Source organism: Lissotriton helveticus, chromosome 10, assembly GCF_964261635.1.
Source record: "Lissotriton helveticus chromosome 10, aLisHel1.1, whole genome shotgun sequence".
Classification (NCBI taxonomy): Eukaryota; Metazoa; Chordata; class Amphibia; order Caudata; family Salamandridae; genus Lissotriton; species Lissotriton helveticus.
Genome location: NC_136071.1, coordinates 255,837,392 through 255,981,570, shown reverse-complemented (window position 1 = coordinate 255,981,570; position 144,179 = coordinate 255,837,392). Strand labels below are relative to the sequence as shown.

Below are 144,179 nucleotides of genomic sequence, written 5' to 3'. Positions count from 1 at the left end.
ATACTTCCAGACATCACAATCTTTGCTCCTTTGCTACCTGCAGTAAAGGGCAGCATGGAGGTTCACTGGACAGACAACTCCCCGGGGGGGACTCTGAAGGTCATCAAGCAATCCCATTAGGCATATGCAGGTAGCTGATCCCAGCTGTGATCCACGCTCCACGCCTGGGGAGGGGTCCCGCACCCATGTGCCAGACTCACCGGCACCTCCCTGTGCTGGATAGGGGGAGTGCTTGCACCACGTTGATGTAGGCCGCAGCTCTCCAGGCTCGATTGATTCGTGGGGCTACTCTCGGCGACAGCGGCCCCGCCCTCAGGCTCACCTCTGACCCCTGATTTTGCAGGGCCTCCGAGGGCTGCGTCAGGCTGCTGTCGCAAGGCAGCCGCTTTGGGTGTTACAGGGTGCTCTCACTGACCAGCTGCTCTCCCCACGTGCCTGCAAGCCTCAGTCCACTGACACCACTCTCGGGGATTCAGTTCGCCACGCTAGTGCGTCTCGGGCAGCTTTGTCAGCGTGGTAGCTCGGGAGCTTCACTGTCAAGCCACCATCTTGGTGCTCGACCAGGCCATGCCCCCCGTAGCCTGGGCTTTTCTTATTTTAAGGCAAGCTTCTTTCTTCTTTTGAAATTGAGGTTTACTTTTGGGTTTATCTTCTTTTTTGATAACATACTCTGAAGTACAATGTGTGTCTCTTTGCTTGGCTCGCTCCTCAGATCTGCATTCTAACCGTCCTTCCCTCTCTGAGTTTTTGGATGAACCCAGTAAGGAATGAGAGGAACATGTATCAGTATCCTGATACCTGTCAGGTTTTTTAATATTGTCACAATTTCTCAAGTTATATTTCCTGTCAGAGGGCTCCAGTTGAGGAGACCCTGCCTGTGAATGTGATTTATTCTGCTTGTTTTTTGATTGTTTATTATCCCATTTCTTTTTAAAAGAATCGGGTACTTGCTTGGAGTTATCCTTTTCAGAATTACCCATTAATTGTGGTTTCACAGGTCTAGCTCCCAAATTATCTCTTCCCAGCAAGGCATAGGTCTCTTTAATAGATTTAGGTAACTCCCGCTCCTGTTATGCAGGATCGCATTCCCTCAGGCGTCGGCGTATAGCCACCGCTGCTGCCTCCCCTTTTATGTTTGCTGACATAATTGTGGATACCTGGGCAAAATTGCAGATCAATTTCATCCCTAAGTCCAGGGCAGGTTCTGGCCCATACTCAAAACACTTCTGGTACGACTGCTATTGAGGGGGGTACCATGAATTCTGGTATCGACGGCAGCGAAGGCTGTACCCCAAGTAGTACAATCCTCTATTTGGGGACCTCTCCCCATTGGCAAGTAGACTGTCAGTATTCTGTGTTTTTCTTGCGGGCCTGTGTGTGGAAACACTACCTCAAGCTGTGCTATTTTCTGTGGTAAACAGAATGGCATTTTCCCATATTCGCATTCAGCGCTTGTGGGGTGATTTTAGTTGTGGTCCCTTGTAGTTGACATGCTGGAGTGACCCTTGTAGGTTGAAGTGTGAGTGTTCTCATAACGAACTGTGTAAGATTTCTGTAAAGTTTTATTATTTATTTGTGAAGTGGAAGTGAAGTCCCCCCTCCATCTCACTGACCAAGCTGTAACAGCTGGCAGGGATCAAGGGTGGCAGGAGGGGTGACAGGGAAGGGGGGATAAAAAATAAACACTTACCTTTTCACAACTGCTGTCTCTCCTGAGCTTCGGTACCTTCTTACGACCGCCTTCTTCTCTGTTCTGTCCCGGAAGCACACAGGCTCCCGCTAAGCCAATCACAATGCTGTAATGCAGCGCTGTGATTGGTGTGAGCACCATGGTTCAGCACTCAGACGGGGACTAGGAGCCTGTGCATGTTCCCCACCAGCATGTGTATTTTTTATTTTCCTGTCCTCATGTGGCCTTAGCAACCAGATCTGCTTGATACCTCATGACTGATGGAAATTGGATGTCTGCCCGCGCAGACTACCTATACACACCAGTTAGAACTGGGGGTCTCTAGTTGGCAGAGGTAGGTACCACTGTCCAAATAGGGACCCTTGCTTCAAGTCAGGGTAAGGAGGAAACCTACTGAGATAACCCCTGCTCACCCCCTTGGTAGCTTGGCACAAGCAGTCAAGGCTTATCAAAGGCAATGTGTAAAGTATTTGTACCAAAACTAACAGTAACACAGTGAAAACACTACAAACTGACTCCACAGCAGTTTAGAAAAATAAAGGTATTTAATCTAAACTAAACAAGACCAAAATGACAAAAATCCAATATGCACAGTTCAAGAATATGGTTGCAAAAGAGTTCTTAGGTTTAGCGATAAAATAATCCACAGTTGCGTGAAAAGATCACAGTTGCGTCACGTTTAGCCACAGTACCTTTGTTAGCGATAAAAATTTCCAAGCACAGAAGCTGTAGCGGTGGAAAACAAGCGATGCGTTGCTCCTGAGACCCTGGGGAGGCGATGCGACAACCCCGCTGCAGCAGCGGGCGTGTTGTGACGAATCCGGTCTGTATGGGGAGAAAGGCGGACTTGTATGGATTCCGGTGTGTAGGTTCCATAGGAAGTTTTCTCTCGCAAAGGCACGATGCGATGATCTTTGGGGTTGCGTCGATCTCCGGGGCGACGAAGCGCGGACCAGCGGTGATCTCTCTCTCGTAGCTCCTCGATGCGATGGCTTCTGCGACTACACTCGCAGCGACGTGATGCAGTCTGCAAGCAAGCGGTGTGGCGTTCTCACCCAGCGACGAGAGGCTCTGCGACAACACTCGCAGCGATGGTAATCTTCCCGCATTGGTCTGGTGCGTCCCGCAAACAAAGGATGCGACGGCTCTGGCAGCGTCAACAGGCACTGCGACGATCTCGGCCTTCGTAGCGGCGGGAATTTCCTCGCACTGTCGGGGATGCGCACTGCAAGCGAGCGATGCGACAAAACTTGCAGAAAGTCTTTAAAAGCTTGGTTTCCAGCTTCCCAACACAGGTACAACTTCCAGAGGCACCACAACTGGGCCACACGCTCCAGGAAGGACAGAACTCTCTCAATAGAGTTCAGGGAAGCTGGGGGTGAAGTCCTTTTGTTCCTGGGACTTCATAACAGGGAGCCACCTCTTCTCAGGCCCTTGGAGATTCCTTCAAGCAAGGGGACACAGCACAAAGCAAAGTCCTTCCTTCCTTCAGTTTCAGCTTTCTCCTTGGCAGAGGTTCGTTCTTGATTCCAAGATGATCTAATTTTCTGTAGTCTGGGGTCCTATACTTATACCCCTAAAAGTCTTGGCTCCCTTTGTGCAGGAGGGCTCTGAGCCCGGTCTGAACCAGTTCTGGGTGTTCCTTGAGCACTTTGTTTTCATGGCCTCTCCTTTCCTTTCAGAGAGAGGGGCAGGGTCGTCAGCCACCCAGCAGGAGGTGGAGCCAGCATTGTGGAGGTAAAGCACAGCCCTGGAGCACTTTGTTGACATGATTCCTTCTCTCCTTTCACAGTGCAGGGCAGAGACATCAGACGCACCACAGGGGGTGGAGCCAGCACTGTGGGGGGTGGGCACAGTCCTATTTAGGTCCCAGGTGCAACTCCTCCCTCCCACCTGGGTGCAGATCTCTCTATTCACCACTGGGCGGACTCATTCTGTCTCCTGGAATCCCCCAGCCCTGTCACTCACAAACCAGACAGTCAATTCACAAACCAGCCAAGGCACACAGAAAGGTCAGACAAGAGAACAGCCACTTTCTAAAAAGTGCTGTTCTCAAGCACAGGATTTAACAAGCATTTACAATGCAATGGTCTCGGCATTATTAAAGGTAGAGCTATTGGCATTGCTCATGATTTTTTTTTAAATCATAAATAAATGGCATTGTCATTTACAATGCCAATAGCTTAACTGTTAAATAAATGGCATTGTCATTTAAAATGCCAATAGCTTAATCGCTCGCAAATGCATGACCTATTGCATTTACACCCACACAGAGCCACATACACAAAGCCACCCACACACACATAGAGCCACCCACACAGAGCCACCAACACAGAGCCACCCTCACACAGACAGAGCCACCCACACATAGAGCCACCTACAAAAAAAGCTATCCACACAGAGCCACACACACACAGAGCCACACACACACAGAGCCACACACACAGAGCCACATACACAGAGCCACACACACAGAGCCACACACACAGAGCCACACACACAGAGCCACACACACAGAGCCACACACACAGAGCCACACACAGAGCCACACACACAGAGCCACACACAGAGCCACACACACACAGAGCCACACACACACAGAGCCACATACACACACAGAGCCACACACACACACACAGAGCCACACACACACACACACACACACAGAGCCACACAAACAGAGAGCCACACACACACAGAGCCACACACACACACACAGAGCCACACACATACACAGAGCCACACACACACACACAGAGCCACACACACACAGAGAGCCACACACACACACAGAGCCACACACACACACAGAGCCACACTCAGACAGAGCCACACACAGACAGAGCCACACACAGACAGAGCCACACACAGACAGAGCCACTAATGATCCAAGCTTCTGCTAACTAAAGCCATAATGCCATCACTGATAGATATATGTAATGACCATATGACTAGGCCCTCCTCATTAAGCCTTGAGTCTCACCCATCAAGTATGAAATCAAGGCAGTGTTCCTGAGTTAAAGTATAGCCCATCTCCCCTTGGAAATACATACACATGGTAGCCGCTCAGGCAAGAGACATTATACCCGACACAATTCATCAAAAACTAGAAAATCCAGGCATCAAGCAAAACAAAGCAACATGTTCCCTAAGTAGGCTTACCGGTATAAGACTGTCAGCAGGTCTGCAAGAGCCAAGACATCACGGCAGGAAGGATGGGGGACGAATAGCTTCACCGGGCCAGTTTAAATACTCCTGGCTGATGACACAGCCAGGGGGCAGGGGAGCAAGCACAGCCAGGGGGGCAGGGGAGCAAGCACAGCCAGGGGGCAGGGGAGCAAGCACAGCCAGGGGGCAGGAGAGCAAGCACGGGCAGGGGAGCAAGCACAGCCAGGAGAGCAAGCATAGCCAGGGGGCAGGGGAGCAAGCACAGCCAGGGGAGCAAGCACAGCCAGGGGGCAGGAGAGCAAGCACAGCCAGGGGGCATGAGAGTAAGCACAGCCAGGGGGCATGAGAGCAAGCACAGCCAGGAGGCAGGGGAGCAAGCACAACCAGGGGGCAGGGGAGCAAGCACAGCCAGGGGGCAGGGGAGCAAGCACAGCCAGGGGGCAGGGGAGCAAGCACAGCCAGGGGGCAGGGGAGCAAGCACAGCCAGGGGGCAGGAGAGCAAGCACAGCCAGGGGGCAGGAGAGCAAGCACAGCCAGAGTGGTACAAGCTGTAGTGGCCTCCTTAGGAGAGCCCTAGCACTCATTATTTTACAAATTAAGCACTGCTCCCAGTTCCAGCTGCTTTTGGTCCAGTGCCAAGCCGAGTTAAGAGTATGGCGTGATGTTTTTTCAGGAGCTATGAAAGGTATTGTAGAACCAGGAAAAGTTCACGGCAGAGGACCTAGTCACATAAACTGCATGGTACCCTAAGCCTTCGTCCGTGACCAGGTGAGTCAGCTGTGGTGTGAACAGTGTGTTTTACATTCTCACAGTCACTCCTAAACTCGACCGTGGTTCTTCATTGTTGGAAACCGGATCGGGAGTCAATGGAAAGTTAAGGAGAACATTAACTTTTTAAGGGAATAAAATTAAAAATTTAGCCGCTGTGGGTGTAATTCCGACTTTTTCTCCCTACTGCGAGTTACTACTTTTGTAAAACTTGCATCAGGGCATATATTTACGAAAGGTGGAATTTATCACACTGCCATCTTGTCAAACGTTCAAATTGACGGTGGAAATTAATATTATGCACAGAATTTGCAACTTTCAAACCCAGCCTGACTGCTGGAATTTGCGATCATAATTTTCAATGCGGCCCAAAGATTTGTCGAGTTGCGTGGCAAGCAGTGTCTCGCAGTGTCTCGCAGCATGGAGGCATAGCTGTGTACTGCTAGCTATTTATTCTGGGATTTGGAAGAAAATAACAACCCCCGCCTAGCCATAGAAACAGCGCTTGAACTGCGACAAACAATGTGCTTTCTTTCACATCACTTTTCAAAGTCCACAGAATCTGGTGTGATGTGCTCCCAAAAGCTGCAACACACATCAGTTGGAAAACACACGAACTTGGCACGCTAGTTGGTCGGTGAGCCTGCATTTCGCTTTTTGCTTTTCCTGCCTTCCATGAACTTTCACCTGAACTTTGCCCTGTCCTGCCCAAAGCTCCTTATCTTCCCATCAGTGGACCTCTCCCCCTCTATGAACATTTCAAAGTAAAAGTCACATAGCGCCGAGAAGAAACAGAGGAGCGCACATACAAAAGCTGGCCCCTTCTGGACATACCATAAATAAATAAACGAACACTCCTTCTGTTCTGGAGTGGGGGGGCAGCATCTCTCCACACAGAAAATGACGGACATTCCTTCATGGAGAGTGAGAGCGGGCAATGTCCGGAGAGGGGGTGGTGGTCTCTGCTCCTCACCGACAGCGCGATGAGTCCACCCGGGCCACGCACAAACCCCTCACCCGGGGCACGGCACCCACCGGGGTCTCCAGACAGGGGCAGACACCGCCTCAGAGAGGCACACGCAGCTCCCCGCCTTCAAGACAGCTAACAGACCCGGCCCTCCCCGGGGAGTGGCACCTGGTACGTGAAGTGCACCGGACTGCCCCTCCAGGAGAGCTCCCACCCTGGACCCCCGGTGCCCCTGACTGAGGCAGGCCCCTGGGGCGGTGGGACGTCCGCGGCCCCCACCTCGAGGCAAACTACGCTTCAAAGAGAGCGAGTGCAGCCGCCCCCACCCCCCCCCGCGAGGACACCATCACCCGTCAGACTAGGCAAGGGCCTGGGGCAGCTGCGTGGCACCAACCGCCCCTGAGAAATACAAACACCCGGGGGGAATGGGGGGGCGGGCAGCTGGGCTTCTCCGAGGAGCATGGCACCAAGAGACCCTCAACGGATGGACGGACAGACTGACAACACTGACTGTCACCGGGAGCACACGCAGCTCCCTCCAAGAGAAGACGCCTCACAGACAGCAGGAGGATGAGGGAGGAGAGACAGTCCCTCGCTGAGAGGATAGTCTGAGGAGGGAGGGGGCAGAGTCAACTCCCCACCAGGGAAAGACAAACAACCCTTCAGAGCGCAGGACCTGGCCCTCTCCAGGCAAGGGGCGCACAGTGAGTCCCTCACCCAGCAGAGTACAAAGTACCTCAGAGGCAGCATGGCACCTACGGCCCCTCAGCAGTCAGGGGTGTCCTTGACTGATAGATACAGCACTCTCAAAGACAGGGGGAGGGGGGCAGCCCCCAGCAATAACTGGCAATGTTCGACCCTGAGAGCAAGAGTGGGCCCTCACTGAAGAGACAGCCTCGGATGCAGCAACAAACACATGCCAGCTCGCCGGGGACACCATGCATCCTTCCTCACACACTCACACACATGCGTCCCTCCCCACACAAATGCACACACAACCCTTCACGTCACTCCCTGCAGCCTACGCTCCCCCGGTCAAGTGCCCCGGTCTACATCACTGACAGATGCCACCCCCGTACCCCCCAACAAACTCTTACCTCAGGGCCGGGGGCAGCTCCAGGGCCGGAGACACCAGCAGGGGGAAAGAGAGACATTAGAGGGTGGGGAGTGAGAGGGACCAAAGCCCCTCAGGATAGAAGGAGAGTGGAAAGAGAAGGGGTCTTAAGTAGAGATGACAGAGGTGGAAACGCTTGAAAGAAGACGGGGCCCCGTTAGCAGTTAGTTTCCTCAGGGTGGGGCACGGCTCGAACATCAGCCGGGAAGGATGGGTGCAGGGGCTGATGGGCACCGCTCGGGTCTGATGAGGGGGCGGGCAGACGGGGGGGTGCACAGAGCCCCTCAGGAGCTCGGTCACCGGAGGAAGAGCGGGGGTGGGGCAGAGTGCAGATGGACGGCGCTCCTCCGGGTGAGTTGCAGAGTTTGGATGAACTGAGCCCACCCCCAACCCCCCCCTGGTCAGCAGCAGACCCCAGCGCACGAGGCAGGCTCGTGGGGTTCTTGCAGAGTTCGGGTGCACCGTGTATAAGCGAACATAATAAAGAATAAACACATACGCCACGCGCGCAGCGCCACCTGTGGCTTCACCCTCTGCAAGCAACTGCCCGACGCTGGAAATCCAGCCGAGAAAGAGCAGTTCGGGCTTCAATTATCTAACGCTGCACAGCAAATGAACAGTGGCAGGATTTTTCCGGCTTCCTTAGTTTTCGAATGTGCTTCAGCCTGCAGTGCTGCTGGGGGTCCCGGGCAGTCCGTGCAGCCCCTCGCTCACACGCAGTGCCAGGATCTCACCGGAAGAAAAGTGAACATGGAGCTAAAAAGAAACAAGAAATACGGCACAATCAAAGAGCATCTTGCTCCGGTCCGTGCAACTGTGCCCTGCCTACCTCTGGAGAGCTTACCCGAGTCAGACTCCACACGACTGTCGGGCCGCAAAGCTGTAGGGAGGCGTCCTCGTTTGATCCTGCTTGAGCCACAGAAAAAAAAAATGGCGGCCGCAAGCTTCCGAAAATTTCGGATTTGGGGGCGTGTTTTGGCGTTCTGAGTGACGGGTGATGTCACAGGGCGAAAGAACGCCAAAAACACGCCCCAGAATCCGAAAGAGACGGGGCTTTATTCGAGTGACTCCCTTCTCCTCCAATGGCTGGCCTCCGTTTAGGAAGCCAGCCAACGGAGGAGAGATGGAGGACAGAGGCGGGTTCAAGCCCCGTACTCAAAGACATTAAATCTCCGACCGGAGACTGCGCATGCGCAGCCTTTAGGTCCTCGACCTAAAAACCACCTTTCCTAAAAGATGTGTTATTAAATTCTGAGTTCAGGGATACCTATCTATAGCTGTGACCCCCACTAGGTATTTTATTGTGATTGGCTTCCAGCACTTGAGGTCTACCTGTATATCCATGACTTTTGACCGCAAAACCACACGACCTATCTAGAGCTTAATCGATTTTTGTATTAACCTGTATTTTCCTCCAATTCATACAACAATCATACAATCATGCACTCCTACTGGAGGTGCACCATGTTGCATTCTGCTTTGTTAACATCAAAGTCATACTCTGTTGTCAATAGGAAACTGTGTTAGTATCCACTTTTTGAGTGAGTGTAGGTCGTACTTTATCCAAGCTGTGATGAGACAGTACACCCTGGACATACTGTTTGGAGTCAAGAACATCAATTTTTCATGTTTATTTTGTCCTTTGGACAAGTAGGCCAACCACCTCCAACACAAACCTGTTGATTGCCAGTTCATAGTGCCACATGATAGATCTGGGAAAGAGGTTTGCCTGCAGAGTATTGTATGCATTGGAACATTTATTTGTGATTAATTAATGCTAAGTCTTTATTAATAGGGTGAGTCCTGTAATGAAATGATGTGAGCTTGGCTTGTGCTACAAATTTGTAATGTTTAATAAATTGAGGCTACCAATAATTTTCTCAGAACGTCTCTGATTAAATGCAAATACTCGGAGAAGCCTGAAAACAAGATTGATGATTCTTTGCTTTCAAAATAAAATGAACACAAAAATAGCTACTAGAGGAAAAACTTTTAGAACTTGCATTATTGGCGTGGGTCTTCCTTCCTCTCTCCTCTTCCGTCAAAATCTCTGGTGAATGGTGTGACTCAGAGCTTTGTCGTCAACACTTTACGTCCTTTCACGCAGCCCTTGGTGCCAGGCGGCTCCATATTTTGTTTTTAGGGCATTTGTCCCTCAGAGTTGAGCACCACAAGCAAGGGTTATTATCTGCAGGCAGAAGACTGAAAGCCACCTTGGCATTAAGCGCCTGTTGACGTTGTTTACTTGTGTTTTTTCAATCTAAGATGTATATGCTAAGAGGTACAGACTTCAGTTGCTGTGACGTTCTCATGGGAGTGGGTTCTCGTGGCCCTTCTGTAGATAACCTTACCCTGCTGTCACCACGTCAGCATTTGTTTGTTCTGTTTTCATACACAATTTTAGCCTTTTTTTCTGCTTTGCTTTGATTTGCAACAAAAGTAACATAGATCGCTCGCTTGACACAAGCGAGGATTCCAGGCACATCCCTTCTAATAAAACACTTGGGGACAAGGTCTGAAGTGACGAGTGCGGAGGGACCGCCATTGTCTTTGCACAGTGAACTTTCGAGCTGCCACAGGGGCTCGATGCCAAACAAGGCTCTTTTAATCACTGCAATACACTGTTTACAGAAAGTGGGCGGTTAAGAAATTAAAGCCCGGCCGGACCCTCACCATGTGAAACATCCCCCACCCATTATTTGGAGACTGTGCAGCAGCTTCCAGCCACGGTCACAATTGGGCACAAGTGTATAATTACAGCACTCGCCCCGACAGAGCCGAATGCGGCCAGCCCGAGGCTGAGAGCAAGCCCCAGAAGCCCGTCGCCTCCCCAGCTTGGTGACACAGTTTGAAGCGAGCCCGGCTCTATTGTCTAAGGAAGAAAGGCTCTCGGAGAGCGATCCCCTCTCAGCCCCCGCACCTCCCAATAAATATTTCACACAAAACAAACAAGACCGCCCAATGTAACTGGCGGAGGTGGTATTTCTTGGGCGTGTGGATTACCGCAGCACCGCTGGTGCACTAACAAAGACCTACGGTTGTGAGGTCATAAGGGGTCTTACAATCACTTAGTGAATATCAGCGGACCTCGCAGAATCCTTTCCAGAGTCCCAGAGCAGCAACAAACACCCCAAAGAGCCATGCAACCTCGGCTGCGTGCAAATAACAAGCGTTTGCCATTGCAGAAGGCAGCCGCTTGTTTATATTTGCATCTCGCTTTCACTTTAAGTGAAAGCACGATGCAAAAATAAACATATGGCTGCTTTTAACAAAGATGAGTGAAACAGATGTGTTCACACCTACACGCTCACGTCACACTTAAACGCCTCCTACAGATAAGAAAGTTCTTCACCACAGCTGAAAGGCGGACGATCCAGTCCGGATGGGCCGGACGAAAAGGGGAAAGGGCGGCAACCAAAAAGCCTGAGTTCCAATTGGAGGCCACCGTTTTACATAAACCATGACGCAAGCCAATGAAAATGAGGGGCGGGGCTTCAAGTCCCCTTCTGAAAGCTCCTCACCCACAATATGTCTCGCAGAGCGAGCAGTGCATGAGCGCTGCAACGCTAGGCGAGACCTAAAAATGGATGCCAGCAAATCAGCTTACGGTAATAAAACTTTCCAAGCAGATATTGACTGATATTGAGGGAGAGGTCTTAAATTGGGACTTTGTTTTTGCCCTGACATTTCAGATGATTGTGTTCAAATTTGTTAAAAAATTAGAATTGCGTAAGGTACTATGACAGCGGAAAAACACCATACTCAAAGGAGGGTTGGATTAACTGTGGAACGTTCCAATATTTTGTTTGATGAAATTGCGATGCTTTGTATGTTGCATGATTTGAGTAAACCAACAGGTGTTTATGTGGACATTGATACGTGGCCCCTTTGATGCCATAGGACCCAGAGAGTTCTGTAAAGGTTTTTGGATAGATACTGATTTAACTGTTGAGACCGATTTCAAAAGGCCATCTAGGTATATGCCACAACTACCAGGAGACAATATCGATTTATTCTGTGACCTAGTGTCAGCTGACATATTACAGCTCTGCAACAAGGGATCACAGATGCAGAATTTGAATAAAAAACTATGGGAAGCAGTGATGGCACTACAGAGAAATGATAACCTGGTTATTAGGCCTTCAGATATGGGTATGAACATTGTTCTCATGTCTAGAGAGAAATAGGTTAGAGAGGCACTGAGACAATTGAACGATAAACCCTGTTATGTGAAGGGTAATAAAGCGTACTACACTGATCTTCAAATAAGATATACTGAACAACTGAAGGAATGATACAGAATGCAGTTACTCAATTGGGATAAAATGCAGTTTCTAAGGAATGACACACCGGTTGCACCCACAGTTTAATTGTTACCCAAGATACCGAGGACCAGGTTAAACCTCCCCCCCAGGGCGACGTATTTTTTTTCCCAAGAATAGTTTGCTAGAAAAACATCTAATATATGTTGATCACTTCCTTTTCCCATTTATTCGCAGTTGAACTCTTATGTAAGAGATACACAAGATTTTATAGCGAAAATCCAAAATGTACAATGGGAGGACATATATATCATGGCATGTTTTGATGTTGAAAGTCTATATACATGCATAACACCTAATGACTGGATCAGAGCATGTAAATATTTCTTACGAGCCCGTAGGATTAATGCACTTAAACCCAGATGATCAATATTTGCCTGACAGAAAATTAGTTTATGTTTGAAAAGGATTTTTTTTTTTAAATCCAAGGAACAGCACCTGCTTCGCCTGCATATGCCATCTGGCATGTTGCATTAGCAGGATGCAGGAGGTAATCAGGCCCAGGAGCTGGAGGGTCATCCTGACTGAAACCCGAGATAGAGGGTGAAAGATCGGAATCATAGCCTGAATATCCCAGACTCGCTGCTCGGGAAGATAGACCCGAAACCACGTTGAATCCAGAACCGCTCCGATGAAGGGGAGCTTCTGAGAGGGACTCAGGTGCAACTTCGGCACGTTGATGGAGAACCCTAGCAAATGCAGGAGGTCGGCCGTAGTCTGAAGGTGGGAGACGACTGCCTGGGGCGAGCCCGCCTTCAACAACCAGTCGTCGAGGTAGGGGAAGACTGACACCCCTGACCTGCGCAGATGAGCTGCGACCACCACCATCACTTTCGTGAACACCCAAGGGCACTGGTAATGCCGAAGGGGAGCACGGCAAACTGAAAATGCTCCTGGCCTACCGTGAACCGCAGGTAACGCCGGTGGGCCGGCAGGACGGGGATGTGAAAATATGCAAGTCCAACGCTACCATCCAGTCTCCAGGGTCGAGGGCAGCCAAGACCTGAGCCAGAGTCAGCATCTTGAACTTCTCCTTCCGGAGGAAGTGATTGACGTTCCGGAGGTCCAACATGGGACGCAGACCCCCTTTGTCCTTCTTGGGGACCAGAAAGTAGTGGGAATAACAACTACTACCTACTTCTGGCCCAGGAACGCACTCAATGCCCCCCTTGGCCAAGAGGGTCGTGACTTCCTGCTGGAGAAGTGCCAAGTGTTCCCCCGACATACGGTGGTACTGAGGTGGCATGTCTGGAGGGGTGTACTAAAAGGGAAGGGAGTAACCCTTGCGTATGATCTGCAACACCCACTTGTCCGATGTGATAGCATGCAAGTGGGGGAGTTGATGGCGGATCCTGCCACCCACTGGCCTGGGGTGCCTCGCAAAGCATAGATTAGGACGGTTTGGAGTTAGAAGCAGTGGGGCAGAGGTGGACTGACCCCCACGCTGATTCCCAGACCCACCCCTGCAGAAACCGCGCCCACAGCCGCACTGAGGCTGGTTCTGCACATGCTTGCTGAAGGAACGTGCCTGGGTGCCCCTTCCGTTGCCATGAAAGGAACAAAAAACAGGAGTGGGTGGGCTTTTCGTGGAATGACCTAGGGACTTGGCCGTGGCCCGCGAGTCCTTAAAACGCTCCATCGCACTGTCGGCTTTATCGCCAAACAGGAGAGTACCATCAAAGGGCATGTCCATGAGTGAGCTCTGGACATCTGGCGAGAACCCGGTAGATCTCAACCAGGCGTGGCGACGAAGCGCCACAGTAGTAGAAATTGCTCTACCTAGTGAGTCCGCGGTGTCCAGCCCACACCGAATGGCGAACTTAGCCGCATCTTTACCCTTGGCAACAGCTTGGGACAGCACAGCTTGGGTCTCTTCAGGACACTGAGGCAACACCTGTGGGAATAGCGGCCCAAAAGGCATGGGGTTTTCACTGATCGCAGCCCTAAGCTGGCCGAAGAGAACAACCACATGCCGAACTGCTCCAGCTTCTTAGAGTCCTTATCCGGTGGAGCCGAGGGAAAGGCGCTCTGGACGTCGAGCTTGGATGACCAGGATCTCGGTCGTAGGATGAGTGGTCAGAAAGGCAGGGTCACCTGGCGCTGGGTGCTGACACCTGGCGACGTTCTTATCCACAGTGGACGACGTCTGGAGCACCTCAGTGAGGAGATTAGTTTTTAAGGCCACAGTAGGGAGGTCAAGCTTGAGGACCTCAGCTGCCCGACGGAGCACCACTGTGTAAGAAGCGCCCTCCTCTATGGTAGGCGGAGGAGAGGCAAACCCCGGGTCAGAGGCGACATCAAGGCAGCCGGCCTCCTCTAACTCGTCTGCCCAGCCCTGCTCAGAGTCACACTGACGAGCAAGAGGGTCCTCGGACCCCTCCCAGTCGTCATTCACCTCCGCCGTATGTGGTACAGACTGCTGCGGCGGGGCAGGGACCGGGGAAGGAACTAACGGTGTCAGCAATGGCGTTGGGAACAGGGCCATGTTCCAATGCGGATCCCAAGAAGGAACAAAATTGCCCTGGAACCTGGGCAGGGGCGGAACCAATGTGACGTCATCTCGGCGCATACGACGCCAGTGACGGACGCGGAGCCGTACAACGCCACCTACTGACGCGGAGAGGTACAGCTAGCGAAAACATTTCGGATCCAGTCTGACGCCTGGGGATATTCTACGGTAAGGAATCTAACACTAACTAATGTTTCTTACAGATATATCGTTACTGAAGGTAAGTAACTTGTTCATCAGTTTCATACAAAAATAAAGCGAGCTCTCAACCTGCAGTAGAAGTTCTAAATTATCATAGTTTTGCATATTCATTTCTGTGGAATGTTTCCTCCTCAAGTTCCTCCGTCTGAGATGGACCTGGAAGACTTCCATGTGAGCTGTGGCTATATGGACTATTACGATCTTTCTGGTATGTAGATTTAGGTGATTTGTTGGATTGTCGCAGTAATTAGGACTCATTTGTGCCAAGGAGTCTTACGAGCAATACTGCTTTCAACTTTTTCTTGAAGGTGGAGAGAGAAGGGTTGGTGCATAACGCTTAAGGCAGGAAATTTCCTATTCTAGGTGTGTTGCTCGAGAAAGGGCGGGCATGGGTCCTTTCCTTATTGAAATGTGGTGGTGCTAGTCATAGTGAGACAGTGCTTCAGAGGGTGTGCGATTTTCCTGTTTCTCTATCGGGAGCCAGCCTCATTTTGTTATTGTAGGGGTAATGTGGTTATGACGACGGTTTCCTGTTGTAAGCTTGACTGCTGCATGGAGCGTGGCCTTCATGGGGGCCTGGTGAGATATTGTATCGAGGGTACTATGGATTGAACCACTATTTTGAGGTCCTTCTCCGGAATGAAGAGTTTGACGTTTTTAATTAGCTTGAGGTTATACATTGCATTTCGCACTGTGGAATTCATGATTCATCATGTTCAGATTCTTGTCAAGTGTGATTCATAGAGATTTCAAAGAGTTTCTTAAGTTGGGATTTCTGCCTAGGGCATCTAAGTGTGAAATCAGTTCTTGGATTTAGGGTGGGTGGTTAAGGAATTCTGTCTCCAGTGCGTTGAGTTTTAAATGGTTTGTGGCTAGACAGTGTTGTACAGCTCTTTGTGTTTTGTTTAGCTGGTAGATGTCGTGTGAAGAGGTTTTTGAGTAGAGTTGTATGCCATCTGTATATAAGTGGTAAAAAAAGATTAGCCTGTTTTAGAATTGTGGTTAGGTGCTCCATGTAGAGACTGAAAAGGATGGGTGATAACACATCTTGGGGGACTCCTTGGTGTAAGGTTCCGAGCACAAGTCTTTCGGTTTCACTACTTGTGTTCGGTTGTTGAGGTAAAAGGTGAACCACGTAAGAATGGTGCTCTCTATGCAAATGCGTGTTTAATAGCGTTGTGACTTACTGTGTCAAATGCTGACAATAGGTCCAGCAATATGATAAGGCATAAGTTCCCTGTATCCATCGTCTTGAAGATGTTGTCTATTATATGGAGTATAGTTGTTTCGGTGCTGTGTCCTGATACAGAACCTGGCTGGAGGCTGTTGATTAGATTACGGTTACTTATGTGTTGGTTGAGTTGTGTAAGTACACTCTTTTGCAGGGTTTTTGCTAAGAATGTGAGATTTATTACAGCCCGAAAGTTGTTCAGGTCCTTAGGGTTGGCACCTGCTTTTTTGAGGAGTGGCGTGACTTGACATAGTTTTAGGCAGTCTTGTACTGATTCCTGAGATAGTGAGGCATGATTATTTTGGCTAGAAGAGCTAAGAGTTGCTTGTGTTCCTTGACTATTGTTGAGGGTAGTGGGTCAGCGATGGGGGAAGTGGAATTTAGCTCTGAGATGGTTTTTATGAGGTCAGCTTCTGGGAAGGTTCGGAATTTTTGCCACAATACATTAGTCTTCAGTGGTAGGTGGCCATGGTGTTTGAGAACTATATTACCCATGGCTATTTGAGTTACTTGTTTGGCTGTGTCGGGCTTAGAACTCTGTAGGGATACAGGGACACACAGGTTTGCTAAATACAAAACCACGGGATCTGCTCGTGTTTAGAGGTATTTATTTAAGGCTTTCACAGTCAGCGGAAAGGAAAAAGTGAAAGGGAAGAAACAAACAGGATCTTCGGGGCTTGGTAGACTGGTCTCTAGGTTTCCTCGTCGTGTAGTATGGGTCAAGTGGTCTGTGGTCCTGCTTGGTTTCAGGTTTCTGGGATCCCGGGTCTCTGGGCCTCAGAAGGGATGATAAGAGGATGCAAGGGTCGGGGTCAGTAAACGTTTAATGCTTTTAGTACGTGCTACCTTCACCAGTCAATGTGGGGGTTGGGTTGTGAGGAACCTTAAAATCGTACACCCCACCACTCAAGTGCCCTACCTCTCGCCTCCCCACACACCCCACCAAAACGCCCCTTGTAAAGGCACTTGCCTGTAGCCACGGCCCGTTCCTTGGACCGCGGCGTCTCCTCCTCCTTTCGGCCCACCGGGTTTGCACGTGGTGTATAGAACTTTCTCCTGCCTCTGGTGCTCACTCGCCTCGTCTGCTGCTCGGCTCCCCGCTCTCTCCTCCGATGGTCCTGCTCGGCTCCCCGCTCTCTCCTCCGATGGTCCGGTTCAGCTCCCCGCTCTCTCCTCCGATGGTCCGGCTCGGCTCCCCGCTATCCCCTCGGATGGTCCGGCTCGGATCCCCGCTCTCTCCTCTGATGGTCTATCGTTGTCCGCCACTCCTCCTCCTCGGGTTGCTCGTCCTCCTTCTCTCCGTCGGTTCTCCTCTCCGCCCTCCAGGTGCTCGGCTCTCCTGCCTCCAAGGCTGCATCCCGTCCATTCCTCCTTCGGTCCTCTTATCCCCCTCACTTCCGCAATCAGGCATGTCTCCGCCCCCTCCAGCCCTTCAGAGACTAGAGCGCTGGCGGGTTCCGGGTTTTCCTGTGATGGCAAGGCGGAAGTACCCCTCTGGTCCACACAACGGGTTTGGTCCCGCTCTTGCTCCTCCTCACATATCTCCCCCCGTAAGAACGGACGGGGCGGCCAATCAGGACAAGGATGTTGGGACAGATAGTCCGCACAGATCTGCTTGGAACCAGGGATATGCAGTGTCTGAAAAGAGAAAGGTTGAAGGGACATAAACCACCGGAGGATACGTTGGTTAGTGTCCTTGTTCCGTGCCAACCAGGTCAAAGGGGCGTGATCCGTTAACAATTAAAAGGAATGACCCAAGAGGTAGTACTGCAAGGCTTCTATCGTCCACTTGATCGCCAGGCATTCTTTTTCAATGGCTGAATAATGAACTTCCCTAGGGAACAGCTTCCTGCTTATGTACAGGACGGGTACCAACTCTCCGTCCACATTAGGCTGTTGTAAAACTGCTCCCAGGCCGCCTCCGGATGCGTCGGTCTGCAGGACGAAGGATTTTTGGAAGTCGGGGCATTGTAAGATGGGTGCCCTACATATAGCGGCCTTGAGGGCCTGAAAGCTGTCTTCTTGTTGTAACCCCCATGTATTGATTTGTGTTGGTCGGGTGTTGGCAAGGAGGTCTGTAAGAGGGCTGGCTTGGGTGGAAAAGTGCGGGATAAAGCGTCTGTAGTAACCTATGAACCCTAGAAAGGATCTAACATCTTTCTTATTCTTGGGGGTAGGGATTGCCTTGACTGCCTCTATCTTGCTTATTTGTGGTTTGATGTGTCCTCCCTGTACAGTATGTCCTTTTTTTTTTTTTTTTTTTTTCCTATTTTTATTGCTTACAAGCGTACAAAGCAAAAGGTATATGAAATCATTGGTACATTTTTACATACGATCATTGGTACATATATTGGCGAACAAAGAAAAAGAAAAAAAAAAACAGTAATGCAAATGGGGCGTACAAACCATGCTAAGAAGAAAACGAGAGGGATGTAAAATAAAGAGATATGCAGAAATTAATTCTCTGCATCATTGTTCCAAAAAGGTTCCCCAATTTTTTTCATGTTTGTTTAGTGATCGAATTCCCCTATTTTTTGCTAGGGCTAGTTCCATTGAATGGATCTCAGTTACAAGAGCCCACCAGTCCCATACCGTAGGTGATTCAGAGCAGGTCCAAACTCTTGCCAGAGTTAGTTTGGCACATGACATAAGTATAGTAACCAAGGCTGCGTATGGTAAAGAAACAGAATAAGTATCTAACAAAACAGAAGCAGCCGTAAAGGTAGGTAACTGAATTTGCTTCATTTTCAGGACCTTCTGAATATCATGCCAAAAGACCTTAAGGTTAGGACAGGAGAATAGCATGTGTGCCAGATCTGCTGCATCAGCATTACATTTGGGGCATTTAGTACGGTCACTGTAAGAGTTATTAGAGGACCATTTAGAAATTATTTCGGGAGTGTAATATAGCATACAGGATGTTCTAAATTGTTGTAGCCTGAGACTCGATGAGCGTACTCGTTTATTGATATTAGTCAAGGAGCACTCTATCTGTTTAGGTGTGATGTTTAAATCCAACATTCTGCTCCATTTGTCGGCCAATTTTACGCTATCATTAGGTCTAAGGCTGGTTAAAAATCTGTATGTTAGACTTATTGCTGCTTTGTTTTTTACAGAGTATAAGTTTGTCCATATATCACAATCATGAACCTCCCGAATTTGTTTTTGGTTGATTAAAAAATCATGTAGCTGCAGATGTTTATACCTCATATTTTCAGATAGGTCATATAGCATTTTCAGAGAATTAAAATCTAAAAATCCTTGTGTGCCGTAGAGATCTCCCAACACGGTAATTCCTGATCTAGACCAATAATGAGCAATATTGTCGTGAAAGATACTAGGGAGACCTGGGTTTCCCCATAGTGGCAGCTTAGAATGAAAAAAATTGGTTTTACAATAGGTTAGTATATTCCTCCAAATCTTTGTAACATCCCTTGCAGTCTTGAATCTAACCCTTTTGTAATAATTAGGGTCGTTCGTTCTAAACAAAAACATATTTGAGTCAGTTTTTAACATAAAAGAATGAAAAAATAGTGGCCCCCCTACATTGAGTAAAGAGCGGAGACGAATAACAAAGGCGGACCAAAAATACAGTTTAAAATCAGGGAAATTAAGCCCACCCTCATTTATACTGTTTTTCATGAGATTCAGCGACCTTCTCGCTTTTTTGTAGCCCCAAATAAAACTACTAAGTGCACCATCAAGTTTCTGAAAGAACTGGTTGTTTAGCGCTAGTGGAATAGAGCGAAATAGATATACGTATTTAGGCAACACTTTCATTTTGATTAGATTTATTCTACCTATTATGTTCAAGGGTAATCTGTGCCATTTTTTTAATGAAATTATAGTAAGTTTTGTTAGTTCATTGTAATTTATATTAATAATTTCTTGTAGTTTATCCGTTATTTTTACCCCTAAGTAAGTAGCGGTTTTACAGATCTCAGGAACTTGCACCGCTGGAGTATAATTAGCTATGACTTGTGTTTTTTGTAAGTTAAGTTTGTAGCCAGAGACTTTCCCATATTTCCCAGCCTCTTTAGTAATTCCCTTTAGGGCTTCCACAATGTCTTCTGAATAAACCGCAATATCGTCGGCATATGCTGTTATTTTTAACTCTTGTGAGCCAGATCTAAAGGGTACAATTTGGGATTGGGATTGGAGGGCTAACAAAAAAGGTTCTAATGAGAGGGCAAATAAAAGAGGTGATAAAGGACATCCCTGACGAGTACCGCGTTGGATTGAAAAGTCTGAAGAAGTCAACCCCCCATAACTGATGCAGGCCTTTGGATTGTCATAAAGTGCCTGTATACTCTGCAGAAATTGTCCCCCAAACCCCATTTTAGATAGTGTGTACCAGAGAAATTCCCACCTCACTCGGTCGAAAGACTTCTCCGCGTCTAAAAGGATCATACCGTGTGGGGTGGATTCAGTCTCTGCCACATCAAATGCAGTGATTGCCATGTTAACGTGTATTGTGGTGTCTCTCCCTGTTATAAAACCATGTTGCTGCGGGTTGATAATCTGAGGCATAAAAGGGGCTAATCTTAATGCCAAAATTTTAGCGAAAATCTTGGCATCAGTGTTTATCAATGATATAGGGCGGTATGACCCTCTTTCTTCTTTCGGCTTGCCTTTTTTCAGAAAAAATATTATTTTCGCTCTATTCCAGGATTTAGGGGCTGTTCCCTTCAAACCTACAAATTGGATAACTTTCAAAAAGAGGTGTTCTAGTTCCTTTGAGCATAGTTTGTAAATCTCAAGAGGTATTGTATCCTCCCCCGCTGCTTTTCCTAAAGGTAGGGAGTTTATGGCTTGATGTAGTTCTATCATTGTTATGTCATCAGATAATCGCTCCAACTCGAGAGTGTTCCTGATGTTTGTGAGCTGCGCTTCGACATATTCCTGTATGTCTTCTGAGTTGGGGACAGTTTCTGGTGAGTATAAGATTCTATAAAAGTCAGCAAATTGTTCCAAAATGTCTTGTGGCTGATTATAGATTTTGTTGCCGGCCCCCCGAATATTTGTGATTGTAGAGTTTGCTCTATCCTCTGCAGCTTTATAGGCCAGAATTTTCCCAATTTTGTCCCCCCCCTCATATTGTGTTGTTTTAAATTTATGTATGTTGTTAATACTTTTCTGTCTAAACTTAGTCTTCGCCTCATTTTTAAGTAAACCCAGTTTTAGGCCAATTTCCGTAATCGTCGTTGAGTTTGAGCGCAGTGCTGATGACAATGCCTCTTCTTGGATAGTTATTTTGCAAATCAGTGTATCGTTATGTTTTTTACGTTCCTGATTTTGTCTAATCACATAAGCTTGGCTGAATCCCCTTATACTCGCCTTTCAAGCGTCCCATACCATACAAAGTGTAGCTGTATTTAAATTGAGATCTATAAATTCTTTAAAGTGTGCTTTTAATTGAGTCATATAAAGTGTGTCAGAAACTAAATATCTGGGAAAGGAGAATGATCTGGGAGGAGCCCTAGTATGTACCATTGTGAAAGTCAGCATTATTGCATTGTGGTCAGAAGAGATGCGTGGGCATAAAGTCATGGAGCTGAGTTTCAATAGATTACTACTTATTAATGCCATATCTAATCTTGAACACATTTTGTGGGGCGCAGAGTAATACGTATACCCCGGTAGTTTTGGATGTAAGTATCGCCAAGCATCTTTGATATTATGGATACGACATAGATCAAGTATAGACGATCTAGTTTTATGCATCCTTTGAAAGTTACCAGGTCTGGTAGTATCTATTCTATAATCCATAATGCAATTAAAATCACCCATAATGATAAGTTCCCCCTCCCAATCCAAAAGTTTAATGTTTAGTTGGTCAAAGAGAGTAGGTTCATCTGTATTTGAGCCGTAAACCACGCACAAAACATATTTGTGAGAATCAAAACTAATCTGCGCGGCGGCCCATCTGCCACATTTACCATATGATGTTTGTATTACTTCAGCCCTGAATCTTTTGTCCTTGAGAATAGCAACCCCTCTTATGGGGTGTCCGTAAGTAGAACAAACTATAATGTCGTATCCCAATTGGTTAAGAATCTTCTTATCCTTCCCCACAATATGTGTTTCAGATAATAGAGCAACATGAGGATTGTGTAGTTTTAATTCTTCTTTTATCATACCCCTTTTGTTTTTGCTGTTAAGCCCCGCTACATTCCATGCTAAACATTTATTTTCATACATTTATAGATAGATTATAAGCCACAGGCCTATCTTTAGATGTCCAAAGTGTCCGTATATCCGAATAAGTTTCCCAGTTCTAGAGCCAATGGTGCACCAAACGAAGAACTGTTTTTTTAAAGTTACCTCTCTACATTCTGCCCTGTCAGCCAGCAAGCATTTTTTTTTCAGCTTTCACCCCCCCTCCCCAACCCCCCATCTGGCGGAGAAAAACACCCTCCCCCCGTCCCTAGCTCTAACCCTAGCCAGGGAAGAGCAACCCATCTACGTCTGCTGCCGTTGGAGAGGCAGCCAGTGTAGCGAAACACCTCGAAGGGTCCCCACCCTCCCTCTATCTTTTGACAAATGTCAATTAATATAAACAAATATGCAAACTGCGCAGGTTTCAGTTCATAGTAAATCTTAGAGTAAGAATGGGAAAGAGAAAAAAACGAGAGCCCCCCAGAGCAATAAAGTATCCTTAACGCGACAAGAGTTTCCCATAGAAGTTAGCATTTAGCACGAACTGTTACAACAACTTTTTTGCGTTGGATTTAAGTCTTGCTCTTGCCCGCGCTGTCCGCGCTAATATTAGCTAAGTATGCTTCTGCTTCATTTGCATTTGTGAAGAAGTGTGTGCGTCCATTTTTAATGACCTTAAGACGGGCAGGTTCTTGAAGGAATGCTTGTCCCCCATTGGATTTGATTGGATGTATCAGCTTGCGAAGCATCCACCGTCTATCCATTGTCTCTTTACTTAAATCAGAGCGAACAAAAATTGAGAAATCGCCAATAGATACCGGAGAGTTAGGGCGAGCTCTCTGCCAGACAGCCTGGCGCAATAGAAAATTGCCAAAAAAAATCAAGATGGGGCGTGGAAAGCGGTTCTCACTGTTTCTCTGAACCAGTGGAAGACGGTGAGCACGCTGAATTTTAGAATCCCAGTCCCAGTCTGCCAGGTCAGGGAATGCTTTCTGAAGCAGTCCCACTAAGTAGGCCCTGGGATCTGAACCCTCTGATCCCTCCGGTATACCAAAGAGTCTGAGGTTAGACCGTCTCTGCCGATTCTCCAAGTCTTCCACCTTCTGTTGAAGCGCCGAGAGTTGAGTCGCATGTTTATCGACTACAAGTGTGGTGTTCGTGCTTGTATCCTCTAACTCAACCACCCGTTGTTGTAGCTCATCAATATCTTTTGCTATCCCCCCAAATTTGGTAGTAAGTTCGTGCAGAGAGGATTGTACTTTACTGTTATCTTCTCTCAATTGTAAATAATGTTCCTGTGCTTCAGCCCGTTGGTTACTCAATAATTGGAGTATTATGTCTAAGGGGGAAGATTCGATTTACTCTGGTCTTTGATTTGATCCCCTTAAAGTATCGCTCGAATACTTGTCTGTCTCTAGATTGACTGGGAGAGAGATTGATAAATGAGAGGAGCCCGAGGAGGAGGAGAAGTGGCATCTGTCGTCAGGGTTGTAGCTATAGTGCCAGCTATTATACCCATCTGTGGTCGGTCTGAGTCTGTTGCAAATGAGTCCGCATTGAGCTCACACAATACTTGGTCAATGCATCCATCCATTGGTTGTAACAAATTAGATGAATTGGTTGTAGCATTGTTCTCTAAAGTATTGGGGTTGCCGGTATTGCCGATGTTGCTAGGCGCTTCTGTTGCAGGGGTAGTCTCCGTGGGGCTAGCACCTGATAGTCTCATTGTCATATTTTTAACTAGTCCTTTGGCCTCAATCCATTTTATTAGAGGGCTTTTGTCCAAAAGATTCTTTTTCGGGATTTGAATGCTGCTTGCAAAGGACCGGTTTGCTAAGGTGCCAGTCTTGCCATTTTTCTTTGCTTTGGACTTATTTTTTTGTTTACGCCCTTTCTTTGCTCGCGCTTTAATCGGCACATCTGAGTGGTTTTCTTTCTCCCCCTCCACCACCACCTCATCCTCTGTTTCATTGTCCAGATCTTCAAACGAACCTTGATCTAGCAGGTCGATGGACTCAATAAATTCTGCGTCCCCCATGAGTTCTGCTGGTTCTGTAGATTTTGTATGAGCCATACTATCTTCCGCTATTGCGACTAGCTCATCTGTAAGATCAGAGATAGTTGGTTCAATACATATAGGCAAACCCGTGCTGTCAGCAGTTGACCCTCCTGCGAAAATCTGTGTATTTGTTTTTAAACCAAAGTTTGTGTCATCGATGGTTCCAGCCTTTTTTTTAGAAATAACTTTCATTGGTACGTCCGCTAGTACGGTTGAGGGTTCTGTTGCAGGGCTACTATCTGGTTCTTCAGAAGCCACAGGGGACCTACTCTGTGGTATCACCCCTAATTTTTCAATCGCTGGAATGTGAGGTGCCCTGATTGTTTCAGCCCCGCTCACCCCCCCATTTGACCCCCCTTTTGTTGTTATTGCTTTAGCCACATATTGAGTTACGTTTTTGGTTATGGTTATGGTTTGACCAGAGTTTTTAGTAAGCAAGCCAGGAGGTAAATTAGAATGTCTCTGTACCTGTTTCTCAGTATTGCAGCTTTCCAGGCCCCGGTCCAGGCCCCCTGTCGTGTCAGGCACTGTTGTTGTTTCTTTAGGCTCTGCTAAAGTGGAGGGCTGCTTCTTCTCTTTTCTTTCTCTGCTCGTACCGTTTTCAGCTGCAGCGTTACCGACGCCTCCAGAGACAGCAGTAGCAGAGAGGGGCATTGAAACAGCCGTGGTTACCGAGGCTTGTGTGATGACCGCGGCGGTGGGGGGAGGGAGAGAAGACGCAGCGGCTCCTGCCGGCTGTCGGCTATTCCTTGTGACCCGTGGAGGGTTTTTCAGCGTCATCTTTCTCACCCACCAGGTGTGTGGTGCGCGGAAGTTAAGGCTCAGCCAGCCGACCCCAGAGCTCCGTAGTAAGCCGAGGATCGTCTGCCGAGCAAGCTTGGCTGTAGCTGGAAGCCAAAACATTCGACGGGAGAAAAAACGCCACCACTGTAGCTGGTTTTGATGCTCCTTTCAAAAAACCGGCTCCGAGCTTTATCTTCGCGCAAGGAGCACCGGTACGCTGTTCAGAGTCGAGATGTGAGGCTCTCAACCCGAATACTGAATTTGCAGAGCCGCGCGGTATCCGTTACTTCATGAGGGGTAGAGAGAGGACCCGACAGGTAAGCTACTCGCAGATCCTCACCCCGCCATCTTGGATCCACTCACAAACGAACATACAGTATGTCCTAGATAGTGTACTGAGTCTGTGGCCAACAGTGATTTTTTTGGATTGATTTTGAGCCCTGCTTCTTGGATCGCTTTGAACACTAGAAACAGATGTTGTAGATGGGCTTCCTAAGTAGGACTAAACACCACGATGTCATCGAGGTACGCGGCTGCGTAGTCCATATGGGGCTGCAGGAGTCATGAGCCTTTGAAAGGTTGCAGGGGCTCCGTGCAACCCAAAAGGAAGCACGCAAAAGGGATAGAATCCCGAGGGAGTGGAAAAGGCCGTCTTTTCTTTTGCTTGTGGTGAAAGGGGGATCTGCCAATACCCTTTCGTGAGGTCAAGGGTCGTCATATAGGTGGCATCTCCCAGTCTTTCTAGCATCTCATCGACCCGTGGCATTGGGTAAGAGTCGAACTTGGTAATATTGTTCACTTGGCGGAAGTCTATACAAAAGCATAGGCTTCCGTCCGGTTTTGGCACTAGTACTATGGGCGAGCACCAGTTGCTCGCAGAGGGTTCTATGATGTGAGCCTGAAGCATAGCAGACACCTCTCTTTCCACGGCCTCTCTTCTGCCCTCAGGAATGCGGTACGTTTCTGTTTGACTATGGTATTGTTCAAGACCACGATATCGTGCTGTACCAACGTAGTCAAACCGGGGTCAGAAGAAAAAAGAACCGGAAAGTGGGTGAGGGTTGTTTTTAACTGGGCTCGCTGTGTGGACGGGATGATGTTGCCTACTGGAGCTTCCTCTGTTTGTGGTGGGGTAGTGGGAGCTGTGGGGATGTTCAATGGTCTCTGTGTGTATACCAGAAGGGCGGATTGTTCTTCTCCCATGGTCTCAGGAGGTTCCACCCACTACTTTAAGTGATTGATGTGATAGATTTGTTTCCCCCCTGGATGTAGTGGTTGGAGTACACTATAAGTGACAGGGGATACCCTTTTGCCTATGATGTAGGGACCTTGCCATTTGGACAACAACTTGTTGTCGGTGGTTCGAAGGAGTAGGAGTACCTTATCTCCTGGTTGGAATGTTCTCATCTGACAACCACGATCATAATAGCGTTTTTGAGAGGCTTGAGTGGTCTCTAAATGTTCATGTACCAAACCCCATATGCCTTTAAATCTGCTGCATATTGTTGGGGGGGTTTCCCCTCCTCTTCTTTCTCTTCCCACTGTTCTGCGGCCATGTCTAGTAGAGTCCTCGGTTTTCTACCGAAGAGGACCTCGAACGGGGAGTAACCTGTGGACTTTTGCTCATGTGTTCTTATGGCAAACGTAATGAGAGGTAATTGTTGGTCCCAGTCCCTACCTGTGTCAGAGATGACCTTGCAGAGCATATTCTTGATGGTTTTATTGTAACGCTCCACAATGCCATCTGTCTGAGGGTGGTACACAGAGGTCCGTATCCGTCGGATACCCAGGATCCCGCACACCTGAGCCATCAGGCGAGACATGAATGGGGTCCCTTGGTCCGTGAGAATCTCTTCGGGGAACCCCACCCGGGTGAATGAGGTGACCATGGCTCTGGGTATCGCAGGGGTCGTCATCGATTCCAGGGGAAACGCTTCTGGATACCGACTAGCATAATCCACGACACCAACAAATATTTATGGCCTCTGGATGAGGGAGTGAGTGGTCCCACTAAGTCCATGCCTACGCGCTTGAAGGGTATGTCTATTATGGGTAGAGGATACAACGGGGCCCTTCTTATCCCCGCTGGATTAGACAATTGACACCGCACACATGCAGCACAATACCTTGCCACGTCCTTATAGACACCAGGCCAGTAGAACCGACCTAACTAATATGTGAGAGTCTGCTCTTTCCCATAATGCCCCCCCCCAGTATGGTTGTGGGCCAGCTGTAACACATGGTCACGGAAGGACAGGGGAACAGGGAGCTGGGTTGTGATGGCATCTCCCCTTTTTGTGGCTCTGTACAATAAACCTCGTTTCTCATAAAAGTAAGGTCCTACCTTGTCGGGCTCCTGTTCTTGCACTTGTTCCCAGGCGTGACGAAGGGTGTTCTCGTCCCTCTGGGCTACTCGAAAGCTGTTTGGGGAGGTTTCCACCATGTCTGTAAGGGTCACAGGAACAACATGTGACTGTCGTGTTGCTTGGGTGTACAGGGTTCTAGCTTTTCGTCTTTCGCTCTTGCTTTTCCGATTTTGTCCCACTACTCCCTCCACCTCGCTTTTATTAAAAGGGGCATCTCCCCACCAGGTAGCAGAATTATTTTACGTTTCATAAATATACTGGTCAAACCGGGGATGATCCGTCCCGATTATAACGGCCTCCGGTAAAGAAGGTATCACACCTACTTTGCCCAACTGGGGATCATTAGAGACGTCCAGTAGTATTTCTGCTACGGGGTACCCTATGGTGTCACCATGGACACAGGTAACATGCACCATCTCGTTGTCTCGTAGTTGTTGAGGATGAACCAAAAATGTATCTATAACGGACACGTGACAACCTGTGTCCAGTAGTGCCCGTTGTTTCTTTCCGTTCAGTAATACCTCCCTTTTATACTGGTGATGACCCTGTCCGGTCAGAAATATCCTTCCCTTGGAATATCCTATGTCCATTGGCTCGGCTGGTGGGGTTCTATGAGAGCACTGTCGGGCTATGTGGCCCCATTCGGAACAGTGATAGTACTGGGGTCCTTGTAGGCTAGGACCAGGGACGGGGGCATAGGCCTGAAGGGGATATGTGGGAGAAAAGGGGCTCAGGGTTCAGGTCTGCCTGGAGGTCTGGGGTTGGTCTGTCTTGGGAGGGAGGTAAGTGGTTGGGTACTCCCTGCTCGGAACTCGGGGGCCCTATGATATGCACAAGCTAGGTCTACTGCTATAGTGGGTGTGAGGTGGGGATGCTGTTTGACCAAGGAGCGAGTAGTGGTTGGTAAGGCGTCCAGAAATTGCTCTAGGTACACCTTGGTGGTTAGTTGATCAACGGTGGACTCGTGAGGGGTCAGCCAACGTGTGCCTAGATCCTGTATCCGGTAATACAGGGCTCGGGGGTTGTCCCCGGGGTTCAATTTTTCCTTTCGGAACTTGGCCCTGTAATACTCCTGGTCGCATCCGAGCCTTTCAAGGATGGCTTTCTTTATTTCATCATATGGCGTTCTGCCTGCGGAGTTTGCGGCCTGATAGGCAGCCTGTAGTTCACCGGATAGCAGAGGAGCAATATACTGACTCCATCTTTCTCTGGGCCATGCTACCTAAGGGGCGACCTGCTCAAAGTTAGTGAAAAAATAATACGGATCATCTCCTTCTTGGAACTTTTGTAAGACAGAGCTAGGTACATTAGGGTGAATCCGGGTATTAGCTATGACATCCATGAGGCGCAGAATGGCAGTATCTTGTATTTGCTGATTTGAGGTAAAGAGCGTGGCCTGTTCATTCAGAGCACCCTGCAAGGCTTCCCTCTGTTTTCGCAGTTTGCATCTGTTGTTCGAATATTATCTGGAGATGTCTTTGGCCTTCTGCCAATTGGGTGATGACATTCTCCACCGGGATAGGCACGGGCTGTGTCATGTCGTCACAGATTTGATCCCTCTTCTGACATCAAAATGTAGGGATCCAGGGACACACGGGTTTGCTAAATACCAAACCACAGGATCTGCTCGTGTTTAGAGGTATTTATTTAAGACTTTCACAGTCAGCCGAAAGGAAAAATGAAAGGGAAGAAACAAACAGGATCTTCGGGGCTTGGTAGACTGGTCTCTAGGTTTCCTCGTCGTGTAGTATGGGTCAAGTGGTCTGTGGTCCTGCTTGGTTTCAGGTTTCTGGTATCCCGGGTCTCTGGGCCTCAGAAGGGAAGATAAGAGGATGCAAGGGTCGGGGTCAGTAAACGTTTAATGCTTTTAGTACGTGCTACCTTCACCAGTCAATGTGGGGGTTGGGTTGTGAGGAACCTTAAAATCATACATCCCACCACTTAAGTGCCCTACCTCCCGCCTCCCCTCACACCCCACCAAAACGCCCCTTGTAAAAGCACTTGCCTGTAAACACGGCCCGTTCCTTGGACCGTGGCGTAGGGACCCGGGGCGTCTCCTCCTCCTGTCGACCCACCGGGTTTGCACGTGGTGTATAGAACGTTCTCCTGCCTCTGGTGCTCACTCGCCTGGTCTGCTGCTCGGCTCCCCGCTCTCTCCTCCGATGGTCCTGCTCGGCTCCCCGCTCTCTCCTCTGATGGTCCGGCTCGGCTCCCCGCTCTCTCCTCCGATGGTCCGTCGTTGTCCGCCACTCCTCCTCCTCCCGTTGCTCATCCTCCTTCTCTCCGTCGGTTCTCCTCTCCGCCCTCCAGGTGCTCGGCTCTCCTGCCTCCAACGCTGCATCCCGTCCGTTCCTCCTTCGGTCCTCTTATCCCCCTCACTTCCGCAATCAGGCATGTCTCCGCCCCTCCAGTCGTTCAGAGACTAGAGCGCTGGCGGGTTCCGGGTCTTCCTGTGATGGCAAGGCGGAAGTACCCCTCTGGTCCACACCACGGGTTCGGTCCCGCTCCTGCTCCTCCTCACAAACTCTTAATACAATTTTGTTTATTGAGAGACAGTTAAATGTTTTTGATCTCATTAGTGAAGAATTTCACAACGTCTTCCCAATTGTTTTATTGCGGTCACTTGGCTCTGGCCGTTCAATACAAGGATTTGTTGTTCTATGATGTTGTAGAGTTGTTTGTGGTGGTGCTTTGCCTTGTCTAGCTGTGAGAACAAAAGTTTGCTTTTGTTTTGAAGATCAGTTTTTTTTATTTGTTTCTTTCGTTGCCGTACAGTGCTAGGTGTGACAGAGAGGTTTTGCCTCCATATTCTCTCAGCTCATGAGCTTTCTTCTTTCTGTGTTGATTTCTTCATTGAACCATGTGCATGAAGGATTATTCCTAAATCTTTTTAGTTTTCGCAGTGCTATTTGGTTGAGTGTGCCCAATAATGTCTTATTGTAGTGTGCAGTTAGCTCTTGTACTGTGAGTTTGCCCTTTGCTGGTAGTAAATTAACCCATAGCTTGTTGGTGAGTTTGTTGGTGTATATTTGTTTGATGTTCCTTACTCTGCGTTTTGGTTTCTGAGACTGGCATTTGTGTCTGTGAGTTGAGGTACAAGAAAATGATATTGTGGTCAGACCAGTCCACTGGTAAGATGGATTTTAGGGTCAGAGCGTCCACTTTGGATATCATTAAGTCCAAGAAGGCCCCCTTGCCACGGGTTGGGCTGCTGCAATGTTGTTCTAATTCTGTGTTTTCTAAAAGAAAATTGAGATTGGCTATTAAAGTTTTGCTTGTGTAATTCCAGTGTATGTTGAAGTCCCCTACAAATAATTTCTTGAGTTCAAGGAGAGGCTCATGTGTTATGAAGTCTGTTAGTTGTTTGTGAAAAAGTTGTTTGTCTCCTGGAGGATGGTAGATGATCTGAAATCTGGTAGTGTGTAGTCTGTTTCACGGAGCTCCATTCCTATGTATTCAAAGGAAGAGTAATTGTCAGTTTTGAAAGTGTTTATACGTATTTGAAGCGATCCTTCCAATCAATGCATATTATAGAGAGGTTTGGAGGGAGGAGAAGGTCTAACCATGGTGAGCAGTCGCTCAGCCATGTTTCTGTCAGAAAAGTGATGTCCATTTCCTGTGTTAGGATCATTTCCTGTAATTCTGTTGCGTGTTTTTTTGCAGACCTGTAGTTGTGTAGCATACATTTTGTTTGAATTGTTGTTTTCCATGTTTTGATCTAGAGGCTTGGTATAGTGATGCTTTGATTACTGGGGGTAATCCCCATTACTCTTAGTCCTACTCGTCCTCGACCCAATCATCACAAATGAGGTATTCCACACGACAGGAAACAAAACAGGAAACGCTATCTGACTCCACCCACCCTCCAGTCAGGTGCTATAATACACCTCACCACCAGAAGCAAATCCTGATGTACCAAGCACCAAAGGCCTGGAAAGGGAGGGCGGGCGGGATGTATGACTGGGTCGAGGACGAGTAGGACTAAGAGTAATGGGGATTACCCCCAGTAATCAAAGCATTACCTCTACGTCCCTCGTCCTCGACCCAGTCATCACAAATGAGGCATACCAAAGCAACCCCACAAAGGCCTTTGGCACACCACAAACAAAACAGAGCAGACACCAAGGAGTGCAGCAAGACAGACCTTTATTAACAAAAAGGCAACAAACAAATCATACAGGGGGGGGAACCCCCACAGCTTGCAACACACCAGAACCAAAATTCGGGCGGCCAGACAGAGCGCAATTCAAGCGATAATGCAGCACAAAGGTAGACTCGGACGCCCAGGTCCCCGCCCTACAAATCTCCTCAAGGGGAACACCATGGAAAGCGGCCCAAGAAGCAGACACACCCCTGGTAGATCTCGCCTGAACCCCAGACGGACAAGGCAAACCAGAGCCCTGGTACGCCAAAGAGATCGCAGCTTTGATCCAGCGACCCAAAGTAAGACGGGAGGCAGCCTTACCCCTACCAGCCAAACCTAAGGTCACAAAGAGGGAGTCAGAAGACCGAAACCCAGCAGAACGGGCCACATAGATAGACAGGGCCCGCCGAACATCCAAAGAATGGAGCAAGACGTCAGAAAGAGAGGAAGGAGAAGGACAGAGAGAAGGAAGAATCAACTCCTGGGAGGAATGGAAACGGGAACGAATTTTTGGCAAAAACCCAGGGTCCAATGAAAGGACCACTGAATCGTCCAGAAACCGCAAAAAGGGGGGAGAACAGCGCAACGCCGTAAGCTCCCCCAACCTCCGAGCAGAAGTAACCGCCACCAGAAAGGCAACCTTGAAAGACAGGAACTTCAACTCCACGGACTCCAAGGGCTCAAAGGGAGGGGATTGCAAGGCACCCAAAACCAAAGACAGATCCCAAGGAGGAACCGGAGAGCGGACAGAAGGAGCAGAAAGAGAGAAACTCCGAAACAGACGGGAAACCAACAACCCGTCCGAAGTCAGAAGAGAAGCCGGATCCCGAAAGGCCCGGATAGCAGCCCACTGACCCTTCAAAGTGGACAGCGCAGAACTCTTCTGAAAACCCTCCAAAAAAAACTGCAGAACAGAGGAAACAGCACAGGAAGCAGGGGACAGGCCCAGGGCAACACACCAAGAAGAAAAAGAAGCCCAGTGCTTGGAATAGGAGGACAGAGTCGACTTCCTACGAGAAGCCTGCATCACAGTGATGAGGTGATCCGGCAGACCCCGGACTCCAAGAGACAGCCGTTCAACCTCCAGACCGCCAAGGTGAGAGGAACCAACAGGGAGGGAGACGGGGAACTCAGAGAAGACGTGTAGCGGGGCAGGATCCACGGAGGGCCCACCGCCAGACCCAGCAGCAGAGGAAACCAGGAACGGCGAGGCCAGTAAGGGAGAACAGCCACCACCTGAGCCCCCACCTGCTGAACCTTCAGCAAGAAGGCAGGGATCAGAGGGAAGGGGGGAAACGCATAGAGGAACCAAGGGGGCCAAAGGACAGACAAGGCATCCACCCCCCAAGCCCCCAACTCCAGAGCCCTGGAGCAGAACAGGGGAAGCAGGGCATCGGTCCGGGAGGCAAACAGGTCCAGCACCGGAGTCCCGAACCTCCGGCAGAGCAACCGGAAAATCCGTGGGGCCAGACACAGGGAGAGAGAGGACGGGAACCTCCGACTCAAGGAATCTGCAACCACGTTGTCCACACCCCGAATGTGCAAAGCAGAGAGGGCCACCAGATGACGCTCGGCCCAACTCGCAATCAAACACGCCACCAAGTTCAGGGAAAGGCAGCGGGTACTGCCCTGGTGGTTGATGTAGGCCACGGTCACAGTGTTGTCTGACCTCACCAACACGTTGCACCCCAGAAGACGATCCTTGAAAAGGCGAAGCGCCCTCTCCACAGCAGACAGCTCCTTCCAATTCGAAGAACGGCGCGACTCCGAGGGGAGCCAACGCGCCTGCACCGCCCAAGGACCCAAAGTCGCACCCCAGCCGGAAGCGCTGGCATCCGTCGTCAACACCAAGGGGGGTGGGGGATGAAACCACAGACCCTTCGACAGATTCGAAGAATCCAGCCACCACTGTAGAGCAGACACCAACTCCGGAGACACCGGCACAGGAATCGAGAAGTCCCGGACAGGAAAGGGTACCCAACGCTGAACATGCCACAACAGAGGCCAAAGATGAACCCTGGCCCAGGGCACCGTGAACACAGTGGCAGACATGTGACGTTGAACCACCAGCCACTGCAGGAGAGGAGCCGAATCCCGGGCAAGCAAAGCCCTCAGCAACGACTGAAGACGCAGAATCCTCGACTCCGGGAGAAAGACCTTGCCCAGAACAGAGTCGAACACAGCCCCAATGAAGGTCCTCCGAGTGGCAGGCTCCAGGTGACTCTTCGGCAGATCGACCAGGAAACCATGATCCCCTAGCGTACGCATGGACAAGGAAAAGTGGCGAGACATGACCTCCGGAGAAGGAGCCTGCAGCAACCAGTCGTCCAGGTATGGAAAAACGGACACCCCCAGGAGATGGAGATGAGCCACCAAGGGAGCCGCCACCTTGGTGAACACCCTGGGGGCGGACCGGAGACCAAAGTGAAGGACGCAGAACTGCCAGTGATGACCCCCAGGCAGAAGCGCAGGAACCGCTGATCCTCCAACGCCATCGGAACATGGAGGTACGCATCCTGGAGATCCAGTGAGGTTAACACCCAGCCCTCCTGGATCAAGGGGATCACCCTCTGCAGAGTCTCCATCTTGAACGTGATTTTGCGCACAAACAAGTTCAGGGCCCGAAGATTGATGACAACATGGAAACCCACCGTGATCTTCGGGACCACAAATACAATGGAATAAGTCCCCAGCCCACGTTCCTGCGGGGGGACCGGCACAATCGCCAGCTTGCTGAACAGAACTTGGACACCCTCCAGCAGTGCCAGACGGCGAGACGGGTCCGAAGGCAAGGGGGTCACCACAACACCCGAGGGAGGTGGGGGAGACAGGAACTCCATCCGGTAACCCTTGGACACAACATCCAGCACCCACTGGTCGGAGGTCGTCAGCAGCCAAGCAGGGAGGAACAGCCTCAGTCTCCCACCAACCGCAGGCCGACCACCATCGAGATCGGGCACCGGAACGGCGTAGTCAGGAACGAGGAGCGCCCGAACCACCATCCAGCTGGGGCTTCTTCTGGAACCTCCTAGAAAAGGACCCACGTGCACCACGCTGGCCTCTAAACGATGACTGCTGGAACCTGGAAGGCTGGCGAAAAGACCTGGCATTCGAGAAGGAAGACCCCTTAAGAGCAGGAGTATGACGGAAAGACAACGAATGCTTCCTCTCCTTGAAGACCTTATGGAGCTTGTCCTCCAGGGCGTCCCCAAAAAGATGAGTACCAGAAAACGGCAACCGCAAGGCCATAGAACGCTGCGCAGCATCCGTCTTCCAACCCCGCAGCAGCAAGTTCCGACGGGCAGCAATAGAGGAACCACAAGAAAGAGCCGAAGCCCTGACGGAGTCAAAGGCAATGTCTGAAAGGAACTCCGTTTGACGTTCCATAGACTCCAGCAACTCAGGACAAGAGCCCCCCTCCTGCATAGTAGAAAATAGAGTCTTGAAGTCCGCCAGCAAGGACTGCGCAACATACGCACCATACACCCCAGACCTCAGAGCCAGGTGAGAGCCAGCATAAGATTTCTTCAGAGCAGAGTCAATCTTTTTATCTACGCCATCCTTCAGGATATTATCATCCGCCATGGAAGGTCTACCAACCAGAGAAGCAACCACAGAATCCACCTGCACCGAATCAGGCAGGGTAACCTCCATATGTTGCAAGGGATACAGTTTAGACATCAATCTGGGCATAGAAATATGGTCCGGGTCCTTCCACTCCTTAAGGAGGACATCCAGGACAAAGGGGTGGATGGACATAGAAGAAGACACAGGCTTCCGAAACTGCGGCAGAACAGTGTCCTGGGAGGTACTGGGCACAGAGTCCACAGGGAAACCCATATTCTCCCGAACATGGCAAAGAAGATCAGGCATCAGGTCCCTCGAAATGTACTTGCCCTGCAGATCCACCGCACCCAAAGTGGACTCATCTGAGGAAGCAGAGGAAGAAATATCCGAATACAGGGGAGCAGCAGACTCAGAGCGACCCCCAGCACCCTTCCGGGAAGCCTTGAGATCGGACAGCGTCTCCAAAATCAGGCGCTTCAGCCTTTTAGAGCCACCCCGACTAGCACTCCGAACAGCAGGGGCAGAATCACTACTGTCGGAAGAGGAGGAGGACGACCGAACAGGAGAGACATGCATTCTCTTCCCGTGGTGTTTCCCCATTCCACAGCTGCAGCCCCGTGGAAATCGAGGAGGAAGAAGGAGGGGCAGAAGACGAGCCTCCCAGGAGCAGCCGGCGAAGGAAACATCCAAAGTCACCCAGGCCGAAAGAAGACGATGACGTCATCGCCACGGGCCGTCCAGCCAATCAGAAGAGGAAGGCAGGAAACCCGGAGCCCACCCGGGCGCCTGCACAGGTAAAAATGAGGAGCTGAAGCCGGAAACGGCATCCTGCCGATGTCCGACATCCCAGCCCCCGGGAACTACTGAAGAAACGGCCCCGTAATCCAGGGGCAACCAAAACGGAAGGGAGGACGTCCCCGAACCACGGAGGTGAGCGCGCCTTACCAACCAGAACCGGCAAGGGCAGGACGCGTGGGGCAGCAGCGCGTCCGTCCAAGCAGCAGCCAGCCCGCCGGAGCAAGCCGCCAACCAGGGACAGAAAGCCCCGGGGCGCCCCAACAACGCACAAACCAGCAAAGAGGTCCAGGAAGCCAGGAGCACGAAGAAACCACGGGGACCCGAGAAGCCCCACAACCCAGGGCCCCCGCCACGAGGAAAGCACAGGAAGCCCAGCAGCCCGTCTTTCAAAGTCCCACGGAGGTCCACGAGCACCCCCAAGGCCCAGCAAAGGAGGAAACCACAGGACAGTCGTAGCAGGTAAGTGCCCGGCACTCACCCAAGCGTCACCCATCAGAAGTCCAACCGACAGGAAACAAAACAGGATTTGCTTCTGGTGGTGAGGTGTATTATAGCACCTGACCGGAGGGTGGGTGGAGTCAGAAAGCGTTTACTGTTTTGTTTCCTGTCGTGTGGAATACCTCATTTGTGATGACTGGGTCGAGGACGAGGGACGTAGAGATAATGAGCTGTTTCGGAATCCGCTTTGGTTTTCGTATTTGACTTAATCTGAAATTACTCAGGTGTACAGGTATAGAGTTCGTAGCTTACAGCCTTTTGTGGTTGTGGTCTTCTACTACTCAAGAAGGTCCAATTCATCTTAGTTTATCCTGCTTTTCATTTGGGCCTCTGCATGCTGATATGTAGGGGTATGGTTGGCATTGGGGAGTTGTGAGTATTCTGGGTGGTTTGATCTGTCACTTTTTGGGCTCTGAGCTCTTGTGCAGAGTTGGGCTTGTTGGCTGTCTGGTTGGTGGGTATCTAGTTAGTTTTACATGTTAGTGTGTTTGTCAAGTTCTTTATTTCTATTGCTATGTGCTTAATGTTTCTTTTAGTTTTTGGCAGGGTCTTGGTAATCTCTTTTGAGGTGGGTGTGGTGTGTATCTTGCTGCCAGAATACAGGTATGGATGGCATGGGATTTGTATGTGGCCTGTGGTATCTATAATAATCCTGGATCCCCGTGGGGAATTCTGTGTCTTAAAAGGTGGATGTGCCAGTGTCGTAGATGTGCTGGTCATTTGACAGTTGTTTTCAGTCGGGTCAGTTTGTACTGATTGCTTGTTGTTCCTCCGTGTATTAGTACACTTTACATAACATATAATACCCTCTCCATTTCTCCAGAGCACTCAGAGGCAGCAAAAAAACTATGTAATGCTTAAGAAAACCTAAAACAAAATAAACATTCCAGGATGCAAACAAATGCAATTTAGAAAACTAGTGCTGACTGGATATTTGACATCTGTCTTTTTATTATTATTTACTTCTGAGCGCAAGATCCTCATCCAAACAAGTGGCGCAAGTGCGGCATACATAACACTGGAAGAAGTATACTTTACAATGGGGGAAGAACGCAAAAGTAAGAGCGGTAACTGGGGAAGAAAAAGCAGTCGCAAAAATTAAAATACAACCAGGAGGGAATAATCTGTGACCAGTAATAAACAAGGTCTGCGTAAATCGTACAGGTTACATAAATTTAGATTGATTTACTGAACTACCACCAACACGACAGGAATCTTCATGCTGCTCATAAACAGAGCACAATTAACACGATTTGTACTACACATGAAAGAGCAGAGGTTATCCTGAAAACAAGTGAGGTGTGGCGATTTTTGGTGACCTGCATAGAGACACTGGGAGGGGCAAATTGCTGCTGCACATTACAAACCAGCAGAGGGAGTATCCTTAAAAGAGACGAAGGAGGTACACGGGGATCTATTTCTTCACTCCCCCTGCCCATCCATTCGAGCGACACTGCCATGTCTGTCACAGCCCCAACGACAATCATCTGCCTCCTGAGGAACGACCTTAGGCTTCACGACAATGAGGTAACGTGTGTCACTGTTTCAATGTCTAACGCTGCTCTCCCCCGAAAAGTGGTTACATGGGCTCTGCGTGTTGTAAACACAGGCAGCTGCAGTGTCCTTACTGGGATGCAAACAGAACAAGTTACTAATTGAAACACACGAAAAGCATGATCAGCAGTCCAGTCAGGTCTCAGGTTTGTTCCCCTCATCGCCGAATATATAGCCGTAAAAGGTGTACTTTCATGAATGAGGTTGGAACGATGTGCCATCCGTTGACATCTAAATACATTTTTAATTCAACAAATACGGGGACAGGATAATGTATTTATTCGCAGCGAAGTGTTCTTCGTGCAGTCTGTAAAGCATATTTTAAAAAATCTGACCGTAATTTCCAGCGTGCTTGCAATTATACAACTCTCTATTTACGGACTACGGAAGGAGTTGCATAAAGCTCCTGTTATATATCCATCTCGCATCCCGTCACGTGTGACCGTGCGCTGCAACGGGAGAACGTTAAGGGTATAGGTAAACGTGTCGGCCATCTTGAGATAGCTTTTCCAGTCAGAAGTACAAATTGTCTTTAGTCGTAAATGCTCATGGGAAATTAAAAAGTGGATTTATTTGCTTGGTAAATAATCAAATAAGTATTCACAGTGATCTAGTAAATGATTGCAATGAAAGGCAAAGAGATGCGGTCTCATATTATGTGAGCTTTAGTTAAACGTTTCTGCAGCAGCTTATGTTACAGAGAATTTGAAATACAATTATTGTAACATGTTTGATTTCTTTAGCTACGAATTGTGATCCTGAGCTAAGTGGGTCGGGCCAGTGAGCGTGGGTGCATGGTCAGAGAACTGCAAAAAGAACAATTGATGGACAGAATGCAGAACAATGTCATTGACATTCTCCCCAGTACATAAATCTGGATCTAAATCCATCGTTTTTGTTGCTCACCATGCCATTCCAGTTTGGACCCAGCCATATGCAAATCAGTCTTGACCCTGAGCCCAATGGGAACGGTCCAGACGGAACTGCCAGGCCAGGTCCTTCCTGGACTGGAAACAAGCATCCTAGGACCGGTTTCTGGGTTTCACCCCTCATCTGCTAGGATAGCTTGACTCCAGTGGCATGGAGAGCATGGGCCCACGTCTGGGCATACCCGTCCCACTCAGGGTGACAAATGCAAAAAGAACAATTGATGGACAGAATGCAGAACAATGTCATACATTCATACAGAGATCTGGGCCTAAATCCATCGGTTTTTGCTCACCATGCCATTCCAGTTGGACCCAGCCATATGCAAATCAGTCTTGACCCTACACTTGAAACCTGAAACCGATCTAAGGATGCTTGTTTCCGGTCCAGGGAGGACCTGGCTTGGCAGTTGGGGCTGGACTGTTCCCATGAGGCACAGGGTCAAGACTGATTTGCATATGGCCAGGTCTAAACTAGGGTGGCCTGATGAGCAAAAGAATGATAGATTTAACCCAGATCTCTTGACTAAGGGTTAATATCTTGATTTGTTCTGCATTCCATCCGTCAATTGTGTGTCTTTTGCTTTCTCGCCCTAAGTGCGCCGGGTATGCCCAGACGTGGGTCCCTTGCTCACTGTGCCACTGGATGGAAGCTGTCCTGGCTGATGAGGGGTAAAACCCTGAAACTGGTCCTAGGATGCTTGTTTCCGGACCAGGGAGGACCTGGATTGGCAGTTCAGTTGGACTGTTCTCATGAGGCACAGGGTCAAGACTGATTTGCATATGGCCAAGTCTAAACTGGGGTGGCATGGTGAGCAATAAAATGATGGATTCAACCCAGATCTCTTGACTGGGGTTGAATGTTTTAATTTGTTGTGCATTCCATCCATCAATTGTGTGTCTTTTGCTTTCTAGTCCTAAGTGCGTCGGGTATGCCCAGACGTGGTTCCCGGGCTCACTGTGCCACTGGATTCAAGCTATCCTGGCTGATGAGGGGCAGAACCCTGAAACCGGTCCTAGGATGATTGTTTCCAGCCCAGGGAGGACCTGGCTTGGCAGTTCGGGCTGGACTGTTCCCATGAGGCTCAGGGTCAAGACTGATTTGCATATGGCCCGGTCTAAACTGGTGTGGCATGGTGAGCAAAAGAATAATGGATTTAACTCACATCTATTGACTGGGGGATGAATGTTTTATGTTTGTTCTGCATTCCGTCCATCAATTGTGTATTTTTTGGTCAGAGAACAACATTTCTAACTAGATTGTTGTAAGGATCACATTCAGGACCTGCTTAATCCCATCACGGGCATGGGATAGACCTTGCTTGGAGGCACCACAAAGAGCCTTGGCCTCCTGTCACTGCGGCTGCATGACTGCGTGTGGAACTCAAGGACACACAAGCGCAATCCACCTGGGCCCTGTTCAGTGAACTCACCTTAACCAACTACTATTGCGCTAGCACTTGCTGAGGGGGTTGTGCTGAGGATCTCTGGTCACTCCAATCCTGCAGGTGTGGGTAAGACTGATTTTATGCCAGGCAGTTCCGGGAGAATATGCTTGCAACATAGCTCTTTGGCATTGGAACACTTTTGACTTTAAGACCGAGTCCTAGTGGAACTCTTGAGACTTGGACTACTAGTGGCACTTACCCTGGATGCTGCCTGTAGTGAACAGGGAATAACCACTAGGGCTAGAGTGAGGAGGGAGTGGGACACTGGGAACTGCCTAAGAAGCACTAGAGCCCTGACCTCAGGGGCACTGTGGAAGTTGTTTGTGAATGTTGTATTTGCTTTTGTGTTGATAGCGGTAAAATAAAGTACTTATCTTTTTTAATAAGTGTGAGTATTAGGCTAGGCAATAATTTAAGGTTGCTGATGTGTGTGGTTGGAGTTCTGAGCCTGTGTTCCACCCCTGTATTTACCTCCCCCCCCCGCCCCAACCCCACTGAGGGAGCCTTGGACTGCTTGGGCCACATTATTCCACAAAGTCAAGTGTTGAAAGTGTATTTGGCCCTGTTGCTCAGGATCCATAGTAGGTCGCCCCCCAGGATGTCAGTAGTAAAAGGCCTCATCCCTCATGGTTGGGTGCAGTAACCCCCGTGGCCCTCTGAATGGGGTTCAACCAGTGAGCCCACAATGTTTTGTAACTTTACACTTTAATATGGTGAATAGTCAGAAGTAGTAAAGGTACTAACTAGTGTAAGAGTACATTTATATGCTTAGGCTTACTTCTGTAAATTTATCTTTGTGAATAGGCTTGTGTGTGTGTATCTGTGTGAACACAGACAGGGCACCAGTGTTTTATATGGCGCAAACTTGACTCAAAGGTATCAGAGTGCTTTACATGAGCACCAGTTGTTTACAGGCGGACACTTTAATTTTTTTTGTTTTGCACAGGGAGATTAAGTGATTTGCCCAGAATCACAGGATGTTGCGTGTCGATGCAGAGACTCAAACCCGGTTTCCCAGATTCTAAGTCGACCGTCCTAGCTGTTAGGCCACATTCTCTCTCCATTAGCCAGTGTGAGCGGCTGCTAGAAACTGCTGTTGAGCTGTGCATGTGCAGCTAGGGGAAGGCTCCCAGCGCAGGAGGTGTGTGTCTGTGAGAACTAAGGTGTTCCTAACGAAGGGGGCTGACATTGTCTTTTCGTATTTAACTGATGTCAGTAAACGCAACTTGTTATAAACAATATGTGGGGATTAGGGATCTATGCAACAGGGTTGGTAGGTGTGGACAACCTTCCGTGGCCACTGGGCAAGTTCTCAAAAATAAATAAGGGGAAAGCCTACTTTATCGACCACAGCCCTTCAAGGCTGAGAAGCGTAGGAAGAGGACTCTGCTTAGGAATAGTTGCTGTAGAGTTGCTTCAAGAGTAGAACATGTGCATGTTTAAACCTGTGCTCAGCCATGGTCTCAGCAAAACACCTAAATAGTGACTGCACTCTGAATTGTGATCCTGAGCTAAGTGGGTCGGGCCAGTGAGCGTGGGTGCATGGTAGGAGAACTGCAAAAACAACAATTGGTGGACAGAATGCAGAACAATGTCATACATTCTCCCCAGTACAGAGATCTGGACCTAAATCCGTTGTTTTTTTGCTCACCATGCCATTCCAGTTTGGACCCAGCCATATGCAAATCAGTCTTGACCCTGCGCCCAATGGGAACAGTCCAGTCTGAACTGCCAGGCCAGGTCGTCCCTGGACTGGAAACAAGCATCCTAGGACCGATTTCGGGTTTTCACCCCTCATCAGCAAGGATAGCTTGACTCCAGTGGCATGGAGAGCATGGGACCCATGTCTGGGCATACCCGTCCCACTCAGGGTGACAAATGCAATAAGAACAATTGATGGACAGAATGCAGAACAATGTCATACATTCACCCCAGTACAGAGATCTGGGCCTAAATCCATTGTTTTTTTGCTCACCATGCCATTCCAGTTGGACCCAGCCATATGTTATATTAGTGGATGGCGTCCATGATGAGTGAGACAGTGAAAAACAAGAGAAGAAATTAGCTTGTTGGTCTTTTGATGGTTTATGCATGGTAGGTAACCAATAGTACTGAAAGCAACAGTACTGAAGACTTCCTCTCAATTCCAGGGCATCTTGGAATCTCCGTTCCCAAACATGGTAACAAGTGCATTGTGGGCGATAATTGTGTTGAACTGTTTTCTAAAATTAACAAATTAAAATGTTCACATCACAGACTACTGTCAAGCTCTCCTTTTTCTGCTTAGTGGTAGGATGTGTCAGGTGTTGTCATGCTCCAGCTGGCACATGCATCCACCTTGGCAGGTGCTTCAAAGGGTGACTGTCATGCTGGGTGAGAATGTCACGCAGGCCTACTATGCTGGCATCCACCATTATTTCAATGCTTAGCGCTGGATCAAATTATGCCATGTTCCCAGCATCTATGATCCTTGCTTTATTCCCTCAAAGCTGTCTTGGCATTTTCAAGACTGGTGGCACTTGTGTTCTTTCTTCATCAGTTCTCATTGGGGGTGCACTAACTGTTGTATGCGCCTTCTGCGATAATGCAGTACACGGACAGTGGTTCTGCCATATGAAAAAAAGAACTTATTTGGAGAATTCAGTATTTAGATCCTCTCAAAGGTAGGATCCTCAATTAATCTTGTGAAACATACTGTCCATAAACATACAAAATTGCTACAAATGACAAGGACTCAATTAAAAAAGGCTCATGTGTGATATATTGAAATTAATATATCGTATGTGATGGAAGACATACCAATAATTGGACAGGACAGATACACATTACATATAACAAAATGCAAATTAAGCGACATAAAAAGTGTAGCTAAAACAAAGAATTATATTTCACAAATTAACATCATATAAACAGACTTAATGAAGCGTCCACACTACATAAAAATAACCCTGGATAGACATGTGAATTCTATTCCTTATACAGGTTTGTCTACTCGGGCAAAGGACGCATGAAATTTACATTGACGTTTCGACCCCCTAACAAGAGTGTGAGTAAACAACATTACCATGGGGTCTTCATCTGGACTGTGAACCAAAGGTGTGTATAGCCTGTCTGTGAAAGAGATCACATTAAGATAGCAACGCTGACACGAGTAGCTTGAATTCCTCCTCGATGCCAGAGAAACAAAGGAAGTGCTAGTTGCTCCTTGTTTATATGTGGCTTTTTGTAGCCCAATAGAGGCTCCAAGAGGGGAGCCCCCCAGTGGCCACCTTCTCGGATGTATTCCATTTGACCAACTCTGAGTGTCAAGATACTTGGAAGCATTTGTTACAATGCAATCAAGGTTTTTCTCAATGAATTGAGAGTGAAATTAGGATTACCTTTCTGTGACATAGATGTCCTATTAACTCCTTTCTTTAAGACTCATTACTAAAGGTTGGAATTAATACCATTGCACAAGTGCGCCATTAATCTGAAATACCATTGACTATCTTCATGTGATCTCTTTCACAGAAAGGCTATTCACACCTTTGGTCCATAGTCCTGATGAAGACCCCATGGTGATGTTGTTTACCCACATTCTTGTTAGGGGGTCAAAACATCAACGTTAATTTCATGTGTCCTTTGCCCAAGTAGACAGAGCTGTATAAGGAATAGAATTCACTTGTCTATCCAGGATTATTTTCATGTAGTTTGGACGCTTCAATAAGTCTGTTTATATGATGTTAATGATGTGAAATATAATTTTATTGTTGTAGCTACACTTTTCATGTCACTTAATTTATATTTTGTTATATGTAATGTGCATCTGTCCTGTCCAATTATTGGTATGTCTTCCATCACATACAATATATGAATTTCAATATATCGCACATGATCCTTTTCAAATTGAGTCCTTGTCATTTGTAGCATATTTATATGTTTATGGTAAGTATATTTCACAAAATTAATTGAGGATCCTACCTTTTAGAGGATCTAAATACTGAATTCTCAAAATAAGTTCTTTTTTTCATATGGCAGATCTACTGTCCGTATACTGCTAGCAATCCCCAGGTTCTGCATGATACTGGTGTAGGAGAGTAGGGTCTGCTTCCTATGGTCAACCCCACTTTTTGCTGTGATTCTCTGGTTTTTCGACTTTAGTCTGGCTGTGGGCCTGCTAATCAGACTCACAGCCCAGCTGTTCTCTCTCTAAATTGATACCATGTACTTTAGATACATACCAGATTGGTTACTGGGTCACCCTTGTGAGCCCCTGTAAAGTGTACCCTAGGTACCCATGGCATAGGTGCATCTTAGGCCTACCAGGGGCTGCAGCATGTATTATACCACCTCTGGTTCGCCTTCCAAACTGACACCACAGGTCTGTTCTCACAGCCTGGGTAAGGTTGGTGTAATCACCCCTTACTTAGATATAGTATCCCTATATCTACCTTTATATATAGACACATATACCCCTATAAGCCACTCCTATGGTAGGCCTCGACACTCCTGGAGGCAGAGTGCTTGGTTTTATGTGAGAGGCTGCCCTAGCATGAGCTGAGCCCCTCTGCAGCTTTCAGAACCATCTCCTTATAGCTGTTCTATGATATAGCCACACCATATACTCTTAAGTGCATTATAATCCTCGCGGTTAATGCTAACTTTGGTTTGGCTTTATCAAAACATGTCGTGCAAGGTGTCAAACACTTTGGAATACTACACCCCCCCCCCCGCCAGTCCTGGCGGCGGGGGTAGCATTCCACCCTTCTAGAGGGAGAAGACATGTAGTTACCGCTTTACCTGGTTAAAGTTAAACAGAGCCTCAGCATCACAAAATGGATGCTGCTGCCACAGACACGAGTCTGACCTACTGCTGCTGGACGAAACTCGGGCAGGGGAGGCCTGGACAGTAGGTTTTCTGTCCAGGGAGGTGCCAGCACCTCCCCAGACAGGGTTTTGTGTATTGGAGCAGGGAGGGCTGCATCAGCAGATGCTTTTACATACACTGCCTGGGACACACAAGGTGCTCCATGCATAGCCCGGTTCAAACCAGTTGCTGGGGCACTCAGCCCCAGCTCTGGCGCGAAACTGGATTAAGGGTAAGGGGTGTAACCACCCTCTTCTCAGGCCCACCCATAGGAGGGACCTAGTCAGGTAATTCAGCCCCCATCCTTAGTATAAGTATAGGAGCTGTGTCCCCAGGACTTTAGATTTTCCTGGACGAATCTTTGAAAGACATATCTTGGACCTTCGACATTCTATTCTGACTGGAAGACATCTCCGTTGTGTTCAAGGAGTGACCACCCTGTGCAAACAGGCACCAACAGCAGCTTCGCCGGTCTGCAGTTTCAAGGCTCCCGTCGGAACCCGAAGACTCTGCGACACAAGAACTGGACTTCCAGACTTCTCTGACCCCGACCCACATCCACAGCAAAATTGAGACCCATGGCGGACACGAGAGATGTGGGACCGGACATCTTGGACATCCTGCATTTTGCTACCTGCACTCCTTTCCTGAAGCCTCAGTAAGTTGTGCATTGGGCTACAAGAAGCCCCAGCCCGAGCACCATTTGCACCAAAGCCCGGGCCCCCACACTCCGCGAGTGTCCCGTGGGCCCCGCCTTTGCATTTGAGCTCGACGCGTCTTCCCAGTTCCTTGCCCATTGGCTAGTGAGCCCCCTGAAGATGCCATCTTGAATTTAACTTGCTTTGCTGGTTGCTCCAGGCTTGCTCCAGCTTCCCTGAAGAGGAGAAGCGCCACAGACCTTGCTGGTCTGCAACAGAGCCAATCGCGACATCCTGCGTGGGTTGCGGTTGCCAAGGCTTGTTGGGTCCAATCCAGATACCAACACCGCAGTCATCTAGATCCATCGTGCGACAGCTCGACTCCAGCGCCTGGTCATCGTCAATGCCTCCTGGACCTCGTGGCTGAAGAGACAAACTCACCTTCTTCACCTTCAAGCACCCGACATCGCCTGATTCCTTCCTGGTACCTTCCTGGTCACCGGCTAGTGACCCAGACTCTGTCACCTCTGCTTTCAGGTTCTTCACATCTCCGATCCACCCTTGGATCCACCCGGACACTTTTCCTCTGGTCGCCTGCAGCACTTCTTTGCAGCTCTCCATAGAAAACGACGACGAAATCCGACACGAAAAGACACCTATGCACCCGGCTTCCCTGGGTGAAGTAACACAAGTACTCCGGTGCTCCCGTGGGTCTTGACTCTCAACGTGTCCAAGTTTAAAAGGGTTCCATCCTAGTCTATCCGGAAGTGTCCTCAAATTGCATATTTGTAACTTCCTCGTTTCTCATAGAAAGTCACTGGTAACCTGTGTCTGTGTTTAGACACTGCACGCGTCTCCCGTCTCCCGTGGGCCTCCTACTTTCTAACCTTTGGTTGTTTAGTGTAGCCCCAGCGATTCCACAGGCCCCAGGCCTGCTTTCTATACCACTTTCTTAGTATATGGTTTTTGAGGCCCCTAGGGCATAACGTATACTGTGCAACTTATCGTATATTAACCGTGTGACTTGTATTGTATTTTGACCTCTGACCTCATAAAGAGTGCAGAGGGGTTGTGTTTAGATTAAATACATATATATTTGATATATACCTTGTGTGGTGTCCTTTAATTTGATACTCAAGGGATTATATATGGTAAAACAACTTGCTTAACTCGCCTACTGAAGTCTTAAGACTGCTGGTCCATGCTACCACTAGGATAGCTTTCTATAAGGATGACTTTACAACCACCATCAATAAGGGTCGATTAGACTGGTGCAAGGTGCCCACTAGAACTAGTGGACATCATATGCAATGCTAACTTCTCACAACTGGGATACCCTATTATTAATGTTGTTGGGCGATATCTGGACATAAGAACGTCCCTGGTGCAGGCACATTGGTAGGTGTGGGAACAGGGGCTCTTACCTTCACAGGAAATTGTGTGACCATAGAATTTTAATGATGGCTCCCAGAATTCGCACTTTAGATAATGCACTGCAGATATTGACCTTGCCTCACCCTCCTTTTCTCGTCCGTGCGGGACCCCACAAGGGTCCTCGCTCAGAATGACGATCTTTAATCTCTGTCACTCTTTTGGCAGATATGATTGTTTTTTTTGGTTTCGCCTTAACATCATATGGGAATGACATACAAATTGTTGTCTCACTATCTCAGGAGCAAAACATTTTTGCCGCCAATTTTTGTGACTGCATGAGGGCAGTTAGTATGTGGATGTCATCTAACTGCCTTAAACTGAACGACACCAAAATGGAGGTTTTACTGTTTGGAGCTCAACCCTCCTTCTGGTCCCAAGACTGGTGGCCGTTTGAACTTGGTCCTCTTCCATCGCCAGCTAAATCAGTTAGAAATCTTGGGAGTTATTCTCGATACTGACCTGTCATACACTAATCAGGTCAATTCTGTCACTTCCACCGCTTTCAATACCCTCAAAACTATTAGGAAGATTCTACCCTTCATTCCTTCTCACCTGCAAAAAACTGTGGTTACATTCTTGGTTTTGTGGAAATTTGGCTACTGCATTGGTCTTTACTTAAACATGCACCAAAACGTTCTTAATAAATTACAGACTGTGCAGAATACAGCTGCCAGGGATCTTTGCAATCTTCCTAAATATCACTCTGTTCCTCAGCTATCCAGCTGATTCAGTGGCTCCCTGTCAGAACTAGAATGAATGTATGACGTTACTTAGCATGCTATTACTTAGCATGCCTTTTCTACGAAGTTTTTACTTCGCAAATGCCTTTACTTAGCAGTATTTTATTATGCATACAATTACTTCACAAAAACATTTAAAAGCATTACATTGGCATTACTTAGCAGTACATTACTTCGCAGGATTTTACTACGCATTAAGATTCTTTTTTTATTTTTTACAATACACACCAACACTACCCTCCACGGCCGCTACACTTCCCAAAACCCTAAAACACTACCCTACACTACACATACCCTACATCACTACCCTAAACCCTAAAACACTTCCCCTACACTACACATACACTACAACACTACCCTAAACCCTAAAACACTACCCCCTACACTACACATACACTACAACACTACCCTAAACCCTAAAACACTACACATACACTACAACTCTACCGTAAACCCTAAAACACTACACATACACTACGACACTACCCTAAAACACTACCCTACACTACAACACTACCCTAAACCCTAAAACACTACCCCTACACTATACATACAATACAACACTACCCTAAACCCTAAACCACTACCCTACACATACACTACAACTCTACCCTAAACCCTAAACCCTAAAACACTACCCCCAACACTACACATACACTACAACACTACCCTAAACCACTACCCTATACTACACATACACTACAACACTACCCTAAACCCCAAAACACTAACCTACATCACACATACACTACAACACTACCCTAAACCCTAAAACACTACCCCCTACACTACACATACACTACAACACTACCCTATACCCTTAAACACTACCCTACACTACACATACACTACAACACTACCCTAAACCCTAAAACACTACCCTACACTACACATACTCTACAACACTACCCTAAAACACTACCCCCTACACTACACATACACTACAACACTACCGTAAACCCTAAAACACTACACCCTACACTACACATACACTACAACACTACCCTAAACCCTAAAACACTACACCCTACACTACACATACACTACAACACTACCCTAAACCATAAAACACTACCCCTACACTACACATACACTACAACACTACCCTACACCCTAAAACACTACCCTACACTACACATACTCTACAACACTACCCTAACTACACTGCCCCACTTACCTCTCTCTGCCCGTGGTCCCTCTCTTCACCTTCAACCATGGATCCACTCTTCTCCTGCGAAGTAACATCATATGCTAAGTAAAGGCATATGCGAAGTAAAGGCATGCTAAGTAAAAGCATGCGAAGTAAAAGACAATGCTAAGTAAAAGATGCTAAGTAAAAGAAGTGCGAAGTAAAAGATGCGAAGTAATGGTTGTTTACCAGCTAGAATCATCTTCAAATCACTATGTATAGTTTACAAAGCCCTGCATGGTTAGGGCCCTGCATCCCTGAGGTTGGCCTTCTCTTTCTACCTTTCATTTAGATCTCTACGTTCCGCCTCATCCAAACTTATACTGGTCCCTCTTTTCAGACGAGTTGAAATGGGGTGGTCGTGGTTTAATTCTGGGTGCTTCCAAAGCCTGGAACTCACTTCCTCCTTCCATTAAACCTTGCCCAATCTTCTGGCATTCAGAAAGGTGCTTTAAACTTGGCTTTTTATCTTTGACTAATTTTTTCTGCAGACCTGTCACTCTGGTTTGCTCACTAAGCTAGCGCCAAGACACCTTATTGGTATTCCATCGCTTTTATGAAACCTCATAAAATAACATACACAGAACACCTCATCATGCTCTTATGAAGACTTGCCTAACACCCACACAACATTGCTTTAGGTGAAACAGTTGGATGCTTGAATTACTCTTCAGATGGAGCTGTTTATGTTGCTAGAGACCCCTGTAAGTGGAAACTTGTGTTTTCAGAGACTTTGTGGGCGGAAAACATACTAATTTAACTGTAGGACTCTTCTAGTTGTAACTGATGATAGCCCTTGTTCAATTCCAATATTGAGAAGACCTGTTCTCCACTGAGGAAATGAATAATATCCTGGATCTTTGGAGATAGGTGTATTCCCCCTGAATGATTAATTTAGGCAATCTCGATACACTCAGAGGCAGAGCTTACCAACCAACAGTCTTTTGGGGACTGGGATTAAAGGGGAGACTCAAAGTGTGGGCCCATCACAAGTTCAATAATGCCCTGTTACAAGAGGTTATGCTTCTCACCTCTTTATCTGTATGAAGCCTGATCTCTTTTTATGTTTGCCAAAACCTATGAAGAGTTTGTGAAAGCAATTGGTAATGTCTCATCCTCTAACAATTCAGTGTGTGCGATGAGCCTGTATAGTAGAAATAGAGCACGTGTCACTGCCTTGCGGAAGCTTAATAGGCATCCTGTTTCCAAAATGGGTTCCACAAAGTAGACATTAAAGTTGTCCTCACAACGGTCTTTTGACAGCACCACACAAAAGCCTTGCCATGCAAGCAAGTTATGTGCACAATATATGCAGATATTTAATTCTTGCTGAAGGTTGTTGTAACCTGGAAATTCAGTAGCTATCATCATATTGAAGAAAGCACAGGTGTCTACCAGAAAAGGGAGTTTTGTTTGATATCTGTTAATGTTTAGAACAAGTTCAGTGATTTCATAGTGACATTAGTGCTGTAAATGGCCTCACTGCCCCGTATGCTTTTCAGTTATACAAAAACACAAATAGTCATCTACATATAGTAGACAACACTTACATCTTCACATTCCTAATATTACTTTGTGATGGTCTGTGAATGTCCTTCGCGTGACATATTTCACTATGTCACTCATATATATATAACACATGGGCTGCTGTGTGTGAGCATCCATCACCTCCACGTAGACATCCGCATTGTGAGCAGTATGCGCCAAATTCAGCATATTTTCCTGCTTTCTGGGTTTTTATTCCAAAACCATACTGACTCCCGTCATATAATTAGCTGAGATATTGTCTACCAGGACCCAGGTTCCCAAAATACCCCACATTAAAAGGCACCGGCACACCTAGTGATCTGGCTTTGGCGGAGACAGTAGGACAAGAAGCATAGCAGTACTATGACTACAGCCTAACACCAATTGGGCTTTGCGGTACAGGTTTCCATTTCTCACCAGACTCACTTCATGCATCAGGGAACAACATTATAGGTACAAGGCACAGTACCAGAGCCACCTTATGAGACAAAGGAATTACTTTGTCACCAGTGTAGAACAACACTGAACACTGACACATTAACATGCCGCATAACAAATCTCTATTAAACTATTTACAATGATCAACCAGGCATGAGATGGCAGATGGCTGGATGGAGCTCCATAATGGAGGAGCCACAGAGAAAGGCGTCTGCCTGGTTGGTGTGCTCTTTGCTCTCTCTTGGACCTGCCCTTGTACTTCTGGTGCACGTTGGTTACCTCGTTCCCTCTGGAAGTGCTTCGCGTGAGTACTCTTGATGATGACAAAACAGGGTTGGATTAAGACATGAGGCAAAAAAAATCACAAACTTTCCTGTTAGTCTTTTTTTGACCTTTCACCTTCAGTGTACAGCTTCAGTGATTATTAACACAGGTAAGCTTGTGTCAAAGTTACTTTACTCTTATACTGCAAACATAACTGGATCAAATCTAAATACATATCGAAATTCGATAACAGAGTGTCCTTTATGGTGCTCTTCTGAAGTCCTTCATTCTTCACCCGCACTCTCGAGTCAGTAGCGTGGTTCTATCCATCGCTACCCCTCTGCTGTCTGCTCCCATGTCCTAATGTAGTGCTCACTGGAAGGGCACCACTCAGTGCATCAGATAAAGCTGGCATGTTAGTGGCAACTCTATATCTCCACCCTACTTATCAAGCAGCTAACAGTGCCTGTGGTCCATTATCATGATCAGAGTTATAGGAGGTCAGATACTTCAGCATGAACAGGAACTTTGATTCCAATTGAAAAGGAGTGAAGGGGGTGAGGGTGGGGAGCTTGGCGGTACATGGGTAAAGTTATTTCCAGGCCAGCCATTGCCTGTAAAACATTTTAAGTCCATTTCTTCACTGTCTGAACCATCACAGCATTGGGCTCTATTCAGCATTAAAAGAATGATGTGTTATGAGCAATGTCTGCAGATGACTCCAAGTATGCAAAGATTCAGTCGTCCACTACTGAGATGGATTTGCTTTAACATCCTAATCCATTGTGGAAGTTTCAGTCCTTGTTCATTTCAATCCATTCAATTGAAGCGGCACACCTGAAAACAATGATTTGTAGAAGAAAATCCAAGATTGAAGCTTGGTGTGCTTGGTGACATTCAGTCGACAGGTAGTCCTAGGAACAAGTCAGAAAAACCCCTTTCTTCGACACGGTGAAAGCAAAGCTTTGAATTCAATTTGCAGTGTACAGATCAGGATCAAGTGATTTACCGTATTTGATAGCAATAAATCTCCATGGCAAAGGCCAACAACTTAGCTCGCCCTTTCTTGTATGTATATGATTTCATCTTTCTTTCCTGTTGCTCCTGCTTAATGGACCTGGCAGAGGCACATGGAGAAGTGTAGCTCAATGGTTAGAGCGGCAGACCCTGATGCAGAGGTCTAGCCCGGACCAGGGTTCAATTCCCGCCTCGGCGGGTCTTGGGCTCAATTTCCTTGGTCCTGATAATTCTCGCCTCGTGCCTATTCTAATCTTGGGTCCCACTCTGCAACTCTGGGCAATAGCTTGCTTAATCTCCACAACGGCCCCCACAACGCCAGGATGCCTGGCTTCACCTTGGGGGTGCCCAGGAGTGGGCACCCCACAGGGAAACGCCAGGAAGGGTTCCACAGCAGTATTCGTACAAGCGCCGAGATACCCCAGCTGGGGTAGATTCTTGCGCTATACAAGTACACTACATTTACATTTACATTTACATTTACAAATAGGGTTCTCTTTGCTGAAGGTTTGATCCCCCATACTCCGACCTCTATAGGCCTTCCACACCTTCTCTAGCTGGTTTGTTTCCTGACATCTCAAAGGGAGAGGTGAGTTTGTTTTCCTGAGAGGGAGGGGGAATGTTTTTATCAATGTTTTCAATCAGAAGGTTTGTTTCCTGTTTGAAAAACTGATAAGACAGTGCTAGAGCTCAGTTGAGATCCACACCCTTTAGGTATCTCACGGAAGGTGATATTCCTTAATTCTGGAGGTATTTAGCAGGCGGAGTATCTTGAGATATTATGAAAACCGTAAATAGATGGACAATGAGGACTTAGGGTCACAAATCATTTTCAAAATACAAAGTTTTGCTGCTGGTAGGGGTTGATTTTGAGTCTTATTTCAGTGACAGGAAATGTGATTGTCTTGATATTTAGGTTTGTATTGCAGGATGTTTAACTTCTAAGAGGATCTCAAGATTAAAATGTGTTTCTTTTGTGATTGTAGGTGTTGCATTGGGCCCTGAAGAACGCCGGACGCATAGTGCCGCTCTACTGTTTTGATCCAAGACACTACGTGGGAACACATCATTACAATTTTCCCAAAACTGGTCCACACAGATTGAAGTTTTTATTGGAAAGTGTGAAAGATCTAAGGGAAACGCTTAAAAAGAAAGGAAGGTAACTGGGACATGTGCTAAACACATTTTTGAAAGAAGAATAGAAACATTGTTTGTGGCTAAGCTGTGCCTTGATACTAGGGGTAGGTTTTACAACAGAGTGAAGCAAATGTAACTACTCTTTTAGTCTTTTGATGCACTCGCTCGAAAGTACCTAAACACACTAAGGGGACCTGGTACCCGTAGAGCATTGGTCCTCACAGAAATGGTGTTTGTGAGGGCTTTCCAACACAATGAGGCCCGATCCAGTCATCAAAGTGTGTGTTAAACATGCCCCGACACACACACACACTCCCCCATGTAATATGGTCTAAAATTGCCAGTGAGGGGTCCTGGTGACATGATAAGCTACAAAGCTGAAGGCCGAGTAGTTTCTAAATTTCACCAGAACCCCAAGATTGCAATAAAGGGCCATATTACACATTATATATTTATATACAGCATCATTTGGGGTAGATAGCTTGAAAAAGCTTTTTTCTTCAAAGAGCATCTAAAAATGGGCACCTATTGGAATTGGACTGTTTAGGTTTTGTTTACCCTTCATGAATACATTGTTAATGAAACAACGGACAATGGTGATGGCCAGTGGATTTATGAGGTTCTGTGACTACAGCGTTTAAGGCATACTCTTGGATTTGCTGCATTAGCCACATAATGAGCACATTTTGCATATTTAGCAAAAAGTGTGTCTTAAGTTAAATGGATGAAAATAATACTGGCAAAGAATTTATTTGCTGCATAATTTGCATTTTTGGTACATAACTTGGTCTTCTATGCCGCATAATCCTAGTAGCCTTGATAGTGCTAAAGCTCTGTATAGGATTTTGGTGCCTTTCATTATGATGATGAACTAAAGATTTCACAGGAAGCTGTGAACTATTTTCCATATTTCACGGTTACCCGTGAAAAATAGATTTTTATAGCACTGCATTTTGTGCTATACACGCACTCAAATAAGTAATATATATTATTATGAATAAATATATGTGTGTGTTTGTGTATAAATATATATGTATATGTGTGTGTGTATGTGTAATATATATATATATATATATATATATATATATATATATATATATATATATTTATTTATTTATTTATTTATATATCTCAAAATAATTCCCTTTCAGGCTTAGAGTGCCGCATAAATTATGTGCTATAGTGTGTCGCTGGTGTTGTAGGGTGCTCTATACAGGAGCTGCTCTCCACCTAAATTTGAGAACTACCCAGAGTTCTCTGCTTCTGTTATGAATAAATATATATGTATATATAAACATACACATGCATATGTATTTATTTAAAAACATCTTTCAAATGTGTGTTTACATCATCTTTTCAATAATGTCCATGGGATGAACTACATTCCTGCTTCTCTTTAAAAAAAAATATTTTAACCATCTTTATTGGAGTTTTGGTAAGATAATGCAACATTCACAACATCCGGTTCTGTGAGGGTTGCAACAAGAGGTTACATGACAATGAGCTACTCCAATATTATGAACATTATGAAATACTTATGACAGTAGTGCAACAACTTATATAACTGGTAGCATGACCATGCATAGCTGCTATGGCGAGTGTACATATATTATTGAGTTTGCCACACAAACCACCCCCAGGGTGTCAAGTAATCTATCTGGTCCAAAGCTGATGCAGTAGAAGGAACACTTAGGTAGTTGAGATAACAGTGTGGTCCATCAGTCCTGTAGGTTGGTGTGGAGGGGGACATCTACCTGTAAGTAGGCGTCAGACAAGGGGTGGGGGAAAAGGTGTGGAAAGAGAGAGATTGATTCCCTCCTATGCCATGAATTATAGGCTTGTGTGGTGTGGGTCAGTCAGTCCTATGGGGCCTCAAGGGCAGCCAGCAAGCCCTCCCAGGTTGATGTGCTGGGTCGTCTTCTAAGTCCCCTTACCTCCTCCCGCCGCAGCGCCACAGCCTCAGCCTTACCCTATATCAACATCGCCGTTCACCAGCGCACCACTCCCGGCAGTGCTGTTGTCTTTCAAGACATTGCTATTAATCTACGCACCAGCAAGAGCGCCAAGCCGCCGAATCTGGTGGTGGCTTCCCTAACTTTCCTGCACCTGTGAAGACCTAGTAGACAGTCAGGAAAGCAGGTCGGTCAATGCAGCCCATCTTGAGGGATACTATGTTCATAACTTTAGCCCAGAGGCCTCAGGCTATTGGGCAGCTCCAAAACATGCGAAGCATATCTGTCCCAGCGTCCGGCACTGTGGGCAGTCCACAGGACAACAGCAATCATTTTGTGGAAGCTGGCTTTCGTGAGGTATAGCCTATGTCGTATATTGTGTTGGATAAATTGGAAGCAAGCGTTCCGGGACACTGTTTGGGTAGTGTAATATTCTACCCAGGTTCTTGGATGAGCGTTGTCTTCGCTGAAGTAAATTGCTACCACATTGTCAGAAAAAAAGGTGAAACCATGCACTACCAAATGACTCATCCTCAACTGAGTGCATTGTGAATGAATGATTTGCGACGTTTATGTCAAATGCTACAAAGCAATTCAGCCAGATACACTAGCATGGGCCACAGCAACCCAACAGTCCTACGTCATTGCCCAGCACCTGGATGGAAATTGGTTCCCTGCACCCTGTGGGTAAGAATATTTCGTAGGGTGTCTCAGAAGGCGTGAAAACTCAAAATAAAAATATTTACCGCACTTGGTAAATAACTCATTGTGGGGTAATGTTATTTACTGGGTGTGTTCAGGGCCAATCATTGAAAAACTCTGAGAGCATGATTATTATCGCATAACCCGTATGTCCCATATCTGTGCAAACCCTTTAGGACCGGGATATGAATTGAGCCCTAAGGTTAATTCAGGACCTTGGGACTTAATTATGAGTGAAGCAGTGTTGGCTGGGATAATGAGTGCACCTGATAAAATATGACAGGGATGGACTTGGAATTTATTAGGGGTTTATTCCGCGTTTTGACCAAAGAAATGGGTGTGGCCTGCAGATTTTGGCGCCTTTTGCTAGTTTCTTCACCAATGCGCCCATGTATCTATATTTCCCAGCCATCTTTCCCCCGTAAATATCAGGAGTGACCTACCGAAATTTATGCGGGGAAAATAGCAGAGGTGTGGTGTTTGCTGAAGAAATAGGAGTTTCTGCACTTTTTGGAATTAACTTGAGCACTCATAATGGAGGCTTTACTGTCGTAAAAGCCAAGATGACAACATGCCATCATTTTTATTTTTTTTGTACTTTATAGCAATTTATTGGTGCGGAAGGGGAAGCCAGAAGATGTCATCCAAGACCTTATCAAACAGCTTGACTCAGTCAGTGCTGTGGCTTTTCATGAAGAAGTAAGTGTGGCATACATAATCCATAACATTTACCATTTGTGTACATCATACCTAGTGCTTAATCTGTAAAATGAAGTGCAAGGGCTCTGGGCAGGAGGTTACTGCAGCTCAGTGATGGTAACAACACAACTAGTAACCATCACACTCCTCCTACAAGTGTGACAATTCACACTATTTTAGGCCCCCAGAGCTATAAGAATGGCTTGGGAAGCAGGTAATAGTAATTTTTTTATGTATGTTAAATTAATAAGTAACTGTTGTTGTGGTCATCTCTAAATTGGCCAGAACAAGCCACCTCAGCACACTGTTGACAATTAAGTACCGGTGCCTAGACCGGAAACCACCGGCTCAAATTAAGCACCAATCACACCCCAAACTGGTGTGCCTGTTGATGCTTAAAGAATTGTTGTTATTATCATGGTACTCACGTTCTGGACTTTAGGAGGATGAAATCTTGAGTCCGCCCTGGCAGTGATGGGATGTAGAGTATTTCACTGGTGTGGCTACAGATTCCAGTCAATCCCATTCTGGTGCGAGTTGACAGTATACAGCAGCCCACATGTGACAGTTCAAATCCCAGCACCTCAGTCGATAACTGTAAACATCCTTTACAACGCAGTGTTTACACCACGCGTCCTTTACTACGCAGCCATTACAATGCAAGTCGTTACTACGACTTGCGCTGGAGGGCGCTCTTGTTAAAGGAATAGTTTGATTTTCTATTCCAACACCTTCCCTACTGTTATGTGGGCTGGAGTTGGAATAGAAAATTAAAAAATCACAATCCAGCGCCCTCCAACGCAAGTCGTTGTAGCGACTTGCGTTGTAATGGCTGCGTCGTAAAGTTCCGCGATCATTTTGATCGCGTTGTACTGACGTACATTCGTTGATAACAAGAGGGCCACTGAGTTAATAGTAACACATCATTGGCAGCAATAAATAGTGTACTTTATAGTTTGTGCTCTGACGTGGTCTTCCTTTATATTTAGCTTAACAGAGCAGATTTGTTTTCACCAGTACTTCAAAAACATTGTGGTGTAGACTTTGCCAAGATAACTTTTTCTCCTAGATGCCTTGTCTACAGAAAGCAATTATGTTTTAGTTCTGACAAGTAGGCTTTACATATTGTTTTCAGGACTCAAACTGTAATCCAGAATTATAGGTTTTGTCAATGCTTGTTATAAAATGTTTAATATACTGTGATTGTCTCCTTTTTATTAGGCTACGAAAGAGGAACTGGATGTAGAAACAGCCGTGAAACAGGTGTGTTCACGGCTTGGGGTAAAAAATCAGACCTTTTGGGGGTCGACGCTGTATCACAGGGATGACCTTCCATTCCGCCACATTTCCAGGTATGCTGCAGCTACAATAGGGGATTTTATTTGCAATTGCAGCTCTTTGGTACCCCAACATGGTGGACAGTCCACCTTCAATTCAGAACATCAGACAAAAACACTCATTTGCACAGTTGTCCACCCAGGATGCATCTGTTAGGGAGCTGGCTTTCTGAGGTTACTCCAAGTCTGCAGAACTCTCTGGTGGGAATAGTGCAACCAAACTAGGCAGATGCATGCTGGTGTGAGAGAAGGGCTAATGCAAAGCCAACAAGTGGTCCCATAGTAACGACGTTCCCTCATTGCTGTGGCGCGAGTGCCTTTTCGTCCCATGCTTGGTTCAGTAGCGGATGAATCTTAAAGCAGTATTTCAGAGAAACTAGACCGGGCTGGTGTGATGTCACCTCTGTTGCTCTTTACACTGAATAGCACGGATAAATCTGTAAAGGACTTCCTTGATAACAGGAGTTCTTAGGAGTTGTATAAATTTAGCGATAGACCACAAACTGACTGTATCTTAATAATCCTGTATACAAGTGCATCCCAACTATGTTAATCCTATAGTTTGCAGATACAGCACTTTCGCTTGAGCTACTTTATTTTAGGATGGAGCGGTCCACGGAGTTGAACTAGCCTACTCTGCCAATGTAAAGCACCGCAGAGTACTGTCAGGCTGTGTAGCACATCAAGCTGCTGCACTGTTTTGCTGGCCCACCATCTTGGTGTAAATGGTACAGTTCCGGTTTACCAAATAGGCAAAGTAGGCACCGGCCTTTGGGCCCCACTCCTTTTAGGGGCCCGCTACAGCGGATCAATATAATATTGATTTGATCTTGAAAGAAAATTACAATCAAGCTTTCTTAAATATTGTTTCCAAAAGAAAGAAAACCAGCATTTGCAATGCAATTGATCTCGCACTTGGGGCCTTATATGTATTTAGCTATGCAGCACATTTGCCTGGGTGCTGAAACATCTACTGTTCTTTAACATGGAGGGAAAGTAAGCACCAAATTGCGTGACACACCAGGTATGAGAACACAGGGAGAGAAATATTGCCTTTCAGCATGAAATGGTATAGTCCAAAGCTCTGTTTTTAATATAAAATCGGAGCCTTTGGTAGTCATATCACTGAAAATACAAGATTTGAAAAAAATATTATTGTCTTCGGGTGCTCGTGGAAGACAATTTCTATGGACTGGAATCTAGAGACTGCTAAAGTGATTCTGGTATTTTACTGACCTCTGCTGGTCGTTTTCTATCAAGAAAGTTAAATAGAGGCAGTTGCCAGAATTGTTTTTAAAAAAGGAAGTCCCGCAGCAGAAAACAATTCTAGTTCTTTTCTGACCTCTACTGGTCGTTTTCTATCTAGACAGTTAGAGGCAGTTGAACAGAAAAAAGTCCCAAAGCGGAAGCAGACAAGTCCTAGGGCTGATCTCCAGAGCCCACAAAGTACATACACGGAGAAGGATATACTAAAGTATATACAAGAGGTCTTGAATGCTCGACCTAAAAATGGATCAACTCAAAGAAACAAAAACTTTGCATTAAAGACTCTATAGAGAAAATACTTTGTTAATGTAATGTACCCATTAACAACTTATTGTACATAAACCAGAGACATCAGATTCACATAAATTTGTCTCTTAAAATCTCATCTCCTGGCAGCTGTCAGTTTGTAAAAAAATCCGGTGCATTGGGTATTAGGAGATAATTTGCGAGGGGGGACTGAAATTTCGACTGCCTAGGGGCCTCCACATGGTTTAATCCTGCACTGATTTGGTAGCACTCTAGTATGTGTGGCAGCACAATGGCTTAATGGCGGGCAACCTGCAGTATTTGACGGCATACTGGAAGGTAATATTGACATATGGGATAGTAGCCCACTGGAGCATTTGGCAGTGTGGTGGCATATGGGCAGCACGCTATCATCATGAAGAAAACTCTGGTATATTCGGCAGTGTTATGACAACTTGGCAGAATATACCTGACAGGTTGAGCAGTGGCAGCCTAGGATATCAAGCTGCACTCAAGTATTGAGAAGAAGCACTGTGTGACACTGAATCGTGTTTTGTTGTACAGAATCATGTAGGCATGGTTCGAAGGAAACCCTACCCACCCTTAGACACCCTGGCACCCTAGGCAGCATTGTGCCATTTTCTAAGAATCCAAAGCTGAGCACGGCTGTTCCTGAGTGAACCATGACATACTGTGAAGGCTACTGATACCACTGGCAGCACCTTGGCCTATAAACAAGGGCACTGGAATTAAGCGGTTTTGCTGCTGCAGCTATTTGAAACATTTGCCTCATTAACCATCTTTTGCTGCATAATTTGCAGATTTCAGCATACAAAATAGTTTCGATCTCCGAGGATCAAAAGTTACCAAGAAAACAGTAGAAGGTCTTCGCTAAGGTTGACTACTCACCTTTCTATTGCTTATTTCTGTATTTGGGTATCAAAGTGGTACTAATGCGGTGAAACCTTTGCTTTAATGTTGGTAAAATGTAAAATGCCAAAATAATGAGGTAATGTGCCACATTATGACGCATAATTTGCCTTTTCCTGACACATAATTTAGTCAACCCTGACTCATAAATCGGTGCTCTTTGCCACATAATCCCAGTGGCCTAGATTTTGGGATTAGACATTCTATTGGCGAATAGTTGAGATAGTAGGGCGTTAAGCCAGCCTGCAGCGTTCCGCTAGGAATGCCTACTGGCTGTCGAGTGCTCGGCACTTCCACTCTCTCTTTTATCACCTGATGTTAGCACTTTTCTATCAGATTGTGTGACTCATTTTTTGGTCTCTGTGTGCTAATTTGCCTTTTCTTGATGCATAATTTAGTCAACCCTGCCACATAACTTTGTCCTTCACTGGTGCATAATATCAGTGGCTCTGCCTATAGAGAACTTCTCAGTGTTCTGAAAACACCCTGGCACCCAGTACCATGTGTTCCCCTTTTATTTAAAAAATATATATTCCTTGTTGGGGGAGGGGGTGGGGAATCTGGCTCCCCCCAAAGCCTTGCCTTAGATGACTGGACTTGATCAATATAATGTGAGGCTGCTGGTACAGACGGTCCCTTTTAGTTCACTGCAATTTCTGACATGACGCTTTTCAAATGTGATATTTCCCAGTTTTAACATGGTGGTAAAACCATGTTAAAACTGGGAAATTTCATTTTATAAAAAAAAAAACCATGGTGGTAAAACCGAGCAGGGCCTTTTGTTTGGCATAACTATTGTCCATCTCTCTATTCAACGCCCATGCCAAGACCCTTTGCTGCTGTACCGCTGACCCTGTGCTTTCCTCCATGAATCCATGATACCCCATCTTGTGTACAGTGCGCTGTTGATTTTTAGACAGGTTGCTCTATGTAAGTCATACAAATTCATACATATTAATAACTTTGTATTTTGGGGCATTGCCATGTGCACTAATGTTGGTTTCATTTTTACACTTCTGTTGTAGATCTTCCAACGCTATCTTTGTATGCTTGTATTGGTTTATTCATCAGTGATTACCAAATTCCTTTGCTGTTTTGAAGATGTTTCTTTTGTTTCTTCCTTTGTAGAATTTTATCTTTACCTAAATTGCATTTGTATCACAAGTTGTTATTATTATTATTATTATTATTATTATTATTATTATAGCTTTGAGTACCCTTGCTTTGGTGGGATTCTTCTAAATATTGTCGTATATCCAAGGGCATGCAAAACGGGAACTAACCCCTTTTACAGGCAAACACATTAATTTGTTTAAACATGTGGCATGGATTTTACAATCAAAATTGATTGGAGGCTGACCTATTTATTTATTTTATTTTTGTCGTTTTTAACACCAACTTTAAGGGCGCGAGGATGTTGGAAAGCTCTACATAGTGACAAGAAAACATAAGTGAATGGAAAAATCTGAGATACTGAAATAAATTAAGTAATGCAGAAAGTATGTTCGAAAATGATAACATCAGTTGGTCTTAAGAAGAAAAAGCATGCAGAAAATTTGCAGAAAACCTGATCGAGATTTAGATTTAATCATGATCAAAAAATAGGTAACATAGGTGTGATTGAGAGAAAAGGCCTGTGTTCTGGAAGTGTCACTGAAACCTAATCTAGGTGTGGGTGCTAAAATGCCTCTTAGACAGAATGAGTTGTAGGCCTCTTTTCAAGAACAATATTGAGTTTAACTTAAAAATGTTATTCGTCAGATTACGTTTCTACTGACTGCTCTTGCAATCTCCTAGGTTGCCTGATGTTTATACCCAGTTCAGAAAGGCAGTGGAATCTCAGGGCAGCGTTCGGCCAACCCTACTGATGCCGGCGAAGCTTCCACCTCTCCCTCCAGGGTTAGACGAAGGACGCATCCCAACCATTGAGGAATTAGGCGAAGAAGGTGGGTGCGACTCCCACTAACTCAAGGCACATATCTCATACGTATTAATGAATTCCCTAAAAACACTGACCTAAAAGGAAAGTTATGGTTGACAAAGATGTAATAGTGTCTAACACACAAAACCATTGGTGTAGATTTCCACACTTGTTACCCTTCTGGGGAGGCTTCAAGTCAAGCTAAGGTCTGACTGGTCAAAGACTATGCTCCCCTTTCGTGTCCTCTACATGGGTTTAGGGGTTCTTCTAGAGGAAAGATGAGGTCTGCATGCAAGGTGGGGCCACAGCGCAGGATGTTTGCAAGTACGTTGACTCCCATTTCAGGCAGATGCCACCAAACTCGCAGAAAGAAACAGCAGGATAACAGAAGACTGACCAAAGATGGACCACGAGCCGGACAAGCATACACACGAAGAAGCAAAGTCTCCACTGCAGGCTAATTGTCGTGAAAGCCTGACTTAAGAGAAATTCTCACAGTGTATGAATCCCAAATACTGTTGACTTTTCTGCTACCTTGAGTTTCCGAATAGTCAGTAATTTCAGAAATTGTCGGCATATAAAATGGGTATAATTGTATAGTGTAACACAATTTAAAATAGTGTTGGCAAAGCTGTTAGGCCTGGCCTTGGCAAGCTGGTACTTTGTTTAAACTTTTAATTTTTTTGTTATGAGCGCATGTCATGAAATTGAAAAGAAAAATCAAAGAAACCAACACGTTGCCACCTAAATTTGGCAGGCATATGCTTGCAATAAAAAAAACATTCCAAATAATGTTACTACAACAGTATGGGTGCTTTCTCACAGGCATGGGTATTACAGCAGGTGTTTTAGTTTTCATGCACATCACAGAAAAATATGAATTTTATTGGTGCAAAGAAAAGCTTATTATCTTTGAAGTGCTATAATCTTAAAACACAGTTTAAGCATGCAAGGATGGCAAACAATTAGAGAAGATCGAAATAGAAAGGAAAAAAGAATTGGCAAAGTAAAGTTTTAACACCCACCCTACCCTCCGCCCTGGCACAGATGAGCACCACTTTTTGCGTGGTTGTGCACATTTGATCAGTAAAAAAAAACATCCTTTAAAGTGTAAGATAGCCAAAGTCTTGTATGCCTAGGTGGTGTCAGTAAAATGTGAATGAGAGTTGAACATACCAATAGATGAAGAGGAGTGACATTAAATTGTATAATGACAATTTAAAAAGACATTTAGTAGCAATGACCTTTCATTTTGTTTTTTAAACGAGGGCAACCTGGCATTGCACTGTCCAAAGAGCTTTCTGTCTTTGTAACTTATAAGGTTATTTTTTTGTTTTTTGCAGAACCTTTGGCTGACCCCAGGTCTGCATTTCCATGCAGTGGTGGTGAAACACAGGCATTGTCAAGGCTACAACATTACTTCTGGGACACGGTAATAGAAGAACTTATTCTTAATATGTTCTTTTGCTAGAAGGGTCTGCATTTTGTTTTGTCTCCTCCGCATCCTATTGGCCTGGATGTTCTTTTTAGGTGTTCTGAGCGCTACCCTTTTCCGAATCTCTACTTCCCATTGATCCATCCGCCAACCCCGATCGCTGAAGAGTGACTCCCATTACTAATGGGATGTTCAGGTGATGAAAGTTCTACTGGGGTAGTACAGGCTGGGAAACAGATCTGTCCTTATTGGCATGGCAGTTTGCAGGGCATTTAAAATCACAAAGCAGTTGACAACAACATTCTGCGACAGGACTGCGTGGATTCTGTACACGCATTCAACAGCTGTGTTTGGATAAGTAGCTGGTGCATTTTAATGAAGGCGCATCTGTTACTGAGGCAGACCCTGCTTCATCATGTTTTTCAAAAAAACGCTAACAGTAGATATACAAACTTCTATTTTGGAGAGGCATATACTGAAAAAAGCATTAACTCTATTTTTTTCACCATAAATTAAATTGAATTGATGTTCTATATTAGTTTAAAAAAGAAAGCAATTTTGTTAATGCCTTCAGCTAACTCCTCCTGACTCCTACTATTGACTTAATGAAAGCTTTGTGTCCTGCATTTGTGAGAAATATCACACTGTGTATACGTATGATGACAACTCAGGTGATCGGTTACTCCTAGCACTTCCAGAAAAAATCAGGTTACACAGAGTTACCAAGTTCCTTTTACAGTTATAAATTTGAGTGTAATTTTGGCTACTAAAGAAGCAGGAATCAGAAGCATTTAATAGTTTTTCTGTAATCATCGCATTAATTGTCAAATTACTTGATTTGAATTGTTTGTTGGTTTGATATTTAAAAGGCTGCAAAAACTACATTTTCACTAGATAGTTTGTGGGTTACAGCAGGCTACTGACTATGTTACAGAATCCTCAAGAAAACTCTGAAATCAATCGAATTATAATGTCAACATTTCACCATTTGAAACTTCAAGAATTTTGTCCACAAACTTCAAAACACTCTCTTGCTTCCTTCGTTTCTGACAGAACTGCGTTGCCTCATACAAGGACACTCGCAACGGGCTAATAGGAGTTGATTACTCCACGAAGTTTGCATCGTGGTAAGTATTCTGGATTGCTGATTTCCCATCGGAAGTATCCATAATATATCAATCACCCAGGAAGTAGGGCATGCTGGCGCCACCTTGCATTAACAACAATAAAAAACAGGTAGATGGAGGGTCCTAGGGAATATTTAACGACCACACAGTTACTACCCCCTACACATAATACGTCATACAAAAAGAATAACTGTGGGTCTACAAAAAATCTATGTGTCAAAGATGACTAAGTGTTATGTTATGTTATGTTATGTTAAGGGGTGTTTGTATAGCGCACTGTCACCGAGGGTATCATGGCGCTGAAAGGGTGCTGAGGAAACAGAGGGAATTTAACAGGATTGTGGGAAGAGCCAGGTTTTTAGTGATTTGCGAAATTGGATGAGAGTGTCGGAGGTCCTAACTGGGAGAGGGAGAGAGTTCCAGGGTTTGGGGCCGAGGAAGGCGAATCTTCGACCCCCAGATCTACAGAGTTTGAAGGAGGGGACCACCAAAAGATGTAGGTGAAGTGATCTAAGATTACGTGAAGGACAGTAGGGTCGGATAAGGGATTTCAGAAAAGCGGGGCAAGAACCGGAGAGAGACTTAAAGATAAGACAGCCAACCTTAAAGGCGGCCCTTAGGCTGACAGGGAGCCAATGTAGTTTGACAAGGAGGGGTTTGGCGGACTGCCACTTCGGAATCCCGAGGGCCAGTCTCGCCGCCTGGTATTGAATGATTTGCAGCCTGTTGATGGAGCATTTGGGCAAACCATAATAGATGGAATTTGAAAAATCCAGGCGGGAGAGAACAAGGGCCATGATGACTTGTAGCAGGGCATCGGGAGTGAGGAGGTAGGCCACCTTCCTAATCCTGCGTAGCTGGAACATGCAGGATGAAACCACCGTCCCCACCTGCGGCCCGAGAGAGAGCCCAGCGTCAATAGTGACCCCGAGGCTTTTCACCGAGGCTAACGGGGTGGGAGGGGAGCCGAGCTCAATCGGCCAGAAGTGTGGACCCCAGTAGACGGCGCTCTTACCCGGCAGGAGGAGCTCCGTCTTTCCTGGGTTCAATTTCAGCTGGTTCTGACACATCCACTGAAAAATATGGGACATAACTGCCTGGAAGGTGGGAATAGCAGAGGGAGAGTTTAGAGAGAAAATGAGTTGTAGGTCGTCCGCGTAATTGAAGACGCGGACGTCCCACTGCCTCAAAGAAAAAAGAAGAGGGCGAAGGTAAAGATTAAAAAGAAGGGGGGATAGAGAGGAGCCCTGGGGGACCCCACAAGGCAGATGTTCCCTAGGGGCCCTGAATGTACCTAGGCTAAGAGACTGGAATCTCCCCGTGAGGAAAGATTTCACCCATGCCAACGCCAGGCCCTGGATGCCGGCCTGTTCGACACGGTGGAGAAGGATGTCATGGTCCACCGTGTCGAAGGCGGCCGACAGATCTAATAATACCAGGGCCTGGGAGGTACCCTTGTCAGCTCCATCTCTCAAGGTATCCAGGACAGCCAGGATCACAGCCTCCGTAGAATGACCAGGACGGAAGCCGGCCTGGTTGGCCTCGAGGAAGGTGGAACTCTCGATGAACCCCGAGAGGCAGGCAGTGACATGGGCCTCCAGGATTTTTGAGAGGAAGGGTAGGAGAGAGATGGGACGATAGTTTGCCGGGACGGCAGGATCGGCTCCAGGCTTCTTCAACAGAGGCACTAGAACGGCCTCCTTGAAGGAGCTGGGTACCGTCCCGGAAAGAAGAGAAGAGTTGAGCAAAGGAAGGATGCAGTCAGGTAAAGAATGGCAGATGTCCCGAAGTATGGAAGGTGGACAGTGGTCGTCAGGAGAACCAGACTTGATGCGGACAGCCAAGTAGGCTAAAGATATGGAATCTAATGGAGGGAGCTGAGTAATAGAAAAAGCATTATGAGGGGGAGTGGCGGGATCAGCACCCAATGAAGTGACCGGGATAGTGCCCTTAATCAAAACAATCTTCTGTAAAAAAAAAGTACTAAGTGCATTGCAAGATTCCTGGGTGGGGGCCTGGGACAGGAGCGTTCTGGAATCAGTGTGTTAGTAGAGCACACAACAGGATATCGCACTTGATGGGAAGATATCCATCAGTTACTCTTCCTTTGCCGCCCTAATCATCATTTGAACCACTTCCCAAAGTGTAGAGTCTTTGTTGTTGCCGCCTCACTTGATGTAAATTGGAGTGGCTATTGCTATAAGGTAAGGGGCACAAAGGACTGATGTTAGTAACTGAAAGCAGTGCATGAAAAAGATGTGAAAAAGGAAAAGTGCTCTATTAAAATTGGAGAGTGAGCGCAAAAAACTTTATTCTGGTGCCGTCCACTTCCAATATTAAAAACAATTCAGTGCAAAAAAGCCAGTAGGTTCAGCAAATAGCTACTGACTCGATGTATTGGTCGACATGTTTCTGCAGTTATTTATAGATCCACAAGGTATCTACCGCTTCATCAGGACCTATGTATTTTGCTACTGCTTAGAAAAGAAATACAAACAGTGAAAACAGATATCACCTGTTCACTCCTGGTAGTCCTCCTGTATGTGCAGGGGATGTCACAGTACGCGAGTCACACAACAACAATAGGAGAGTTAGGGAAATCAAGGACACTCTCTCAATCCCCAGTTAATTACAAATAAACAAGAACAGAGAGGTCAAATGAATATCTGAAAACCACAAAGACGGAGTCAAATGAAGTTCACACACCCACTTTGGGTGGAAAAGAAAGCCCTCACACACCGACCTAGTCAGTGTCATGCTTCATCATCGGGCCCCACCAAAGAGGCCGAGTGCCTCTTTGGTGTGCTGCGACTCCAGAAAGACTACGGAGCTGGTTGTGTGAGAAGGGCGTGCTGTGAAGTAAAGTTAGAGATAAAAGTGACTAAAAAAGGTATCAAAAATACATTTTAATAAGTGATCCCTAAGGCACAGAACAAAAAGTATTACGTGTCTGAATTTTGCTGCCAAGGTATTAGGGTTGGTAAAATTCAGAAATACTTATATTAGTTAAATCAGTCAACATGTTTCTGCCATATGGGTGGTTTCAATTTACCAAGGCATTCGTCAGGACTAAACCCCGGCGGTATGGACTCTCTAATCGTCCACCCTAACCTGGGGACGTGAAAGTGAAAACTAAAAAAAGGGTGAAAAAGTGCTTAAAAAGAAGAGCGGATTGCTCATTCAAAAATACTCCCAAATGTGGAGTGTATGCGTCCCTGGCCGCGCCTCCGCAACTGGGGCGGGCGCGTTCCCAGCCTCGTCCTGGCGGGACACGCCCACCCGGAAGAACGGGACGAGAGGCTAGGAAACATTTAAACACTCGGCTACCGGCCCCGCTTCCATCTTCGGGGTCCGGTATTGAGGGAGCAGCTAGGTTTGCAGCGGGTTGAGAGCACTGAAGGCGTGAGTACACCACGCTGTGAAAATCGCCGAGATCCTACAAAACAAAGCTAAGTGCTGACGCATATTTATGGTATTTCAAACCATCCCTCTTTTCCTTACAGGATGTGCCAGGTTCGCTCTAACCCCCCTCCTGAGACCCATGGTGCTAGTAGCGCCCCGTTTTAAAGTGAGACATTAACTTGAAAGACCACCCTGAGGGGTCACAGACCTTTGGTCCATTGATCCCTTCATAAGGAGTACACAGATCGTGTTTTTAACCCTTTCCTACTTTGATTCTTTTATAGACACCTTTAGCACTTCACTTCCTAGAGTTATTCGATATCATCCCCTTAGAGCTTGTCGGATGGTGTTAATAATTAGAGTTTATTTTGGGAAAACCACATTTGCCACATCTCATGGAGCACTGTGTTCAAACAGTAAGGCTGAAATTAATTAGATACATGTTTGTCTAATGTTTGTCTTCTGTTTGTCCTTTTCCTTCATGTTACAGGTGCTGATACACTCCACATTTGGGAGTATTTTTGAATGAGCAATCCGCTCTTCTTTTTAAGCACTTTTTCACCCTTTTTTTAGTTTTCACTTTCACGTCCCCAGGTTAGGGTGGACGATTAGAGAGTCCATACCGCCGGGGTTTAGTCCTGACGAATGCCTTGGTAAATTGAAACCACCCATATGGCAGAAACATGTTGACTGATTTAACTAATATAAGTATTTCTGAATTTTACCAACCCTAATACCTTGGCAGCAAAATTCAGACACGTAATACTTTTTGTTCTGTGCCTTAGGGATCACTTATTAAAATTTATTTTTGATACCTTTTTTAGGCACTTTTATCTTTAACTTTACTTCACAGCACGCCCTTCTCACACAACCAGCTCCGCAGTCTTTCTGGCGTCGCAGCACACCAAAGAGGCACTCGGCCTCTTTGGTGGGGCCCGATGATGAAGCATGACACTGACTAGGTCGGTGTGTGAGGGCTTTCTTTTCCACCCAAAGTGGGTGTGTGAACTTCATTTGACTCCGTCTTTGTGGTTTTCAGATATTCACAGTACGCGAGTCATCAGGACACAGACAACATAGATAAAAGGACAAAAAGACACATACAAAAATAGAATAACAGTACTACAATTAGTATAAGTCATCTATTACCATGAGCTTCATGCTAAGTTAATGACTCATTGTGTGGGTTCACTTCACCCTTATTTCACCATATCCTCTAGCTCACCTTAGGTTCAAGAGGAACATGCTTCTCCTCACCTGGCCACAGCTCAGGAAGATAGTGCACCGCTCTATAATGTAGGAAAGATGAGTATATAGAGTCATAATCAAAAACCTTTGCGAGGGCTAGACAGGAAAAGCACTCCAAATCATACACAGATTTGTAAATCTGTAGGCCTTCCATTAATGGTTCTTACAGGCTAGACCTCTTTTACTCCGTAACCATATCGAGTCAATATGCTGTGTAAGAAGCTTCATCACTTTTGCATTCTTATAATAAATCATGAGATGCTTTTTATGCCCTATTTGCTCTATATGAAAAAACCCAAAGCTGTACACTAGTTTCACGTTAATTATATTTCTTTGTTCAAAGGGAAGTAATTTCCATTGTGTTGATGTTTAAGCAGGTAGTTACGCTATAAAGCGTGGGCAGTACCTATATAGAGTGACCATTATTCACTCTTGTTTTATATCCATAAGTATGTTTCAGTAATTAATCCTTCGATGTTTGGTTCGTGATCCCAGTTAAAAAATACCATCAGCGTTGCTCAATCTATCAACGCGGGACTGATAGTGGACTCCCTGGTCTATTGTGTATTGAAAACGAGATTGCGAAATATCGATCTCCAAAAATATTAGGTAATGCATACACTGTAAAAATTTCTGTCAAGAATTGTATGCGCTGTTATCTCCCTTCATACAGATATAGTAATATTCGTACAAGTATATTATCTCGGCGTCTGCTTACCTGCCCGTCTGTAATGACAAATTTCTCCGTATGTTTTGGTGCTTCTGTCAGTCACCAGGTCATTACTTACCACATCCTTTCTCAGTTCCAGAAAGACACCACATTTCACAATACTTACCCAAGAAAGGAATAAACTCTGAGAACATATAAGACCATTGCTGAGGAGCTCGCAAATAACAAGTCACAACACCTCCCTTTCCGAGAGGGTAAACAACGCATGCTCCTCCTGGCAATGTAATTTAGACATCCCTGATAGGAGGCACTTTCCCTTCCGTATCAACAATTACCCATTAAAGGGGAATCGCCCATCCCTCTGTAAGTACTTGGTAAAAGGGTCCCAACCTTCCCTCACAAGGAATACCAACAAATGATATGCTCTAGGGTTTCTTTATTACATGATAATAGGATGACAAAAGAAAGAAATAACTAAACATCACAGTAAACATTAGCAGCAATCATCAGCACATAGATATACATAGAGCCTGAAAATAAAAGCATAGTTAGATAAAGTTAGATATACATCGAACACCTCACCATAATCTTAGGCATCTTGTCATCTGAAGAAGGGTCCGTCTCTCTTTCTCTCACTGGTTGGTTCCGGACTCTCTGTTGCACACACACGTCTGCACGTCTGCAACGTGATGTATCATCAGACCGCCAAAACACCAGACCAGCATCTCAGCATCTCACCATCTCTCCGCCTCTCAGAAACTCTCTCTGTCTGCCTCTCTCACGGACCCCCTTTCTCTAATATAGAACTCTATCCTCTATCGCAGCTTCTGGAAGAACCCGCCTACCTTTCTCACAAGATTCCTGTACTTTTCCACACCAAGCACCCAACAGCAGCTGGCCAAGCTTTTGTTCTGGCGCCAATGCGAAGAAGGCACATTCCTCCTGATAAGAACTGGTCTGCTCTGGTTCACTGCCGGTGAACAACACATGTAATCTCAAATATCACCTCCCTCTCACCTACAGAGGCTCAGAAGATGGCTGCAGTTTAGAATATGGAGTTGCTCAAGCATAGGCCTCTACTACTTGGAAAGCAGAATGCTATTATACCACGTCAAAGCCAATAGGCTAAAGTCATAATTCACCTAACTCAAATAACACTATGCACTTAATCCCTCAGTATCCACTATGGAGCACATGTGTGCACTATCACCAACAACTCTGCACCTTGACATCCCACACCTTCTATTCTTTGGCAAGATTATTCTAATGCAAGACCATCCTACATTAAGGCTAAAGTAACATAGCACACTAAAATCAGTACACAATGGTGGTGATCGAGGGTCATCAAAGATCATCAGACCCCTAAAGTGGCTCATTCACTACATTGCACCCCTTGACCCTTGAACATCACCATTCACATATATCAAAAATAAAATCACTGAACTAAAGGCACAGCTATGACTGCATCTTTTAACTGCAAATGGCATCATTGCAAAGTAACTAGCAACTGAAGATCATGATTGAAAAACAAAACTATCTTTGGGGCACTATAACTGTTAACTGTAAAAGCAGTATCAATGCATAATAACCAGCAACTGAATAAAACCTAACTGAAGATTTGAGTGTCATTGAAACAGTACATATCTCATTAAAGGCAAAACCTTAAAAAGAAAATTCAGAGTGAAACATGCAAGACTGCAGGCCATATTTGAAAGAGTAAAAACTGCACCACAGAATCAAAAACATAAGCAATAACTCTTGTGTTAAAGTGACTACTCAAAAACATTGAATTCAAAGCAGATCATAATGAACTGGTTTTCTCTTTTTGTTCTTTTTAAACTTACTGCATTACCTAAAACAAGAACTCAGGTGAAATATCTAAAAATAATTCAGCTTGAGTCATTTGAACCTCTAATAATGAAACTGCAAATTCTACTGCCAAGGCAGCTAACTGTAGCTCAGAAAATATCTACTCCAAGTGCAGCACAAAGTTTCTATGGGAAAAAAGTGTTCTTTTCTGTGAAAAAAGCAAAACAAAAAACACCACTGTCTCTTGTCAGGGTGCACACGCAGTTCTCCTGTGCGAAAGACACATAGCTCTCATTCTTTTAAAGTCAGCCTCACTCGAAGAGGACAGTTCCAATTGCAGAACACTCTGCTGAACCCTTTGTCGCTTAGAAAGAAGCAGTCCATCTATGTAGATGACAGCTCTCTGGCATCCATCTTCATCAGTATCCCCTCGGCAAGGAAGAACCCCATCTGATCTGGTTCTCCATAGATCATCAGCTCCCGTCTGCCATCAGCCACAGGACATCACCGTCATCCGCCGTCTGGCCTGGCTCCAGGCTTGGGGGGATGGGGGTCCAATCTCCAAAAAATAACAAGCTAAAATAATAAAATAAAACAATAAAAGGGGGTTGAGGGCCCATGCATACAGGGAGGACCTCACTTGCACCCCGGCAGCGCAATCTGAAACGATAAACAAGTATCACATGTCTTGCAAAAAACTTCAATTCAAAAGCACATAACTGTCTTTTTACATCTCTCAAAGTCCAGTATTTTAATTTCTGTCTGCGAAGCTCTCCTCTAGATCTGGGGAATAGCTTAAGATGCTACCTGCATTATATTCTCTAAGTTTATTTGGGCAAAATCTGATTTTTTCTTACACAAGCCAGAAGGGCTGGGCAGCTAACTTCACTACTTTCTCACTCCTTGCTACCATACCCCTCCCTTCAGAAATGTCCGCATCCCAGGGCTGGCTCAGTATCAACCATAACAAGCAGGAGACGGGCTGCTCTCTTCCTCGCAACCCCTCCTTTCCCTGCAGCTCTCCGCGATCTAAAATTGAGTCGCTGCCAATTTCTGTCTGCTCTGCCTACCTCCTCCTAGGGATGGGGCATGATGGTGATGAAGCCTGCACCTTTGTGCAAGCCTCCCTATCTTTCCAATTAAAGGAAGCTTCACAGTCTTTACACAGAGCTCTTCCGTGGACACAATTTGGGTGCTCGCCAAACATAACAAACAGAGAAGAGACTGCTCCTGCGATCGCCCCCCTCCCTTACAAAGAGCCCGGGAAAGAGGAGGCTCTGTGGAATGCATGTTATCTCCTCAAGGTCAAAGCATGTTAGTTCCCAGCCGTTCACAACCCAAAAGCTGTGAAATTTTCAGTTCGTAAATGGAAGCCCATGCACCTTTTATAGTTTGTCATCTTAGAAAAGAAACAGACCTAAACTTTTTTGACTCCCATCAAAATCCTGCGTTCTATTTCTAAATGCTCTGCTCTTCTGTGCAGCTAATTCAGGCAAATTTAAACTATCATGTATAAAACATTGACAACCTTAAAAAGTTGCATAACAACATCACATTACATTGCTGTACTATCTGGGGTAGCATCAGTCAAAGAAGGTCTATGTTTGTTTAATTTATAACAGTCAACTATCATCGGCAAAGAATTATCACATTTGCGCACCAGCTACATAAAATCATTTTAAACATTAGTTGTTGGGGTCACCAACCCTGCTTCTGTGAAATCCTCCCCAACTGCTATTCTGTCTATAAGGGCCATTTTACCACTAGTGCGACCTCCCATAAGCAAATCACATTTCCTCTCACGCTGTTTTGTCCAGTATCTTTTAGTGTGCCAAAGCACATAGTCAGGGGCATTTGTTCAGCATCTGAATTGCTAAAATGGGCACTTTGCTTTTGGGTAAAATCACAAAATACATTTTTAAAACCTAGAAGTAGCCAGTCATACTCAATTCGCTGTTGTACACTTTCAAAATCATATGCCTGCATTTTTCTTTTAAAGCAAAATGTATCGTGCACTGTTAGGTCCGATTTATTTCCACCACTGGTGATTAATTCTAAAACACGGGTCTTCTTATCTGACTGAAAACTCTCTTCGGAAGAATTAATTAAAACAGCCTGTGCAATTGGCAACCTGACTAGATTTTCTGTAACATTTTTCACCTGTAAATCATGCACGTTTAAGTCCGTTGTCAAAGGAATATTTTCACACTGGGCATTAATTAACATTTCCTTCAGCTCTTTTGGCAAATGCTCAAATTGTGGCTGCACGTTAAGCAACACATTAAAAATAACCCCACTATCTCTGTCTGAAACATCATCCCACCTTTCAGGGTTATATTCTGAGATGTTACATTCATGTTGCAGCTGCGCACATTTTAAATGCATTTCTTTTTACTGAACACTGTAAAGGGATCCCGCCCTTTCTGCCTAACGTAAAAAAGCTATTCACAAGCCCTTTATACAAAACACATTTAAACACACAGCAATTCTCATTCAATCCAACACAATTAGCTCACTCCTGAGCCAGAAAACCATATGGGCTATCCCCATGCAAATAAATCGACTGATATCTGAGAGTCTGCTTTCAATTGCAAAAAAACAAACAAACCAATATTTCTCCTTTTAAATCAACGTTCATATCCTGCCGACTACGCCAATTGTAATGACAAATTTCTCCGTATGTTTTGGTGCTTCTGTCAGTCACCAGGTCATTACTTACCACATCCTTTCTCAGTTCCAGAAAGACACCACATTTCACAATACTTACCCAAGGAAGGAATAAACTCTGACAACATATAAGGCCATTGCTGAGGAGCTCGCAAATAACAACAAGTCACAACACCTCCCTTTCCGAGAGGGTAAACAACGCATGCTCCTCCTGGCAATGTAATTTAGACATCCCTGATGGGAGGCACTTTCCCTTCCGTATCAACAATTACCCATTAGAGGGGAATCGCCCATCCCTCTGTAAGTACTTGGTAAAAGGGTCCCAACCTTCCCTCACAAGGAATACCAACAAATGATATGCTCTAGGGTTTCTTTATTACATGATAATAGGATGACAAAAGAAAGAAATAACTAAACATCACAGTAAACATTAGCAGCAATCATCAGCACATTGATATACATAGAGCCTGAAAATAAAAGCATAGTTAGATAAAGTTAGATATACATCGAACACCTCACCATAATCTTAGGCGTCTTGTCATCTGAAGAAGGGTCCGTCTCTCTTTCCCTCACTGGTTGGTTCCGGACTCTCTGTTGCACACACACGTCTGCACGTCTGCAACGTGATGTATCATCAAACCCCCAAAACACCAGACCAGCATCTCAGCATCTCACCATCTCTCCGCCTCTCAGAAACTCTCTCTGTCTGCCTCTCTCACGGACCCCCTTTCTCTAATATAGAACTCTATCCTCTATCGCAGCTTCTGGAAGAACCCGCCTACCTTTCTCACAAGATTCCTGTACTTTTCCACACCAAGCACCCAACAGCAGCTGGCCAAGCTTTTGTTCTGGCGCCAATGCGAAGAAGGCACATTCCTCCTGATAAGAACTGGTCTGCTCTGGTTCACTGCCGGTGAACAACAAATGTAATCTCAAATATCACCTCTCACCTACAGAGGCTCAGAAGATGGCTGCAGTTTAGAATATGGAGTTGCTCAAGCATAGGCCTCTACTACTTGGAAAGCAGAATGCTATTATACCACGTCAAAGCCAATAGGCTAAAGTCATAATTCACCTAACTCAAATAACACTATGCACTTAATCCCTCAGTATCCACTATGGAGCACATGTGTGCACCATCACCAACAACTCTGCACCTCGACATCCCACACGTTCTATTCTTTGGCAAGATTATTCTAATGCAAGACCATCCTACATTAAGGCTAAAGTAACATGGCACACTAAAATCAGTACACAATGGTGGCGATCGAGGGTCATCAAATATCATCAGACCCCTAAAGTGGCTCATTCACTGCACCGTCGGTACACCCAGCAGACATCTGTGCTGCATGGGGAGGTGCCGGGGCCGCGTTAGCAGACGTATTATGTTTTCTACAAGATTACATGTGATTGGTTAGACACGGTGTAGGTTCCGCGCCTAAGCATCATGGGAGTTGTGGTATTTTGTTCCCTGACTCGTATGTAAGCGCATCATCAGAGGGCGCTCGTGCAGGAAATATGGGTAATGTAGTAACAATGTGCCTTTACTCATGTGTGGCTACGATATCCCGATTTACACATACTTTGCTAAAGCGTATTATAAACGCTTATTTTTCGGATGATCTCTTGTTAAGTCATGTGTTTTAAAAATGTTTTTTTAATATCAGACATAGTTAGAATATGGGATGCAGTATCGCAAATACGCATCATCCAAATGCGCTATTGCAAATTATATGGATGATGTAGTTTCTATATAGTACCAAACTCTCTCTGCTTATGTCTGTCTCCGATCTATATAATTACGCGACCTATGATGTAGCGCGTTCAGAATACTGGATTTGTTTGTAATTCTCTTATTCAACCATATATTTTATTGTCAGACGTAGATAGAATTTAAGGTGCAGTGTCCAATAGACCTCCGTATTAGTGTCTTATGTTTAATGGTGATAAGTAGGCATTTTAGGAGATAATTTTATAAAGGAGAATAACAGCAACGCATCATCGTGTTTAGAGAAGTCTGATGTATTATCTGGTTTAAAGCCACACGAGGTGATGGTATTTCATCGGGTATATACTAAAGGTTATAGGTCATTGAACACCAATATTGTGGGTGCAATGTTATTTTGATCCCTGCATTTCACGAGTATGAGATGATGTTGTGAAGGAATTCAAAGCATCTTCTTATTGTTAAGAATATTGGCATATAGTTTATCTTGGTACCTCACGGCTTGGTGGTATATTTCGCTGGTGTATAATGAGGGTTGATGGTCACTAGACAACAATACTATGCAGAAATGTATTTTATTATAAAGACATCCAGGGGATATCCTCATTCAGGCCTGCCTTGTCAGTGTTTAATCTGTACACCCACTTCTGTTCTTTTTTGAAGAGGTGTTTGGATATATCTGTGATGTGGGCTGGAATGGAGGGTTGCTCCAGCACTGTCCATTGGAAATCTGTTGGTTTATGTCCCACTTCTAGAAAATGATTTGTTAGTCGGGTGGCTTGTTTTCTGCAACGGATAGTACTTTTATGTTCAGAAATCCGAGTTCTGATTTTCAGTGTTGTCATCCCGACATATCTTAAGGAGCATGGACAGGTGATTAAATAGATTAAATTACTGCTATTGCAGTTTGTGAAGCGTCTTTGTTCCCATGCTCTGCTTGTTCCTATGTCGATGTTGGTTGATTTTTTTGTTTGTGGGCATGCTGCACAATTCCCATAGGGATGGTGTCCTGTCACTGCTGGCATGTCCCAAAGTGTACCCACTGGGTGGATGTGTTCAGAGCGTGGTCTTGTGTGTATTAACTGATCCCTGATACTCGTACCTCTTTTGAAGGCAAAAAAAAGTTGTTCTAACGTGTCTGGACCAGTATTCAGGATCTTCCAATGTTTTCTGATTATGCGTTGAATTGCATTGGATCTAGTGCTGAAGGTATTGATACATGTCATCCGTTCATTCTGTCTCATGGGTGGAGCAGGTTCCAGTAAGGCTTCCCGATTGTTGTTAGAAGCTCTCTTTTTTGACATGCGGACAAGTTTCTTAGGCTATTCTCTTTCTAATAGTTGGTTTTCCAAGTCTTTAGCATGCTTATTAAAGCTCTCTTTCGTTGAGCAATTACGTTGCATTAGACAATCTTCAAACGTCTGGAGACCGGGCATTGAATAACTGGAGTATGTTCACTTAAGATCCAATTAGTAAACAATGACTTCATTAAATAATGCACAGTGGTGTGGTAATGACTGTTTTCAGTATATCTGAAGTGGCTCATGATTCAGGCTCGAATAGGGAATAATAATATTTTGGCTTCACATGAAGTGATGATTGAACTGCATTAGCCTGAAGAAATCATTTGAATTGTCGCAACAAGGAAATTATATTTTTCTTTAAAATGAATGTAAAGTACTAGTGCTCCTAAGGAGGATCCCTCAACATTTATATTGGTGCAGAGCAGTCAATCCCTCTGACTGATCACAACTTCTAATCTAATGTACTTTATACTCTCTGGAAAAGTGAATGCTACTGTCTCACATACTTTTTTCTGTTCAGTTCCCTGATATACTCACACATGCAATTAGAGACATAAACAGTCTCCCCAGTTCTGTACCCTCCTCAAATCAATGCATGGTCCAAAAACAGAAGATTTCTCTCCATCCTCCTCCCCACTATGTCTCAAGTTGTGATCCTTGTGGTCCTACCCTCCTAGATGTGAGGCATCTTGCTGTTCCTCCACTAGGTTCGAGCTCTATACGTTTCAACTAAAACAGCTCATACAATGTAAGCCAGAGGAAACAGCAATAATAACTTGTTTATCTTTCCATTGAATTACATAAGACAATAATAAAAAAAATGCAGAGAGGAGGTAAGTTCATCTGCCCTGCCCTCCTTCCCCCACATATCAAAGGGAATCCTGAGTCACCTGAGATGACTGACATTTTGAAATCATGAACAGACTTCGGGTCCATCACACAATTCCTCAGATGCCCTCCAAATTCATAGACATTTTAATTCCAGCTAGATATAAATTAATACAATGGAAGCATTCTTTTAGCCATTTGTCATTGTTGTTCCAATCACAAATATCAGCAGTAACATTGTCAGATTATTCAATATCTTGTTCGGCCAGTTCCTGGGTGACTCAAGGGTCTTCATCTACATGCTACTTTTAGTGTTTCGTCTCTCATACTGCGTGTAGATATAACTGGGTGGTCCGGTGTAAGCTATCCCAAATCACTTTTAATTTGCCTTTAAAACTGTTCTTTCCAGTTGCAAGAATTTTTTGTTGTTGTTACTTAAAAAAGTTTTGGCAGTGTCATACTAATATATTTGGTGAGTTCTTGATAGTCTCAGAGGTCTTGAAGTGTTGTTCTATTGCATTCAGTTCACATACTAACATAATCCCACCCAATGAGTATTTCTCCAGGGCATTTCTTCTAAAGGATGTTAAACTGAGGAATTCTTAGCCTTCTGGTGGACACCTGGTCCACTGGAGTCTCCCAAAGGGGGGAGAAAAATATCAGGGCTAATTTGTTTAATGTCTAGGCTTTGGAGATGCCCTATATAGGATTTATAGAACAGTCATGTGAATTAGGTTCATTGCTTTGTTGTGTAGTTTCCTATTGTTTGTTTTATTTTGACTCTGCTAGAGAATGTTCAGTGGTTGTGTCATCTATTCCATCCTTTCTAGGTACATTATCAATACACTTGGTTTACTCTGCTAGAGAATGGTCAGTGGTTGTGTCATCTATTCCATCCTTTCTAGGTACATTATCAATACACTTGGTTAGCATTTTAGCAGTTTTTGGGGCATTGTCAACAACGAGATAATACCACATTCAGTAACTTTTTGTTAGGACACTGCGGTTCAGTCCAGCAATCGGAGCGATCCGTTCTCCGAACTACAAATCCCGCGACGCCCTCCACAAGAACTACATTACCCAGGAGGGCACCGCGCGCGACGGAAGCTGACGCCGCCTTAAAACAAACAGCGGTGGCGGGACTCGGCGTCGGATATTTTGAGTTTCCAGAGGCAGAACCCTTCCCCGAGACGTCCAGAGGGAGAGCACCAACGACGACCCAAGGATACTGACAGCAAGCCGCCAGTACGGGTAAGCCGTGAAGCATCCGCCGCTGTCCCTGGAGTCTCCCGTCCCAGCTCGAGAGAGTGTGAGCCACGAAACGCTCCACCTTCCTTGTTTCCTTGCCCCAGTCCCCGCTCGAGGGTTATCGAGCAGAAAGGAAGCCGAGTGCTTCTGAGACTCTTGTTACCGTCCCCGCTCGAGGGTTTATCGATCGAGCGAGACGCCCAGGCTGCCCAGACATTTCCGCTGTCCCCGCTCGAGGGTGTATCGAGCGTGAGAGACGCTCAGGCAGCCAGCCAAGACATTTCCGCTGTCCCCGCTCGAGGGTGTATCGAGCGTGAGAGACGCTCAGGCAGCCAAGACATTTCCGCTGTCCCCGCTCGAGGGTTTATCGAGCGTGAGAGACGCTAAGGCTGCTAAAGACATTGACGCTGTCCCCGCTCGAGGGTTTATCGAGCGTGAGAGACGCTAAGGCTGCTAAGACATTGCCGCTGTCCCCGCTCAAGGGTTTTTGAGCGTGAGGACAAGGGTACCTCAAGAAGCCCTTCACCCAAGGGTGCTTGCCCTCCGTTGGGGAGTGTCGGGACCGACACTCATTCGGAGGACGATCTGTGGAAATACACCATCAGATTGAACTCGAGTGGCATTGTCGGCCACTGCTTAGCACTGGGTCTTCTGTTGGAGAATGTCGGGACCGGCATTCATGCAGAGGACGGTTGGAATCTAAGACCTTGCTAGGGCAGTGGTTTCGCCTTACTAGTATGAGTATTCTTACGCGTGTGTAGCCACTTCTTGCTCAATAAAGATACTTATGACAACATACCTATCTGTCTTCTGTTGTGGGCACAGAAAAGGGTGAAGCCTAAGAGCTGCCCCCAATCCTGAGGAAACCAGGGGATTACATAATATCCGACCCGACATAACAATCATCCTCCCGGTTGGGTGAGGTGTCATGGCCTCAATGGAAGACGTGCTGGCCGCCTTGTTGGACGTACAGAACGAACTCGCCGCATCACGCCAAGAAATGGCTGACCTGCGTGCCAGGATGGATACCCAACAGAGGAATCCGTTTAACGCCGGAACATCACATACAGGACAACCAGCGGCCGTCGTCGTGGAAATGCCTGTGGCTATTCCACTGGCCACACCAGAACGGTACAGTGGGGATCCCAATACCGTCCAGGTCTTCATAACCCAGGTAGCCCTACACTTCTCTTGCAAGCCAAAATCGTTTCCCACGAACCAGGCCAGAGTGGCATTCATGATATCATACTTAGCAGGGAACGCCGCTCAATGGGCTGTGCCTTTGGTTAGCAGGGACGATCCGCTGTTGTATGATTGGGACTCATTCCAAGAGGAATTCGTAAAGGTGTTTGACCGGAGAGCGGACTCATACACAGCCGATAGAGAACTACTCGCACTCAAACAAGGCAATGCGGGGCTAGTCCACTACTTGAATGCTTTTCGGCGCCTTGTGGCGGAAACCAAGTGGCCCCCCGCGAAACAAACCGCGCTCTTCCACCAGGGATTGAGCGAAGAACTGAAGGACGTCATCGCACAGATCGACCCCCAGCCAGTCCAGTGCGAGGACTTGATCAGTCTGGCGCTTAGGTTGGATCATAGGTTGAGCGAACGTCGTGGGGGAGGACCTAAGAAAGACAAGGCACCACTCGCAGCCGGCCAACCGATTACACCAGACTCGACACCGGCGCATCGGGCTGAATCCATGGACATAGGAGCGGTTAGAGCCAGCCTTACCGCCACCGAAAAAGAGTCTCGAAGGAAGCAAGGGCTATGTTTATACTGCGGGAAGAAAGGGCATTACGTCCGAGAGTGCCCCGCGAAACCGAGATCCGGACGACCTCGCCCCAACCGCTTGTCCGCTGCTTCAGCGGAGAAAGGGGCGGAAAACTAGAGGACTCCCGGAACAGGGAAGGGGATTCCCGGAGTCATGGTTCCATCCCTTCAGCACAGATACATGCCACATCCAGTCCCAAACACATGTTCATACCCCTGCACCTGAAAGTGCGAAACGAGTGGGTTTTGGTCTCTGCTATGATTGACTCAGGAGCCACGGGGGTGTTCATGGATGAGAAAGAGGCTCAACGACTAGGGGTGACACTACCTCGGTATGAAGATCCAGAAGAAGTTTTCGCGGTGGACGGGCGACGTTTATTATCTGGTCCTATCAGTCAACATACCGGGGATATGGAGGTGGTATACGAACAAAGACACCAGGAGGTATTAGACTTTAACGTCATCTGTGCGCCTCAGTATGGTGTCATCCTAGGACTGCCATGGCTTAAGAAACACAACCCCTCCATCGATTGGGAATCCCTTGTACTGAGTATGGACTCCTTGTATTGTGCCCGCTTCTGTGGTGGGTCCTCAGGCCCTCCGGCCAAGACCTTGAGACCAGGACAAGAGGTGGCCACAGCAGCAGAAAAGGAAGTGTGCCTCCCCAACGCGTACCAGGAATACAGGGACGTGTTTGATGACAAACAAGCAGAAACGCTTCCACCACATAGGATCTACGACTGTCAGATAGATCTGGTTCCTGGCGCTAGTATACCGGGTGGGAGGCTGTATGCCCTGTCTGAGCCCGAAAACATCCATCTACGCTCCTATCTGGATACCATGTTACGTCTAGGGTTTATTCGGCCGTCCAAGTCACCGGCGGCCTCGCCACTGTTCTTTATCCCGAAAGCAAACGGAGAGCTCCGCGCTTGTGTGGACTTCAGGGCGCTCAACGCCATCACGATCAAAAACCGGTATCCGCTACCCCTTATCAACGTGCTCCTGGAACAAGTCAAGAAGGCACGCATATACACCAAGCTCGATCTGAAGGGAGCGTACCACCTTGTCCGCATGCGCTGCGGAGACGAGTGGAAAACCGCCTTCAAGACGAGGTTTGGACTATTCGAGTATAAAGTGATGCCGTTCGGGCTTTGCAACGCTCCTGCGGCGTTTCAGTTCTTCCTGAACGACGTGCTGCGTGACATCTTGGACGTCTACGTCGTCGTATACATAGACGACATCCTGGTCTACTCGGACTGTTTGGAAGACCACGAGAGGCACGTGGCGACGGTGCTAAGAATCCTGAGGGAAAACTCGCTCTACTGCAAGCTCAGCAAATGCGACTTCCACGTATCAACGGTGGAATTCTTGGGGGTTATGCTGAGCCCAGAAGGACAGACAATGGCGGAAAGGAAGGTCAAGGCGGTGGTGGACTGGCCTGCCCCTAAGAGCATTAAGGAGGTACAGAGCTTTCTTGGCTTTGCCAACTTTTATAGGAGGTTCATCGAGGGGTTTTCTGGACTGGTAGCCCCCATCACGCATCTCCTGAGGAAATCGTCCGTGTTTCTTTGGTCAACCGAGGCGGAGGGTGCGTTCGAGGCATTGAAGCTCGCCTTTGTGTCGGCGCCTGTGCTTGCTCATCCAGACCCTGAGCAGCAGTACATCGTGGAGGCGGACGCATCAGACCTGGCGGTAGGGGCCATCCTCTCTCAGAGGAACGGGGTGTCTGGAATGCTTCACCCTGTGGCGTTTATGTCAAGGAAACTGAACCCTGCGGAAATCAACTACCACGTCGCCGAAAAGGAGTTGTTAGCCATAAAAGAAGCTTTCACCGAATGGAGACACCTGCTGATGGGGGCCAGACAAGTGGTTCAGGTGTACACAGACCATAGGAACCTCCAGTTCATGACGGCTGCCCGGCAACTATCACCGCGTCAACTACGATGGATGCTGTTCTTTTCTGGCTTTCATTTTACCATCACCTTCAGGCCGGGCTCTGAAAACCGGAAAGCGGATGCTCTGTCGAGACAGTCCACGGACGATGGCCCTCCCTCACCGACCATCAAGTCCATCATAAACCCGAGGGTGGTGGTTGGAGCAATACAACCCGGGGCCTTCCTTCGTGGTATCCAAAGCGACATCAACTCGTTCAAATGGAGGACCTGGCTTCAAAGACACGTGGAGTGGCAGGTCAAGGATGGTATCCCTGTGAAAGGCCACTGTGTTCTGGTACCAACAGAAAGACTGAGGAAACAGGCATACCGGTGGTGTCACGAATCGCCTTGTGCGGGTCATTTTGGACTGAGAAAGACGGTGGACTGCGTAGTACGACAATTCTGGTGGCCATCAGTGAGGGCTGACATCCGTCGGTGGATCGCCTCATGTACAGTCTGCGCATCCATGAAGTCAGACCACGGCGGTCCTCAGGGACTCCTACAACCTCTTCCAACCCCCACGAGACCGTGGGATAACATCTCCTTGGATTTCATTGTGGGGCTGCCCAAGGACCAGGGGTGTACCGCCATCCTCGTGGTCATCGACTACCTCACAAAGATGGGTAGGTTCATAGCCTGCAAAGGAGTGCCAACAGCAGGCCAATTGGCCATCACGCTTCTGAAAGAAGTGGTAAGGGTCCATGGTCTGCCCAGTGTGATCGTGTCGGACCGTGGATCGCAGTTCACGGCGCGATTTTGGAAAACCTGGTGTTCGTCTTTACATGTCACTTCCGCCTTGTCAACCAGCTATCACCCCCAGACGGACGGCCAAACCGAGCGCCTCAACCAGACGCTCAAACAATACCTTCGCTGTTTCGTCGATATGGGCACGGAAGAATGGGTTGACAAACTGTGGCTAGCTGAAATCGCATACAACAATGCCACTCACAGTTCAACGAGAGTGTCTTAGCCCTGTGAACGTGCGAGTGGACCTGCCGGGCTGCATGCGAATCCACCCGGTGTTCCACGTTTCCCTCCTCAAACCCTCCGTCGTGGCAAGGGGAGCCAGGCCTGTGCCGGTGGCTGTAGATGCTGATCTCGCCTACGAGGTGGAGTGCATCAGGGATTCCAAGTGGAGCAGGGGCCGTCTCTGGTACCTTGTTGCGTGGAAAGGTTATGGGCCGGAGGAACAGTCGTGGGAGCCTGTCTCAGGGATCAGTGCGTCTCGATTGGTCTCCGCCTTTCATAAGAAACATCCAGACAAGCCTGGTCCGGCGGTGGGGCCCTGAAGGAAGAGGGATGTGCTGTTAGGACACTGCGGTTCAGTCCAGCAATCGGAGCGATCCGTTCTCCGAACTACAAATCCCGCGACGCCCTCCACAAGAACTACATTACCCAGGAGGGCACCGCGCGCGACGGAAGCTGACGCCGCCTTAAAACAAACAGCGGTGGCGGGACTCGGCGTCGGATATTTCGAGTTTCCAGAGGCAGAACCCTTCCCCGAGACGTCCAGAGGGAGAGCACCAACGACGACCCAAGGATACTGACAGCAAGCCGCCAGTACGGGTAAGCCGTGAAGCATCCGCCGCTGTCCCTGGAGTCTCCCGTCCCAGCTCGAGAGAGCGTGAGCCACGAAACGCTCCACCTTCCTTGTTTCCTTGCCCCAGTCCCCGCTCGAGGGTTATCGAGCAGAAAGGAAGCCGAGTGCTTCTGAGACTCTTCGAGCGAGCGAGACGCCCAGGCTGCCCAGACATTTCCGCTGTCCCCGCTCGAGGGTGTATCGAGCGTGAGAGACGCTCAGGCAGCCAGCCAAGACATTTCCGCTGTTCCCGCTCGAGGGTGTATCGAGCGTGAGAGACGCTCAGGCAGCCAAGACATTTCCGCTGTCACCGCTCGAGGGTTTATCGAGCGTGAGAGACGCTAAGGCTGCTAAAGACATTGACGCTGTCCCCGCTCGAGGGTTTATCGAGCGTGAGAGACGCTAAGGCTGCTAAGACATTGCCGCTGTCCCCGCTCAAGGGTTTTTGAGCGTGAGGACAAGGGTACCTCAAGAAGCCCTTCACCCAAGGGTGCTTGCCCTCCGTTGGGGAGTGTCGGGACCGACACTCATGCGGAGGACGATCTGTGGAAATACACCATCAGATTGAACTCGAGTGGCATTGTCGGCCACTGCTTAGCACTGGGTCCTCTGTTGGAGAATGTCGGGACCGACATTCATGCAGAGGACGGTTGGAATCTAAGACCTTGCTAGGGCAGTGGTTTCGCCTTACTAGTATGAGTATTCTTACGCGTGTGTAGCCACTTCTTGCTCAATAAAGCTACTTACGACAACATACCTATCTGTCTTCTGTTGTGGGCACAGAAAAGGGTGAAGCCTAAGAGCTGCCCCCAATCCTGAGGAAACCAGGGGATTACACTTTTGATGAAATGACCAACAATGCTGGTTTATTATCCTGTTTTAACTTTTTCTTAAACTGCCTGTGTGGTTTTCTGCTTTTCCTTAGATAATGTTTTATATATGAAAGAGAAGGACTCATCATTTCTTAATTTTGAGCTATCAACTCAAACATTGTCTGCATTGTCCTTGCAGCTGTTTGTGTTATACTTACCAGTTTGTTTGGAATACTCAATGCTTTAGGCCCAGTTGTCCCTAACGACTGCTGTCCTGTCTTACCCTTAGGGATATTTGTAGGAATCCTCTTCCTGTGTACTGGGGCAACATTGTCACTTTTAAAAAATATATATATATATATTTATCTCAAATACAGTGACAGAGGCATTAGGGATATGCATTGGGCATCAACTTACATTAAAAATCATGACATTGAAAGCAAAACATCCGAATCACTGCCAAACCCAAGAGCACATTGCCACTTGACATATGAGAAGTCTACCAGTCTCTGTAAAAAAAAAATCAGTTAGCACCTGTAAAAGGAATCTAACAGTGTCTGCCGTCTGCCCCTGCATGTCACACATTAGGAACAGGGCACATGTTGTCCCTCGACCCAATCCATACATAATCTAGGGATGTCTGCTAGCACTTCCGGCAGGCCTCCTCCAAGCCACTATCCTCAGTTAACCACTTGGATGCTAAGGTACCTGATATTCTCCCATGTAATTTCCATTGAAATCAATGGAAACTCCATGACGAGCTGAGCTCGTCATGAGCGTCGAAGGGGTTAAAGGTACTTCTCAATACACATGCCCTATTTGGCCAATCCAGTATACTATGAGGGGAGTGGGCTCCTTGGTGGTGTCCCGTGCTCTCGCCACCCAGTTGCAGTCCATCTCAACTAAGTATTGTGCACTCCGTTCATCCTCTCAAGGTAGATCTCCCATTGCTCCCATGGCTGACACCTGCCATCGCCCGTTTGAGGACGTGGTTGCTGGGCAAAGTCTGGACCTGGGACAATTTCATTTATACTCAGATTTGCTTGGGATGGCTTGTGAAATTTGGAGATCAGAACTAGATTTCCCACCAGCGGTGGGCCAGCTGAATGCAGTACTGGACACAGATCGGACGAGAGAGGTGGTCTTGGGATTGTATGGGGTGCTACTACCTGGGACCGTTGCACCCGGCCGTCAGGCTCTGAAGGCATGGTGGGAGTAACGATTATCAACGAAGATTCCAGAGGCTGCATGAGTGAGAAGTCTGAGCTCTGTCAGGACAGTCTCTAGCAACACTCATTTCCGCTGTATGCAGTTTAATTATGCCCACCACACAGCTCTCACCAGATCAAAGGGGCGAAGTCTCCCTTCAGTAACCACATCTCCCATGTCTGCAGTCCCACTGTGTTCCAACCCCCATCTGTTGTGTCTGTGCCAAACGCCTGCCCAGAGGTGGAAGGCCACCTGGGCACGGGGCATATGGTACGACCCTTTTGCCATTATGTATATATTTCTTCCAGCATCAGGCAGTCACTTGCAGTAGTGTATTACAAGCACCACGATTGGAAGAGGACCCCAAGAGCCACTCCCAACAAGTGCCTGCCACCTAGCTCCTGGCTTAACATCTCCCATTCTGGATTTAGCGCGTCCTGAACCAGTGCATCGAATAATTTAAGTTGTGCCGCCGCATAATAAATTTCATAACTGGGGGTCCCCAGTCCTCCCTCCTCCATTGTGGTGTACAATGTGGTTATGGTCACCTGGTGCCTTCCAGAACTCCATATTAGTGAGGCTAGCAAACACTGTAAATCTGTAAAGAAAGATGTCTCCAATATAATCTGTAAAGTCGCAAAAAATTGTAGAAGCCTAGTAAGGACTAGCATTTTCACTATTAAAACCCTACCCACAGTCGAGAGGGGAAGCTGTGTCCAGAGGGTAGTGACTGTTGACACTACTCCAGCTGCCAAGAGTTAGGTGAATGTTCAGGGTCAGGTGGGGTTCGGAAGGACAATGACGTCCCCACCCGGGCTCTGATGGCCTTTAGTTTAGCCCCTGTCGAGACTCAGAGTCATAGGGGACAAGCTCTGGTGTTTGTTTGCGGTAGGGCAAAATAACAGTAGCAGTGGCACCCCAGGCCTCCTAACCGGTATCTCCAATGGGCCACACTAATCTATCGGGAAACCGGGACCCTGACGAGAAAGAAGCCGCAGAAGCCCTCTTCAGAGAGCCACTCAGTAGGTGAAGGGGAGGAGGGGGCTCACCCCACTCATCAACAGTTCACCAGCTGGAAAGGGAAAGTCTGAGGCCTTCTTGGCCCCCGATACTTTGTCAACCCGGGGAGACACACCATGGGAAAAGACCTCCAGTATGGGCAGCTATGGGTCACTGATGAATGCTGGCAATTGTCCTGCACAGTCCAGGAGCTTCGCTCTATTCGGTGGTTGTATCCCAGACATTAAATGACATCTGAGGCTCTCATTCTGAGGCTCTCATGGCTCCCCCGGGTTGTTCTCTTGAGCAAATGCACCAGAGGGGTAGCCCATGCCGGGAGCAGTGCAAGATCATCGATCCGCCCAGGGGCCAAAGTCAGTAAGCATGGCTAGTGTGGTCCCCCGTAGTCAATCGGTCCCAGTTGAATACCCCACTGTCAGGGGCGTAACATAGGCCCCCGCAGCCCATGCGGTGCGGGGGTCCCCTAGCTCCAAGGGGCCTCCTCGGCACTGAACTCTGGCCGAGAGAGCTCCTGATTGAGCCCGGAGGTGGACCCCCTAAGTACCGTGCAGGGAGGCCCCCTCACTTTTCGTTACGCCAGTGCCCACTGTGAGAGGGGGAAGGTGTCTGGGCCTGCTAAGCCCCATGGCCCCAGAGAAGCGTCTCAGATTCTTGTGGGCATAAGGTGGCCGAATCTCACGAAGAGAATGCTCCTCTACTGCCCTTCACCTTTGTGCGCTGGTTCGATCGGGGCATGAACTGGGACGCCCCGGTGACGCCGGTGCTCAATCTGGTGCATTCAAGCTCCTCGCACCTGTAAGATGCTTGAGGGGGGGGGGATCATCCGATCTGAGGACAGTGGGATGGGTGGAACGGCAGGCCTGCCGATTGTGGCGTCACCTATTCCAGCAGTACTGCTCGGGCCCCCGTCTGGGCCCCGTGGGCTTGTGTATTGTGGCCACCTCTTCATCAGGTTTATCTAAATTTTAATGCACTATTCTCCATCAGGTTTTTAATGTCCTCATACTGTATATCTAAATCTACATGAAAATGTATACAGTTTCCATGTCTGCAAGCAAAATCCACACATGAAATATAACCAAATGCCTTTTCTAATAAGAGCTTTTTGAACACAAATATGTCAGAACTCATAGAATTGTGAGTATATTTAGTTTTGGTTTGCTATATTTTCTAGTACTGAAATGTAATTCTTTGTAAAAATTGTTTTTTTTATAGGCTGGCACTAGGCTGTATCTCTCCCAGATACATTTATGAACAGATCCAAAAATATGAAAAGGAGAGGACTGCGAATCAGAGCACTTACTGGTATGTATACTGGGTTTACCACAATGCAAGGAGCCTCTCTTTACTCTACAGTACATGTTTTGGAGATTAACATGCAGAAATAATTTCCACATGGCCTGATTCACACAGTTTTCAGATAATTCAGACGGACAGCAGGCAAAATATTTGGGTGAAGAACACCAGAACTGTAGTCCTCTCACTGGACTTACAATGCCAAAGATGATGCGAACGCTATTAAATGCCCTATGTGAATAACTGGCCCAAAGTACCAAGAACTTAAGTGTCTAATCTTGAATTTATTTGGACACATATTTAGTTCATAATGTCAATCTGGATCTATAGACTATAGTCCTGATTTAGAGCTGTGAGATAACATAAATGCATGTGGTTTGTTGAAATGTATTAAATGTAGAGGATAATGCATGGGTAGTGTGCGCTTCAACATACTAAGAACACATTGAGACAAACTGACTGGCGGATTCTCCTCTGGATGTAGTTCTACCTCCACAAATCAGAAGCTTTTCTGTTATCACCTGCCTCTAATTCAGGCACTATTTATTAGAACCTCAACTGTGCACTTGCAAAGAATCTTCTTAAGCATGGCGTCTGTACTGTGTCTAACATTTAGAGATGTTATTGAGAACACAGGGAGTCATACACAAACTGCTCAGGATAATGTCATGTTGGATAAGGCTGCAGCTATAAGGAAACCACATGTGATGTGATATGGTGCATATGGAGGCTAGACATATGTCACTCACTGTGAATGAGAGGGGGAAGGGCACAATAAAATCCTCAGCTCCAAACAATGATGCTCATGATAAGTCACTTCAATTCTAATTTCACTAGATTGTCTTTTTTTTATCACTTATTACAAAGGAAGCAAATAACTGGTTTCAAGTGATGCAGACTAGAGAATGATTATCTTGTCATATCATGGGCTTCTAGACACGCAGCCACCTCAGGCTGACATCCTACCACATTGTTTAATGCTTAGAGGCTATGGGCAAACGTCATTCATTCATTTTTGCTTCATTAGTAGTACACAAAAAATCTGACTGACTTTTGAGGGCATTTTATACCTCCTGTGTTGAACCTAAATAATTAGGTTTACATGTGATAGATGTCTTAAGATCCAAAGGGAACCTGTAGGAAAGTTGGGTTTTGTTGCAGTAACCCCCCCCCACTCACACACTTTTAGCCAGATTTCTGATGCACTTTTACTTGCTTTGCCCTGGGTCTCTGCCAATCAAGTTCTCAGGACCTGTGTTCTTTCTCAGAACTGTACCTATGTACCCCAAATTGGTACCTCTCTGGCCATATGTAAGTTCCTGGTAAAATGTACCATGGGTACTAAGGGCACTGTGACCAGGAAAGGCCTCTAAGAGTTGCAGCACATATTGTGCCACCATTAGAGGTCCCGTACCTTAATACACACACACTGTTATTGCAGGCTGCGTGTTTTGGTTCAGAGAAAAATGAAGAGTCGACATGGTACACCTTCCTGTGAGTCATGCCTGCAACCCACTGCCTAGGGTATAGGTAAGACACCCTTCTAGCTGTGTGCTATATACCACTGGTGAGGGTACAGTTGCATGAGCACTGTACTCCTACAGTGTCTAAGTCCATTCTTAGGCATTGTTAGTGCAGTGAAGTCATAAAGAGTATATGGTCTGGGAGTTTCTCATTCCGAACTCCACAGCACCATAATGCCTTTACTGAAACCTGGGAAGTTTGGTAGCAAACTTCTCAGTATACTAAACCCACACTGATGCCAGTGTGGGATTTATCATACAATGTACTCAGGGGGCACCTGTGGGGTGCATGGACCCTATGTGCATTCGAAAAAAAGAGGCTTCATGCGAGTGTAGCAGAACCGAATGTTTAAGTTATGTTCTGCAATGATGTAAGTTATTGGTTGTGAACATATTCATGCCAGCAAGGTGCATAGAGCATAGATAGACGTGAGGAGACATAGATGGTACACATTATACTCTGCATTGACAATATGATTATTCAAGGGAATGTATCTATCGCCCTCACTCTATCTATCTATCGCCCTCACTCTATCTATCTATTGACCTCACTCTATCTATCGCCCTCACTCTATCTATCTATCTATCTATCTGCCTCACTCTATCTATCTATCTATCTATCTATCTATCTGTCTACCGCCCTCTATCTATCTATCGCCTTCACTCTATCTATGCATTTTTAATACAACAACCATTCCGATTTTGAGAGGAGTAAACATCTCAATGCCCATTAGATTCCCCATGTTAGACTAATGTTCTGATTTGTTACCTTTGCCTCAAATTGTAAAGCGCTCTGATATCCTTCGGGATCAAGTTTGCGCTATATAAAACTTTATAAATAAAATAAATTGTCCATGGTGTCAGCAGGCATATTACAAACTGACCCCATTCGTCCGGACTATTGAGGTCCTCCTTCATTGACTTTACTTTCTGCAGCCAGCGACATTCCCATTCAAGCGGTCTGTGTCTTTGGTTTCCTCCCCTAGGATCTGGTTTCAACGTTTTGATCAATTGCCAACGGATTTGATTCACAGTATGTCCAAGTTTCATATACTGATCCACCAAGGGTGCTCCAATGGTCGAACAATTAATCCAACTCCTGTGTTGTAGGATGCATAATTTCACTTTTGAATGGTGTGTCCTATATAAATCTTCGGACAGGAACACCAAATCACATATACAGCATTTTGAGAATTGCAGTTCTAGAAAACATTTAAAGTATGTGAGAGAGTGCCATGGATGAAGACTCTAGTCTAAGACACAAGCTGCACTTTGACCACATTTAAAATTACCTCTGATTGGTGTAAGCTCCCACTGGGATTGAATATTAGGAGCTGTGTTGGAGGGTAATGCTGCTCTGTGCTCTGATGAGTCTGTCCTTCATATTAGTGCCCCTTTTGAAGTAACAGAGGGGTAGGTCTTTGTGTTGGATTGTGTCCCTCATCAGGTGCCAAAGTTTGAAAATAATGCTGCGTATGGCATTGCTATTGGTATTGATACATAAACATCTGCTATTCAGCGCCAAGATACCCTTCTGGGTAACATGCGCTTTACAAATGCACAAGTTATATTATGTTATTGAAGGTGCTTACAAAAATCATGCGACCTTCTGTCTGTACCCTTCTGTGTGAGCTTTGGGGGTGAGTAATGTTCTCTATGGGCATACCATGATCTTTTTCTGGTCCTTTTTAGTAACTGTGCGGGATATTTCCTCTCTGCTAGTCAAGAGATGAGCAAGTCATATTCGTGGAATCTGCTAATATACCAGCACAGGACTTTGTTGAAAAAGGTGCATGACAAAGATCAGAATCTAGAATATAACTTTCAACATTATGGCATTCATTGAGGGAAAAATGAATATTGGTTTAGAAGACACTGAGATGTTAAATGTATGCTCAGAAATTTAGGACCACCTACTTGGTTTATTACTTTAAGCTGGGCTGTGTATGGATGGGATGATTTGTATGCAAATGCTAATATTTCAGACATTAATGGCAAAGCACCTACTGAATTATGTTCTTTGTATCCTCCCAATGTCTGCAGATATTTCAGCCCCAAATTTCAAACTATGCTTCACTACTTAACCAATAAAAAAAATCCCATTGGAGAGTTTCTTGATTTCTTTTAGAGAAAAGTCTATCACGCAAGAGGTGCACCACACATTCATCTTCTTCTGTGGATCAAAGATGCACCTTAGTTTGGCTACGACTGATCAATCCAGTCTACATTTGTTGAACATGATGTCACTTGCAATACCTATACCATACAAGGACAGGTCATACTATACTATACAATGACAGACTATACTATACTCTATCTATCTATCTATCGCCCTCACTCTATCTATCTGCGCCCTCACTCTAGCTATCTGTCTATCGCCCTCTATCTATCTATCTATCTATCTATCTATCGCCATCACTCTATCTATGCATTTTTACTACAACAACCATTCCGATTTTGAGAGGAGTAAACATCTCAATGCCTATTACATTCCCATGTTAGACTAATGTTCTGATTTGTTACCTTTGCCTCAAATTGTAAAGCGCTCTGATATCCTTCGGGATCAAGTTCGCACTATATAAAACTTTATAAATAAAATAAAATTAAAATAAATAAATGACAGGCCATCCCATACTATACCATACAATGACAGGCCGAACCAAACCTAACTTTACCTTACAATGACAGGACATGCCATACCATACCGCACATTGACGGGCCATAGCATACTACACAATTAGAGTTCATATCATAATATGCAAAGACAGGCCATACCATACATACTATACAATGACAGGTCATACCATACCACATCATTTAATTTAATTTAATAGCGCTAGGAATCGACTCCCGGAGGAGTATCTCCACGCTTCGACCGCTGGGGAACCCGTCCTGGCTCACCCTGAGAGATGGTCCCTGATGGGTATCTCTAAGGTGCAACCAAGCATCCCCGGCGGTCTGGGGGGGCCGTTGTGAAGATGAGGCAAGCTGATGCCCAGAGTTGCCGAGTGTGGTTTCTGACTAGAGTAGGCACCGAGGCGAGAATTATCGAGTCCGCTGACCCTGGTCCACGACCCTGCCGCGTCGGGAATCGAACCCTGGTCCCGGGCTGTTCTCTGCTTACGGGTCTGCCGCCTCTAACCAGTGAGCCACACTTCTCCATGCTATACCATATGATTATAGTCCTTGATAATAGTCTATAGCTAGACTCCCAAGTAAATAAAGCAGTTGGCACCTGCTTATCACAGATCATAGTTTTATGGAAAATACTTCCGTTACTGCCAACGTCTGCCAGGGTGCAGGTGGTGAGGAGTGTCATCTTGAGCCGGTTGGACTATTGTAACACTCTGCTACTTGGAGCACAGAATTCTCTGATAAAGAAGCTTCACAGAATTCAAACAATAGCTGCCAAGTTAGCTTTAAAAAGACAGCTTAGGTCGTCTGCTTCTCTATCCCTGAAAGATCTCCATTGGCTACCGATTTTGCAGAGAATACAGTTTAAAGCACTCTGCATTGTCTTTAAGGCAGTACACGGAGTGGGACCTAGACCACTGCAGAGCAAGTTTACCTGGTATATTCCATCCAGAACCTTCCACTCATCAACAGCAAAATTGGTGAGCACATCCAGATTCAGAAAAACCAGGACTGGTGGCAGGGCATTCAGTTCTGCAGCTGCGTGGTTGTGGAATGAACTCCCGATCGATCTTAGACAAACTGAGAACTTGCTGCACTTTAGAAAAAAGCTGAAACATGGCTCTTCCCTAGGGTATAGTGAAGCCTAGTTGTAGCTGTGATTACTTTCTTTCTGGTACGGAATGTATGGTAATCTCAGCGCCAGGATACCCATGGGGTGACAGTGCACTTTATACGTTCAGCTTACATCACATTACATTACATACTATAGTATACAATGAAATGAAATGAAAATGCAAATTATAGAGCGCACTCATACCCTGGGGTGTCAAGGCACTAATGACAGCCATACGGTACAATTACAAACCATAACATACCATACCATACTATGACAGGCCATACCTTACTGTACAATGATAGGCCATGCCAATCCATTCTTGTACCACCAAATTATTACATCATCAGACTGGATAGGAGTGGTGAGCTTGGGGGAGGAATCGCGTGCATACATCGCAGCAGCCTCTCAGTAAACAGAGCCTTATCCCCCACACTTTCCACCTGCAAATACATGTGCATTGACATCAACAGCAATGGCAATCCAATTTGCTCATTACACATCATCTATCACCCCCCCAGCGACAACCTCACATTCACGGAACACTTCATGGACTTGGTCACAACGAAAACCGGACGACAAAACACTCAAATATTCCTAGGCGACTTCAATCTTCATTGGAATGACCTCAACGACTCAATGGTCAACAGTCTCAAAAACTTCATTGGTGCGCTAGACCTCACCCAAATTTGTAACAGCCCCACATACAACAAAGGCGCAACTTGGACTTAAAAATCTCCAAAAACGACTCCATTCAGCTTGACTCAATCCTACCCTGTGATTGGTCAGACCACCATATCATCACCTTCTCTATCAGGGAAATTGTGAAACTCAACGCAGCCCAATCCACTAAGCCGAAGATATGGAAAAGAGACTTAAAAAAACTCAACCCCAACACTTTACCCGCCTACAGCCATAAATAAACTACTCAAGCCCCCGGCTGGCCTCTCCAATGTTCATGACCTCACCAACCACTACCTCAACTCGATGACCTCGGTTATCAACGAGGTTGCTCCTCTTCAACTAAAGAGAGTGTCCTCAAAAGACTCTAAACCTTGGTACAATGACATGCTGAACGATGATAGACGCTCTCTTAGAACTTCCGAACACATTTGGAGATCGTGCCATCCGCGAAGCACCTAAAAATTCTAAGGAAAAAGAGAAATGCGTATCATAGAAAAATCAAGCGCACTAAAGCAGACTTTCTCACCCACCAACTAGACCAAGCAAGAAACCTCCCCCAAAACCTTTTTGAACTAATCAAAACCCAATCTAAGGATGAACTTCAACGATCACAAGACACCGCTCGTACTCAACCCACGTGCGAAGAATTTGCTACCTTCTTTAATCTAAAGACTGAAAATATCAAGAAAGGTCTACTCAATGACCTTATCCTACAATCAAGCGTGCACACCAAAACACCCCTTATTCTTCCATCGTTGCCACAACATGCCACTTCAAAATTGGAACTAAAAAACAACGCAGCTTGGTCTTCCTTTCATACCTACACTGAAGAAGCAATAGGCAAGATTCTCAGCACCCTCAAGCCTGCCAATCACACCTCCGATCCTCTCCCGGCTAACGCCGTTAAAGATTTAACCCCACTGATTCTGCCGCTCTGGACCAAAATCATCAACAGCTCACTCAATCAAGGCTGCATCCCTGACATCCTCAAAGTAGGACAGGTTTCACCCATCCTCAAAAAACCCACAGCTGACCCCATGGACCTTAACAACTATCGCCCTATTTCCAATAGCCCAACTCTAGCCAAACTCCTGGAAAAATGTGTACTACATCAATTGACAAAACACATTGACCACTTCGATCTTCTGGATAAACACCAATCTGGCTTCAGAGCAGGGCATAGCACTGAATCAGCTATGACACACATAATTGATGATGCTTTACAAATACTTGATCAGAATGGTTCATGTCTACTCATCCTATTAGATCTCTCCTCAGCCTTTGTTACTGTTAAACACGAGAACCTGATAGATCTGCTGAATCACAGAATGGGACTATCAGGGTCAGTGTTCAAGTGGTTTACCTCCTTTCTTCAAAACCGGACTCAAAAATTCAAGGCCAACAATTCCCTGTCCAAATCCGTGCCAGTAACTTTGGGAGTCCCACAGGGTCCGCTCTACCCCCGACACTGTTTAATTTATTTATGGAACCGCTCACTGTCCTGTTGCAAGCATCCAACGTACAATTTCACATGTACGCAGATGATACACAACTGTACCTTAAGATACATACACCTGATGACATCATACGGCTCAACAAAACGCTTTTGAACACCCAGTCATGGTTAGCTGAGAACCATCTCAAGCTAAATGCAGTAAAAACTGAATTCCTCCTTATAGCTCCTCCCGCCAAAATGCCCCTCTTGCATGGCTGGTTCAAACACCTTACGGCATTCAACGTTCAACCAACCATCATCGACTCAGCAAAGTCATTGGGTATAACCCTTGACTGCAACCTCAACATGAATAAACATATTGGTAACTCGACAAAGGGGGCAAATTTCCAGATTAATACACTGAGAAAGCTGAAACTCTTTTTACCATTCAACGATTTCAAGATGGCAGTTTAAGCTCTAGTCATCCCCAGAGTGGACTATGGAAGTGTCTCTCTCTGTGGCCTCCCCAAAGCGACCACAGCTCCACTAAGAGCCTCCATCAATGCTGCAGCCAGACTCATCACAGGCTCGAAAAGAAGGTCCCACATCTCCCCTGTCTTAAAAGCCTTGAACTGGCAACCATTGGAAGCCAGAATTCACCTGAAACTTGCCTGCATGACTCACAAAGCCATACACCATAATGCACCCAGCTACCTCACCCAGAAACTGACTATCTCTGGTGGTAATAGGTCCACAAGAAGAGCGAAAAACCTATTTATTTATTCATAAAGTTTTATATAGAGCAAACTTGTTCCCGAAGGATATCAGAGCACTTTACAATTTGAGGCAAAGGTAACAAATCAGAACATTAGTATTGAAGCCACACAGATTCAACAAGACGAAAACTTATAAACGATCCTTCTCAGGGATGGCTCCTAGGATTTGGAACGCACTACCCCCAGAAACCAGACTTATCACATCTACGGTATTTTTCAAAAAGGAAGTGAAAGCGATTCTCATGGAAAAATTCACATGAACACTATCTAAGGAAACTACAAGTTCACTAGTACCTCTACCGATATTTCTTTTATCACGTGTACACACAGACAACCTATGCTCCTCAGTTGCCTCTCTATTCTTCACCTATTTGTGTACTCTGCATAATATGTTATTTATACTTGATTTACCTGTTATTGTTTTGAGTTACTGTCTACATTAGGCTATGTATACGCAATGTACCTGTTGCTATTTTGTTGCATAACTATCCTTCACTGATTGTAAAGCGCTCTGATATCCGCAAGGGTCTTGTTCGTGCTCTATAAAACTTTCAAAAATAAAATAAATAAATAAACAATAGACCATGCCAAACCATACTATGCCATTTTGTAGCCGCACCCATGCATGGTGTCCGTGCCTAAAAAATAGCATGGCTGTCCATGCTAAAAGGTTTTAAAAAAAATAAATCTTTAGCAATGCTGCACAGTCATGCTGCGGCATCAGTGGGGCTGTAAAGCATGTGTAAAACCCATTGCCAAAACCAATAGGTCCCAAAAGCGAGGCTTATAGGGTTTGCCAACGCTTATTATAGTTTGCGGGTGGGTAACTTGTGTTTTTGTACTGATGCTCCTTGATGTTTGAGGTGGTGTACTCCTCTGTCATATTTTTTATATTTATTTTATTTGTTGAAGAAGCATGGCATAATTACATCCGTTCTTGTGACTTCACTAGCAAATAAATGTCCTATGACATAAGAGTCTAAAAGAAAGCAACTAGCCAGTCCCAAGTACCTCAACCTATATACCCTGACTTAAAACACAGAAAAAACACTCACCCTTTACATATGGTAATCATACAGACATTTCAGGAGTGGACCAGACACAGGGAATAAGGAAATACATTTTCTTGACACCCTATCAGTCTTACTTTGGAAATCTTCAAGCCTTTGGGCCCCATTAGGATGGCGGGCGGATTGCCCCCGCCGGTCCGGTGGTAGTCACCGTCGGCTCGGCGGGGGCAATCCGCCCGCCATCCCTGCAGAAAAGACCCCCCGCCATATTACTATGGCTGGGGGGTCCGCGACAGAAGGAAAGAACGTCCGCCGCGTTTCCGCCCGGTCGACATGTTGACCAGGCGGAAAAGGGTTTAATATGGTGGTGGTGTCCGAAAGCCACAGCCAGCCATATTACAATGTGACCTTGAACATGCCTTTCCGTGGCGGCATTGCCGCCACGGAAAAGCATGCGGAGTCTGCTTGGGGGCCCGCTGCAGGCCCCCATGGACACCAGGGGGGGTGGGGGGTGCACATGAGGGGTACCTATGGTACCCCCTGCCTTTTAATGAACAACGGGGCAGGCACCACGCGGTGCCTGTCACGTTGTGAATTGAAAAGCACAACATGCATTTTTAGCATTGCGGCGGGCGGTGCTTTCAGCACCGCCTGCCGCAATGTTGAAAATACGGGATGCGCCCGCCAGTGTGGCGGGCGCATTCTAATGGGATGTGCGGGACTGCCGCTAGAATTTGCGGGCGGTCCCATTTTTCACTGGTATGGCGAGTGGACAATGTCCACACACCATACTAATGTGCCCCTTACTGTCAAAATGGGCACCTATGCTTCAAATTAGACCAATTCGAGCTGACTGAAGAAAAGTCTTTAGTTTCCTCTATTCAGGGAATTTTCAAAATGTACTACATGAACGGCTTTTAGGCCTATGCTGAGCATAGAACTGTGGCCCTCCCACAACATCCACCTCTTCCCACCCGTTCAGGGACTGACAGCTAATGGCTTATCTAGTACTTGATGGAGATACTGAGATTTGTAAAATTACTATCTCCATTTTCATGTTTTAATCTCTGAAACAAACTGATCTAACCATGTCACGTTATCACAAGGGTCTTTCTGGTCCTGAGCCTACTCTGCTCATAAAGATAGCCATATTTTGTCACGTTTCTCCTCTGCTTGATATATGCAAAGTATTAATTATTTCAGGATTAAGCCAAGAATAATCATAGTAACTTTACAACAGGATTATTAACTTTAAATAAAGAGTTGCAGATAACAGGTTGTTTTCAGTTTCTATGAATAATCCTTAGTTTATAATTAGCATTTATTTGACTATTTCAGGGTCATCTTTGAACTCCTTTGGCGAGACTATTTCCGATTTGTTGCCTTGAAGTATGGGAGGAAAATTTTCATCTTGAAGGGTGAGTTTGAACAACGACAGTGATAAAGAGATCTTGCAAGACAGAATAAATATGCAGGCAACTTTTAAGGCAAACTCTTTCAGAATTTACAGTAGACTTAGATTTTAGAATTGTAAGTCAGGGCAGCATAATTTGTAAACTACAGTCAGTTTCACCATTGTTACAAAGCGAAACCAATAGTACTGCATCACAGGGATCACAAAACAAAACAGGATTTCAGACTTCCTACTGACTTCTTTTATGGCATTTGGTGTGTGTGGCCTAGGGCATAGTTGGGAATCTTTGATATTGGGTGACCTAGAAATGTGTGGCAAACATGCCCACACCCACCATATTAGAATATTCCCCCACTTGTAGCAGTTTAACAGGTGAGATTCAAAGGGAGCAGTCTGGCATGTTTAATGCACCCCCCAGGAATTATTCAGTAGTAAACTCATTAAGTTCTGTGCTCACTCTGCAAACCCTCATAGAGCACAATGTGAGTTCTAGGTGATTGCTCAGTAATATGGACAATGTGAAAGACTTCACCACCATCTCAAAAAGACTCATGCTTCTGAGTCATAATATACCCAATTCTCAAAATGTCAAGTATAATGATTCCTTTCATGTAGAACTACGTATTAAAACAAAATAAAATGCTGGTTGCATTTCAGTTGACGGAAACAATTAAGAGAAGAATCCTTGCTGGGCCACAAAAATCGGTGCAATTTATGTACTCGGTAGTTTGGGTCTGTGTAGTGTTAAACTTGAAATGGGAAAATAGTGCATAGTGTCACATTATTTCCCACTCCAATGCAGACATACAGCACTTGTGCGGTATTTGCTCTCACGATTTGCACCACAATTCACTTGCCACAAAGCGCAGCACCAAACACTTGTGATTTCCTCACAGATTTGTAATCCTGTGTTTGAGGCATGTGTGGCTGTAGATACACATGCTTTTCTCACTCCTGCCATCTAGTGTTAGGATGTGTGCAAGTTGTTTTTCTTCGATTAAGTCTTTTGAGTCATGAGGTAATGTGAGTACTCCTCTTGGTAATAGTGTCCGTGGGCATCGACTCCCTTGTTAGATTGTTTTCTTTCCGCCATCTGGTTCAAACATGTATTACTGCGCTCTGGTTTGAGACCATTTTTTGGGATCCTTTCAGTGCGTAATCCACTCTACCTTTGACGGTATTATTTCGAACACGTTTGCCTTCCTCGCTTACCGAAGTTCTGAAGACCCTTATTCGTCGGGTCGACATGTTCAGATTGCAGCCTTCAGGCCTCGCCTATTCGGGCTACCTTTATTCTCACTCATCTCCACTGATGATACTCTGCTGATCGAATGGACTCCGTTTCGCTTCTGCCACAGTGCCATTCGAAGTACCTGCGGACCGACCTTCACAAGTTCTGCAATCTGTGCTTATCTCTTGAGAAATGCAGGGACGCAAAAACGAGTTCACGCCCGATATCTTCGGACAGGAAGATATCGAAGAGGAAGAACTCGACACATCTGCGTCTGAAGAAGAGGGACCCTTTTCGGTTGAAGATTTGAACTCCGAATTGGAGATGGATTTGGAATCGCACGATCTGTCATCGGGTCAAGGTGCCGTGAGTACAGAAGCCATTGATGTTACACTGTCTAAGAAGAAGGACAAAGCTACCAGTCTTGTGCACCCGATTCCTCCTACTTCTCCATCTCACATACCACCACCTCCACCACCTGTACCTTCTGTACCTCACTCCCCTTATATATTACATCTCAGGGATATCCAGATTACAGACCCAGATGCAGATGGGTGGATGATGACACTTATGGAGCACCTCCACCACAAAGACTCCTGGCAGGATTATGACTTTGACTCCCCAGGGGATACAGATCCAGACCTATACCCTGCCAAACCCTCACCTCCTGATGATACTATATCATATCAAGAGCTTATTGCTAGTGCAGCAGCATACCATGGGGTTACACTACACAAGAAATCCATGGAAGAAGATTTTTTGTTTGAGACATTGTGCACCACACGCAGGGCATCTCAATCTCTTCCAATGCTTGAAGGTATGATGTGCCATGCAGACAATATCTTTAAAGATCAAGAGGAGGAGTCAACCTACCTTTAGGCTCGAAAGACTTATTTGAAGAAAAACAACTGGCAGACATTCGGACCCAACACTAGATGGCATGAGTATGCAAAACATATGAATCTACAGCACTACATGCCAAGAACAGAGGCTTACAGGGTAAGTAACATAATCCTTTGGGAGCAAGTAGGAGTTTGCTGTCAAATTGGGAAACTGGGCCCGTTTTGATTGGGGTCTTAGATGGGATTCAATTGTGTTCATAAAAAGTTAAATGTAATATGTAAATTAACTTTATTTTTTATTTACTTTAATGACTAGAAAAAAAGTGCTCATGTCTTTGCAACATTCTATAAAAAGATGAAAAGCTTCTTGTTAGAAAGTTGATGGCTCATATTGGAGTGGATACCTAAATAGGTGAAGGCAAAAAGAGGAACTTTTGCTTTCAAATCAGCCATCAAGTTATTTTGGGGCTGAGTCCATACAAACTTACATACAGTGCACATTTCCAATCTAAATTTAGCATACATTGTAGAAAGAGCATATTTTATCCCTTCAAGCTTCTGTTCCTAGAATGCTATAAGCATAGAAGTATGAAGTTCCCAAGATAATGTTGGCAAACTCACAGAATGTATTCTCATCCCACTCCCAAAATAGTAACATTGTCATCACACTCACAATCTATACTAAATTTAAATGTGTTTTGCAGTTTGCCTTCCATACATGCAAATGTTCCGAAACCTATTCCAATGTGGTTTCTTGTCAGCGATATGCTTTCCAACTAGGTCCAATTATTATGTTCCCTTATCAAGAGACTAAGGAATCCTAGTTCAGTACCTAGTTTTAAAAGAGGTATTGGAAAAGCAAATAGATATGGCTTGTATTTTCAGTTCTAAGGCAGACCTATTGTCTTTGACAATGCTTGTGTAAGGGAGTGATGGAGCATTAAAGATCAATACAAATAATATGATTTGTAATTCAATTATGTTATCACGAAGAGTGACGTTATTTTGAATCTGAAAATGTGCCACTTTCATTTATAGACTTTGCAAATTGCCTATGCTATCACTTTAAACAATCTTGTTCTCTTATTTAACCTTTAGGATGAGGTTCCCACCTCCAGGGCTGAATTATTTTTAAGTATAGGAGATATTTTGCATTCAAAGCTTCATAAAATTTGTAGCTCATAAGGTGGCCATTGCACTGTTGTCCCAGATTTACTTTGTTTTCCCTTTTTACAGTTTCCATTACTAGACAAAAAAATTAAATGGTGTGTTATTTAAAAAATGTCCAAAAGTGTGCATTTGCTCTGCAGATGCCAAACATAAAAGGTGGATTCTTACGTAGCCAAGCCTGAGATTGCAGCACACAATATCTTCAAAATTTGCACCTAAAATTAATGTATTCTCTCTGCCACCATTTCACTAGGGCTTCAAGACAAAGAGGTGCCCTGGAAGAAGGATAAACGACTTTTCGATGCTTGGAAAGGTGAGTATTGTGTTGACATTGTCGCTCGGTACAGTGGACATTTGGAAAGGAAACATTGACTTCTGAGTGGGTGGTTCAGATTGCCTATCTACTTTTGTATTCAATTTCTTGCATTGCTGCACTCAGTGTTTCTAATTTTTTAAAGGAAAAGGACCCCATTTGTATCATTTTCTACTTCCCGAGAAATTCACTGTTATCTAAACATGAAGTCCACCCTCTTTCTGTTATCTTTTGGAAGTTTGAGTAGGACTTAAATATCATACTTTCAGTTTTTCAACAGTTGTGGTAAGCTGCAGGCTCAGAAATATTTGATAATTTTCGTAAAAATAGATTCTCACAGTCCCTCGCTCACTTATGTTACAATTAGGGCTCCCGGTTTTATGGTATTTATTTTTTCTACATTTCCGTCTGTATTTATCCATATTTATTTTTTTGCTAATTTTGTCTGTATTTATCCATTTCTATTTTGTGTTTTCTGTATACATGAAGCTGCCATGGGTATTTTCCAAATTTATTTGACTGATAAATGTACATTCGCATTTGAATGTCCCAAAAGGTTTCAGCAGTAAACAGTGCAATAGCGTCATCTGAAAACACTTGCATTGCAGAATAGCACAAATAACTGTAGAGCTGCACTTAATTAAGCTTAATTAAAGCTTAATAAGGAAATGTACTGTCTTTTTTTAATCTCCCCTACCTCTCAATCTGTACACCTATTTACCTAGCACTCATGATTGACAGTAGAAAAAATCTAAAGAAGACATATTTTCCATATATTTCTGTATTTAAATATAAATACAGACAGGAAAAAATAGTTTTCTGTCTGTATTTATCTGTAAAAATCAGTAAAAACGGAAAACTGGGAGCCCTAGTTACAATCAACGTCTTAACAGAAAGAGCACTCTTTTCTCAGCCATTTGTAACAGACTGCACCACAACCTACGCGTGTACTATCAGATATTGGTTGCAGTCACTTTTTATTTTATCGGATCAGGACTAAATCACCATTTTAGTTTAGCTCCAAAGCACTGCACTCTGATGTTTTTCCACGGAGGTGGAGTCATTAATACAGTAGAATATAATACACCTTTTATAAAAAAAACACAAGCAATAAATAAGTTGGGTTTAAAAGACAACAAACCAAACTGGGTAGGGGAGGGCCTAAGGGGAGAAATGTTTAAAGACTTAATGGTACCTTGTCCCCCAACTAAGTCATACACAACACGAGAGGTACCAGACGTCTATACATGGGAGCCTATGAAGTACTCACTCTGTGAAAAGACAAAACCAACAGGTCAGTGTGCAGTTTATCTATGATTGAGATATATAATAATAACAGGAGAACAAAAAGAGAAACCTAAAGGGAAAGAGGAGCCCCAAAGGTTCTTGGAAAAATTCCCATCAGCCTGCTCAGTAGCAGAATGTCGTCATATGGGTAGAATGGTTGACAAAGACAATGTCCATGATGCCCTTCCTTAGGAAGCACCCAAGGCTAGCAACAACTTTGGACCATTGTGTTGACCCTCAACCAACATAGACACAGACTGAAAAGGATTGAATTGCAGTGCTCAAAAGAATATGTGATAAGGAAAAGAAACAAAGTTCATAATCCAAGTGTTGTTAAAAATACCTACCTTGATGTCATAAAAAAACTTTATTGGGTCTGACCATCAAGGTGGTATAGTTAAAAGCAGAGTGCCAATAGCATGCAAGAAATTGCTATTAATCATGAATTTTAATTGGTCGACATGTTTCAGCCTTGAAAAGGCTTTCTTCAGGACCTATGATGTACTACTGCAATATAGAAAAAACGTGAATACACTTACTGGGTGAAAGCCTCAATAAGTGTGTCTGTCCTCCAAAAATAAGGAGTCAGAAATCTTCTCCCGAATTGCAGGGAGGAAAAACCTCACCTCACCTGGCACTTGCTCACAGTGAAGGAGGCCACGCACTCTCCGTCGTTACCTCGCTCAAGACCTGTTGGTTTTGTCTTTTCACAGAGTGAGTACTTCATAGGCTCCCATGTATAGACGTCTGGTACCTCTCGTGTTGGGTTTAAAAGACATTCAAGTGTCATTGTCCGCTATATACCAGTGTTGTCACATTGACAGCACCATTGAATAAAGATTATTGATTGCTATCAGATCCTAGTCAAATGTCCGACTGTTCTTCTTTGATTTAGTAATAATTGTCTGTAGTGTTCTTCTGGTATTCTCTCTTGGTGTTGAAGATAGCATTCAAATTTCCTCTGTTTTTCAAGTAGGGCCCGATTCACAGAACTAACTTAAGACAAAATCCTAAATTTACTACCATTTTGGTATTCACAGAAGGTACTTACTCATTTTATTATTCACAGAAGGCACTTACTCATTTCGGTATTCACAGAAGTTAGGAGTCCTAACTTTAGGACTCCTAAATGCCTTCTGTGAATACCGAAAGTCTTAAAGTTAGGATTTTTCTCAGTTTAGGAGTTGTAAAGTTAGGACTCCTAACTTTAGGACTCCTAAACTGAGAAAAATCCTAACTTTAAGACTTAAAGTTGGGATTTTTCTCAGTTTAGGAGTAGTAAAGTTATCATAATCTTGACCTTGCTGTCACTGTAAAGATTGTGTCTGGCTATGTGTTCTGCAGCATCAGGAAAATCTGGTACACCTCATTTCCAGCATTATGAAGTAGTGTGTACCTAGCGGCATCATCTGTTATCTTCTTCAGCAACCTCAGTGTTGTATACTGACTCCATTTTTGCCTGCTTCACTTATTTTAGTGAGAGCTTGCCGTCCTACAGTTCAACTGTTATTATTATTTCAATGATTTCTCCTTAATTTTGCAAACACACTTAAGTAGTACTTGTTCAGCTAGAGAAATGTATAATTTTCTGCAATAGCAATGACCTTCAGATAAATAGTATAACAAAAATGTTAGGTAACATGAATACCCAGGAAGCAGACACACTTAGGTAGTACTGGTTCAGCTGGAGAAATGTAATATTTTCTGAAATAGCAATGACCTTCAGATAAATAGTATAAAAAAAATGTTAGGTAACATGAATACCCAGGAAGCAAACAACAGAGTATCAAACTTGTTCGGATTTTCACTTATTTTAAAATATCATACCATCTGTTTGTAAAGCAAATACTCATCTCTTCAGGCTGAATAACAATGGAGGCATGAGTTTAGATGCATAGTGACCACCGATGTCCTTTAGAAACTGCTGCCATAATCTTAAGTTTTGAATGTGAAAGTACTGTTGAGGATGACAACTCAATATTCCTGTTGGTAGCATCAATTCTATTATTTAGCTATTTGGTGTTGGAGATTTTTATTAAATATGGAAAATACTCACACTCTTTCTAATAAAGAAGTAGATTTTTTTTTATTTGAATGTGTAAAATGGAAATGGTGGAGTATTTTTTTGTTCGTCACTAGAACTCTGTTATCTCCCATTTACTTAAGTCCTTGTCACAACTTTTTCTAGAGGGTCGGACTGGTGTACCATTTGTTGATGCCAATATGCGAGAGCTGGCTATGACTGGTTTCATGTCCAACCGAGGACGACAGAATGTTGCCAGCTTCCTCACCAAAGATCTGGGGTTGGATTGGAGAATGGGAGCAGAATGGTTTGAATACCTGCTGGTAAGAGCGCAACTTGAGTCTTTTTCTTTCTGTAACCTCTCAGACTGTTTTTGGACACATATGTGGTATACCAACAATACACAAAAGTCTATGCAAGCCTATCTATAAGACTTCTCCACCATATGTCTCAATATACAGTGAAAGGACATGACTGCCTTGATATTGCTGCGGAACTGAAGGTCTACACATTTTTTAAGGTTTCCCTCACTGTTAAAATTTCTCAATGCATGGGACCTCACCCGCAATATCATTCATATTACACCCAACCACCATTGATCTTGTTTCAGTTTACTATCTTTTGTAAAATTGGACTGACAGCAGTGAATGCAGGCCTTATTCAATTGTTTACTACAATGAGGTTTCACAGAGACATTTTTAAATCTCTTCTTTGATCTTCAGTTTATTTTCATAAAACAATGCAGCAAAAAATTGAGAATCAAAGTACACCATGGAGCACATTTACCCATCTACTGTGTCAACAGTACATATAAAAATGTCTGTGAACAGAGATAACCCTTTGCTGACACCCATCAGCCGCACATCTGTTAAGACCAATTTGTTCAGATACAATTGCCATTTTCCACAGTCTTGGGTATTCAGTGTTCCTCTCCTGTGTAAATTGTCCATTTCTCCTAAATCCTGTGGTGCTATTGAGGACAACCATGAGCTTCATATTTTGGAAGCTCCAGTAAACAATAGGTATCCAACCCCCCTTTCTATCTAACTATACTAGGGAGTGCTGATTTCCTCTAATTCAGGGCAATGTCTCTTTTACACAGTGCCAAACCAAGTCTGAGGAAATACTTTTCGGCTCGTGAAAATCCCTCCTCTTTATGAACATTCAACAACGCCAGTATGGGATTTAGATCAATTGGTCGGCCAAATACCTTCCAGAATATACCAGTGGTGGGTGGTGACCCCAACACTGGTGGGGCGTAGAGGGGGCCGAGAGACAAACCCGGTGGGGGCCAAAAAGGTAATTTAAAAAAAAGTACTTACCCGTGTTTCATCTCATCTGTCCATGTATTCTTCCTTCTTCTGCCATCAGCGTGACAGCACCTCATGGAGCCTCAGGCAACCCCCTTCTGCAAATCCCGACACTGCTCTCATGCGGCAGATGAGCAGCATGAGAGCCCCGCCAGGATTGGCTGGAGCGGGCTGCCTCCACGCTCCAGCAGGCACAGGACGCCTGTGCCTGCTCTCCACCGAGGTATCTGAGACAGGTAGGTGAAGAGGTTTACACTGCGCAAGACAGGCTGGCCGTCGCAAGACGGCCGGTCAAAGTGACTTGCGTGGTGAAAACTAGTGGAGTGAGCACCATTCCCCTGATGCCAGTCAGCAGCAGTAACCCACCCCCAAACACTGCTCAGGCTGGGAACAGTTAAAAATAAAAAGGTAATTTTCTTTTTTACCGTTTTATTTTTCTCTTTTGCTGCGCTGGCAGCGGGGGAGGGGGGTTTCCTCTGCACTAATAGAGGGTGGGGGGGCTGCTGCTGGAATATATTAGAAATATTATTCCTGAAGTGCCTGATGCATTCACAGGACCAGATTGTATGTATAAAGTCAGCCGTCCCCAACAGACATCATAGGCATTTTGGATCTGAACTATGCAGAAAGCGTCACAATTTTATGGGGGTCAAATTTAGCCCGTAAAGATACTACAAATTGCCACCTCTCTTAGGGCCACAGAAACATTTTTGAGATGTAAGTACCGGTTGGTATGTCAGAATATCAGTCACAAAAATATCGTCTTAAATAAATATTGTTTCTCAATGAAATTATTAAAATATTGCTCTGTTGGTTGTAGATTTTCTATTATTAACTCCAATGAGGTAATATTTTTGTAAACCATATTTGGGACACTATATGAATGTCAAACAATATTTAGCCCATGATATTCTGGCAACATACCACTGTTGCCAGTTGAGAAAGTTCCAAAGTACCACAGGAATTCAAAATGGGCACCATCAGCAGTAAAAAATAATTTGATCCGATTTTAAGAAGTTTCAGAGAAAGTGGTAGAGCAGAGGAACAGACCCTGGATAGGCCTGGGGATATTGTGTACTTGAAAGCAAGTGTACAGAAACTGACTGCACAGTTCCTGTTTTGGAAGGTCAAGGACACAGAGTGGCACTCGCATTGCAATTAAGTTTGATTTTTCTGGAATTACAGAAAGGACCAATGGCGACAGTATAGAAAATGTTATCACAGTGGATGACGAAAATACTAAAACCAATCAAGATTTTACTTTCTTCTCTGGTGAACGTGTCCACAGAGCCCAATTCTGCCTCTTTCAAATGTATGTTTTAAATCAAACAGCAAAGTTTTACTTTCAAGTGCTCGATGCTCTGCGGCAGGATTGCAAACATGGATATCTGACAGACATCTAGCCTCAGATTCATTATCTTATAATCCTTTCCAAGCACCAGACTGGATCGCAAAGAATTTTCAGCAGTACATCTGCATGTCAGTAGAGGGTGTCGACCGACTCTGTAGCGACGTTGCCTCCCAAATAGGAAGTCAACAGAGTCCATATATGCCCTCCCCGACGCGCTGATGTCAGTTCCTTCTTTTCCCCTCTAGCAACATGGATCCGAACTGCTGTTCCTCTGCCTGTTTTTCGGCCTACTTGACATTTTTTCGTCGCCGGGGCAGTGTGCCATTTTGTACTCTTTTTCAATGTCTATGGGGTTCAAGCCTTGTGAGTCCTGTAGGCAACAAATGTCCGCCACGGACCCTCACTCAGTTTCCATGTGGTGTCTGGGTGAGCACCATGACTATGACGAATGTGACTCTTGTTGTCAGCTCCGACTGAAGGTGCGAAGAGAACGTCGCATGAAGCTCCTTGCAGCTTGGATGTCACAGTCATTGAAGCCTTCTCATCGACCTCGGTCCCCTATGCATTCTGCAGACCAACCGCGCTTCCGCTCTAGGAGCCACTCCCACATGTGTCATTCTCCTTCGACATCAAGAGGTAAGTCTTGGCGTAGGCGATGGAATTCGCTGCGCCTCCAAGCTTCGTCGCCTGCCTCTGGTGCCTGCTCTTCTGTTGAAGTGTCGGGCATGAGTCTGCCCTGCCCCTCCCCACCTATCCTGGTTCCAGGGTGACCTTGACCCAGATGAGAAAATGTTATCAATCTGTTCATTCTATTTTTGAGTTGTCACCTTACTCTGGAGCGCCCTTGGGCCCCACAGGTGTGCATGAGGACGTGCCTGTGTCCCTGCCAGCGGGTTCTCCTTCTGCTTCAGGTCCACTTCCAGTTTTTGAACCGTAGCGATGCCAGTGCTCAGTTCGTCAAGGCTACTACCTTCAACTCCTGCTTCTGGTCTGCTGACTCCGATGTCAGCGTCGGGCTCTTGTTTGCCGGCTCCGATAGTGGTGCTGTCAACATCCCTCAACGCTCCTTCCGATGTCGAGTCGTCGCCTTCTTGGCATCGATCGGCTTCGGTTATGGCGTCGGATGTGGCGCCGATGCAGTTGACCGTTACAGACTCTTATCCTCTCCTCTCCTCTCCGGAGCCCTTCCTCTGGTTTATCCTTCTGTGGAGCATGGTTGTGGAGGTACTAATAAAGGGTGTGGTGTATCCCCATCCCATTTCGGACATGGTTCTACCCCCTGTACAGTCTAGCTGGTTACTTGATTTGGCTGAAGCCAGTGGCTTCAAATCTTCTCCAGCCTCCTGTCTCCTCCTGGTTTGGCTACGGAGGTGAGATCCCCTCTGGCGGACATGCTCAATCGAGTTTTGGTTGTATTGGATTTGCAACTTCCTTCTGCTGAACCCTTTACGTGGCATTCTACATCCTGACCAGTCTAACGTAGAGCCTGCCCTTCCTTATAGCGAATGCTTTTTTGATATCTTGTTGTGTGCTTGCGCTAAACCTGAAACAGGGCTACCTATGGATCGCTCTATTTCTCACAAGCATCACCAGGCCCTGGAGGATCCAGCCTATGTCATTAGACATCCATCTACTCAGAGCTTTGTGGCACAGGTTGCCTTAGCCACCCACAATATTGATGCTATCCCTCCTGTCCCTCCAGAAATAGAGGCCAGTAAACTTGACACTTGTGATAGGCATTATTTGTTTTCTTCTAGCTCTGCGCTGTGATCTCTGAACATTTCTTGTGTCCTTGTCCGCTTCTCCCATGCCTTGTGGGACTCAGTGGAGTGCCTCTTGCCCTCCCTTCTGAAGGAAAGCCGGAATGCTCTTGTTCCATTGGTATGAGATGGGCAACAAGCTGCCAAACTTAGCATCTGCTGTGGTATGTGGTACTGATTCTGTTGGTCGGGCTGTGGCCTCTTCCATAGCTCTACGACGGCGTGCATGGTTGCGTACATCCAAAATTTCAGAGGCTGTGCAAACTACTTTCATTGACATGCCTTTTGATTGTGACTCCCTTTTTTGCACGCATGCTGACTCGACTTTACGCTGGTTCAGAGATAGTCATGGTGGTACTAAGTATTAACTCTGTTGTACTAGGTTAGTCGGGGACAATTTGTTTCCCCTTGTTTAGGCTCCCATCAGACTTCATAGGGTGAAGTACTTCTCTCCCTTCCAGGGTTACACCCAGTGTGGTGTTCCTGCTGGTGCTTTTCTCTCTTTGATGCTGTCAGTGGCAGGTTTAGTTTCCAGCCATCTGGTACATACCTTACTTTGCGGCCTCGTGGGAGACTGTTCTTACAGCTTCTGTTTGCCGCTTGATGTTTTCTATCAGAGTACTTACTCTCTGGCGTGTATTCTGTTTATGTTGTATGGATGCACTGTAGCCGTGTTCCCTGTTTTTCGGGGACCTTATGTTGTATGCCTTATAGTACTATACACTTAGTATTCCTTATAGGTACTTTGACTTCATCTCTTGTGGGACATTGATCTTCTGTGTTCCTACTGGATCAGGTCTAGGTTCCACAAATCCACCTCCACCTTACGGTGTATTTAATTTCTCTAATGCCTTTATGCCATATGCATCTCTTTGGCGTCCTAGTTCACAATGCGCCTGGGTACCACGTTTTTGTGTAATCCCTTGTCAGGTCTCGCCTAACCAGCGCGTATGCGCTGCATAGGAGACCTTTAGCCGTCCTACAGCTCTTTTTCCAAGCACATACTCGTGCTTTTGGCAGCATACAGGTTGCGGGAGTGCGCAGCGGAGCGCCACAGGCACGAGTGTGTGCTTCGAAAAAGAGCAGACTGCGCGCGCGCACACACGCACCCGAGCGGCCAATGCTTGTCTAATTACCTGCTTATTTTTCCTTCTATTACAACTTGTCCCTTCTCTTCTTCTCTGTTCGTTTGCGCCCATTTTTTTATTTCCTTTTTATTTGCGTTACGTTATTTTCCACAAGAAGACGCTTCCGTTGTTTGACCTCATGAGGAGTCTCACTCTTTGTAAATTGCTTGAAATGCTGCTATTAAAGCCGAACCCCCTCTGCACTGCAGTGTGCGCACACCTGGCCCCGCCTGCCCCCACCCTTGTGTGCTGTGAACAGACAGCACCGCGGACCCAGCTTTGGCATTAATTCCATACGATCCAATAGTGAAAAACTCGTATTGGTGCACCAGCGTTCACACTCATTCTACCTCAATTGTGTTCTTTCATCCGCAACTGGGCTGGTGGGGAGCTCTAAGTGTAAAGCACTTGCTTACAAGCTGCAGACGGAAATTATACATTTTAAAACAAACCGCCCCATACTTTATTTATAATTCTCTAATGTTCATTTATCAGCTGTTTTGCCAAGTTATGGTCAGGAATGAATCACGATAAATTGTGTTTTATGTGGAAAATGGGGACCCTTGTAAACCCCCTTTCATGCCATCAGTGAGCAGTGATGTCATTATAAATTTGCGCCTTATGCTTTCTTTAAAACCTTCAGCAGGTAATTCCAGATTTTAGTGCCACAATCTAACACCCGATACGTGCTACGAAAACGCTAATTCGGCAAAGAAACTGCTTGTGGGGTAATCTGTCCTTTAATCTAAATTCGGTGGCTTTGGTTTAGAAGAGTGAAAGTTATCACTTTAAGCCGCCAAGAAGGGTCACCGAGCAGTGTGAGTAAAGCTGTTCGCCAAGAGCCCCTTTCATTTCATTTTGTGAGCTGCATTCGCGGCCATTATTATTTTCAATATTATCAAGCTTGGATGCGTGCGCACAGAAAGGCATTCAAAGGGCCAACCACGTGCGACGTAAATGCGGCTTATTCGAAGGCACGACAATTTGTTAGCCTAAAATGTGAATAATAATATTCATATATGTATACTTGGACACGTGTGTCTCGATATTTGAGGCCTCCTTTGCAGGATCGCAAATGCGCAAACACGTGTGATCTTGTGCCTGTCCAATCCGGGCATCAGGCAGTCCTTTGAAAGTAAGACCCCTACACTGCCTTCGGGCACACGTTTGTCCCTGTTAGCATTTTCTTTTCTTTTTCTATCTATATTTCTTGAGTTTATTCCGTTATTTCGTCTCCCTGCAAGCCATTTGTGGAATTTTCCGTAAAATGAATTTTTCGTTAATTAACCTCCTATTTTAACAAGCATTTGCAATGCAATAGGTCTCGCATTTGCGAAAGTTTGAGCTATTGGCTTTGCAAATGACAATGCATTTTCTTTGTGTGTTTTGAAAACCTTTGTACATATAGTCCTTGCTTACGAGATGCAAAGCTGCCAATAACTGTGCCTCTTTTACTGCCAGCTTTGCTTCTCGTAAGCATGGACTAGAAGTACAAAGTGCTTATTTAAGCACCGCTTCCAGCTTTTCAAACTGCATAAATAAAAGGCATTGTCATTTACAATGCCAATAGCTCAAACTCTTGCAAATGCGAGACCTGTTGCATTGCAAATGCCTGTTCTATTTATCGTGCTCCTAAAGCTGTTAATCTTCAGCAGTATGGTATTCTTGTATCTGTTTTTACCCTTTAGGTGTTCTTAGCTACCTAATTGGGTTACAGCCACTGCTGTTGCTCCTACAGGGGATTTTATATAGTCTGCCATTGTACCCGTGGGGTTGCTATTGTGTCTTCTGTCTTTTCAGTTCTGTTCCCCTTGAAACACCAGTCCCTCTGATTGTGTGGATCCATGTGTTTGTATCCTTATTTCATAGGAGGCTAGGTTTCATTTTATTTTCCTGTTGTTTTCTCCAGTCTCCTAAGTGGGGATAATGATCTCTCCCTCACAGCTCTGTATCCCACTTCTGCCTTTCGTATCATAGTTGTTTCTATGTGGCGGACTAATTTCTCTCCTTTCCTCCTCCCTTTTCTTGGGCGAGGTTCTGTTTAGCTATGTACTTCTGCTGCTTTTGCACTGTCATCCAATGCTGGGGGCTTTTTTCCCCTTTCTGAGCTTGCTCCCTTCATGCTCTGTACTCCCAGTTTTCGTCTAGCGCTTTGGTTAGGTGTATTACCTGTTTCTCAAGCTTCCATGGAGCATTGGTCAGGTTTCTTATCTGTTTCTCAAGCTTCCATGGGTTAGACATTGTGTGATTGTCAAAATTGGTTATATGTTGCCATTAGTTTCCACCAGCTTTTTGATTCACCCTGGTGGTCGTCTTCTTCAGAGTGGACTTTGCACATGCTGGTTATTCTTTGTTAACCTGTTACTGCCTGCTGGCACTCTACCTCAGTCTGTGGCGCCGGTTCTTGGACAGTTGCCCTTCTTTTAATGTAGTGGGTGATGCCCCAGCAAGAAGCGCCCCATAATGTCCGGTGCAGTCGTATTTTTATGATTTTGGTAGTGTCCCTAGAAGAGACAGGGGCACCACCAAGCTTTTCGATAACATTCTGGAGGCCTGCAGGGAGCACAGCAGCCCCCAGCAAAATGAGAGAATTGTATTTCTCCCGAGTCAACAAATCCATGACCCCAAGAGAGCTTACCATATGTTTGTAAAGCACTCTGTGCTCGAGCTGTAAGCTCTTCAGCTCGAAGGCATGGCTCCCTTAGGGTTGTTTCTTTGACTTTACATCATAGCCTGAAAAGTGTAACAAACAAAAAAAAAAAGACTCACATTCATGTTTATTATTTTTCTTTATAAAACAAAATGTAGTAGGTATGCCTTACTTTAAATGACATCATTTACTGCCCAGTGGGAGTTGGGCGCAGCTATCGCACTCTACCTTCCAAGTTGGTAACCATCTGGGGAGTCCTTCGTATCAATGTTCAGCTGGTTCTAGCCCCCCTTTTCCTAGATCAGCCAGTTCCACCAGTGAAGCAGTTACAGCTTCACCTGGGCAACAGATGGAGTTCATTCTCCACAGCTGCTTGTACCAGGCTTTCCAAGCATCACATCCAGCCCCACTGCTCTGCCCTGGCACCTGTCCCAGTATTGGAGCAGTCAGTCCTGGCGAGCTGTCGAGGTTGCAAGTAGGGTTCACATGCATCCTGACTCAGAAAGGAATAATTTTGAGGATGGGGCACTCCATCCTGCATCTTCTCAGCACGTTTTTCTCTACTTTGGGTCCCAACATAGGCAATTAACTTAATTAAGTGGACCTTCTGACCTGGATCTCTACAGCATTTTGCAAGAATACCTCCAATGCCCTTCTCTCACCTCGAGAGTGCCCTGCCCATTGCAGATACCCAACAATAGTTTGCAGCCTTCCGGGGCGAGGGCACCTCACCACCTTGGGAAGCTGGCAGTGAGATACTCCAGTCCTGGATTACAAAAGTATTACTACCCCGTGTTGGGTTTAGCGTCTCTTTGTAATGTGAAAAACTGTAACACTGACGGGAAGCTGCATCCGCTCCTTAAAAGTACTGCCAGTGATACTGTGATAATTACAGGTCTCCAGCTACAAAAGATTTTTAGAAAGTTCCACCGTGTGGTGTATTGGCTCCAGCCAGGTTCAAAGACAGTCTCAATTCTGTAGGTGATAGCTGAAAGATAGAGGGTCTGGAAATCCCTCTCTCTTTCTTTCTCTGTCTCTCTCTTTCTATCTCTGTCTCTCTCTCTTTTCCTTGAACCCAACAAAACAGATCTAATCCTCAACTGATATTCCATTTGGGTAAACCAGGTATTTTGCTGCCTTAGCCCATGTTTTCTGGATGTAGAACAGTACTTTCATGTTTCACAGTGTTGTATTTCAACATGCCCTCTTTTGCATGACTCGTTTTCAGCAAGACATTTAGCTCATCTCTCACTATGAATTTTGTGGCTGACAGAGCTCTACTCACATTTGCTTTACCGTTTCACCCACTGACATTGCAATTTGTTTTACCTTTCATCACCTCACACACAAGCCCTTTGCCTCTGTACATCGTGCTCACAATTGATTTAACCTTTTACCTCCTGACATAACAGAATACATTCTTTTGTTTTTGTTTATAGTGTTGTTATTTCTGCTGCTCAGCCAGTATGAGTGTTTTTGTTGAATGTTGGTGCATGGTGATGCATTGGAAAGTTAGTGTGCATGTGAGTGTCAGTAGGATTATGGTCTGGTACGATACGTCCATCTGTTATTCCCTTTTATTTATTGTTTTTACATGCGTGGTCGTTTATCATCTTTGCATCTAATATGTTTCCATGCTTGTTTTCTTGTTTCTTTATCAGATTGTGTTATGTCAATCTGTTATTCGCAATATTGTGGCTCTTTTATTTATTGCTTTTACGTGCATGATCTCTTGGGTATAGGCCTTACGTATCATTCTGGCATCTAATTTGTTTTCATGCATGTTCCTTTTCCCTTCTTATGCAAATTGCGAGATTTTCATTTGGTAGTCGCAATGTTGTTCTATTCTTCTGTAAAAAGGGGAGATGTGTTATACCTGCTGTTCAGCCAGTTTGAGTGTTTGTATGGAATGTTGGTGCATGGGTGTGCATTGGAATGTTAGTGTGCCTGTGAATGTCAGTTGGATTATGGGCTGAGCAGCAGGGAGACTAACAAACCATCTCATATACGATATACACCTCGGCTATTGGACTTCTCATGACAAGTCTTTTGCTTTTTGCTATACTTGATCAATTGTTTCAAAAGTTCCTTTTAACATTATTGATTTGATAATGGAACAGAATATTGTATGTGTTTATGGAGCATCACGTAATTTACTCTGAATGCTATGTCACTGCTTATCATGAAAAATGCTGAAGAAATGGATGGAAATGCCATATCTAGATGATAGTGTGACACAAATTAATCCAGCTAAAGGAGGCACCAGATCAAAAGGCATAATTCCGTTGTTTTTGTGTGCCAAAACAAAGCCTACAAATTTCAAATTTATGGTTAATTTGTATTTGTAAAAACAATGTTAGTCCAATTTTTGCAATCACTGTAACTAATGGTTTGTTTGTTTTTCAATGTAATATAACAAAAGCATTATATGCCTTTAAGGTGGACTATGACGTTTGCAGCAATTATGGGAACTGGCTGTATAGTGCTGGCATCGGGAATGATCCAAGAGAGAACAGGAAGTTCAACATGATCAAACAGGGCCTGGATTATGATGGGAATGTGAGTACCTTGTGGCATTCAAATAATGAGGTTGCTGAAACTCCCATTCTCTTTCCCTAGAGCGCCTTTACCAAAAGGTAAGCCAGATTTGAGCAAATCACAATATCTGTAATGCTAGTAAGGTTTGTGATTAATGGAGACTGAACTTTGCTTGAAAAGCTTGCGTACATCTCCGTGCCTCAGACCGGATCTGAATAAACGTGGTCTCTGCTGATATTACCAAATTGTACCATCAGAAATCTCTTCCAAGCCTGGTAGGAAATCTGCAGGAAGAGATTTGTGACTTGTTAAACAAAATCTTTGTGAATCAGGCATTGAATCTTAGCTTTTGGAGTGACACTTCTATGGGTACTTGGCAGTAAAGATGTAGATAAGACCTAGATAAGATAGACTATGGTTGCTCGGGTGGGTGCCTTCAATCCTTGAAGGCCAAAGCCAGTCGTCAATACATTATTTCCACAATCAATGTCCACGTGCTATGTATATTTGAAGGAACTGAAAGTCTGACATAGTGTTGTCTCCTGTAGCCTTAAATGAGTACCCATAAATCCGACAGTTCTTTAAAATGCATTTTTATTAAGTGTGATGGGACAGTCCTTCTCAGTGGTATAACAGGGGGGGCAGGAGGCCGTTGGCGGAGCTGCATGCCTGTACGCTAACAAGGGATCAGAACTCTTTCAGTCCAGCCTTTTTAAAAAGCATGCTGATTTTGCCAAGAGACTTCATCTAACCCACTGTAGATGCAGTTTGTAAATTTTTAACAGCCGCCGCTCCTCCGCTATGGCGGAGGAGTGTCCCCCCTCCTGCCAGCTGCCTCAAAACTGCAGGAAATTGGGTGGGGGGAGAACCAGTTGGGGTTTTGTTTCTATCCATAGTTGCGACTCTGCTTAGCTTGGGAACTCAGGACTTCTATGGCTTCAGGCACCTTTCTTTTACTGCTCCTGGACAGTTTCTTGCGGACCTTTGAGGAGGCACGAGCGTCGTGATTGACCCTTATCTGATGAAGCTTGTACTGTTGTGGGTTGCTCTTTGCATTTCATTTCACAGCATATTACACTCCCCTGTGTGGGATTTGTGGCGGGGTTGTCGCCTATTCTTTTTCTTTTCCCCCTTTCTTCCCTTCCCTCTTTCCTTTGAACAAATACAATAAAAATATGTTTTACAAAAAAAAAAAAAAAAAACCTGCAGGAAATGAAAATAAAACGACAATAAATACGTTTTATTATCGTTTTATGTTTCCTTTCCAGCCGAGTCTCTGGAGGCAGGGCCATGGGGTATGACAGGCGCAGGAGGAGTGGTACTACACTGTGATCAGGGCACATGACTGTTTGTCCGGCCATCTTAGGCCGGCCAAACTGTCATGCGCACTGAAGCTCTCTCCAACCCGAGCAGAGTTGCTGTGTTGGAGAGAGCAGGCACCGGCTCCCAGTCTCCCTGGGAGCACAAATCCAGAGCGCTCAGGTCAATCCTGGCGCTGCTCTCATGACATGAGAGCAGCGTCAGGATTAGCCGTAGTGGAGTCTGGGAGCCTGTGCCTGCAGGAAGAGGAGCAGAAGAGCGTAACGCGGCCGACTGCTGGTAAGTTTTTTATTTATTTATTTTTGTATTTTGTCCCCCCAAAGTCCCTTTCCCACCCGCCACACCTCTTCCACAACACCAGCCACTACTGATTTTAATGCTCCTCACAAATCCCAGATCCAGAGCCTCTGCAAGCAACTGTGTTTTTTTTAATCTTACAAAGTTATGCCCAACTTAAAAAAGTCCTTGTGGTGGATCACACTACCCTCGTTTCGAAAAAGATTTTGAATCCAGCAACCTTTTTACCCATTTTAGTGCACTGGCCACAAGGGCATTGGAGCACTTTACATATCACTGGAATGAGAACGTATAACACGCATAGAAAAGAAGGATGGAACGAGGGGTCTGTGGAATGCTTAGGCAGATACAGTTTGAAGAGATTGGTGTGGAATTTAGGAATGCAGGCTCCAGGTAAAGGTAAGGTTTGATAGAAGATTTATTCTCAACAGAAGATCCCACCCAGCCAGGTTCCCAGTTCAATCGCCTCTATACAGATCTAGACCCACAACACTATGACATATAAGCATTCTAAAATATGATGCATGAGAACCATAGAAGTGTTAACCGAAAGAAAGATCATAACCATAGAGATGAGAAAACCACAATTGGTTTGTAGTTTATTGTGGAGCACGAGCTTCAGGAGTGCTCTGATATTAATCCATTGGCTATGAATCACCTGTGATTCAAAAGTGGTTGTTGACCACAGTGTAATCACATGGAATGTACAGTTACAGATGCCAGTTTTGGTAGGTACATCTCTGATTTCCTTCATCCTAAGGGCTTTAAACAGGTACCACTGTGCTGTTCAGTTGGATGTTAAGGAAACCTTTTACCTAAATTGCAAGATACAATAAAGCTTACCAGGTCTTTCTTCTAAATGCTTTATATTTTTACTATCATCATTATTTTTCATGAAGGTAGGAGTAAAAAAGTATTACATTCTAAAGTTTGGAAATTCCTCGCCTACTTCATTGCATTTCTGGGCAGCCTGTGGTAATTTTCAGATATTTGGTAACGCCGGAGGGATAATTGCTTATTTTCAAATAAGCAGGTGCCTGAGCATGGTGGGCAGGGCTGTACTTATTAAACAGAACAAATTCGGCCTCTATTGATGAACATCCTTCACATGATGACAGGTTCCCAGGGTTGCATTGAAGGTTTACAATTGTACTACAATGTCTTTCAACTAGAAGGTGAAATTGGAATGACATGCCTGCCTCCTCCTTGTTTTCTAATGCAGGGAGATTACATCAGGCTTTGGGTTCCAGAATTGCAAGCTATAGATGGAGGAGACGTACACACGCCCTGGGCACTCAGTACTGCATCTTTGGCACATGCCAATGTGTCTCTTGGCGAGACCTATCCACTGCCAATCATCACCGCACCAGAGTGGAGTAGACATATCAATCAGAAACCTGTAAGTATCTTATCGCAGTAAAATAAACCATGCGGAAAAATATATTCCAATAAAAAGTTGAAACTAGTTTTTGGTACCAGCCTGCACATCACAGGGGCCCACCACCATTGACCTTTCATTTCTTCTTCCATATCTCGTCTTGTGCTTGTGACAGTCGCAGGAGGAAGGGTAAGCATGCTGGGGCCACCCGTGTAATATTGTTTATTAGAGACCAGAATAGGGGACACAGGATGGAAAGGGCGGCGCTGCGAACAGCAAAACAGTACGCTGTGACTGAGTCCCTTGGAAAGCAATGTTCAGTCTGCCCCCCACCCACCACCCACTTGCTTCATACCCTGTTCTTCTTCCTCCTTCCAGAGTCTGGCAGTCAACTGTACCATCACCTCTGATACACGCCAAACATGATTTGGAAAAAGCAATAGGTTTAACGCTGGCTATAAGTCTTTTGGCTTTATCAAAGGCTTGTTTTGTTGTCGATTTTGCGAAGCTTTACTGTTGGGGCAGTTGCCGGTCCCTCATCAAGCTATAAAAACACAGGTTAAAAGCAAAAATATTATTTGCTCTCAAAAAGTACTCCTTGCCATCTGGATGTACTCCTTGACGAAAGGCAGAATGTTGTAGCTCACAGTGAAGCTAGTCAGTGGCGGAAGTGAGCTGACCCACTGTCCCATGCTGTATGCTGTAGTGGGTGGAAAGAAAATGTGAATGACACAGCTACAGACCAATGGATAAAAAGGGCTGGTTAGAAGCAAGTGTATTATATACATCATTTTAATAAAATCAAAAGGCTTTGGCTAATTAGGAGAGCTTGCATGACTCTATCTTAATTTATTACATTGATCATCCATTTGGACCTTGAATGGTAAGCTTGAGACACAGAGCAAGGATGGCAGGAACGGATATAGTTGGTGCTCACAAAACAACATGCAACTTGACTGAGAGAATCCCATTTGGATTCATTATCACTGAAATTCCCACTGTCGCCAGTAAGAGACAGTGGTTGCCCTCAAAAAACCATGAAGAACCGAACATTCCTGGTTATTGTTTTTTCAGCCAAGAAGTTGTAAATATGGCGACCATTGATAGCTAGAAAAGATAAAAGGGTGGAGGCAGAGTACAAATAGGAGTCAGAATTGTTAACCACACTTCTTTTCAGTAAACCTTGTCTCCCACACCCACTTGGATGTGGCACTTTGACATTTCCTGTCAGCATAGTCATGTTTCATTTTCTTCGGAGACGCAGTGCTTTCTTGAACCACTTTGTGAGCTTGAGTGGGACAGCTTGTGCTCAGAGGTAGGTGAGTGTAAATTACTCTTCTAAATATCAGCTGTTGTGATCACTTGATGGTGAAGCCAAGCGTGTGTTTCAGTCACTGCAAATCATTTAACACAGTCCTTGTGATAGAGGCTTCTGGGACAGGAGGGGATACCTGCAGAGTTTTCTTTACACTGGGCAAACATTTTGCTTAAGGTCACACAGGCATCATTTTTATATTTTGTGGAAGCCTAATTAGCAAATTATTATTGCTATAATTTGCCACTAAATGGTGTTTTTTTGGCTGTCGCTGGAGCAGAGTTTGACTGCATAAGTTACTACTGGACTTTTGCATGATGGCAAAGTACACACATTGCATCCGGATAAAGACTGAAACTCTACCTTAGGTTTATTTTTAATTGGACTCAGAAGGGGTGAAAAACTGGGCATGCACGGAACCCGCATAGAAGAGCGATGGAATCTGGTGGGCTGTTAACCACTGAGAGGAGGCTTACTCAGCAGTGAGGCTATCCAGGACTTGACTAAAATGATTAGGCAATTTGAGAATGATTCAAGACAAATTTAGATACAAAGCTTTGGAAAATACTCTATTTATATATTGCCCCAACTACAATTCACAATTTTGTTGGAAGGACCACTACAGTATCTGGTGTCGCTGTCATAGCGACCACATTAGCACAAAATATCAAGAGGGTAAGAACTTTCACAGAGGAAAAGCCAATATGGCTTTGCAGATGGATATGGGTAGGCTTTGCAAAGCAGAACAATTCCATGCCCTTCAATTGTTACTGGTTTGGAGAAAGGCCCCCCACGCCATTCCCAAAAGTTGCCTGTAAAACAAAAAGGAAGGTCTAACAGTGCTCTACACTTAGCCATAACCCCTTAGCCTTCCAAAGCAGATACCAGATTTCAACATATATATCGTATGGACATAAAAATGGCTCAAACTGAAAGAAATCTTGATAAGAACCATACGATTGCCCATGGCCTCGAGGTAAACCCCAAGTTGGCTGCTTGGGACCTGAGGTTAATGCCACAACCCTACATATAAAGCAGCCTGAGCCAAAGAATGGCCTAGAGTTGAAGCACCAAGTATTTCAAAAAACAGTCTTAGCTCAAAACACAACTTGAGCCTTGAACTAGGGAATGCCAAGATAAGGAATACCCTTGACCCAGAAAGCAGCAACACACAAATACATAATCGTGGATTCTGATGAAATAATTAGAACTTTGTTTTACACAAATACACTTAAAGGGATGGTGCCAGCAACATCTACATCCCTTTTGGAAAACAGCTGTCCTTTGAGGAAGCCATGTCGCCAAAATTTAGCTAATACTCCATTGTTAGTTGCAGAAAATCTTTAACCAGTATCGCAACTGTGTAATCATCCATATTGTAATACTTTGAGATGTGTAGGAACATGATTTCAAATAAATACCCTTTACTGTCACACTGTTTTGTGCAGCTACAACAACGGGCACAACGAACCCTGATTCCGATTATCATTGTAGGTACTAGCTATATCATAATTGAAAATATGGATGCTCCAGATTTAAATGAATGCTGGAATGTACGTAGTACCCGATAAAGGGCCTGATTACAATGTCGGGCTGAAAACCTCCAACCAGCCAGTGGTCAGAGGTTTTCCGCCTAACATGGTAGATTTAAAGTCCGACCGCCATATTAGGATGACGGCGGTCGGAGTTTAAACCTGCAGGGGGATTGCAACGTGGTTCCAACAGGCTCAAGGGGCATGTCGGTAAAGCTGCATAATCCCTTAATGACGGTGGCTCTGCCGTCTGGATAACTTTCAGATAGCCGTTTCATGTTGGCCTTTCTGACAATGGAAAGGCTGTGGAAAGTGACATTTAGGGGCCCTAGCACGGCCCCCTTCCTCCTTAGGCCTTTGCATTTTGGCCTGAGGGCACCTATGGTGCCCCCCTAAACCTCCTTGCACCGTGTGGTAGGCACCGTGAGGTGTCTCAAAACATAAATTTTTCAATGAAAGCTTGTGCTGTGGGCCTTTTCTGCCTGCCGCACAAGCTTCTATTGTGAAATGCATGTTTGTGGTTGCATTGTAATAGTTCGATTGGAACTGCCAATCTAAGGTCGGGCGGTTGCTTTCTGCAACGTTATCGGGTGGACTTCGTAATGAGGCCCAAAATCTCTATATAATGGGGGCTTGGATTTACTTCTAGTCAGACCATGACTCCCAGTTCAGGCATCCACATACAGTGCTCTGCTGGAGATGGATGCCCTGTATACTGGGGTATCCGTGCAGGTAAATTAGGAGAATATTAGCTTCTTAAATGAGATGCTGACCAGAAGTGAGTAAGAGAGAAAACCAATTAGTTACTGCTCAGGTTGAAGGTGATGTTAAAACCAAGTATGGAATATTTAATCAGCCTACTGATGACACATGCTCTGATGCCAATTGTAGGGTGTAAATATAAAGAAGGCCACAGGGTCCTTTGTACATTAGCGGCCACCCAGAGGCAGATTTTTGTGGCCATTCACACAGTACCGAAACTCTCTCTCCACTCCGGCGCAACATGGAAGGGAATGGATGGATTAATCAATGTATACGTATCCAATGCTTATGTTGGCATTTGGTACCTATTGGTGCTGAGATTAATAATAATTGTGTTACTATATATGTATCACAATGGATATTTTTTAATGTAATGGCGACAATGTGTAGAGTTACGGTCTAGTGGTTATGGAACCCTGTAGAATGGCAGGGGCGTTGAAGGGCAGCAGCATAGAATGTTGTTCTAGGGGGATTCCAGGATAAATGGTTGGATGTAGGTGAGGTCGAATTTATGAAGAATAAAACTTAATAAAAATGATTGGTTTCTTTTCCTTCCCATACACTCGACACATTAACATCTTACTCACATCTGTTTGGTACAAGAATCTTAAAACATCCTTGGGCTCCTCCATCACTAGGGTGGAGTGGTAGCCCTGTTAAAGGAGACCCAGATGATGAAGCATGTCACCGGGACTGGTGAGTGATGGGAATCCGTACAAATTTTGTAATATTTTGGTTAGTTTTGGTAATAATCAGTCTTTCTTTGTTTTTGCTGGATTGTGACTCCGGGATATGTTTGTGTTGTAAAATGTTTTCTTTTATCAACAGAATGACCGAGGGTCATCAAGCAGAAGGCCAAGAGGACAGCCCTACACCCCGAAACAACACAAAAACAGAGGAGTTGATTTTTACTTTTCCCGCAACAAGGATCTGCACTAGACATCATTGAGTGCCAATGCTGGTGCTTAGAGGACCTGTTACGATCATGTTGAATGAATATTTCTGATTCAGCAGTCAAGCAAATTCCGAGAATCTTGCAAAGACTGGCTCAAAAGGAAGACTTTAACACATTGGTGGGCCTTGTGCCACCCACCAACCGGTTGAATTGCTTTTTATTGAACTGTGTTACTTCATGAACACTGGCTTCTGACTTTTCTTGTGAGGTTACGTTTTTACTAATTTTCAATAAAGTATAGTAAAGAGCAAAAGGGGCAAATGCCAACTTGAAACGGGAATATTTCTGCTGTTCCTTTCAGCTGCATGCATAAAGAGAGGAAATATATGTTCCAGGAAGATGGCTCAATCGGGATGATTAGTTTTCCACTTGTATTCCCATAGGTGGTGATTGGTCCAGGAAAGGTGATGTGAACTGAGTGTAAGGTGTAAGCGCTTCCCGGGAAATATGTAAAGGGATCCTCACATCCATGTGTGGATTTGTGTACGTGATTTGCCTCACCTATGAGTTCTGACATTTTATTGCTTGCAGATAGAGCGATAACATGTAGCCTTACTGTTGCACACAAGCAATTGCAAAAAGAGTACCAAATTGCAAATACCGATACACAAAGTATTTCTTTTACCTGGATGAAATCGCAACAACTAACTATATACAGTGGCATGGTAAAGGAAGATCCTTCTTGAGTTTCAGCCAACGGGTGTACTGCTATACTCAAAAGATAGGACTGTTGTTTTGCAAAGTTGCGGCATACAGAAAATGGGATGTGCTGGGCAACCCAAGAAAAGGGGGCTCCTGGTCAAAGGCCACACAGTGAGCAAGATGACATTTAGGTGCCAGAGTCACTTTGTCGCTGCTGATGAATGGTAATGGAACCTGAGGTAAACCTCCAGGTGACTTTTTGACAAGGGACTAGGAGGACTGTGATTTAGTCAGGCTGGCAGCAATGTAGTTTCAGAGTGAAAGGCATGAAAACTAAATTGAAATTTGTGAAATGGCAAAATAAAGTGCATTAATCCCGCCAACAATTGTAAAGAACAATTCTTCAGACCCTGGGTTCCTCCTCGGTGACTGATGCTCCTTTGGTGAGTGGGTGAGAGTACCTTTGGGATGGATTGCCTGATCTTCTTTAGGTAGAACTGGATGCTCCCTAGCGTAGACGGGGAGTTGGCGGAATCTTCCTAGAGTTATATGTAGCAGCTGCCACTTGCAGGCTGAAATGGAGGCAGACCTTCTGTAAAAAAACATACAGTTCGTCATCCTCCCAAAGCAAACTTCAGATATGTGGCAACAGGCTGCGTGTGGGTGAAAGCTATTCTGTAGGCTAGATTAGATGCAAGAGCTTCTCTCTATAGAAATCTATTCAGACTGCGAACAATCCCGGGTACAAAGCCTTTTAGCCTCTCCTTTCCTGTTGACAGGGCTGGACTGGGCACCAAAACCGGCCCTGACAAAGTGCTCGGCCGGCCCCCCACCACCACCCCCTGGTGTTGGGGGTGGGGCAGAGCTCTTCGCCAGGGCCGGTTTTCGGCCATTTTTGTTACAGGGCCGATTATGCTGCAAAAACGGTCCTGTAACAAAAAAGGCCCCCAGGGGCCCAAAACCGGCCCCCACCCGTGCGGCACACCGGGGGATTGCCCCTTGCCCTCTACGGCCAGTCCGGCCCTGCCTGTTGACCGCCAAAGTCAGAACCAATCTCGGAGGAAGGAGGGTAACTAGCACCAGTTGGTGCCAGGGCCCCACGTGGATTGCCTTTGCACCATGGGAGTCATCATCATGGTCATCAAACTTTATTTTGCTTGGGGGGGGCGTGGCTTGGAGGCGATGTAGGCGGTAGCAGGACTCCGGAGCTCCTCCTTCTCCCGAACTTATCCTGGTGCTGAATTCGGGCCCCGACCCCGATATATGTATCGGAAGGCCTGGGGTGCGTAGGGGGCGAAGCGGGAAGCGCTGTGGGCCCCACAGACCGCACACAAGAACCTTTTTCCCCTGCTTGGAGCGGCTGGAGTAGCGGGACCACAAAATGGCGGGCGGAGTCGCCGGCCGAACTGCCTGACTGCCGAGCGCTGGCTGAAGTGGGGGCCCACGGTGACGACTGGAGATAACTGAGCCGGAGCGGGCCGGCCCTACACTCTGCTAGAGGTGGGGCAGCGCTGCTGTTACTGGCGGGACTGGCGAGATACACGGGCGGCAGGTCAGGGTGGTGCCTGACCCTAAGATGGCGGAGCCCGAAGGCCCGAGTGTGCTCTTGGTCTCCATTTCGGTGGGGCTGGAATTAACCCCTGAGGAGCCCTGAGGAGCGACCACCCTGCTGCTGGGTCGTGTACACCGGTGACCCCCCCATCACTAGGGGAGAGTGACGACTGCCTGCTGCAACCAACAGCTGCCTGAGGGCGCATCCTGTGAGGCCGACCGGACGGACGAGGCAAGCCATAGCCTTGGGGGCCTGTTGCTGCGGGGTCGGAGCCGAGGTGAGGTGAGGGGGCTGTGAGACTCGGGACCACGGGGTGTGTTAGTGTGCGGGAGGGCGACGCACCCTAGGGAGACTGTCTCTGCAGACAGCGGTGAGGAACCGCATGTCAACACCACAGGGGACCGAGCCCGAGCCTGAGATGCGGAGCTGAGGGGGCAGAACTATTGAGAACCCTCGCACTGCCCGCTGACGGAGAAGACCTGACAGAGTGCCTGGTGTGGAACTGGCCGAGATTGGAGAGAAATCACGGACTGTCCCCCTCGTGGAGAAACGTGCACAGCGGACGGCTGCTTGCTGTGACCATCAGCTGCCTGAGTGCACATCCTGTGAGGCCGACCGGATGGACGAGGCAAGCCATAGCCCTGGGTCCTGTTGACGGAGAAGACCTGACAGCGTGCCTGGTGTGGAACTGGCCGAGATTGGCGAGAACTCACGGACTGTCCCCCCGTGGAGAACCGTGCACAGCGGACGACGAGCGGCTGGGCACCCACTAGAACACGCAAGATGGGCAGAGTGACTAAGAAGAAGGGGTTTGAGGTCCTTCGGCTAGACGACCCGGGCCACGCCATGGAAGGCGAGGATTCTGCAACTGGGAGTGGAACTACTTCGCAGCAGCAGGACCCCTCTTTGGGTGACATTATGCAGGCCATCATGGCCTCGAGGGAGGCTCTGGAGAAGAGAATGGACTCCATTGGGTCGGACCTGTCCCTGTTAAAGGATGATCATCGCAAACTCAGGGAGAGAGTGGCAACCAATGAGACAACCATGAAGGACATCCCGACACGGTTGGTGCCTTACAGAAAACACTGAAGGAAGTGGTGCAGAGGGTGCGGGTACTAGAGGTGCAAGCAGAAGACAGTGAAGGGCGCTCCAGATGCAATAACCTCCGTATAGTCGGAGTGCCGGAACCGGAAGAGGGATCCAATTCTGTTCCATTCTTGGAGACATGGTTGAAAACCGAAGTGGCACCGGAGGGGCTTTCCCCCTTTTACGCGCTGGAGAGAGCGCACAGAGTACCGGCCAGACCGCTGAGGCCTGGGGCTCCACCGCGCCCGATAGTGGTGAAACTTCAGCAGTACCGGGACCGTGACCATATCCTGCGGTCAGCCAGAGAGCTACAAAATCTGCGCATTGGTAACAGCAAAATAATGATCTTCCCTGATTACACCAGAGAAGTCCAGCGCCAAAGATCCTCTTTCCTAACGGTGAAGCGAAAGTTAAGGCAGCTACATCTTCCCTACGCGATGCTCTTCCCGGCTCGGCTGCGCGTCACTGCTGATTGAGGTATGCACTTTTTCCTCACGCCGCAGGCCGCCTGGGACTGGCTAGAAACTCGAGGGGAATCTGGCGCGCGCTCGCCATCAGCTGCCTCGCCTCGCAATGGCTCCCCTACTGCGCAGTCGAGGAAGAGGCCAATGACCCCCACGGCTTGGCGCCATGAACGGGATAAGGCAGTTTTGTGGTGGCGGCCATCAGTCATGGAGAACTTAGCCCGGCCAGCAATAACTCGGAGCGCACGAAGAGTGGAGGACTGAGCCCCAGTTCTAGCAGCATCCACGGACTCTCAGAGACTGACCTGCCTGATGTTACCCCACAAACGGCGGATGGAGTATTTGGCTGACAGAGTTGCATGGACACTGTGCCTTACTCTACGGATTGATTGTGCTGCCTATTGGACCTCCGATCCTTGCCCCCAAGTGGAGGCGGGAATACATGAGAACAATGCCTGCACCTAGAGGGGGGGCCTGAGTAGGGAGTTGTCAACCTGGGAGAAGGGAAGGAGATTGGGAGGAAATCTGGTATTATTCAGTTGACGTTCCAAGCAGCCCACACTGTATAGATTTCTTAGTTTATTGCTTTGTTTGGATGGGGGTGCCGTGTTGGATGCCTGTCCTGGGGAAGGGGAGTTGGGGATGTTTTAATTGTGGGGTTTGGTTGGGGGGACCCGGACGTGTCGGGGGGTTAGGAGGAGTAGATCATTACCTGCATCACTCTCAACAATGGGTCCTGCATTAGAATACACTTGTCTGACATGGAACGTACGGGGTATGCATACCATGCATAAACGCCATAAGGTACACTCATTTTTAATACGTAGGGGCATCCATATGACCTTCCTTCAGGAAACCCACCTCCTTGCAAAAGAGGGCAGTGCTCTACAGCGCCGCTGGAGGGGTCAAGTCTATTGTACCATATTCTCCACGAATGCGTGGATTTTTTTAATTTGTATAAAGGCAGGGGTTCCCTTCCAATGCACTTCACAATTGATAGATCCTGAAGGCAGGAATGTGGTGGTTCAGGGGAAGTTAGATGGTAGAGACTTAACACTGGGATGTCTATATGCACCTAATGTGGAACAACCCGCCTTCTTCTCTCTCCTATCCCGCAAACTGGCGTCAGTACTGGTTGGGCCCCTGCTTCTTGGGGGAGATTTTAATTGTATAACAGATATTGACCTAGATCGCTCTCACCCCCCTCTTCCGAATGCGCCAGCGCACAAGCTGGCAGTGGCAAGATCTACCTGGCAGCGGACTTGGGGATTGATAGACACCTGGAGAGTCCAGCATCTATTGGTTAAAGACTACTCCTTTTTCTCTGCTCTTCACGACTTGCATGTCTGGCTCGACGCATTTCTCTGTTCCCCGGATGTACACGGAGAAATTTGCCGTAGCGAATATCTCACTTGCACTATCTCAGACCATAATCCATTGTTGGCTCAACTGGGATGGTCGCGGCCGCGACCTAGAATTCCCACATGGCGATTACGTCCGGAGGCGCTTGAAGACCAGGTCTTCCGTACTACCATAGCTTTGGCCATTGCAGATTATTTACAGCTTAACGAGGGGACGGCAGGGTCAGTGAATGTGGAATGGGACGCCTGTAAAACGGCTGTACGAAGACGGTGTATTTCGGCGATGGCGGGGACCCGGAGGGTCCTCTTGCAGGACATTCAAAGGGATGATTAGCGCTTGCGCGCTTTAAAGAGGGAGCGCCCTGAGCATCCGGATAAGCAGGACGAATTGTTGGAAGTAAAGGAAGCAGTTGCAGCGAATGTAGAACGTCTGCGGTGCTTCGATTATAAAAATTATATCACACGGGCGCACGCGGAGCGGGATAAAGCGGGGGCTCTTTTGGCCTGGCTGGCTAATCCAGCTCGGTGTGGCTCGGTAATACTGGAGCTGAGAGACCAGAGGGGAAGGGCCCGATATGATCAGCAAGGGATTAATGAACTATTTTTTTACTACTACACGGAGTTGTACCGTAGCCGAGTGATTCCATCTATGGAGGATTTGCAGACATTCACGGGGGGTCTGAACTTGCCGGAACTAGGGGACGAAGATGCAAAACTGCTGGGTCGGAACATTGAGGTGCGGGAGGTACGGGTAGCCATCAAAAGTATGGCCCGAAATAAAACGCCGGGGTCCGGTGGCCTCCCAGTAGAATTTTACCTTACCTATATTGTGAGAAGTTGGCCTGGTGTATGATGTCTCCAATTCTGGGGGCACCTTGTATCAGTCCAAACAATCCCTTATGGTGATGGTTGTAAGTCAACCTTAAAAGACAAGCTATCCTAATGGTAGCATGGACTAAGCAGCCTTCAGGCTAAACTCAAGAGGGCATGTGAAGCCAGCTGTTTTACCATATGCAATCCTGTAATATCAAATGAAAGGACATCACATAAGTTATATATTATAAAAATATATGTATTTATTACTAGAATAATCCCATGTACTCTTTATGAGTATAGAAGCACAAGCGTTTAAACAAAAGCACAGTATAGCATATGAAAGTTGCACAATTATGGATGAGGCCGGTGGCCACTCAAACCATATATCAAAAAAGTGGTATTAGTATCACCTTTCGAACTGTGGTAAGGCCTGTGGCCTTGGGAATCGCTGGGACTACACTGGACTAACAGCAGTTAGGACGGGAGTAGCCCGCGGGAATCGGGTGCAGCGCTAAAAGCACACGCATGCACCAATGCAAAGTCAATGGTGCGTAAAAGTTACAAAGTTACTGTTTTAGAGGTCTTCCGACTGGACTAGAACTTAACCACTTTAAACTAGGACACTAGAGGTCTGAACCACTACAGGAGCACCGACGTTCATGAGTTACCTCACCCACAGGAAGCGGGTGCATAGGTGCCAAAGTGTGTCGGGTTTCGTCGTGGAGTTCTATGGAACCTGGAGATGAAGATGCTGCAGGCGGCCAGGAGAGAAGAGTCCGGTTGGATCCAAGGGTGGATCGAAGATGTAGAGTACCTGAAAGCAGAGGGGACAGAGTCTGGGTCACTAGCCAGTGACCAGGTAGGAACCAGTAAGGAACCAGGCGATGTCGGGCACAATCAGGTGGTTGACGGGAAGCTTGTCTCCGCTGCCACGTGGACTCGGGGGCATCGAGGATGACCAGGATCAAATCACGAGCTGTCCCACGAAGGCTCTCGCTGTCGGCGGTGTCGGTTTCCGGATTGGAATCAACAGGCAACCCACGCAGGATTGGAAGATCGCTTCTTTCTCGGACCAGCAAGGTCAGAGGGGTTGCTCCTTTTCAGGGGAGCGAGGGCCAGTCTGGAGCAACCAGACTAGCAGTGTAGTTTCAAAGGTTCGTCGGTACTGTGGCAACTAGCCAACGGGCAAGCGACCGGACCAACGCGTCGAGCAGGAAAATGCAAAAGGGCCCCACGCAGCACTCAGTGAGTGTGGAGGGGAGATCTTCGGTGAAAAAGCTGCTCGGGCTGGGGCTTCTCAAACCCCAATGCACATCTTCGAGGGAGCCTCGGGAGCTGCACGGTCAGCACTTCGTAGTTTTTCCAAGATGGTCGGCTCCACGCTCCACGTCGCCTCCACGGGTCTCAGATTCGCTGGGACTGTGGATCGGGCTGTTAGGAGTCGAGGGAAGCTGGTCTTGTCGATCTCTGTTGCTCGAGTTCCGGCGGGAACTGCAACAAAGCAAACCGTTGGGCGCTGGATGGTGCCTGTTTGCACAGGGTGGTCACTCCTTGACCACAAGGGAGATTCTTCAGTCTTCCACGTCGAGTGGGATGTCGAAGGGTCCAGAGTTTCGTTTCATAAGTTTCAGTCAGGATAATCTGAGGTGCATTGGCACAGCTCCTACCTTTATTCCAAATCAAGGGGCTGGATTACCTGCTAGGTCCCTCCTATGGGGGGGACCCAGGGAGGGGGTGGTTACACCCCTTTCCCTTTGTCCAGTTTTGCGCCAGAGCTGGGGCTGGAGTGCCCCAGAACCGGTTTGACTGGATTTTGCATGGGACACCTTGTGTGCCCCAGGCAGTGTCTAGTTTCTTTCAACCCTCCCTGCTCCAATCCACTATCTCCTGTCTGGGGTGGTGTAGCACCTCCCTGTGACAGGAAACCCTTTGTCCAAGCCTCCCCTGCCAGGTTTCGGTCAGCAGCAGGAGGTCAGACTTGTGTTGGGGCAGCAGCATCCATTTTGTGATGCTGAGGCTCTGGTTAGGATTAACCGCTTTTAAGTAAAGTAACATGTCTTCTCCCTCTAGAAGGGTGGAATGCTACCCCCGTCACCAGATTTGGTGAGGGGGTAGTATTCCAAAGTGTATGACACCTTACACAACATGTTTTGATAAAGCCAAACCAAAGTTAGCAATAACCGCGAGGATTATAATGGACTTAAGAGTATATGGTATGGCAATACCCTGGAACAGCAGTAAGGAAATGGCTCCGAACGGTGCAGACAGGCTCAGCTCATGCTAGAGCACCATCTCACATAAAACCAAGCACTCCAACTCCAGGATTGTTAAGGCCTGCCATAGGAGTGACTTATAGGTGCATATGTGTCCAGATATAGGTTTAGATATAGGTATACTATATCTAAGCAAGGGGTGAGTACACCACCTTGCCCCAGCTGAGTGATCAGCCAGTTGTGTCGATTTGGATGGCCAGCCAGGGGTGGCAAAAGATATGCTGCAGCCCCTGGTAGGCCTTGGATGCACCTATGCCCTGGGTACCTATAGTACACTGTACAGGGGCTGATAAGGTGACCCAATCCAATTTAGTTATGCACCTAGGGTACATGGAGTCCATTTTAAAGAGAGAGCAGATAGCCTGGGGCCCTGATTGGCAGGATCCCAGGCCAACTAAGTCGAAAACCAGCTAAACACAAGGCAAAACATCTGGGGTAACCATAGTCAGGTATCCACCTTCCTACATATATGGATCTCCTTGCTCCTCGTCTTGCGGGGCTATATAATGAAGCCAAGAAGTTGGGGAGGTTGCCGGAAACCACCAGGGAGGCGATCATTATTCCGCTCTTGAAACCAGGCAAACAGCCCTGGGATAGAACGACCTACCGACCGTTATCTATGCTCAACTTGAACTACAAAATCCTGACCAAAATTCTTGCGACTCGACTGCTTCCCCACATGACCACGCTGATACATGCCGATCAGTCGGGGTTCATACCTGCTCGCAACACAGCACTTAATATCCGGAGGCTTCTGCATATCTTGGAGGCAGATTCCTATGAGTTGGATACAGCAGCGATATTTGCTGTAGATATCGAAAAGGCTTTCGATAGTTTGGAGTGGGACTACCTGTTTCACGTAATGCGACAAATGGGCCTGGGTCCTAACTTCGTGAAATGGACGGCTTTGTTGTACACGGATTCCACGGCCAGAGTTCGGACGGGGCAGTGATATCGGAGTCCTGTAAGGTGGGACGGGGTACGCGGCAGGGGTGTCCTCTCTCCCCATTGCTGTTCGCCTTGGCGGTGGAGCCCCTTGCAGCGCATGCACGATCGGGGCAGGCATACCAGGGCTTAGACGTTTATGGCCAGGTCCACCATATTGCACTTTATGCAGATGACCTATTAATGTTTTTGGCAGATACGGATGCGGCTCTGAGGGGAGCGAAGTCCTTACTGCGGGCCCTAAGCATGGTGGCGGGGTTGAAAGTCAACTGGACAAAGTCGTGTCTATTCCTGGTGCTTGGGGGCAGAGCTTGCCCTCAGATCACTGAGGAGGTGACCTGGGAGGAGAGGAGGCTTCCATACTTTGGCACGGTGATTTACCATGAGTCGGCTGATATTCTCGACGGCAACGTGGGGAAGGCGATTAGGGGAACCAAAGCTAACTATGAGTTCTTGAGCACCCTTTCATTATCGGTGGAGGGGCGCGTGGAATTACTTAAGATGGTGACCCTTCCTCGGCTCTTATACTACTTTAGGACCCTCCCTATATGGATTCCGGCTGGTTATTTTTGGAGGCTTAAGTCGATGGTCAGCTCCTTCCTGTGGGGAGCGGGCAGGTGCAGGGTGGATACCCTCATGAGACCCCGGGCGGAGGGGGGACTGGCGGTCCCAGACTATGAGACGTATTACATTGCAGTGCAGCTGCAATGGCTCACGCAGTGGGTAGCGAGGGCTACTAGGGGGGAAGAAGACTCGGGTGAGCTAAAGGGTCCGTTGCTGGTGTTGTCCCGTATTGTCTTGCGCCTTCCAATTGGGGATATGCATCTTACTCAGGAGTTTAACACAGCCCAAAAATGTTGGAATAGGTACCTGCGAAGGGGGCTATATCGACCCCTTACGCGTCTGATATCTCACTAAGGATGTGCAGGACGTTACCGCACGGAGGATCCTGGCATAGGCTGGAGGTCTGGGACCAGCAGGGATTGGCGACACTGGGCGACCTATATGAAGACGGCACCCTCATGCCATTCGATGTCCTCCGGGACCGCTTTCAGCTACCTGGGGGTGACGTTTTATTACATGCGGCGCTCACGACAGCGGTGCGGAAACACTGGAAAACAGGTATGGTGGAGCCACCCACGTCTATGGGTTGTCAATATGTCGTGGTTGCGGCGGGCACAATCAAGGCAGTAACCTGCCTCTACAGGCGCATGACCCTAGAAGCCCTGGTCCCCTTGACGGCTTTAAAAACAAAATGTGAAACGGATATAGGTCAAGACATACCAGATGAGGCGTGGAGTGGAATAGTGGAGAGGGATTGGAAAAGTACGTGCAATGCGCGATTCCAGTTGGTGCATTTTTACATCCTCCATAGGGCATACCTCACACCAGCCCACTTACAATAAATATTTCCCGACCCAGTCAGCGTCCTGCCCCCGGTGTGCAATGGATGATGCTGATTTCAAACATATGTTGTGGGCTTGTCCTGTGCTGGAAACCTTTTGGCGGGAGGTGACGACATTGCTGAGGGAGATCACAGAAAGGGACCTGCAACTCTCCATGGCACATTGCATTCTCCATTGGTTTCCCCACACTTCAAAGAATAAAATCACCTGTAAATTTATAGACCTGGGTTTCCTCCTAGCTTAGAGATCTATAACCTCCCAGTGGAAAGCGAGTAAAGGCCCCAGCTTTGAAAAATGGAAAGCTGATTTTGGTAGGTGGGCTGGGTGTGAGGGGACGGTCCGACTCCAAATAGCTCACAGAACAGGTAGCGTACAAGCGCTAGAGAGGGCGAGAGCCTGGGAAAGACTGGTTATGGAGCTAACACTCCCAGCGGCTGAGAATGAGGAGGACCCAGCTGACGACCCTGGGGAGCGCCCACTATAATCTGCCAGAGTGTTAGCAGGCTCCTCACCTGAGCTGGATGGCAGACCGCTGCCCCTCCCTGTACATAGAGTTGATTCATATCCCTGGGGATCCATTGGTTTATTGGCGGGAGGTACTCAGGGTTGGGGGCCCGGTTGCATTGCAGCGAGGGCAGGTTCAGTGCGCATGAGAAGGGGGGTGGGGCACGTTAAGGGAGGGGGGGGGACATCGTTGGAGAAGCTTCTGTCTGGTGTAAGGCTGCCGATGGTGCCAGATATGCATGTCCTAATATGATGTATTGCAGTTTAGTCCATTTGGCCTGTCCTGGGTAATACCCTCTAGATAATTGCGAGGCGAGCGCAGGCCCCTACGTTTGGTCAGGTAACAATCTGCCACCCCTTCAAACACAGTGAGACGTTTTATACCACGTACTATTCATTGGCCCAGTTGAGGGATACGACCACAGGTTTAGGTCCATTTACACTCCGATGGGGGAACGCTACGGCACGCCTGGGGGGGGGTGAGGGGGGCGGAATGTATTGAGGGTGGGAAGAGGGAGGAATAGTTGGGGACGGGAACGGTTGGGTAGAGGAGAGGGGGGGGACGGGTTCAGGGGCATTGATCCAGCAGCCACACTCGGTCTCCACTGTCTCGGATACCTGTAATGATTTGCCACAGAGACAATATTCTATGTGTGGACACTATGATAACCTACATGACTCCATGGAGGCTGCTGATGAGTAGGGCTGATATTCATTTGCTAAAATGATGTATTAGGGTGAGTTCCTGCCAATAAAAATTGTGTTAAAAAAATCTAACTTTATTTTGCTTAACATAACCATAAAAGTACACATACAAACATGTGAAAACATTAACATACTGACAGCTCATAAAAGTACAAAATCTAGTAATACGATTTGCTGAATCCCTACAACAACCCAGACATACTGAGGTAATTAAAATGAGAAATAAAAGAGAAACAATACTAGGTAGATTTACTAAAATCTAAAACCAATCAGCAAAAACCTCAAAAGAGTCCGCTATGCTCTCCGGAAGACATTGAAAAACTCACAGTGAAGAATAAAATGTGCTCATCTGGCCCAGATCAATAACCTATCAAACATTTCTCTCTTATAAGATATATTGCTTAAAACTGTACCTGTACCCGGGAAGCCTAATTATGTATAGTGAACCCCCTATTGTGCCAAGATTTGCTGCTGTGAAGACCTGCCAAAATTATTTTGGGTAATATCTAAAGTGCATTGTGCTTTTGAGGCAGGTCTAAGAATGAGGATATGACAACTTCTTTGATCTTATATGCCAGATTGATTGTAAATATTTTGAAATCAAGAAAACAATACATATTTTATTGTCTGTCTTTCATAATTTCAGTGCATTAGGTCGATCCCTGATTCCCAGAGTACGACTGAGCGGGATAATCCACCGAGCACTTGCTTCACGGGAGCTCTACAAAAAAATAACAGGTGCTCTCCATTTTCTTCTTTCTGACAATCCATATGGCATAACTTAGTTAAATTGCTGTTTTTGGTCCATGAACAGGTGAAGATGACAAGAGGGAGAATCTCTAATATCAATTTGGCAAATAAGGTCCTAGCAAATTGATGGTTAATGTGATCCATGAATTTCTCAAATTGAAATTCACACTTGGCCACCAAAAAACGATCAGAAAGGTTGAGTTTTAACAAAAGTAAACCTAGCACTTAGAACAGTGTTCCTGTAGATTGGTTTCACGAATTCGCAAGTACCTGCTGGAACTGAGGAGAAATGCAACCAATACTCACTCAATCCTAGCTTACTCAATCATGATTTATATAACATAGCCAAGAATTTGAGTGTTCACATCTTGCACAAACGCATGAGTCACCTTTGTAATTTCATGTTTTGCGAATGCACGAGTTCCTAGATTCACTCCTCGTAGCCCGCACTTTAATCAAGTTCCTGACTATTTTGGTCACATTTTTATGTCCCTCTGCCGCACTTTTATACGTTTTTTTTTAGTTCTGATCTAGTTCCTTTGCGGACCTGCATTTCACATGCTTCACTTTATTATTCTTTTTGCTCCACACCGACCATCACCGTATTAAGTACTTCAATTAGCACTGTTCGTGTGACTTGCATCACTTTCGCTTTCTGTGTTATTCTCTCCCATGAGTCACTCCACCATCGTAATTTAACTGTTCACTCACACCCTTCATTGTATATTGGGTATTTCATTGATGGCATTCTGTTTTCCCTTGGGCAGCGATACATTTGATTTTTTTCATTTATTTCCTAGACAGTTCGCCTGAAAAAGAAGAGCTACTGCTCGAAATGCATCGGGGAGACATTTTCAACGTGTTAGCAACATGTTAATTGATCAATGATCTTTGAAGAATTACTGATGTTTCCAACTGGAATTAGTCCTCTGATGATAGACTATTTTTCATATGCAGTAATATGAAACGATAAAGATTGAATAAATGTGGGATTATTTCTGAACAGCAAACTTGCTTTATCTACCTATTTTTTGAATTAGCGACTCGTATCGCCAAAGGAGTGCTCCCGATTTTAACTTTTCCCGGGGAAGGGGTTTTCTTCTGAAACCCTGTATACTTGAAATCCCCTGAGACTGAGGGTTTGTATTTTGTTTCACATGTGATCACAATGTGAAGCGATAACTAGGCTCTCTCTGACCTCCTTGCAATTAGGTGGTGAGAAATAGATATCCTTTGGTCCATCCATAATTATGTTACCAGTTGTATAATGCAGGTGGGGCTTGTGGTGTTGTTGAGAGAGTCTAGCCTTTCCCACCAGAGTCTGAATCACTGCTTTGTGAAGATGATCAGTTTCTGGTACCTTTAGAGGAGGTGCAGAAGTTTGGTTCCAATTAACTAGGCCTATGGTAGGGTTTCTTGATCAGTTGCCCTGAAAACAAAAAATGTTTGATGACTCCATGGTCCAGTGCCCCTTAAAGGCTTGTCAATGGGAATCTCTTGGTACCTTCTGACATTAGTGTAGGTGTCTAAATCCCATTGTTCCCTGCATTGTTCGTTCCTTTGTGCCACAAACTTCAGAGCAGGATTTAATCTTCTTGAAGGTGTTCATGATCCCTGATTTTCATGTTGGTCATAAGAAGCCTTATTTCGTTCAATGTTCTTCACTTCAGCGGTGAGGTCATTAGACCTTTTTAGTTGGTCCTCCAGATACTTTGCACATCTCTATTAGTCTCATCACTGCTGATATTAATGTGTGGCATTCCTCTCACACATGGAATAGTAAGATACAAACTAATTGGAATACTGATTGGGAACATTTATTTCACACACATTAGGGTTGCTTACCACAGTCTTAAGTAAGTTACCTAAATATGTGCTTGGGAGTCTTTTGAGAGAGTTCAAGGAAAACTGTCAATGGGGAAAGCATAAGAAAATATAAATTCTTCCTTTGACAAACCACTTAAACTCCATCATTTAAATCATATTTCCACTCCTTGCCATGATACTTCCACTATGTATTCTCCCCTTAAAGGAGGGTGTACATAAATGTATTCACTCCTCTGCATATAGTGTAATGGGAAAGCATTCCAAAATGACACACCCTAAATGAGAAAGATCTTATACCATTGAATATTCATTTAATCAGGAGTGCACACATATTGGTACTAGACTTTTTTTTTTACACGAGTTGCACAAAGCGAATGTGACGTGAAACTGCCTAGTTACCAGTGCAAAATTGCAGTCACTTTTGCAATGCGTGTAATTAGGCCATTGATGCCCACAGAGATGCAACCCACCAGGGCAGAAAACAGCTGTGGTGAAGGTGCAAGAATTGGAAGGGAGAGGGCGTCAGCTGATTAACGTAAGCCTTTTTGTGGAACATGTTCAGCTCTTTAGTAAGATGTAAAAATGGCATAGAGGAAGAACATATGCTTATGTGCTGCTGGTTGCTTAGATAGTGCTTACATCAGCATCATAGGGTGCTTTAAAGCGCTGCATCTAACCTAGTGTCATACAAATCTACTCTGCTTCCTATTGAACGATTTTAGTTGAATTCAGAATATGAAGAATTCCTGTTTGATCCTATGTCAAGAGATGGAATTTATAGGTGATCTGTTCGAAACCGCTCTATGAAAGGTTTGCCTCTTTTTTTTTTTTTTAAATAACAATAGTAATGGTGTCTGAGCAAATAATTCAAGATAATTATTGTAGACATACTAACCAAAAGATACAAGCTAATCAAAAGGAACATACTATCGTGCTCAAGTGCCTATTAATTGCAGCCATTGTTCACCTGTGGGTCGCAGGATAAGAAAATAACATTGAGCCTAGTAAAATACCAAGAGTGACCAATTGAGTAAGCATTATGGTGACATATGAATGAATGAGACAAAATTACAGCATACACCTTCATAGCAGTGGCGATACAATATAGAATTAAATGTTTCACAATAGGTTAAATTCACGGGGATCAAATGGCAGTGATGAGGTGTCTAGGGATTTCCAAAGTTTTCGGTGAGTCCTGCGCCACGGGGAGGAATGAAGTGCCGGGTTGTCCGCACCTCTCAGGAAGGACAACCACTCTTGCCAGATTCTAAAGGACACTTCATTAGCATTTTTCCATTTGCACAATATAACCTTACAGGCTAGGATAAGCAAGAGGTCCATCAGGTGTCGATCGTTATCATTGACCAGTGTTGGATCTAAGACGCTCAATAAAATATATGAAAATTCCCTGGCAGGATGAATGTTGAAAATGTGACCTATGCATTTGTAGATTTTATCCCAATATGGCTGTAAAGAGGGGCAAGTAAAAAACCTGTCGGTAAAGTCACCAACAGCAGAGTTACAGTTCCAGTCGGACTGTCTCGTAGGTAGGTGGAGTTTTAAAAGTTTTTCTGGCGTCCAATATGACCTGTTGAGTAACATGTACTTAGTCTGTGATAAAATAGGGGATATTTTATTCGAGAAAGCTGTGCTATATGTTTTTTCCCAATCGAATGTGATATTAGTGGAGTTGGGTTCGGATTCCCACTTAACTTCATTTTGTTTATGTGCTTTCCTTGGGTTAGGTGACAGGAGCTTGTATATTCTGGATACGGCGTGGCCAGATTTCAATATCAATGTCAGTTGAGTGACTAATGATGGATCGTAGGGTTTAATAGGGCGTGTAGAAAGGAGAGACTTCAATTTTAGGAAGTCATAGAAGTCCATGGGGGTTAAATTGTGTTGGCTCTGGAGGGTTGAGAAAGGTAACGGTTGTGGGCCTGTAAAGAGGTCTTTAACTAGGTTTATACCTTTGTGAGGCCAAAGCTCCCAGTAGAGCATGCTACCTTCAATCCGGAGCGAGGGGTTTCTGCATAAAGAGGCCATGTTGGACTTATTTATTTTAAGCTTATAAAGGTGGTCTATTCATAGAAGTGCTCTTTTGGTGTTGAGGAGAACGTATCGTGAGTGAGGAAGGTGAGATAGTGACCTTTCTATGTCCAGCCATACTGGAGTATAGTCCGGATGTACTGTCAGCCAATTGGCTCCTTGCTTGCAGGGAAATGCCGTTTGATAGTTCCTAAAGTTAGGAAGACCTAGACCGCCTTTTCCTTTAGAAAGCTGTAGCTTACTCAATGATATTCTGGGCGTCTTACCCTGCCATAGGAACGTGTTGAAGAGCTTATAGATCTTGTTCAAAAGATCAGAGGAGAAAATCATCGGGAGCATGCTAGCAAGGTAATTGACCAAGGGAGTCACCATCATTTTTAGGGTTTCAGCTCTGCCCCACCATGAGAGGTACTTAGGTGACCACCCTTCCAGTAATGTGGATATCTTCTTGTAGACCGAAGCTTCATTGATATGAAGAGTAGATATTAGGTCTTTCTCAAAGTCAAGGCCTAAATATTTAAAACCTTTAGATTGCCATGACAGGCCGGAGCCGCCCATAACCTCTTTACTGCCGATATTGTTTAGGAGTTTTACTTCAGTTTTATCTTTGTTTAGTTTATAGCTGGACACCTTTGAGAAGTTATCTATTGTAGACACGAGTGCAGGGATGGACTTATCAAACTCTTCAGAGACAACCAAGACATCATCGGCGTAAGCCGTAATCTTGACCATGTAGTCATTAAAATGGATCCCAGAGATATGTTCATTGTTCCTGATGTGAACAAGAATGGTTCAATGGCGAGTAGGAACAGTGAGGGGGAAAGGGGACAGCCTTGTCTAGTTCCTTGTTGGAGTTGGAAGGCGGGCGAGATCGATCCTCCTGCACGGACCCTGGCCGAGGGACTGAAATATAATGACATGACCATACGCCTGAAATTCTTGCCTAATCCAAATTTATTCAAAGCCGCTTCTAGATAGTCCATTCAACTTTGTCGAATGCCTTTTCAGCATTGAGCGTGATGGCTACTGTAGGCGAGGTGGTAAGTTTAGCCTTTTCCAAAACATGTGCTAAGACCCTGGTATTGTCGCTAGACAATCTATTCTTTAAGAAACCAACCTGAGATGGATGAATACGTTTAGGTAAGAATTTTTGTAGGCGGTTAGCTAAAATCATAGCGTAAGGCTTACAGTCTAAGTTAATAAGGGAAATCGGCCTGTAATTTTTGTGAAGTGTCATATCTTTCCCGTCCTTAGGTAGTATTGCAATAATAGCTTCAGCCAGTGTACCTGTGACTTTGCCTGTCTCACTAAATTCGTGAAATAGGTGTAAGAGGGGAGGAACCAAAAGCGAGGGGAAGCACTTAAAAATGTTTGCACTAAACCCATCTGGGCCTGGGGCTTTCCAACATTTAAGCAATTTAATCGATTTTTCAATTTCCAGGGCGGTTATTGGTCTGTTGAGTTCTAATCGTTCTAAATCTGACAGGGCTGAAAGGTCGCACTCATTGAGATAATCCTAGTATTTTACTTTCGTCAACATCTTTGTTCTTAGAATATGAAGTATAAGGTGCCTCTTTAATCCTCATTAATCCTAAATTCTTTCTTTGGGTTTTCACCAGAGGGTCAACCTGAGAAAGACCAAGGCTCCCGCATGTCTGTGTTTGATATTTCTGGGGGACATGGCAAACACAGTTTTTATACTCCTAGGGGCCAGTCTGCATCTGAAGCCCTTAGTGTGACATCTCCTGGCTTCATGGGCTGTACATCTGGTATTGAATGTTATATGTACAGCTCCTTTTGACCTTTGGACCTGAAACCTTTAGAACTATAAATTCTTATGGTAGCTTTTCTAGCTTCTAGTATCTGAAAGGTGACTTGCTGAGTTGAGCAGGGGTACATGTCTGAATTTTCTGTCTCAGAGTTTGGTTTTAAGGCCATTTTTTTTTCATTCCTAAAGATCTTTCCAGGCATGGCTTCCTATGGTTTAGAATGTGATTCTTCCTACCATTTCTCCTGCGCTATCAAACATAGATTTCCTGTGAATTTTGGAAAGGTAGTAAAAAATGTACCTGTCTCGTATTAAGAGTTTCCGGTAATCAGGGGGGCGTGGCTACGACGCCACGCAAGATGGCTGCGTTGTGCTGAACCTCCGCCTCACCGGACCTCTTCTTCATGGTTTCTGGTGTTTCCACGTCGTCTCCGTGAGCCTGCATGCATCGGAAAAGCTCCGGAATGTGAGCTGCCTCTAACGCGCCCACCTAATTGATTTTCTGTCAGCGCGTTATTTATTGCCAGCCCTTTGACATTGGAGCTTCCTGTGGCGCCATTTCACGGTGTTATCTTCCCTCACAGAACGAGCGCTTCACTTCACTGCGCAGAAGAGGTTTGCCTATGTTTTTCTTC

The 144,179-nt window shown here is 45.8% G+C and overlaps 1 protein-coding gene across 1 annotated transcript; it reads left to right on the top strand.

Annotated features, from left to right (window-relative positions):
* The first annotated feature begins 37,717 nt into the window (after window positions 1–37,717).
* On the top strand, window positions 37,718–126,421 carry LOC144786229 (cryptochrome DASH-like). Its single transcript, XM_078665262.1, has 14 exons — window positions 37,718–37,871; window positions 53,355–53,527; window positions 56,765–56,858; window positions 58,080–58,210; window positions 62,435–62,583; window positions 63,902–63,990; window positions 65,047–65,120; window positions 89,565–89,654; window positions 100,160–100,239; window positions 103,732–103,791; window positions 107,267–107,424; window positions 117,739–117,858; window positions 120,677–120,853; window positions 125,270–126,421. The coding sequence occupies exons 1-14, from the start codon at window positions 37,803–37,805 to the stop codon at window positions 125,378–125,380; spliced, it is 1,575 nt and encodes a 524-aa protein (XP_078521388.1). The 5' UTR covers window positions 37,718–37,802; the 3' UTR covers window positions 125,381–126,421.
* The last annotated feature ends 17,758 nt before the right edge of the window (window positions 126,422–144,179 follow it).

Bases quoted from the DNA above. Each gene is read 5' to 3' on its own strand.
- LOC144786229 (XM_078665262.1), top strand. From the start codon at position 37,803: ATGTCTGTCACAGCCCCAACGACAATCATCTGCCTCCTGAGGAACGAC. The intron at 100,240-103,731 runs GTGAGTTTGAAC...CCATTTCACTAG, and splicing joins GAAAATTTTCATCTTGAAGG to GGCTTCAAGACAAAGAGGTG. The intron at 103,792-107,266 runs GTGAGTATTGTG...AACTTTTTCTAG, and splicing joins ACTTTTCGATGCTTGGAAAG to AGGGTCGGACTGGTGTACCA.